The sequence below is a fragment of the Etheostoma spectabile genome, chromosome 11 (genome assembly GCF_008692095.1).
Source record: "Etheostoma spectabile isolate EspeVRDwgs_2016 chromosome 11, UIUC_Espe_1.0, whole genome shotgun sequence".
In the NCBI taxonomy this organism is placed as follows: Eukaryota; Metazoa; Chordata; class Actinopteri; order Perciformes; family Percidae; genus Etheostoma; species Etheostoma spectabile.
This window is the reverse complement of record NC_045743.1, coordinates 6,992,173-7,110,106: the sequence shown is the minus strand read 5'-3', so window position 1 is coordinate 7,110,106 and position 117,934 is coordinate 6,992,173. Positions and strand designations below refer to the sequence as shown.

Below are 117,934 nucleotides of genomic sequence, written 5' to 3'. Positions count from 1 at the left end.
ATCTGAAGATATTTTTCTCAATCCTAAAAGACTTATATCTGGATTAAGAAAATATTCCACTTTAGGCTATTGTAAAGTTTTGTTGTTAAGACAGGCAGAAATGACATATCTCCACATATACAGTAAGAAAAGTATAAACATTTTATTTTGAATGAAGATTTAAAATGGCAAACATCAATCTATACAAGAATAACTGATAATAAGGCTTTTATTTTAGTTTCACATCATACAAATTGAGCACCGACATAAAGCAATAAGTGTTAAATGACCTTCTGGATTTTTTAAGATCAATGGGGATTTTGTGTGTGTGTGTGTGTGTGTGTGTGTGTGTGTGCGTGTGTGTGTGTGTGTGTGTGTGTGTGTGTGTGTGTTGTGTGTGGGGTGGGGCGTGTGCGTGTGTGCCTGCATGCGGCATGCGTGTGTACATTTGTGTGTGTGTGTGTGTTTGTGTGTTTGTGTGTGTGTGTGCGTGTGCGTGTGTGCCTGCATGCGTGCATGCGTGTGTACATTTGTGTGTGTGTGTGTGTGTGTCAAAAAACAGTCAAAAAATGAGAGAAAAAAGTTTGTTGCATAATGCAGTAAAAACAAATGCGGATCACTTCTTCTACCCCATTCCCAAAACATCCCAACTCCCCTTACACTATCACAATTTATATTTAAACATGCATACATACACATATGTGTATATGCATGTGTGCATGTATATTGTCCATGCTTGCATATACATATGCACACAAGCATGCAGAAATCTATAGTAATCTATAGTATAGTAATCCACGTGTGCATGCATCTATATTTATTTTACAGTGTAAGTGGGAAAACAAAACACACGTAACCCTCTATTCATATTCCCTTGCATGTGTATCCATGTAAACCATGTCTGGTTTCAAAGATATATCTCATGTTTGACATAGCATATGTGGACTGGGATTAATTACAGTCTTTCTCAAAGATAAGGCCTTTACTGGTGGCCAAGTGGCAACTCTCACCAGGTTGTTTCATGGCCAAACAGGGCATCTGCCCAACATGGCAAACACAAAAGCCTCTGAACAACAAATATTTAACTGGTCAGCGTTTAAAAGATAATATCACAATTTTTCCTAAACATATTTTTTTATTCTTAATCCACCATTTATTTGCTGTTTTTTGTCTGCTTTCCTTGTCACTTTTGGTTTGTGATATGACATAGGTGTCAGCAGGTTTTTCTATTTTTCTTCTTTTTTTTCATACATTTCAATCTGTAAATCTGCATGTGTGGATCATCATCATCAAATACAGTCAGATCTGGAATTACTGCACATATACTCTCCAAACATATTATGACCTAAATCTGTGAAAGATCAACATTGCAGCTGTGATACAGAGATATATTTAATCACTTATATTACATATATGTATCTGTATTGTTTCAAAACTCTTTTGTCATTTAATGTCGGGACTGCAAGTGTCCAATAGTTTTAAACAAATTTCCTTTTGTGTCATAAACCCCATTCAGTGAGTAGGTCCACCATACAGATTACATTTGGCTGATACATAAGTATGTGGCATGAGCCTGTCATTAGAAATCTGCATCACTACAAACTGTAGGTCTGTGCACATGAGCTGCACGTCAGTGTGTGTGTGTGTGTATGTGTGTGTATGTGTGTGTGTGTGTGTGTGTGTGTGTGTGTGTGTATGTGTGTGTGTGTGTGTGTGTGTGTGTGTGTGTGTGTGTGTGTGTGTGTGTGTGTGTGTGTGTGTGAATAGAGGACTTACATGGGAACATTCCAGCACTATGCTGGCTGTTACAGCAGGCACAGCAGCTGGCAGACAGCAGGCACACAACTGTTATTAGGGTAGACCATGGCAATATAAAAATAAAACACATCGGACAAAGCCTTTTATCTGACATTACACAGTACACATGGCTGTCATGGGGCATGATTTTTTAATTCATTGGGGCATGTTGCATCCTGCAGAAAACATTATGTTAAATTGACGGATGTTAAGCTTTATCCCAGATCGGTGCATCCATTGACCCTGACCAGTACATCAGTAATTGTTACGTGATAATATGTCCATTTAAATTGCATTGTGAAAATACTTTGTGAATATGAATGGGAACTTTTCAGGTCCAGCACTGAAACCCTGGACAAAGCAGTTTGGAGCTGTCAGCATACTGATTGATTGAGTGTTTGTATGGTGCACTCTGAAATATCTCATATGGGCGAAGTATCAGTAACACTGCCCTTCCCACCCCCCTTTAAGTGTTTTTTTTCTTACCAAAGATGCATTTTAAGCAGTCATAGCTGAAGACCGGGCACATCTTGTCACAATTTGGTTTGCTCTCACTCTTGTAATGTTTCTTATTAAAAACAGGCACAGTGAAACAGGGATGGTGGCAGGCAGTGGAGGCAAAATGACGTAATCCTGCAGCATCTAATTGCAAATAAAAAAAAGTTGTTGAAGCGCTTCACCATGCATCAACAGCAACCATAGTGACAAACCACTGAGAAAATGGCAGACGCCGTGAATGGGCTCCTCATGAGAGGTGGTTTAAAGTTTTGTGTGAAGTTTGCATCTCATCAAATGTTACATGACTTAGTAGGACAAATCTGGCCTGCAAAGCACTCCTTAATATGTCACTTTACAACGCAGCATAACAAAACTTTCCGCTTATATTGGTGATGAAATAACAAGAAAGAGTTTCCAAATCATGTTAAGCATTATAAAATATCCTTTTCCAAGAGAGGTATGCAGTCTAGTGTTGAATGTGTGCTAAAGATCATTCAATAGATTGCTTCAGTTTTCCAGATAACTTTCAACAGATGTTAAGAAATGTGTCAGTAAACAATCTAGTTACTGCACACGTTTACTGAAAAGGCTCAATGAGGTTGGTGCAGACAAACTTCTTCCAGCTCAATTGTGGCTGAATCTGTGAGTGCTGATTACATGTGGACACGTTTTACTCTTTTTGCCTGAAATGCCACAACTCTGCAAACACCAAAAACAAATCTCATATATATTGTGCATCTGAACTTTTAGTGTCTTCATTCTTTGTCACAGAGTGATTGTGTCATTGTATTACTTATTGATGAAGACTGGGTGCAACTGATGATGTCAGTGTCTTTTAAAGAATCAATTCAGTATCATGTTTTCACCGCTGACTTTCATGTTTTGAGATAAGTTAAAGGGTTGGTTGCTCTTTGAACTCAGAGAATACCCTAAGACTTAGACTAGCTTTTGGTAATGTGAACATGTGAAGTTTAGAGTGGAACCACTATCTGGTTAAGTATTTAAAAAGAAGTGGAAAATAATGTTTCATTGCCATCTCAGGGAAATCTACAGGTATGTAGGTAATATGTTGTTTACCACTACCCACAAAAAACTATCAAAAGAGTTTAATCAATTCAACTTGCCTACAAAGCTAAATACTGCGTACAAGTTGAAAACGTATGCCACTTAGGGACAAGGTATGTTTGGCTTGAATCTTTTGTCCGAATGCTATTCTACATTGATCCCCAACCTGACTGAGGATTTCTAATTGTGAACTTTCATTGAATCTTAAATCTAATAATTTAAGATCTTCATGGACAACATGGATGTCATGTCTTGGAAGGGTTTTGCACGTCAGTCTCTGCTGGAGGTTCTGCAAACACACATCACCAGAGTCAAAACAGACAGTGGTGAGCTACTCCAGCAGGTCGAGGGGAGTGATGAACTTTGGGTTGCTTAACGTAACCCCGGTTCTTTGATAACAGAGTGAGGTGTTTCACCAACATGTCCCTCCTTGCAGAGACACGGAAAGAAACCTATCTGGAATGATTTGTAAGGAGCCGGTCGACTGTGATTATATGAGGGGGCGTGGCCCCAGCACAGTTCGACCTGTCTGTCACGGACAGACGTGGTGTCATTGGAGCTTCCATAGTTGGTCACGCCGAGGCGATTCCCATAGTGAAACACTGAACGAAGTTAGAAAAAGAACATGTAAGCGGGTCTGAGCTAATTGTAATTTACAGCACCCGAGGCCCCAGGCAGAGCGCAGTCACAAAACAGCCCTATGCACAGCTGGGGGCTGGGCAGGAAGTTACATTCAGGCCAGTTGTCTCCTCAAGTCAATGTGTAAAACCTCACTTTTGTTAATGTTAGATCCCTGTGGATAGACATGCCCAAAGTGGGAAATGAGTGAGAAAACAGAGTCCAGTTGTGGTGTGTAACAGCGTTGCAAATTGTGTTTCATCTGCTTCCCTGGTTTCTGGTGGTGTTAAGAGTGCAAAGAGTTGGGAGTGGCCAGATTTTGGAGGACTCACTCAACAGACAGACTTAACTCTGGGAATGGAAAAAACAACAAGAGTAACTCTGCACACCCTCGTGACTCTGCCTCCAGAGATAATTGGGTCAACTCTCTCCACGGTATACAAGATACATCACAACAAAACCCTCAACTGTGTGTTGAATGTTTAGAAATTGAAACATTTCTGTACATGTAAAACAAGGGGATAACGTAAACATGGACACTGGATCAGAGTTAGTTATTCTTGACTAGATACTCTTTCAAGCAAACAGTGCCCTAATACTGATGTAAAGTATTCCTCCACCACTCCCATCGTTTGCTGGCTGGCAGCAGTACCCATGGGCAGGGACCACATTACAGTGAATTTTTCATTCTAGCAGAGTAAAGTTGTATTGTTGGCTACATTTTAGATTTTATTTTTATAGATGGGGTGTATGGGTACATTTGTGTAGGAAAATAACCCTTAAACTTTATTGTTGCAGTAACAGAACATATGGCAACCATTTAAAAACTAGTCTATACTCTGCTGCCATCTAGTGATTTTTGTGCAGTGGCCTTTAAATACCATGTGGGATTTTATTGAAGAAAAGTTTTAAGAAGGCAACACAAATTTTATTTTTTTTACCTTTTTTGTGTTTTGCTGAACTGGAACTGTGCCTTTTTTTCTAACATGGCATCCCAATAATGGGGTTTCAGGATTAAATCGTTTTTCTTGTAATGTCTTTATTTTTTTAAATAATAGCAATGAATGTGGAGTACACTTTCTACTAAACTTGCATCTTGTATAGAATATTACTAAAATCAAATGTATATTTTAATTTTAGAGAATACACTGAAATGTATCATTGGGATTAATGGTAGCAGTAGTATAAGTATTATATCTGTTTAAATGTGGCCTCGTTGTCAGATTTGATTGTGTGTTTTGTCCAATTTTGTTGTGTTTTGCGTATTAAGGCAATTTTATTATTTGGATAGCATTGTGACATGTGTTATCACTCATTGCCATAGAATTCACATTGTTTCCCTCACAATGCGGTACACCAGAGGAAACCTATTGAACAAGAAGAACGAAGTTTGACTGAAATGTTTTGATGGTGAATGAATCAAAAGCTAATCACTCATCTGTGTTCCACCCAACCCTTCACAGGGCAGTCTTACTCATTAGATGGCTTTGATAGAAGTATAGACTACATGTAACAATAGCACATTGCTGTGATTGTTCTTCCTGTTCCAGATATTGAAAGTAATGTCAAGCCAAAAGGACTCCTGTTATGTTACTTGACAGATTAAGAAAGTAGTGCTCCTGAGTTTACCTGAGGGAAATTATCAACTCATTGGTTGACAGCCGACTTATGTTATTTGAATGATATCACCTCCAAGCAGCTGCTCTCCTGTTGACTCTCCTGAGTCTGAAATGAAAGCATGTGGCTTATGTGTGCTTGTGCGTGCTTCACTCTCTTTCCTTTTTGAACTCTTAAGATTTACATGTCTCTTTTTTTAATATAAATCCACGGCACAAGGAGTCAATTATCCTACTGGATTGTGAAAAGCTTGCTGCATTTAATCATTTGACATGTTTATATTGAACAAGATATATTACATATGATATATATATTTAACAGATATTTTTGCTATGTTTTATTAAAAAATTAGCTATTTTTTGTCAATTATTTTACTGATATTCTTTGGAAATTAGTGATATTTTTGTTATATTTGACACTACTTTCTAGATAGTTAGTTAATTTTTGTCTGACGTTTTGAAAGTCTTTTTTGTAGGATATGTATCACTGACATGATCACTTTGTTACAAAAGACGTTTTAAAATAACTTCATAAAATATACAAAATTAAGTTATTTTAAAAGAACATCACAACAATCCAGTTCATAACCGTAAGCTAAATAAATAATTAAAAGCAGATTCAATTCTATATGACAAATAAGCATCAATTATCACTGAAAATGCAGTGAAGAAAGTCAAATAGTTTTGACAGGATTTAGATAGAGGGTAGGTAGAGGGTTGATTATTGTAGTTGATAGAAGCCCATCTGCTGCTGAACTGAGGTGTAATTACTTTTGCATCTTCTATTATGGATTATTCTCTGTTTTACCTTTGTGATAACTGAAACTGTGACAATTTACCTTCATCATCATTTAAAAGAATGACAAGATGCGCTCTCACTGTATGTACATAAATTCATCAAATGTTGAATAGCTCTGTTGCATAGGGATACTAGTTGTTTTGTAAACATTTGTTATCTTAGCAAATATTTCCATTCCCAAAATGCATTTATGTCAAATTGAATAGCAGCGTCATTCAAGTTTTGGATTGAAGTTATGCATCATAGTGTCCATTTGCACGCTGATTGCTCCTCACCAGCCTTGCACATAATTTCCCTCCTGAGTCTTTCCCCAAACAGAATATCAATACTAACTAGAGATAAAGGCGTCTTCTCATATTTTATTTATTTAGAGGTTTGGTGACCTCCAAGTGGTGATGTTTCAAGGAGGTTTTGTACTTACAAACAGGACATTATTTTCTCAGAGAAGCAATTCACTAGTAGACTGAGCTCCTTGCATTGTTTCGAGTGACTTGTTCGCCAAATGGATTTTACCTACATGCTGTTGTCACAGTTCTTGATCTTCAATTGGAAGGAGCAAATTAAGTGAATGGTGTAGTGGTGACGGAACATTAACTTCAATGTGACATACCTATTACAGTAGAAAGTGCTTATTTTTCTAAATGATCACACTCACTTTATTTGTCAACATGTGCCTTAACGTGATCTTTCTGCAATTTTCTATACTATGCTGTTTGTGTTAATGTTACTGTGACTGTTCCTCCTTTATATCAAGGGAAGTTGGGCTTTTATTTTGTGAACATTATGGTAGCAACACAACTTCAACTTTTTCTGTTTTTTAGAAATGGCAATTCAGGATAGGGAATTTCAAAACAGTAAATTATCTCATTTTGCTTCTCATGCTCCCCATTTTTTTGCAGCATAACATGGCTTTTCAGGTAGCAATGAATGTAGGTTTATTTTCTATTCACACACCCACTGTCAAAGGAAGAGAAACAGGCAGTGCTCTACTCACTGACTGAGTCCAGTTGTCACCATTTTCTCTGGAGTCCCTGTTTCATTAGAAAAAGATGCATTCATCAGGCTGCCAGCAGGGAATGAGTTCATCTCTGAGCCTCACCCACATTGATCCACAGTCAGTGAAGCAACAGAATTGAGAAATGTAAACTTCTGAGGGTTTTTATCAAAGCAGACAAAACAAGTTACGTGTTATCTAAAAATTGGGGTGACAGACATCACCAGTTGGCACGCTATTTCACCATCTAGTTCACCTGTACTCCACCAATCAACTGTTGATAAAGCTGTATGTTCTCTGAGCTTTGTGGGGTCAAGTCTTTTTTATGTCAGCCCTCTCGTACTTTCTGTGCAGCCCTCCTTGGACCATAAAAGCCACAGAGGGGAGATGTGCTGCTTTCAGGCAAAGCATCTCTCCCGACACAGTCGGTAACACTGTGATCAAGTTCTGTCTGTCCTCCCAACGGCTGGAACCCTGGAAAACCTTTTCAGTGTACAACATTAAAGATTCCCCATCCCCAGAAAATAAGAATACTCTACTTGATATAACAATATAACCCAAAAATGTGTTTCTGTAATTAAGTAAGAAATTGATGTAAACCAGTTCTTTTCGCCCTCATTGAAAAATTACCAAACTATGAATTTGTAAGTATTGTTTGCGCATGCAGTATTGTGCACAGCAAATGTCAATAACCCAAGTGAAGTAACAACGGGCACAACACATTTTTGAGTGCTTACATAACAAAATATGATACGCTCTGTTCTGTAGAGTATCTTCAAACAAAGTGAGCAACACATCATTTATGCTAGAATTTGATCTCAATACTTTTCAACTCACTTTCTTGAATTATTATTTAAAAAAACATATCCAACCTTTCTGGGCAACTGTTTCTTGTCTTCTTCTTCTTCTCCTCCTTCTTCTTCACCTATTGACTGATGCTAAATTAAACTGTGCCTGATTGTTTCTCTCGGGCTTGATGAGAACAGCTGCACCAGATCAATATATCCATTTATAAAGTAAAATCTAATTGGGAATTGTTGCCCATTTGCGATCACACTCAGACACACAAGCAGACCGGCAACACCAGATTAGAGTAATGTGTTATCTGCTTCATGACGAGAAATCAAACAGATTCATCTGCTTATGTGGATCCCCACATCCCGAATATATTGGTAGTGTTTAATTGTGTTCGCCCGCTGAAACCCTCTCAGCTTTTGAGGTTTCATTCGTCATCAGAGAAATACAGCTGCTCCAATCCGCTTATCACTGTGTGTCTCGGTGATGTTTCCATGGAAACTGTGTTTACTGCCCCACAGTGTTCTAAAATTGGTTCCAAAGTGATAACGGTGCCTGAAAACAGGGCAAAGATGAGACGGACAATGACAACATTTGACATTGTAACAAGTGAAATTTGAATGTAGACACTTGAGCCATTGCTCTTTATACACTGTTCAATGTCAAAATTCAATGTTTAAAGCTGATAATTTAAAGCTTTGAGGAAAATGATAAATTAAAAATATCTCTCTTTCTCCCTCTTCTCTCCGTACATGGTTCTTATTCTTCCAGCCACTCTTCCTAATTCTTGCTTGCTGCTCTGGAGAGGTGCTGAATATGTTGAGCTGATGAGCACACTTTAGATAGAAGACAAATTAGAAATTGAAGTTGACCTTGTGGCCATCTATGCTCCGTATGAAATCCAAATAGTGGAATTAAAAAGGTTAACTAATGTCAGTATTTCTCTTTCTTTTTCTAATAATAAAGGCTTTTGTTACCCAAACCTGAACACCTTGAGATATTTCCTTTTATGCCACGAGAAGATCTTTTTGTGAGTCTGATTACGTGTCAGTCTTTATAGCTGTGACAGCGCCTTCTTCATTTCAGAGTCCTGAATATTCTCCATCAGTGCTTTCACTTGAAGGTGAAGGATATGATTTAAAATGTCAAGCTACTTTGCTTTTTGAAAAGATGAAAGAGATCGCACATAAACAAATGATGTAGTCATAATCTGTTGTATTGTATTGGATATTGTTACTATACTTTTTGTTTTTTCTTACACTGTGAATGCTGTAAGATGTCTTTTGAAGAAGACAATTATCAGCTGTCTTAGATGTAAGAGACAGTTACCGCACTGTTCCCTCATGCTAGGAGGGAATAACTTTGCATTCATCAAGTTTAAAGCAGGATTTTTCTCCACCCTGGGGAAAAGTTGGGTTTTGGTCAAAGCTTATTAAATATCCCGTTCAATCATCTCAATGTGATCAATGTGAAGAAACCATTTTCCATGTAAATCTGACTGTTTGCCTCTTACACAGTATATGACCTTGATTTCTTTGGTTTTCTTTTGCATGCTATTTGATAAGGACAATAATTAGTATACTCTGTCTTTTACTTTTCTTTTTTCAATGAATGGAGTGAAACACATTTAATTTGTTGCAAAGCAAAACTGCTGGTAAATTAACGAACATTGTGTCTTGTCATTCTGCACTGTGCCTCCAAGTTCATGGGATTGTGAATGAATGAAAGAAATAGCTGTGGTAGTTCTTATGAAATTATTTATAAGTTCAGACCACTTAATGGTCAAAAAGTGAATTCAGTAGACCTTTGACTTAATGAAAGTGGAGCTGTTCCAAAGACATATATAAGACCTGGAAGCTGTCAGGTGTCTTCTCTGGATGATCTGACAGCTCCACACTGTGTCTACCACCCAACTAGAACCAAAGAAATGTAATTCTGAAATGAGTTCTGCACCATTTCACTGTTAAATGTATGACACTCTGGCAAAGTGAGTGCATCAAAATGTGTTCTCTCTTGATAATTCCAAACTTGTAGCTTTTAGTTAAATAGTAGCAACATCCAAAATCACATAATCTGTTGTTGTTCATAATGTTTTTGAGCTTTTTACATGAATCACATTAGTACCACTTTTAAATGAGTCACCCTTTTAAAGTTACTCATATTTTGCAGATGAGTTGTAAACCACTAATAATAAAATGCTTTGATTTGATCAAAATTGTTTTTTGGACTTTAGTTGATTTTCACTAACCAACAATAAAGCTAGTCACCAAAACGTTTAAATGGTGGCATATTACAAAGGAGTAGCAAACCTTTTTTTTTATGGAAATAGGTCAGTTGTTTCATAAAACATGTTTATAGTTTTATAACGCATTATACACTTTAACAGTCTTGGCACTGGTTATATGCTTCATACAGTTACTCACATTTTTTTCATGAAGATGCACAATCACAAAGGAGGAATTAAAGATGTACTGAAGTGTTATGCAGATGAGTGTCTTGTGCACTCTGTAAAATCAGTCAATAGTGGTATATTTGAATATGGTACATAAGTCAGTGTGGCTTTTTTTTTTTCAAAATAAAATAACCTAACCTGCCTTGTCCTATTGAAATTTTGAATATGCAATGGAACGTATCAAGGATTTCATTGTGGTTTTATTACATTTATGAAAGCATTAGAACGCCTATCCCTGTAAATAATCCACACTAGTCATGCCATAAACTAGTCAGATGTGATTAAAATCAATTTCAATTTTTAAATGAAGGTATATACAGTTGTGGCACAGCTGTGAATGTTGTAAACCTTTAATATTTTCTGACAGTTCAAAACAAGACAAGCATGAAGAGTAGGAGAAGACACATGCCAAGTTTCCATTCAAGAAGATCCTGATGCTTGATAATAGAGAACAATGTGTATGTGGACTGCAAGCAAACCTTTGCTTTTTTACTTCAGCAGAACAAACAACAGCTTGGAGTACAAGAATAAAATGTTTGCCTAACATATAGTTGGTATTTCATTTTAATGCAATACTGGGACAGAAAACAACCTAGACAGTGGAGTACAGCATGCCGCTTACCTAGAACTAGATTCATTTTGAGTGTGACAGTCAGTCATCTCTAACGTGTTCTTCCATTTGACAGGCTGCATGCTAATCACTTTTATGAAGCCATGTTTGTGCAAGCATACCATGTCATACATACAACTGTATATCTGCACACACTTCTCTACATGACAACATTTATTACGTTCCCTGTTTCTTCTGACAGACATGGTAAGATGTTGCCACCGGCTACGTTTGACTGTATTTCTTGTCACATGAATTGACATATTAAGGTGGAATTCCAAAACATTAATATTCCACACAAAACTCTGCATATATGAGATTAGTTCCCCCATAAATATCTAAAAAGCCAAGGAACAAGCGCTACCACCCTGCTGGTGTCCCCCATGGGCTATTGCTCCCATAACATACATCTAAGCTCCACTGAAAAGAAGAAATTGATGTAAACCAGTTCAGCAACTGAAAATGCATTTGATCTTCAATCTATTCTTGCGTCACTTTGACAGCTGCACAACTCCAGTGACAACAACGCTCCATGAGACAACCCTGCAAGCTAGAAATAGATAAATTCTGAGCCAGTGTCAACATGGAGCAGAAATTAGCCAGAGAAAAGTGAGTGTCTGTGTGCTGTTTATGGTTTAGGTGACTGCACAGAAACTGGAGTGCAGGAGACATCCTTACATGAAGGTCTGAGAGAAGGAATGATGGATTTCCCCTGCCACTTGAACACTAATTGTTTAACAAACTGAAGGCAGTCTTAAGGGTTCAATATGATCTATACACCCTGTAAAAGCGACATGGCTTTTTACTTCAGCTGTTTGGCTGTGCAGAAGAGTGACTGTCAAGGGTGTGTGGGGTCTAGACTGAGGATCAGCGGGTTTTCCGTGCTCAGTGATGGAGAAAGGCTCTGTGGCTGTCAGGTTGCTCCCACTGATGAAGGGAAGCTGTTATTGACAGTCTAGTCTTATGGAAGACCGGGACTGCTCTCTTCACTTGGCCTGAGTGATAGCATGGCCAAAGGAGAAGCATCTTTACGGGGCATTTAGGTTGGTTCACTCTGTAGAGTAGTTTAAACATTTTGCCATGTGTCTGTGTTGCAGCTAGGACGTGTGTGTAATTTAAACACGATTATCATTCTAATTTGTGCCTCAAAATAGCCTTTATTTTGCTACGACAGAGATTATGACAAGTGTGTTGGTTGTTGTGGCACTAGAGGATTCGCAAATCCTTCCTTCTCTTTAAGAATCCACTCATTAAATCCTTTGCATTCTTCCTTGTTACATTGTCTCATCAAAATAGCTTCCACCACAAGTTACTCCTCTGTATCCCTGCTAGGCCAAGGATCAGCTCCATGAGTTGAATTATAGAGCAAAAAAGTCATTAAGTGGGATAAAGACACAAGAAATCGATGGAGCAATAGATACACTGTAGCTCTCAATTGTCTCCAGTCCAGTGCACATGAGCATCGGGGTGGTGAAGCGTGCTTATTGTTTCCAGGTGGGCTCTCCAGCCAGTCCACAACTCTTCAGTCATTGAGGGGGATCAATGGTAACTACATGGAGCGTCCAGCTGCTTGCTGCTTCAACCTTATATATCTCAAACAAACTATTTTTTGTGTACAAACATAGCTGGAAATATTACAGTTTTGCTAAGCTGATATGTGCATCACTTTGGGCTGTAATATCATAACAGAGAGATTACAAAAGACTTAATTTAAAAGCTTTAAATTATGCTGCAAATCCTTTTGGACAACACAATAAACCATTTGATGTAAAACCCTTAATACCCTGCAGAAAAACAGGCAGTAGCAACCAATCTTCATTGTGTGTGGCCAGGTTTAAAATAGCGTCTTGAGCCTGTCATTTTAATGTATATAAGGAAACTGCTGAATGAAGGAAACAGACAGACAGCTCTAGTCTAAAGAATTGTTCTGTTTTATTCTCTCCCTTCACACACACAGAGATGAGAGGGGCACCGTACATCTCTCTATCCCCTTAATGACACTATTTGACTTGTTCTCCTTTAATTATGTGACCCACGTGGCCCCAGAGTCTTTCCTTATGGAAAGTAATGGCCAACTGAAGCTCTGGTTGGTTGTCATTACACAGTCAAGCCAACTGCAGCTGTCTCAGAGATGGCAAATAAAGGTCTTGAGAAGTAAGAAGAAAGAGAGAATTTTGGCCCTTAACCAGAAATGTATTAATTAAAGCGATGTCACAACATATTTTATTTTATAAATGTTATTTTTTGCTTCGGAACAGGCACAATGACATTTAAGTCAATCAACATTAATGATGTGCTGCTCATCGTGACACTTGCATGAACACTTTTTTGTTTCCTTTTGTTAATACAATGCCAAATTATGGATATGCAATACGTACGTGCCTATTCGTAAATAATTCATGCAAAGCATTCAGTATTTATGGAGTCAAACATGCTGCAGAACAGGCCATGCACAAGACCTCTGATGACACATTGATGTTAAATCCCCAGACCAAAGTAAACCACACATTTACCAACCATGAGATACAATGTGACACTTGTAATTTGGACTTTAGCATGAAAAGGGGAGGAAAACACCATGACTCCCACTCAGGCTGACACAGGCCAAGATGATCTAAAAAACTGGTCAGTAACCAAGTGTCAGACTAAAGTGTATTATGGCCCCAAGCATGTTACGGCATTGATGCATGTGATGTACTGAGAGTCATCTCGCAATACAATGCCTGTGGTTGGCTTGATGTGAATGAAATACCTTTTTTTTTCTCTCACTAAGTTTAGCTGTTTCTTCCACAGCACACGCCTGTGTGTTCATGTGGAATGAGTCATTCATGCCTGTGGTCCATGAAGCCTTACAGCCCACTCACATCTTCACACTGACAGGTTTCCCATGCAGCCACTGTAATAATACCAATAGCTTATATACATATTGAATAATAATTACTACTCTGCGGTGGTGGCCTACTAAACCTCGGTTCTCCACCCTTGGGCTCCAGCCAGCCTATAGTATGTTCCCTGCAACTACGTCTGTGTCTCTGTCTGTCAGTCAGCTCTCTTCCGTCTCGCTCTGGGAGGCCAACCTTTCAGCACTTCCAATGATGTGCCTCGGAAATCTGTTTCCAGGGCAACCGGGGTACAAAATACACCCTCTTGCTTGTGCGTCCTTTGTTTACACTTTTCACATATCTGAGAGGATTGCTCTAACCAGACAAGGATGAGAACAAAAAAGGCACATTGCGTAAAAGAAACCAACCAAGGATGATGTCAGAGACACCCAAACAATCTTAAGTTATACACCCACAGTTATTTTCTCCTGATTTGCGTCCCTGAATGATTATGAGTGTAAGTTACAAGTGTTTCGAGTCCCATTTTTACTAGATGATGTAGATTTAGACTCCCCATATTATCCATGTAATTTCTTGTACTTAATTACCCCACTGTGAAACATGAAACAGTCCTAAAGCCAGTTGATCCTGCTGCGCAGCTGCCTGCGCTCCAGTGAGACAAAAGCTGTAACATTTCAATCAATCAGTCAATTTGTTTTTGTTATTTGAAACTGACACCCGTAAGAGACATGGAATGCCATTTTCACGTGTTTTTGATGATTACCTCCTTCGTTTACTGGATTAAAAAACAACTCACGTCCACCACTTTTAAAGCTTGCGCTTGCGCGTGAGGGAGCCGAGAGCTGTCCAAGTGCTGAAATGAGAAAAGGCGTTCCAAGCCCATTCCTCAACAGAGGACGGTCCTCTACCTGCGAAAGATTTCACTTCACAAGTAACAACACGCGCGAGTGGGGTTGTCTTCACGCCAAATGCATCAGGCCGACGCGTTTTCGGAGTTTCATCCTCTCGGCGTCTGACCACAGGACTGATGTTTCTTTACACCTCCGCTTCGAGAAATCTGGTTTTGGAAGTCAGAGTTTCGTAAAACTAAACTATGATCTGTGGCTGCGTTGAGGAATGTCTTCTGTATTTTTTTGTGACTCAAGAACACGCACACGCCCACGACTTGGTCAGAAGGAAAGCGGTAACCCTATTTGGATTATGTGCTTGACCAATGTTAACATATGGAAGATATAAAAAAAAGTGAGCACATGGGAAAACCACCAGGAATGAATCGCTCCTTTGTCAAGGTTTTGGCAGCTTTATTTACATATTTCACGGAGACGAACAACTTCAGGTAGGCCAATTAATTTACCAAACGTATATGATTTTATAGATTGAAGACAAATTATTTCTTCTTTTTAAAGTTCGGAAAATAAAACCATTCATTAAAGTAATTTTAGGCGTAATTGAAGAAACACTACGCAAGCGACTTTCTGCACAGAAGAAGTGGGTATAATTGCTTGAGTGCTGCTTTGATTAAGATTAAGATTGTATTTTCAACTGTTTTAATTGTTTTTGCGTCCGCCATATGATCCTGAAAATATACGTAAAATACATAATATCCCCATAACATGTTTTGACCTGTATTATAATGACTTGATAGTGAAATGTACGCACTTAACTACATTATTCTTTATTGTCTTGTGTCACCATGACAACATGTCTACAACGTTTAATATGAAATTACAGAACGCAGTGATATCTGTGCAATAATCTAGCATGATTTGACAGAAATATAGCTCTTCCTCGTGAAAAGGAAAAATATCCACGACGTCGAAATCACACAAGATTCGTAAGATATGTGCATGCTCTTAAACGCAATTTCTAGTTTCCCTGTGCTTGCCTATCACTCCAAGGGACCTGCTGGGCGACAGATAAGATATAACTCCTGCTTTTCAGCCACCACTTTAGTCTGATAGTCATTTTTCTCACTGTTTGTCTGTGTGTGTGTGTGTGTGTGTGTGTGTGTGTGTGTGTGTGTGTGTGTGTGTGTGTGTGTGTGTGTGTGTGTGTGTGTGTGTGTGTTCCAGAGTTGTAGATGCCAAGGAGCATGATTCCAGATCATCCTCAAACATGTCTCCATCAGACTTTCTGGACTCACTCATGGGTCGCACGTCTGGGTATGATGCACGAATAAGACCAAATTTTAAAGGTTTGTTTATCAATATAATTGTCTTTTGGAAATTTTCACACACCTTACTTTATACTACCACAAACCACACACACACCACATTTTCTTAATATGTGATGTACATGTACAGTATTTCTGGATGCAGAATACAGTATCCACCCCCCCTAAACACACCGTACTTTGGCATCATAACTTATCTGGAGATCTATTGACTGTTATCTGATGCTAAGCTACTGTGCTGCCAGTCCTTCCATTACAACAATCATTCACTTCACTTTACAGCAACATGCTTGTCCTGGCCTGAATTAAATCATCAACTAACCCTTCATTGTAAAATTGCATGCTTATGTTCATTTGGTAAAAGCATGTCAGATTGAACCATTACTCCAGTAGGTAATAATTTGGAAACAAAATAACAAAGGCTTGGAAATATCACAGTCACAGATGCAGACAGGGATGCCACCATGACAGGACAACTGGTGGCTGGTGCCCCTGTTGAAAGGCTGCAGGCTATTGACTTCCTCTATTGTTGATCCTGTGATAGTGGGGACAGACACAGCATTCGTAACTGGAACGAAGCTGAGTGAGGAGAAGCCGGCTCGCTAGGGCTCAGGCCCACTCCAGGCTGGGTCAGGTGGACTGGGATTTGACAGCAGTGAAGACAGTGTAGCACGGGGGATTGATCAGCAGGATGCAGAAACATGTGGCCCAGATCTTTCCTCTCCATCTGGTAGAAAAGGGAAAATGATGACAGGATTGCTAAAATGGACTTAAGATGGGAGGACAGCCTGGTTAACAACGGCTGGCTTTTTCAGGGGAGGGATGTAGTGAAAGCAGCTGTTCACAGCTAATGAAGAGAGGTTGAGCACACATTGATTAAAAGGCATTAAGCATGATTTTAATGTGGTTATATTTGTATTCTCTTTGTATTTTAGAGCAGAGAAAGCTCCCTGTTGTACACAAACCAGCATCTAGAAAATAAACACTTTAGCATGAACCCACTGCGATGTAACCAGATGATTTTGGTTGCGTACCTGCTAGTCACACTTTGAAGACAGTGTGGAATTTTATTTTTGAAGGCTGACCTAGATTTCTTTGCTGAGTTTGTTGTGAGGAAGTACTGCTTTATTTTTCTGCTTCTGCTGTTATATGTAGCTACCTGGTGACAAACTGAGGCAAATATTAATACCAAATGTCATGCAATATTGATGAGCAAAGCACAGGGGAAGGGCACTACAAAGGGCTTACAACTTCACTTATCCGATGTGGAAAAAAGATTTGCTGTGACTTTAAATGGTATAACCTTCCAAGCCTCGCAAAGAGATTTCAGTTAATGCCACTAACTACTCATTATAGCATGCTGGGTACTTTTTACTCACAGTGTTAGACAGACAATGCTCTGATTTGACACTGGAACTCACACATTTATTTAGTGCTGCAACCACTGAGTATTTTAAACATTAAATAACCTGTATAGAACTCGCTTGATTCAATGTTTATTGTCGTTATTTAGAAATATTCAAATTGGCTGTTATTTTCTGACCAGCAATCTAAAACCCAAATGTGTTTTGTGTTATATAGAACATTGAGAAAACATTCACATTTGAAAAGCTGGTACCGGCGATTGCTTTGGTATTGTTGTCTTCAAAGTTACTTAAAACGATAAATTGACTATCAAAATTATTACAGATTAATTTCCGAGGTGTTGATCGATTTATCAATTAATCAGCTCTAAATGACTGCTTGTGTGTGTGCATGCAGTTGTCTGTGTTTCTTCTCTGCAGACATTACAGGAGACAATAATAAATTGACACTGTGTTAGCCACAAAAGATCACCACACAAGAGATCACTACATAATTATAAAGATTATATGAGCTGACAGTATGATGTTGTGATTGATAATTCTATTCTTTTTAAGTTTAACTGCATTTTAACAACATTCAGTGGAATTAAAAAAATATACATATACATGTATAGGTCTTGTGATCTTTTGCGTCTGGTTTAACAAAGCATGCAACATGTCACCATCCATTCCTGCAGCTCCTATTACATGAAATAAGGAAGAAAAAAAAGTGCTTGTTGGTATTAATGTATGTTGACACACTGTGCACAATGAAAACAGCAGCTTGTGAACCATTAGACCCAAATTTTCTGATTAAACATCTTCACCGCTACAAACTCAGTCATCCCTGATAATATGGTTTAAGGCTTTTTCCTGTCATGTTATTGTCATTCCATTTCACAGGTGCCCCCGTAAACGTTACATGCAATATTTTTATCAACAGTTTCGGCTCTGTCACAGAGACAACTATGGTGAGTTCCTCTGGCTGACTTTTGCACAATGTGTCAATGTGTTATCTATCCCTCAACCTGCAGGTTCACCAGTTAATGTTACCTGCAACATATTTATCAACAGCTTTGGTTCTATAGCAGAAACTACAATGGTGAGTTGAGCGTTGTGCTCAGAAATGTTCTAAAGCCCTGACCCTTGCTCAGGAGTTAAGACTGAATCATCCTGTTGTATTTTTACCTATTTTTTTCTTGAACATTTTTCATTGCTATGTCTACATGTTCACTTTTTGTCATCAAATGTATTGTTCATTCATTGGGGAACATTATGAATGACAAATCTGTTCTGTGGCTACACAAATAGGTGTTGGTTTCTTCTCCCATGTTGTCCCTTATACAGTACACGTGTTAGTCCAGGTTTAATAATTAATACAATAAATCCCAACCAGTAAGGCACTTAAAATGGAGCCAATAAATGTGGGTGGGTTGGTGGGTTTGGGCAGTAGATCAAACAAGCCGATCTACAATATGTAATGTGTGAAGGCATCCAGCTGCCCAAGGGGTAAAAAAAAATATAAAACCTGCACGGCTGCATTGAAACTCATCACGATCAAAGGATTCATAATGAGTGATAATAACTACTTAGATCGTGAATGAAGGATGTTAATTTGTGCAGGAGCTGGGACTCACAAGATTGCCAGGAAATTACACAGATTTAGACACGCAAATATTTGGATCCGGTCCAATATGCTGATGAAACGTCAAACAACATAAGGACCTTTCATCAACCTGACATATCAATTACTTTGAGCAACTGAGCTTTATGACACTCAGTTTCCTTCTAACTACATGGTCAGAGTTTTCCTCATCAGCCACTACATCTACATCTAATACATCTTCTATAATGGCGCTCAAATAAATATGGTTAATAAGAAATGTTGTTATAAGCCCAATGTTTTGCAAGCTGGTCATGTGAACACGTTTATGGAATTTAAGATAAGAACCTAGATGGTAGTGTTGCTGAAAGATATAGATTTTTGCTCAATGTGCATTGGAATTCTTTTTTCGTTCCTCATCCATTTTATTATTTGTCATGTGTTGTTATTAATATTACAGTACTGTTTTTGGAAATGTTGTGTATTATAAGAACTGCTGTGATTGAGCAAATGTGACAAAGTAAAGTAAAAGTAATGAGCACGAAACTATACTTAAAGTTTCAAAAGTTAAAACTCATTACGCAAGGGCCCCTTCCCAAGAATTGTTTTATATTTTATATTGTTGTTTTACTATTTACTATTTTATTCATTAACGTGTAAAAAGCATTTTAATTTATAAGTTTCTCAAAGTCAATATCATTTCACTGCTTCATATGTTGAATGTAAAATCTTAATCTACAAAGTACATTAGTTGTCAAATAAATGTAGGCGAGTAAAAACAACACATGCCTCTAAAATGTTATGAAGTATAAGAATATTAAGTAGCATAAAATAGAAAGAGTAAAAGTAAAAATCTGAATTGTACTTGAGTAATTTGAGTATCTGCTTGCTTGTCATTTAACGAATGAGAATAAGAATAAGAATAATCATGAAGATGATGAAAGTTACCAATCTAGTCTTCCTATTTACCTCATCGAAAGGACGATATATCATTTTAGAAGCAGATATCGATGACTGCTTTCTCACAACCGCAATCACTGGACTACAAAATATGCAAAGCCGCTTGTCCTATCTGCAGGATTACAGAGTGAACATCTTCCTGCGGCAGAAGTGGAATGACCCTCGGCTGGCATATAGTAAATACCCAGATTCCTCCCTCGACCTGGACCCGTCCATGTTGGACTCCATATGGAAGCCTGACCTCTTCTTTGCCAACGAGAAAGGGGCCAACTTCCATGATGTCACCACAGACAACAAGCTGCTGCGAATCTTCAAGGATGGGACAGTCCTGTACAGTATCAGGTGAAATGTTGGACATGTTTTCATAAATAACAACAGAACTTTAAAGGACTCAAGAATTAAAAATTGGGCTATACACTGAACCATTGACTATTGTTGGTTGAGGGACAGGAATATTATAAGCAATTATTTTGATGATTGGTTGAGAAAAAAGAAGTATGCAAAAACAGGAAAAATTGACTGGTTTTAGCTTTTGAAATAAATCCTGGTTTTCTTTGTCTATGATAGGAAAACTGAAATTCTTTGGGCTGTCAGTCATAAAAAAATTAGATTTCACAATGGGAATTTTTCACTGCTGGCAGTCCAACACCATCTAGATTAACTGAGAAAATAATCAGCAGACTGGCCAATTTTGAAAATAATTGTTTGTTGCAGCCCTAGTTTACACCATATCGCAGTGTAGGAATTTGTGCTCAGAGAAAAATGGTACTGCAGAGGACCAAAAGCTCTGATGCATAGATTACCCCCGGATATGTTCACTTATTGCTTTTCTTACATTTCCTATCAAACATCAAAGACTGTCAATCTAAAGCATACAGTTTTAAATGGATTGTATGTCATTATGATCACTCCTTTGAAATGGTACAAATCACTGAAGTACAGTACATCCCCATTTGCGATGTAGATTTTTAACCAAAAAGAACAGTGATTGCAGGATAGCAAGCTAATCTCAGGGGCATTGTTGAGAACTATGAATGGGAATCCTTTGCGTTGGACTCTCTGCATGCAGAATTTTGTACTCTGAAACATGCGGTCAGGATGGATGACACTTTAAAGGTCCTACCAGCCAAAATGTGAGCAAAACTCAGTACAAGATATGAAAATATGTTTCATTTAATTTCAATACAATCTCAATCACATGTAGCATTGAATTTTCTCCGCAATGATGCAATATAAAGCAGATCTATTTTGAGTCTATTTAGAGAGGCTCAGGTGTGGAAACAGAGTGGGTCACCGGGATAGATGAAAGGTGGTTAGCCACTCTCTCCATTCATGACAGAGTGAGCAGGCCACCGACCACAGTGCATCACAGAGACAATAAGTGCAGTAATGAAAGTGTGATAGGAACCTGCTCAAGGGAATACACGATATGTTAGAGGCAATTGGACAGGAGAAAGAGGCACACAATACAGAGTAACCAAAGAAAGGTACCAACTGTAGCAAGCAAATTATTTTCAATTCATGTGCCGACTATACTACAAGATGTATTTCTTTCAAAATCAAATATATTCATTGGTGTATTACATGTACTACATCTGACTGTGTGACTTTGTCTCACATCATAGGTTGACTCTCATTCTATCCTGCCCAATGGATCTGAAAAACTTTCCGATGGATGTCCAAACTTGTACCATGCAATTGGAAAGTTGTAAGCATTAATTTCTCTCGCTTTTATCGTTGCACTTTCTACACTTGCATGTCAATGTTTTGATTCATCCATTCTTTTCTGTCTCTAGTCGGCTACACCATGAATGACTTGATCTTTGAGTGGCTGGAGAACAGTGCAGTGCAGGTGTCAGATGGGCTCACACTGCCTCAATTCATCATGAGAGAAGAGAAGGAGCTGGGCTACTGTACAAAACACTACAACACTGGTCAGAGGACACGAATTATGCTGCTTATATTTTACCAAGCTAACATTTCTTCCAGTCTGGTAGCTGAATTGCGTTTGTGTTTCAGGTAAATTCACCTGTATAGAAGTGAAATTTCATCTGGAGCGACAGATGGGGTACTACCTGATCCAGATGTACATTCCTTCCCTCCTCATTGTCATTCTCTCGTGGGTGTCTTTTTGGATCAATATGGATGCCGCTCCTGCCAGAGTGGCGCTGGGCATCACCACTGTGCTTACCATGACCACCCAAAGCTCCGGTTCCAGAGCTTCTCTTCCAAAGGTGAACCTCATTTAGATTTCTCAGTGACAGAAGTTTTGAATTTTCCAGTATAATATGTTGTGCTAATATTACATCTTTAATGTAAGTTTGCTTTCTCAGATGTTCAGACAATGAATTACACAAGCCATGCTTACTTCATGACTGTGTTGCTGTTGTCACAATCCCAATTCTGAGATTTAAAAAAAAATGTGTTCGGGGTTTTTTTTGCTGAGATAGGCAACAAAAACTTTTAAAAAAATTCATTTGAAAAAAAAACCCCCTTTGGGCATTTTGGGTTTTGAATTTTTTTTTTTTAAATTTACAAATTAAAAGTATTTTTGATCTTGATACAAAAGGGTTTTTGAAAGTAAATTTTGAATATAGCCCCTTTTGGGCATTTTGTTTTTTGATGCCCAGATAAAATAATTTCTTGCAAAAAAAATGTATCTAAAGAAAATTACCCTTTTTGGCTTTTTTAAGATGTGTCATTTGGGACAAAAAAGAAAAAAAAAATCTTTTTTAAATAATCCCCCTAAGCCAATGTAAAACCCGGGGTTTAAATTAAAAAGGGTAATGGAGCTACGGTTTTATGGGACGGGAAAGGGGGACCCAAATGCAGAGACGGGGAGGCTGAGATGGGCTGGTCATAGGGGGTTTTTTTCACAAGAGTTAAACAAAAATCAGAAAAGGGCAAATTTCCAAAAACCATAAACCCCCCAACACAGGGCAAGGAGGGGTCCAAAACCGGGGGGGAAACCCCACGGGGGACTGCGGGGAATTAAAAGGGGCCCCCCGGGAAAAATTCCCAGGGAACGGGCAGGATAAGGCGGCTTCCGGGCCTGACGGGACAAAAAACCCGCCACGGCGGTTTAAAAACAGACGGGGAAAAAAAGGGGTGACACCCAAAATGATACTTAAAAGGGGTAGGGGTAAAGGGGAAAAATTCACGGGGCGCGGCTTTCCCGAGAAGGATCTGCAAAGGACAAAGAAAACACGGGGTTTTAAATAAAAGGGGGTAACGGGTAATTGGGGAACAGGGTTAACCGGTTTAAATTTACTTTAGGGCGGGGTTGGCCCAATCGGGACGGCCAAAGTTGGCCCTAAAAAGAAAAGAAAAAAAGACAGGAACCCTGACTCCCAAAACAGGAAGCAAAACAATACAGGAAAACAAAAGGGAACAGGATCCATAACCCCCAAATGAGGGAGAAAACCGCCCCAAAAAAAACAAGGGGGCCAAAAAGGGGGAAAAAAACCCCCCAACAAAACCCCAAACCACAACAGTAACCCCCCCCCAAAAGCAGTTTCCCAGATGTAAAAAAAATAAATAAAAATAAAAAAAAATCCCCAAAAAGGGACAAAAAAAAAAACCCCCAAAAAAGGGGGGAAACACTGGAAAACGGGGGGCCCAAAGGGGAGGGGGGAAACCAAAGGACAAAAGGGGACACGGGGGCAGGGGGGAAAACCCTTTGACATTTTGGGGGAAAAGGGACCCCCAGGGGACAGGGGACAAAGGAGCCCGAGCAAGGGGGGAAACAAACCGGGGGAGCGAAAAAAGGGCCCAAGGGGAGGAATGGGGAGGGGGGGCCCAAAAGGACAACCAAAAAAAAGGGCCAAATAGGGGGGCAAAGGAATTCAGAAAGGGCTGGGATGGGGGCAGCAAGGGCCCAAAAAAAAAACCCCCAAAAAAGGGACAAAGGGTGGGACAAAAGGAAAGCGAGCGGGGGGCGGAAAGAGAGAAAGGACGAGAGCATGACAGAACGGGGACACGGGAGACCCCCCTAAAAAGAGAAAAACAGGGGAAAAGGGGGGGAGCCAAAAAAACAGAACAAAGCGGGGAGAGCCCCCAAAGGGACAAGACCGGGACAGACAACAAAAAAAAAAGGGGGGAAAACAAAAAAAAGGGGAAAAAGGGGACACCAGGAGGGAGAGAAAACCCAAACAGGGGAAACAGAGAAAAACAATAAACAAAAGAGAGAGAAGATAGGAGAACCGAGCAACAGAGCGAATTTACAGACAGACAACAGCCCACGGGGAAAACCCAACAGGGGCAGAGCCTGGAGCCAGGGGTGGGCCCAAAAAACCCGGCAAAGGGATTGGAGGAAGGGACAGAAAAAATAGACCCAAAAAAAGAACCGGGGTAGGTAGGAGAAAGACCCAGAGAGAGAGGAGAGAGAAAACACAAAAAAAAAACGGGGGAAGAAAAAGGGTTTAGACCAGAGAGCAAACAGACAGACATAGAAAGGGAAGGAGCCCGAAAGACCAAGCCCGGAGCGAACTAGACCGACACAGGGACCAAGGGGCACAGGGAGAGACTGTACAACAGAAAGACAGGTGAGATACATACACAGGCAAGGGGGAAAAAGACAGAGAGCAAGAACAGACAGACACAGTACAGAGGCAAGAAACCCACAGATACAGAAAGCAAGGGGAACAGGGCAATTTAGACAAGTAATCGGGAAAGGGCGAGGATGAAGACAAGAGAGGAATAGAAGGAGAAGAAAAGAGAAAAGGAGGGAGAGCAAGCCGGGGCAGGTACAGCGCAGCCTAGATAGAAAGGCAAAAAAACACTAAACGGGGAGAGGGCACCCACAAACAGGCCGAAAAAGGGACTGAAACCCAGAGAGCAGGACAGACACAAGGAAAGAGAAAAGCGCAAGGGAGATAGGGCAGGTGTGAAAAAACGTAAAGAGACCCCAGGAAGGGAGTGGGCCGAGCACGGGACACACCAGAGAGGCGGAAGAGTAGGGTGGGGAGACAAAAGGGAGAAGACGAGACGCAAAAAGCCAGACAGCAAAAGAGAGCAAGACAGCCAGGCAAAGAGACCGGAAGGGACCGAAAGAAACCGAAGCAGGGAGAGACAAAATAAATTAAACAAAAAAAGAAACAAATAAGTAAAAAAAAAAAAAAAAAAAAACAATGAATTTAGGAAAACCAGAAGGAGGAGGAACGAAAAAGGACCAGCCCAAGGAAGGGCCCAACTAAGGCCCAAAACGGGGGAAAAAAGGGACCCCAAGGAAGGGGAAGAGAACAACATAACAAAAAGAGGGGGGAGAGAATACAGAGAATGTGGGGACCACCAACCAGGGATCGACGGGGGACTAAAGAGAAGAGATTAAGGAGGGGGGAGGGGGCATAAACTCCCAAACAGGGGGGGGCCCCCTAGGAACCCAAGAACGGGTATACTACAAAACCCACAAGGGGGCCCGGGAAACCCCGCGGGGGAAACTCACGGAAAGCCCGCGGGGACCCCAACGGAAAGCCCCGGGGGAGCTCAAGGAAGACCCACGGGAAAAAAGGGACGGCTTTTAGCCCGGGAAGGAGGGGACGGGGACAGCGGTGGGACAAAACCCCGGATGGGTTTGGGGAGGGAAATTTTTTTTGGGCTGAGGGACCCAGGGACAGGGGGAAGACGGGGCTTTGAACAGTGAAGGGACAGAGCCCGGGGACGGGGCATGACGGGAAACCCAGAAAAAAAACCAAAGGGACTGAGACAAGCAGGGGGACAGAGTAGGCAGGGGGGAACAAGCACGGGGAAAACTAAGAACGGGACGAAAGGGGACAGGAAACCAACCCCTTGGGGGGAAAAAAGACAGGACAGGGCCCGACAAAAAGACCAGGGAAACTGGGAATAAGAGAAGCAAAGACACGGGGGGCCGGGGGTTCCTGGGGGCCCGGGGATTGAGGCCACCCCCGGGAGGAACCAGGGGACTGATTCCCAGGGGACCCCCAAACCCGGGACGGGGGAAACCCCGGGGACCATCCCTTTAGAAAGGACAGGGCCCAAACCCCGGGGCCCGGGCGGTGGGGGGGCCCCAAACCCTCCGCCCAAGGGGCCAAAAACCCCGGGGGCCCCGGCGGGCCGGGGGGGGGCCCAAAACCGAGTGCCGCCGGGGGTCAGAAAGGCTGGACCTTGCCCAAGTGGGGAGGTCTGGTACGGGTCGGGGTTCAGGTGAGCTAGGGGCCCGGTCTTTTGGGGGGGGAGCCTTCGGGGGGCCCTTAGCCCTGGGGGGCCTTTCGGCGGGTTTGGAAAAGGGGGGGTTTTGGCGGCGGGTTTGGGGTCGCGGGGGACGGTCTGCCGGGGGGGTTTAACGGGGAACGGGGGGCCGGTTGGGCCCGGGGTTTGGGGTTTTAAACGGGGAACGGTCGGCCCGGTTTGGGTGGGGGGAGGGGGCACGGTCGGTGGGGTCGGGGGCGGGGGGGCCGGTGGGCCGGGGCTGGGTCTTTTTCCCCAGGGAGGAAAAGGTCAGGGGGCCACCCCCGGGACGTTGTTTTGGGGGCCCCGGGCCCTGAGATCCGCCTCACGGCGGGGGACCGGGGGTGGGGGCCCGGGCCTCGGCGGGGGGGCGGCAGCCCTCTGCTGGGGTTTCCCGGGGCCCGGCGGCGGCGGCATTGTTTTGCGGGGGGCCCGGGGCGGCGGGGGCGGGCATTTTTGGGCTGGGGTCCGCGGCGGCGGCGGCGGCAGTCGTCTGCGGGGGCCCTCCGCGGCGGGGGGGAAGGGGCGTCCCTGGGGGGGTTTCCGGGGCGGGGCCATCGTTGCGGGGGCCCCGGGGCCCCGGGGCAGCCCGCTGGGGGCCCGGGGCGGGGGGCAGTCTTGTTGGGGGCTCCGCGCGGCGGCGGCGGCAGTCTTTGCTGGGGCCCCCCGCGGGCGGCGGCGGCAGCCGTCTCCCCTGGGGTTCCCGGGGGCCGGGGGCGGCATTCGTTCGCTGGGCTCCGCGGCGGCGGCGGCGGCGTCTTCTGGGGGCTCCGGGGCCCGGGGGCCGGCAGTGTCTGCTGGGGCCCCGGGGCCCGGCGGCAGCTTCTGCTGGGCGCTCCCTCGGGGAAGGGGGAACGTCTCAAATTTGGGGGGGCCGGGGGGGGGCAGACAGGGGCTGGGAGGTGTTTTTAAAGGCGCCCGGGGGAATGTGGGTGCCCCCCTCGGGGGATCCGGGGGGGGCCCAAACTTTTTGGTCCACCCCTCCCACCGAACATCATCAGACCAGGTCTCTTTTGGAAAACCCATGCCCGGCATGGGCGGAATGGGGGGCCCTAAATTTCCGCCAAGGGCCCAAAAGGGTGGAGGAGTGGCTGGAAACGTACTCCGCGGGGTTCCTTTCTATGGCCCAGACCCTTCTGTTATGGGGACGGGAGGGAGGCCCCAAAATGCAGGGGCGAAGGTTTAAGATAGGTGGGGCTAGAGGGTTTATTCACAAAAAGTTAAACAGAAAAAAGCAAAGGGCAAAGTCCAAAAAAAAAAAATCCCCCCAGCCCGGGGGGAAGCAGGGGCCAAAAAACCGGAGGAAATCACGGGGGACGGGGGGAATTAAGGGGGGGACCCACGGAGAATAGTCAGGGAACAGGCAGGATAAGGCAGGCTTCCAGCGCTGACGGGACGGAAAACCGCCAGCTGGCAGGATAAACAGACAGGGAAAAAAGGGGTGACAGCAAACTGATAACTTACAAGGGTACGGTGAAGAGGACAATCTCACAGGGCGACGGCATGACAGGCAGAAGGATCTGACAAAGGACAAAGAAAACACAGGGGTTAAATACAAGAGGTAACGAGGTAATGGGGAACAGGTGAGACGTCAGGTGAAGCACATTAGGGCGGGGCTGGACAATCAGACAGGCAAACGTGAAGCTAGACAAGACAAGACAAGACAAGACAGGAAGCTGACTACCAAAACAGGAAGCAGAACAGATACAGGGAAACATAAGACAGGATCCATAACACCAAATGAGGGAGAAAACCGAGGCAAAAACACAAGGAAGGCCAAACGGGGAAAATAACCCCCAACAAAACCCCAAACCACAACAACAGGGAACTAAAGAGCCAACTGTAATTTAAAAGTAACTGTAATATTGCAACAATATTTTGCAGTTGTTTCAGACCAAGAACAGATTCATAACCCAGGAAAATAGGAAGACAAGTTGATAACCTACAAAAGAAGTCAATGCAGGAACTAGTGATGACTGAAATAAAAGAAAAGATGATTCACTGCTGACTGTTTGAAGAACTTAGAATGTGAAACAATTGTGTCTCTTTCATGAGTTATGTGAAAGCCACTGTATAACTTTAGTGGACAAGAAACACCTCATTTAAGAGATGATAAAACCATAACTGGGAAGCTCTTTTGACCTGGTTGGTGCAAATCACAGCATCCACATTTTCGTTCCAGCAGTGAAGATGTTTCCACCTAAAGTAAGCATTGCCAACAGCAGTGGTAGCCTCTTTAGCTTTCTTTTCAATCAAGGTAAATTACCATGCACACTTTGTGAAGGACACTACAGGCACTGAGAGTCAGATCTCGATGATCAATCACTCTCCACGCATCAGTCTTCACCTGAGCACCGGCGGCCTCAGCAGAGTCAGGGATTCTCACATAAAAGACGTGCATGCTGATTCATATTTAAAAATAAACTTTTGAAAGCCTTGATTCAAGAAAGCAATAACTTAATATGCCTTAACTGCCCTCAAAAAGCTGAGTTGTTTTCTCCACATGCTAATCAGCTGTCATGGAGTTAGGTGGTCACAGAGATGATCAGTAAAGGCTTTTAACTTCATCCTTTACTTTTTTCAAAAAGAAACAGATCAAAAACTGTGCCAGAAACTAATACTACAGTTCTCTTGCAATCGGTAATGAAGCCTGCAATTATTTCCCACTGTGTATGGCTATGCTATCACTGGCTTTACTGGCAGCTCTGATACACTTGTTAGCAAACATTACCTATAATTATAGTCAATTACAAGTCCCAGTTAAATAGCATAAAAAAGGATAGAAAATGCAACTGCAGGTCACCAGGTATATCCAGAAGATCCATGAAATAAAATAAATGCAGAAAGGTTAAAAGGTGGAGAATCTAACAAAGGATATCTGTTTTCTCTCCCAGGTTTCTTACGTGAAAGCCATTGATATCTGGATGGCTGTGTGTCTGCTCTTTGTATTTGCTGCGTTGCTCGAATATGCTGGGGTTAATTTTGTCTCCAGGCAACAGAAAGAGTTCCTACGCCTGAGGCGAAGACAAAAGAGGACTCACAAGGTAGGCTTTCAAAGTCTATACAAGGTTGCTGTTTGGTTGTCAAACTTTTTAGCCACATGTGGCGATGGCAATGTCCATGTGTTGGCTGCAGAACTTCAGTCCAGACTAAAACATATTGGCAACTATTGAATGGATTACTGTTCAATTTTGTACAGGCATTCATGTACCCCGGGGATGAATCCCAATGATTTTAGTTATACTCAAAATGTTCTACTAGCGCCACCCACAGGTCAAATTTTTCACTGCAGTGACACATCTCAACATCTACCAAGTCCATTAACACAAAATTTTGTGGCAGGCTTGTCTGTGGGATTCATAATAATGCCTTGTTGGGATGTTGAAGTAGTATAAATAGTCAATTATGATTCATTCTAAGTGATTTATCATTAAAGTACATTAGGTTATCTTGTTTTATTATTTAAAAGTGTTATCTCATGATCAGTGTTCATGTAAGTTCACAGTGTTAACAGCAAACACTGAGCTGTGGCAACTGACAAACAAACCTGTAATTTGACCAATTAAGTCAATTCTTTCCACATGTGATTGTTTTTTTTCAGGATGATGATGTGCGTGAAAGCCGCTTTAATTTTTCTGGCTACAATATGAGTCAGTGTCTGCCAACAAAGGATGGCTCAGCTGTTAAGAACGCCGCTGCAGCTCCGAACCCTCAACCATCAGTCCCTAAGGACATAGACACCATGAGGAAGAAGTTTGTGGACAGAGCCAAGCGGATAGACACTATCTCCAGGGCCGCCTTTCCTATGGCGTTCCTTATCTTCAACGTCTTCTACTGGGTCACCTACAAGATCATCAGGTATGAGGACGTCCTCCTAAAGTAAAGAACTTAACCCTTGACAAAAAACACTTATTTTTACATTTCTCAGATTGAGAAATGCCTGCAAAGCACAGTGAGATGATGAGATGGGAAACATTAAGAGGTGCCATGGTGGTGATGAGGATGGTGGTGGTGTTCTATCAGGGATAATGTATAATGTTCATGCACCATATGGTAATGCCCATGTTTTGATAATGTGAGATTTTTTTGTCATTGTACTGCTGCATAATGTTTCCTGACAATTCTGGAAAAATGGTTTACTAACATGCTGGAGAAGATGGACCAAACTGTTTTTGTTAATTAATTCTTCCTTGGCATCTGTGTATAGAACAAAGAAACATTCCATGGATTTGTAACTGTAAGGTAGCTTAGTCAGACCCTCAATGAATTTTTGTGATCGCAAAAAGGGTTTTTCTTAAGGATGTTTAGGAGTGTTTTATATTGTACTATTGTCAAGGCACTTCCTCTCTGTTCATACAAAATAAAGCAGACAGTAATTTCTAAAATATAAAGACAGAAAGCAAATACATCTATCAGAGATTTGGCAGCAGCACACATTTTACGCATGAGCGTGAACAAAGCAGATGGAAATCTGGATCTGGATACTGCATTTTTATGAAATACCTGAGGCCTTAGATAACACCGATTTGAAAAGATATGAAGTGCTGTGCTTCTATTTTTTTTCTCAATCATCTCCTCTTGTTCACTGGTCTATCAGAGCCGAATGCAGCGTTTGATCTTTTCTACATGTGGCCAGACACCCAAAGGTACTTCTTGTTGTTTCCTTTCTCTCTTAGTGTATTATAAATCACACTCATGGCCAACGGACATCTCTTAAAATAAATGTAAGTTTATTCAGATGTTATAAAGATCACAAATGTTCCTTTTCATTCGTAAATAATTTACAAATAAACTGTCATATATTTCACAGGCTAGGGTTATAAAAGTACAATGGCCAAGTGTATAAGTAAGCCTACAAACTGGGAACACACTGCATTACTCAATGTTGTCATATGCCAAAATCCATGAATTCATTTATATTCCAGGTAAATACGCCAGGTATTGTAGGTATGGTTTTAAAGTTTGAGACTGTTTTCTGTAGAGTTAGTCTAATAAAATAGTCATACTGTGGGTAATGCCAACTGTGTGTGTGTGTGTGTGTTGTATATATATATACACACTGTATATATAAAGCTTTCTGTACACTTCTTCAAACTCCGCTGTGGCCTGTTACCCTTCACTTGGTGTGTTTGTTGCTGAATGGTGATGTATGTTTGTAGATGGATTCAACAGTGAAGGACAGAAGGACAGTAACATTCATGGTACAGTGCAGCTAATGGTCCTTGCACTCTTGATATAGTCGTGAAGAACTCCTTTCTTGAATGCTATTCCTGAAAAAAGGGTAATTACTGGCCTGTTTATCAATAAAATTCACTGCCCCTCATTAACTTTATTTCTATTTCTCCTGTCAAATAATAGTCCTGTCAAATCTCCTGTAAAATCATAAAAAGACTTTGATTATTTTTATGCATTTGTTCACACAATTACACTCTACATTGAAATGAATAGATGGAAGCCTTTCCAGGAAAAAATAACTAAATGAGGCACATACACATAAAAAGGCGTTTTACGCCCAGGTTGCAGATCAGATCAAAGAGAACGACAAACACAGTCTCCTCACCGAGCCCATGAGTCAGGGTGATGACACAGGCCATGGATCACTGGGTGGCCTGGGGTGACACAGATATGATCTGACAGTGAGTTTCCATTAATGCATGATAATGGACTTCACACTGTTGTGTTGAGGTTCCCTTTAGTTGGAGCTTATGTACCAGTTGAATGGAAAATACTGAGGTGGCATTTATAGACAAGAGAGGACAATTGTATTAGGTATAACATATGAACTGTATGTATAATAATATATAGTATAAAATGCTTCTTAAACTGTTTCCACCTGTTGTTACCGCACGTGAGCTCAGACAAAAACCATGAATAATTCAAATATATCATTCCCAAAAAGACAGAAGTGGCCACATCAGCTCTTGATATCCTGTGATTTCATAATAATGGCATTCATTATCATGCTGTGGGTAATGCCAGGACCCATCAATTTTATTTTTATTTTGAAGATGAATAATACATGGCCTATAGTATAGATTTATTGAGAAGGCTGCATGAATAACCTACTAATGTAAGGCAAAACACACAGGGATTATAAACTAATCAATATTACTGTTAAAGAGTAGGCATACCATCTATTTCACCGAAGCAGCTTTACATCACCAGCCATTCTTATTGCCGTTGGAATATACAAAGCCCTTATGCAATCAAGTTCAGTATGACGGCTTATAAAAGGAAAATAATTAGCAGTTTAGAATTGTGTTTAAGAGGGGAAACAACTTTCCATCATTAAGGTTTAGGGGGGCTGCTTTATGATGTCTGAGAGAGGCACAAAACAAGGGTTGCCATAGAAACAGCAGAGCGATTGAGAAGGCCAGTGTAAGAGAAAAGCGGGAAATTAATAGAGATGAGAACACTGGAGCATGACTTTTCCAAAAGTGTGTCTCCTATGCCTAAGCATGAACACTAAATTAAACACATTTCCACTATATTAAAGAAAAAATGAAACCAACAGCAAATTCTCCCATTTTATGTTGGGTTTATTCAGGGATTATGCTTCCATGACACTCTTCAAACAACAATACAGGCACTGTGCTGGACTAAAAGTGGTACATGTGGCACTTCAGCAACAGAAATCTTGCTGGTTGGTGTGAGATCATCTGCAGGCTGTTAGTATTGCTCTCTACATACGGCTTTCTTATAGCTCAAGGTAGCCTTGGATATAATCATGGTGAGCCAAGTGCCTCTGGAGACCATTTTAAAATGGAAAAACATTTGGAAAAACACATTTTCATGACAACGGAGCAACTCTATTTGCCATGGAATGTCATAGAATATGATTGAAAGCAAGTAAGTAATCCTTGTGTTAAGAATTTCTTGCCAAATTGAGTTCAACAACCTGCATATTTAAAGATAATATGATATAAATTAGTAGCCTTACATATAACATGATTGATCTTGTGTGTACTAGTATTATGACTAAGGGTTTAATAAAATGTGATGCTATGGGCCTGTTATAAGATATCCCCAATTATATATTTGATGACATGTCCTAAAATAATTAACCTTCTAAACAATTTAAATATGAAACGCATTAAAAGGTTGGGAGCTCAAGTATTTTTTGTTTTGTTTTATCCAGAATGGTAACTCACATTGTGAGCTCTCTGCAAACAGTACACCACGGTACTGTCAGTAAGCTGTTCACCATACATTGTGTTGTAGAGATAATAAAAGTCTCCCACTTTGGTTGGTTGACCCAGAATCCAGGGGACTGACCCTGATCAATAACAGTCAACTAGCAGGCAAACACCAGACCAGTGCCCTTTTATAAGAAAATAAAACATAAAATTGGAACTTCCTGTCACTCTCAAACAAATTAACATGTTTAATACAGTCATATTAGATAAAAACTGAAAGCTTCCCGATGCTGTTAATGTTTGTTTTCATCATTCATATTTGCAAAAAAAGTCCTATATCTACTTATGGCATAAAATGCTGAGTTTCAATCTGCAACTCACTCTTAAAATATGGCAGCATATTTCCTCCAGGGAAAAAAGCCTTAAGCCCTTAAAAAGTTAGAATAGTAACACAAAGATTATGAAATATTTAGTTAAATTGTATTAATATAATATTTAATTGTATTAATTGATTAATTATTGATTGATTAAAAGTCACATTTTTAGGTTGTAAATACAATTTATTAACCTAATAATTTTTTTACTTACCTGAGCATTTGTTTCTATCATGACTAACGCTTTGTCAACTCTTTGTTTCTGGGCGGAAATGGACTGCAAACAGTGACAGTAGATGGTTGGCATCCACAAAGGTGTCAAAAAATGCAGGTATCTGCCAATTTGTCAGCATAAATAAGCTAGAAGGGGTGTAGATTTTGGTTTAATCAAGTCTGCAATGTGTCATAACACAGCAGCAACATAGATTATCTACCACATTTCCATTCCCTATTCAAGTGAGGGGACTGAAAACCATACAGCCTTCTTCCACCACTCAAAGTTAATAGAAGTTAGCAGACAATAATGGGATGACAAACCATATATTTTATTCTGGGTGGCAGTCAGCACTTTAAGGGAACACCATTACAAATGAATTTTCGTTTTCACGTTTCCCTGGCCTTTTACTTGTCTTGTTTACCAGCCGTGTTAACAATTTTTATTCTGTGCTAAAAGTGACAGGGTTGTTTGGGTCACAGCCAAAAAAAGGTTGGGGAGGTGTGCCTGTTGTTTGTATGTGAAGAAGCAAAAACAAAGAGTTGATATGTTTGATCAACTTGCATGGTGGCTAAAGTTGAGTTATCTCAATATAACAGCAAAAACTAAATGAACTGCAAACAGGGGCTTTACTTCCATTCAAACAAGACAAAATATATATATTTTGTACCTGTAACATTTAATTTAACCCACAGTAGCATTACTATAAAAAGTAACACGTTAGAAATCACTCACTTTGAAGTAATTACTGTATGTTTCCGCTAAGTTCAATGGAGTCCTGTGGCAATGAGTCCAGTGGAAGTGGTTGCTTGCAACGAAGAAGACATTAAAAAGGTGTAAAAGAAAGTTCATCTCCCCTCAGACTGAGTACTACACAGAGACGGACAAGCTCAGCTAAACAAAAATGCACATCCTCGTGTTTTCTGCCCCCACTGGGGAAGAAGAAGAAAAAAAGAAGAAAAAAAACCTCACCAGGAATTTTGGCAAACACTATAGTCAAACTGCCACAGACCTCATGTATCCAGATCCTTTTAGCATTTGATGTTTACTTGGGTGAATGGCTTTTTAACTAACAGTGCTGACAGCCTGTGCAGCAGAACAGAAGAAACAGAATTCAAGGACAATTTCTTTTATTTACATCGTTTCACAGGAAAACAACTGAACCATAAGTGGAAAAGTACCACTAAAAGCTTTCAGTCAAACCCATCCACTGAGCAGATGTACAACCCCCTTACTCTAACCATCAGCTGTTGCCTTTATTTATAACACAAACAGTTGCCCACTCCAGGATGAAAGTGGTCTCTCTCCTACTGAATAGCTCACAGCAGCAACAACAGACATTAAAGAGAATTTGTGAATACAGAGGGTGTAGGGACACAAACTAAAAGAAAAACCTGAGCAGAGAGCAGTATAACATCAGTATCAGATTAAGGCTTTGTAAACCAGGAGGTGATCCAGTGGAAATAGGCTGACTCTGCAGCAGACGATACATATTAGTACAACAATACCAGAGAATAACAAAGCAGACACAGTACAGCAGAGACATAACCAAGGCAGCAAAGGGGGCAGCTATCAGTACAGGTAAAATGTAAAGAACATACATGATAAACTGTCTTTGGTCATTACACTTGACACAATACACTACTAAAGAGTTGGCTTCCCCATCGTTAGTACTAACTGCGTGTCCAGACTTTGCAAAGGGACAACCACATCTACAGCCTATTAGCAGAGAAAAGTTCTCTGAGTGTCTAAGAGAGCTGCCAAATCCCCATCGAGCTGGATTTTGGACATGCTTTGGGTTAGCCTACGATACCTTCCTAGATCCAGCAGGGGGCTCAACTTCATCCTACTCCTCACCATGTCCTGCTGAAATGCCTCCCTACACCTCTGGAGCCCCTTCACAGAACCTGGCTCTGGGGTCTCCTCGTGTCCAAGGCTCTTCCTCTTCTCCACCTCTTCTTCTTCTTCTTCTTCTTCTCCACAAAGTAGCGATGACACACACTCTATGAGTGACACCATCTCTTTCTCCAGTGCCAAAGAAAATATTTGAGTTGCATCCTGTCCTTTTGTACCTCTGACAAGCTGGATGGAACAGGACGCAGGGAGGTAAGCCAAGAGAGAGTCCAGAAACTGGAGTGTCTGTAACTGGCTGCAAAGGACCAACAGAGCCATAACATGCACGTCATTATACATGTGTTGTAATCAATTCTTTACATCTTAATATAGTTAATGTCAGCTGCTTCACACTTATCTACCTGTTCAGAGTTTATTTGCAGAATTTGACATTTTTAAGTGCCAGAGAATACTAATCACTTTGAAATCCAGTGGAATATCACAGGGGCATGCTTCCTAGTCAACTTCAAAGACTTGTCAACTAAAAACAAATATAAATTAAGCAGTGCCCACACTACTATCTTCCTTGGTTCTTTAAAATAAAATAGAATAATTCAAGAGAGTCCCTGGCAGTAGTGTCTGAACCAGTACAAAGAGCAGTAACATAGATTACAAATTAAAAGAAAATCTCTCTAATAGACAAAGTATTCAGTTTTTTTCCTGACTTTAAATGACAAATCAAAGAGGCAGCAAATTTTAATTTCAAAATAGGACATGGATTCAGTATATTTGTTAGACCTCAAGGAGACATACAATGTGTTTTGGTACAGGTAAGTAACACTTCATGTAAACAAAAAACTTTGTTTCAAACTCTACAATTCTGAAGCAGTGATACAACCATGTTAATGTTATCTGTAATTAAAAAGTATTTACCTGGAGTGGACAGACAGTTCACCCTGGAAAGGGGTTATCTGATGCCAGTGCAGCAGCATTAGAGCAGATGGTCCTGAACAATTCAACAGCAGATACTGAGGGCTCACTTCTATCTTCTTACAACCCACTCTTTTCTGAATCCAGCTATCTACATCACCTAAGCTGTGCTCAGGAGAGTCTATGTGGAAGACCCAGCAATCCAGCACCGCCATCAGACTCAGCAAGTCCTCTTTAACTTCATCTGTGCATAAGAAGGAGACAATAGTGAACAGCTCTGTGTTAAAATGTAGCTCTTAAGTAGTAGGCATTCATGATTTTACCTTTTTTGAGATCTGGGTTTTTCAACAGTTGGGTTTGGAAATCACTATGGATGTCTAAAGCAAATTGACCACAATGTAGGACAACCGGTGTTAGGTTGCTCACAAGGGCAAAAGCATCTTGTCTCTGGACGTAATGGAGCATGACACGGCACTTGACAAAGCCAGAGTTCAACAGAGGCGTCAGCCTGGTCACAGCAGTCACAGCCAGTCTGCATGTGTTGAGATTATTGGGTCTGCCGGCATTGTGCTGCTTGCTTCTTTTGGCTGCGGGCTCTGAGAACATATATGCAGAGGAGGAGGAGGATGATGAGGAGGAGGGCGCAGGGAGCCAGAACACTTGGCTCTGGGTCTGGATGACTGCAGGCGTTGAGCTCTGACCCGTCTCTGTCAGGATGGATAAGCTCACACTGGCCACTGGTCTGGAGCAAAAATAACACATCACCAACAATCGGATATCACATGGACAGTAGGTAATCACATAAAAAACAAGTGTGGTGTTTTATGTGTGTGTGTGTGTGTGTGTGTGTGTGTGTGTGTGTGTGTGTGTGTGTGTGGTGTGTGTGTGTGTGTGTGTGTGTGTGTGTGTGTGTGTGTGTGTGTGTGTGTGTGAGTGACTGCTTGTAAACTGATTAACAACACCAATATCTCCAGATGGTGAAATCAAAACAGCATATATGGGCTCTTGAGGCAATCATGCCAGAAGTTGTTTTGCTTCACATGTTCTCGAATAAAAAAAAATACAGGAACAGGTGGATTGGGGAATCTTAAATCTTAGTTGTTAAATTCTTGTTCCCGTGGCGAACACCTAGTCATACTGTATCAGCCCTGGTGAAATTCATGTAAAGTTGGGGGCAATCAAAGAAGCGAAACTCAGAGCTATTTGCTCACAGAGATTAAGAGACTAAAATTAATCATGCAAAGAACTGAAGACAAGTAGAAATTGGACATCATAGATGTGATTAACTTGCCACGATTCTTCCACCTCTGACAAATATAATAAGGCAGCAATGATACGGTCTGACAGCTGGACGGTAGTACTTCTAATTTGAAGTGCCATATTACTATTGCCTGTATCTTTACCATACACACATGGATCCGCTCAACCAGATGAGCTCATTATCACCTATGAGACATCAAGTGGATAAGCATTATAACAAGAATCACTATTACGTGTTTAAATAATGTCATGTTCAATGGGCCATATTTACAAAGGCTGATGCCTTGGTCCTTAAAGCTCACACACTCATCACACAGCCAAACACTTACAATCCACTTCAATTAAAAAACAAATCATGTTTACACTGAGCTGTCAGTAGTTAGTATCACTCCCACAACCATTCGCTCCTCAGTGATGCGATGCCACAGCTTGTCAACTTGAGGTTTTGAAGACACTGCTGGCAAGTCTTGTGTCTTGTCATTCAAGGCCTCGTCCTTCGTCTCATCATCACAGTCCCACAGAGCAATAAGGCCTTCCTGGACAGGAAGTGCAAAGACTATAATCAGCAATGACAAGTGTTTAAAAGGAATGACAGCAATAGCAATTTAACAGACATTTCAATTTGCCCACTGGGTACACATGTAGTGGAATAAAAAATAAATACTATTAAAAAAACAACAACAAAATACTGTCAAAATACAGTACACTTATTCCTAGCATTTCCTAGCACACATACACCATTTGTTGTGGGTATTTGTTGAATCAGCAAGGCCACCAGTTAGATGGGTTGGGGCTTCCAAGGTAAGTCTTGTGACAACAGCACAATGAAATTATAGCAACAGCAACAAAAGCATTTACAAATGTGAAAGTACATTAAGCTACAATGTAGAAGACAACAAAACACTTGTGGCATTTGTTTTCATTTCCAGCATTTGCTTCCTTAATGCCGTTGGCCGCGTTAGGAATGCTTACTATGTCAGACTCATGTGAGTTGTCATTTCAACATGACAACTTATCAACATGAGTGACAAGTGTTGAGGCAGAGCCTTACCAACTGAGGGGAAGGAGGGCGGGACTAACAATAGTATTAGTAATATTCCTAACTCCTTTAAGGTAATACGTCACATCTCCTTAAAGTTCCATAAATATTTATACAGTTTCCCATTTTGAAGTTGTGAACAAATTTAAAATGCATTTCAGGGGAAGTGACATTTCATTATTATAGAAATGCTGCTGACAACTACAACAGAATTTTTGTGTTAACCTGTCTCTAGAGGGAATGCAAGATTCCTGGTATAGTATCGCTCTGGTTGTGATCTGGTTGAAAGAGTTGCTGCTGATTTGATTCCCACTACCGCTATTTCCAAGGCCTCTCAAAAATTAGCTAAATACTATAACACAACAGGCAGTGCTTTACAGAAAGTCCTAGTTGTATCGCTCTGTGCATGTACTGTACCTGCTCATGCTGGGTGAGAATTGTTTCCCTTTCTGAGACCACATCGGTAAGTGCTCGAACCGACTGCTGTAGAACTCTGTCCTTCACCCTCACCTCTCTTTGAAGCTCCTGAAGCACGGTCAAGCCACTCTACATAACAAATTGTATTTGATTGAGTGTCTATAGTATAGATTCATCAAACATTAAGTGACTGAAAATGTTTTTTCAATCATTAATTTTGCAGCCTAATAGGGCTATATGGATTAAATTAAATCTTCACAGTATTATTACAAAGTTTTACTGATAACTAGTGTATAAACATCACTATATGGCCCATGTTCAGTATTTAGAACTACTCTACAACAGAATTTGGTTCATTTTTGCTTTTGAAGTATTCATTTATATTTTGTTAGACAATAATACAATGTGATAATATAACTGATTATGCCAATAGTAATTTTTTTGTCCAGCCAACAGATTAGTGCTGCAACTACAGTAATAATTTTTGTAATGCTCACCTGTAGTCTGGACTCTAAAGCTCGAAGAGTGAGGAGATCATTCTCCGGTGAAGGAGGTGGCGTCTTTGGGGCTCCACTGTCCTGACCATGCTGAAATAGGTAGTTTCAATGAGTCATGCTGACCACTTTCAAATGTTCACTTTCTCAAGAAAAATATATGGAATATTGCACATGCGAAGTAAAACGGATTCCTTACAGAATATGAAATACCACAGAGATCAGTGAGGAGAAATGTATCCAAATGCTGTCCTGTTATGCCTTGATCCTTAAAAACCAACAGCATTTGGTCTGTTCCACATCCCAGGAAGTCGTCCACATGGACAGAACTGACACCTGACCAGTGAGAGGCTATCTGGGGAAGAGAGTTTAACAAAGACAGCTTATGAAAACCTGTAAACTCAAAGTTAAAAAATACAGATATTGAAACATTGGCTTACCTGAAATGTCTCCTTCCACATAGCACATACATGGCCCTGGTGAAAAGATATGACAAACAAACAGCCATTTCTACCTGTGTGGACCACCTGAATATTTTCAGGTTTTTCAAACGGGAGCGGACATACGTCTTTCACTGTGCCATTCACAAAATAAACAAGTTGCTGATTTGAAGTTGCTACAATCACGGCAGATTTCAGCACATCATCCACTTTTTCAGCTGATAGCACCAAGATGCACCGTGTGATGCAAATGTAGGGATGAGGCAAAATCATTGTGCAGTCAAACGCCTGTCCACTCTCAACAAAATAGCCCAAGGTTTGGCTTGCGGACTGAGTATTAGAGCACTGGTCTGAAAGGTTGTGCAGCCCAAGGACAAATACGTGTTCTTTGTGGAGGGGAAGTTCTCCAATAACACTGTGGGACACCTGGATGGGTATCTGTCTCACCTCTCCTGCCTCCAGAGATGCATAGAAGACATTACTAGCATGGCTCCACAATACAGTTGGGCCATGTAGGATATACACATTCTCCCTAATTTGATAAGGGAGTTTAAACTCAATGCAGGGCTCCAGGCGGTTCGAGCTGCTCAGTGTGAGAAGACTATACTGGAAGCTTTCCCCTTTCTCACTTTTCTTTGTCACTAAAATACAAGCTGTGGTGGCTCTCTTCTGAACGTGTATGGCACATTTACATTTCACTATATCCAAATGCGCGTATCTTTTCCTGCTGATGATAGCTGCTCCATCAGCTGCCTTCAGGAACGTGTTGTTTTCCCGTTCAAATGCAAGGCTGGAGAATATTAACTCGCTTCTTTCGCAGTCATTTGTGGCGGAAGCTCGCTTACAGTTAAATATGATTATCTTTCCAAGCAGGGAAAGCCGATTACATCTCTCCATTGTGCAAAAGTGAAGATTCGGTTGCATACGCGGTTCGATTCGTCCTTATTAACAGCTTGAGTCAACGTTATTGCTAAATTGGGAGCTGCCACTTTCATGACTAAAGTCTCACCACAATATACATATAGACGACTAATGTTAAAAAAGTAGCAGTTTTTAACCAACTTAGCGACTTAGCTCGAAGCAAGCGGCGCGCCAACTGAAATTGAACGCTTCCTGTCATTCCAAGTGCATTGTGGGTAAGAATTGGTAAACGGTATGGGTTTACGTTAATACGAGGCATACTTAGTAGAAACTCTTTGATATTACCGTTAAGCTAAAGTGTGTAGTTCGCAAGTCATACTGAAAAGAATCAGCTGTATGAATGATTAGATAAACGCTTTTTTTTTTTTTTTGACCTTGTGCAACACTCCCTTTGCTCTTCTAGTTCAAACAACACTGCCGAGTGGAGAGGTGTGGCCACGGCTGAAGCCAAAATGGCGACAACAGGACCTCAGTTTCACTCTTCGCACTGATTCTCTTAGCTAGCTGACTAGCTAGCTCTACAAGAAACTACCGCAAAGACGGGAATCCAACCCGGGCACAGTTAAATATGGCTGAATTTGAGCAGCACGAAGGAGAGCAGGTATCGTTAACTAACGTTAGAACCCATTTTAAACAATTTTACAGATGAATGTGTTGAAACCAAAGACGTGTCTAACATTAACGAACTCTGTTTTAACAGGATATTGAGAAGAAAATTGAGGAAACGAGACAGAGATTCAAGAATGAGTTCCTCCAAGGTAACTAACATTTATTATGACTAAGCTGACATTAACTTGCTCCTTGCCCAGTCACTTTCTTTTGCATTAATTTGGGGTCATTGTCAGCTTCATTAACACAGATATTGTAGGTTAACTGTCCACAAGTTCGCTACTTTAACATGTTGACAACATGACCTAGATGCTCAGAGCCCAGATAAGCTCCAAAGGTAGCTATTTATTGCCACCTGCAGCTGGTTAGTTTTGACTAAGGTACAATTCTATGGCCTTCAGGTAAACTTTATGAGCTTACAGCACGTTGTTGTAATGTGTAGTTTTAATAGTATTTATGTAAGTCAATGTGGTTGAAAGTGAAACCTAGTGCTTGAACTCTTGGTATTTGTCATGTGATTGAGCCTTTGTTTTATGTTTACAGATTCAATAGATAAATATGACTCCAGAGATGTGGAAAGGCTTGAAAAAGATGATGCTCTGGTGGAGAGCTATCTCCAATGGAGAATTTATGTCATAGATGATGCCCTGAAAATGATTGATGAAAGTCTTCAGTGGAGAAAGGAATATGGTCTGAATGGTAAGACATCTTGCTAAATAGTTTGTAATTTGATATGCGCAATTTCACCTAAAAGTAGGGCTGGGTATCCTTTTTGATACCAGTGCTAATCTGATTCCAGAGTTTTAAAATCAATACCAAACTTTTTTTTGTTCTTCCATTTCTTACTTTGACAATATTTTGCATGTTTTTCTAAAATAAATCCTTTTTTCATTTAAAACAAAATCTCAAATGTTAAATGTTGTCTAAAGAGAAGCAGGTATCCATTAACTTTGCCAAAATAAAGTAGGCCAAAGTTGTCAATAATTTGGTTAAAGTTTGGAACTAAATGATCAGATTAAACAAGATTATGGCCAGTCCTTAAATTCCAGTTTACAGTAAATGACAGATCTTGATAGCTGGTGCTACTGGCAAAGTTTAGTCAGTACCAAAAAAAGTTTTACAGTATCCAGTCCTATCTAAAAGTAGAAAAGTTGACATTGGCATATTTAGATGTTAAAGCTTGTGACACAGACCATTGTTTGTCTATGTGCTGCTCTTGGTTGAATCCAGACAGTGTCATTGCGTGTTAAACACCCATATACATAGCCTTACATAGGCCACCCTAGAGGACAATCCCCATTCTTTCTGTTTTCTGAGAAATTTCTCTGTTGTTGTTGTTGTTGTTAGTCTTTAATTCAGAAAATAGAATTTGTCAAGCAGTTGTTTTTAGGAAATTCTATTTATTCAAGTCATTAGTACTCAAGGTCCTCATTGGCCATATCTCCAAGGCCAAATTTTGTTAGTTCTTTTATGTATCTCTTGAAAAGGGTTAATGAGGAGTGTGTTATATTTTTTTGTCAACTCAAGCAGTTTAAGGTTAAGGGAAGCTGGGATGCTTAAGAAGTTCTATGAAACTATTATATAAGGTTTTATAAAACTATTATAAAATGGTAAGGGTGAAACTTCCTCTAGAATGGAAAGTACATCTGTCCACTTCTGGTTCACCTACATGAATGTTTTATACACAGTTGCTGTACATTAATTATATTGTGTGCTTGGGATGGTTTATTTACAGGAATAGAACAAGACGGCTTTAAGTATACCCAGACATGATGGAAATTTATAAAATTATGAAAAAATAAAGTGTCATTAATATATTTTGTGCTGTTTTTAAGTAGTTAAATGAAATATTAAAATAGTGTAAAAACCTAACAAGAAACCATAGCCCTTTGCCTACAATGCCATGTTTTGTATAGCTAAAACTGTATTGATAACAAACACCATTTAACAGTAATGTTTCTTATTTGCGTGTTTCAGATCTCACTGAGAACTCCATTCCCAAATGGATGTTCGAGACTGGTGCTCTCTACCTCCACGGCTATGACAAAGAGGGCAACAAGCTCTGTATGTACTTATACAGACATACCTAATGTAAACTCTGTTATACCTTTACAATTTAGCCTTTCTTTAAATGTCAGACAAAATGTCTGTTCAATTAAACGTGTGTACCATCACTGAAAATCTACACAAATGCAAAACTACTAAAACCTTAATTAATAATTTTGAATATCTGTTTACTATGTTTAGTCTGGTTCAAAGTAAAGCTACACGTCAAGGATACAAAAACAATCATGGACAAGAAGAAGTATGTTGCCTTCTGGCTGGAGCGGTATGCGAAGAAAGAACCTGGGATGCCACTCACTGTTGTGTTTGACATGACGGAGTCTGGCCTCAGTAATATTGTAAGTCCATGATGATGGTGTTTCAAACTAGGTTTTTATAATTTTATCAGTAACTTCTCTTTGATTTCTTTGTACTGCTCTTTAATTTTGCTTCTTTTCTGGAAGAACAGTAATAGCCGATACAAGTTTTGTCTTAGAGACTTCTAAGACAAAACTTGTACCGCTTTTTTTGCTCCGAGTCTACTAAATAAGCTTTACTTTTCTGTGACTGTCATTGAAATGCTGTTCGCATATCCTAATTTTTCTTGCTGTTTGAGCTGTGGTCTTGCAGGGACTGATGCGCTTTAATGGTCTTACACTTCGGAGATTAAAGTAACCTTCAAATCCCGTTGGTCAATTCGAGTGGACTGTCTAATCTGTAGACTTTGTGTCGTAGGCGTTAGTTTGCTGATGGAGCTCTCTGTCAGCGTGTGCATTTCATTGGCTCTGCTCTCTGCTGGAAAAATGGCTCAGTTAAATACAAATAAACCCGCTCTAGCACGGCAAAAAGGATAAATATCTATGCAACCCAAATATGAAATGAGTAGATTAGAAGATCATTTTGGAAAGCATCCTTGTTGAACCACAGTATGAGCTGAAGCAAGGGTAGCCAGTATGATCTCATTAAGGCTCGGGAGTGAGTCTCCTGCATAGCAATGAGGCTTCCAGCCAATTATGTAGCTCAGCCAGGGTATAGGGGCTTTATCTCTTGACATACTGGCTGTTTGTCTGATGATTAACATAAAATAGTAAGATGAACATTCATCATAATCACCCAAAAACTAATTTTAAGTGTAACAGAACATAACACCTGAATATGCGTTTTCTAGAAGACACATTATAGTTTGTATTGAATCTGTAGATTTTTTTAATGCTACCTAAAGCACAGATACATTTCTTTGTTTGAATCAGAAGTGCTTTATTATTTAAGTGGAGAAAATGCATTCAAGTCTCAGCCATTTACTGTGAGCTCTCTCTTTTATACTTGTTTTTAAGAAGATTGTCTCGAAGTGATACAAGTTGTTAGATCTAGGTAATGCAATGCAAATGGTGATGAAACAGCATAACAGCAAGTTAGATAATTATTCTATTTTACGGACAGTTCCTAATGAAGTAATAGTTTTAAAAAAATGTGAACAAACATCCCCAAGTCTTTCTCTGGGAGGAATTGAGCAAGTCATCAGAAGAGCTTGTTATTCATTTTAAATGTTCTGTTAAGTGGATCACTTAGATCTAGAGGCAGTTATGAGTGAACAAACATTCTCCCTATTGAAAATCCATAAAGCCTTTTTTATAGTTAAAGCCCTGTATGTGGTTTCACTTTTGAAATCTGTGTTTTTCCACTCTGTTTCAGGACATGGAGTTTGTGAAGTATGTTATTAATTGCTTCAAAGTATATTATCCAAAGTTTTTATGTAAGTAACAAAAATTGTTATAAAAGCACAACAAATATTTATCCACATTGACTAGATTCTCCCATTGATAGAGATTTACAGCTATTTTCAAGTCAAGCTATTTTCAAGGGAATTTTTAAACATGATTCTAATGGACAAGCCCTTTCCTTTCATATCATTTCAGCCAAAATGATCATTGTGGATATGCCTTGGATCATGAATGGTGAGAATGAACCTGCCTTCTCTTAGCAGTTCCTACAAAGTTTTTACGTCAATCATAATTTATCTAAATAGTTATATGAGGCTGACTTATTGAGCATATTGTCTCTATTTCAGCTGCCTGGAAGATTGTGAGGACGTGGTTGGGTCCCGAGGCAATCAGCAAGCTAAAGTTTGCATCCAAATCTGAAGTGCAGGGATTCATAGACCCTGAGTACCTGCCCCCTCACATGGGCGGAACGGTATGTTATGTCTTTTTGTATGTGGCATATCAAACATTTCCAAAGTAGCCTTACGTGGTGCATTAATTAATGTCCTTCAGACAGTTACAAAAGATGCAGTATTCACTAGAACTGGTCTATACTGTAATGATGGTTTGATGCACAATTATGTTGTGAAAGCTTTAATCATATCAAACAAATTCATTAATATAAACTGTTTTAAGAATTCTTGTCCTTGTTTTGTTTGTGCAACACTGATATCTGTAATATTGTTTGTATAGTATTGATGTACATTTTTATATTGTTGTAGACCTTCTCCATACTCTGAAAGAAATGTTATTAGGTTTGTCAGATTACAACTGTCTAGTTGAAAAAAATAATGAAATCTAACTTCAGTAAATAATAAACATCAGTTTGATTATCAACTGAATTTCCCTTCAATAAGCCATAGTATTATATTCATTCATATGCAAGTCATGGGACTTTTTGTACTTACAAAGACATTCAGTATGACCACATTGACTTCAGTTGACAATGTACACACTTTAAAAACCATGCATGTAGTGATATAACTTGACTACATTCCAGGACCCCTTCAAGTACAGCTACCCACCTCTTCCTGATGACGACTTCCAAACACCCATCTGTGAAAACGGACCAATTGTTAGTGAGGACGAGACGGAGAGCAAAGAGGGTGAAATGGAGAGCAAAGATACCCTCGAGTCCAGCTTCAACTCTGAGGTTGCAGTAAAGCCAAAAAAGGTACATTTTCTGTCAAGTTTATATTTAGTTATTATCGGTCATTTCAAAAATATCTTCACCCTTCTACACCATTTAATTTGGCTACATTATAAGTCAGAACTGCTCCTTGTGTGTTTTGTAAGTCTTCATTTTGGCAGGACACAGAATTTGAACGAGGAAGTGGTTATATTTTTGAATAAAATTGTTACAGTGAATGTGATTTAAATTTAGCTAATGCTGAAACTGATATAGTTACCATGTCTAGTGTTTCTATCATCAGTGAAGCTGCTCTTATGAGTCCTGATAAATGCTGATTCTGGAACTTCATGCAGTGGTGTCCAGTCTCATACAGATTTAACATTTGCAACTAGTCAAATTAGATTCCTCCTGTTTCTTTCAATCATTTTCTATAAATTGAGCCTAAGATTACAGCTTGTAATCAGACTGCTCTGTGGAGACAACTGGGAATTAAGTGGCAAGTAATGCCCTGATTTGGAAGACGTTAAGCTCTTGCTTATTGTTTCCTTGAAGGTGACTCCTAATGTCTCTTGCTGCAATTAAATCCTGCCAACAAAGCCCATGCATCACAGCCAGTGCTTTGCTTTTCTCATCCTCTCTGCCCCTCATATGGTCCACAGAGGTTGTCAAGTCAGCTATTTAAGCTCTTCCCTGCTGTAGCTTGATTCCTGTTCTCACCATAGAGCAGCCTCGCAGTGTAGCACCATCACTGAGACGCCCCACAGGCTTTATCTTGAATATGTCTGCAGCCACTGTCAACCATCCTTATACTATGGTGTCACCAAATGTCACTTACTTGATCGTAGCTTATCTTACATATTCTACTCACTTGATAGTCCAATGCCTTGAAATAAATGGAGGGCATTAAGGTTGTCCTCTCAGGATATGCTTGACATCAGGAAATGTCTTTTTAAGACTTGTAGAAAGTTGGACATTTACATTATATTGTTGGGTGTTATTTTTAACCATGATTATTTATGCTTTATTTAGTGTTGCAGCCGTTATTTACAGATATTTTTTGCTGTCATGGTTGGGGAGAAGCAAATTTGTGGTTAACCGACATATGATGTGAGAATCAGGATATAACTGTGCTGTAATTGATAGCAGCTTACTACCGCATATAGGACACAAACTGTATCTGCTGGAAAGTCGCTGCGTCATCCAAAGCAACTCCCATGAGTCTCCTAAGCCCTAACAAACAAACAGTGCTCCCATTGTTAATGGATACCACATTGGTCATGCACAATAGATTTACAAAGCAGAGATATGCAAATCAGTCAATTGTTGGCCACAACAACAATAATCTACAGGCGTGAGTTTGAAGTTTAATATAAATTACCTTACCCTCGCATGTTTCTGGTGTGGGCAACATTAACATGCCCTGCATAACGCCAGAGAAAAGGAACCTAGCTCCCATGTTAAAGCATTTGTTTTGAGATACTAAAGCCATTGTTTGTATTTTAACAAACACTACAGTCTTCTAAGCTGTCAGACTAGATGTCAAAACCTTTGTCAGCTGCACAGACAGTGAGTATGATATTAAAAGTAGACTAAGTGTTTGAAGATGCCTGACTACGGTCTAAAGGGGTCAATGATAATGATAGTGATGATGATAGTGAGAGAACAATAGTTCAACAGTTTTTCTTTGTATTACAATTAAAATTGATGTAAATAGTTATTCAGGTAACTTCTAATAGTGCCACTGACTGAATGTTACACATTACATGCTAAATATACATAAGGTCACTAGCACACTAACTTCTTTACACGCCCATAGTTCTGTATAAATTATTTTACAGTTTGATGTTTACCAAAAAATAAATTGATTTCATCTAAAACAAACACAAAGAAAGACAAGGTTAAGTGTTTGAAGTGAGAGGAGAACAGTGATAAGAGGTTAATATAAGAGCTTAAGAGAAATTTGTACGGTAATTAGCAGTGTCTATTGTCTTCTAATATTTAAAAAAAAAAAGAGAGAGAAATTTCCAAAGTATTTTTCTAATTTTGTGCTCTTCTGTTTGCTCAGAGTGAAGTAGTTCAATCAGGCATGATGAATTTGACTTTATTTCTGGTGTGCTGCATTATGACTAAACACATAGGGCTGTGGTAACATACCAGCCTGTCAGCTCTCGTACCCATGTGAACGCATTCCGCAATACTGTTTCTTATCCATCTTGTTTAAATAAACAAGAGACTTTCCCTCTCAACTACCACCACCCATCGCAACCTGAATTCTTCTGGATTCCAGGCAGCAGTGCGTTGCTAACTTGGCTTCAGTAAGCTAATTGCCTTTTTCTCTGTTTTGAAACAAGGGCTGGAGGTGGTAAGGCAGTGTAGGATCACACCCACACAAGAAGCCCAGAGTCCTGAAGATTTCTCCCAGCTGGAAAGGCAGGTGCACTCACATGACTGAATTATTGTGAGTGCACCTCCCTCACAGTCTACTGATGTCATCTCAACCCCTGGACATGTTCATCCCTTGACCTGTCCTGGACCTCACATTTAAATTTGATCCCCAAAATTGTAATGCATTGTTTAAAAACCACAACATTTCTGACTTTGTTATGAAGGAAAGTAGGCTAAATGAAGGCTAGCCTACCATTTGCACAAAACCATGTAAATACTCAACCAAGGGAGAGACACATTTCATATTTCACTGTATGATCAGCTTCAAGAAAACGAAAAGCAAAGTCACTACTCTCCATTAACAGTATGACAATATATGTATCTTCTAACCTCAGATTAAAACTACTAATACAATTACTGTTATATAACAGTAGCCCAAGTTAATAACACTCTGTACCAGATCTTAACAAACTTGCCTTTGAAGCAACTTTTAAACAGAAGCCATGTGTGCCTTGTCCTCTTAATATTATCTTTTACCAAGTCTGCGATTCTGGAAAGTGCTAATCATGTAGACAATCATGTTGCATGCCTCAATATGTACTGTATAACCAATAGACACTCCTCATTATGAGCATTTCACTAATCTTTCACTTTAGGATAATGTAAAATCATCAATGATTTATTTTTGTCTTTGCATTTTGTTTCTTACACACAACGTGTAGAAATCATGAAGTTCACTAATTTTACATGTCTTATATTATGGGCCATTTTATCTCTTTGTACGAGATTATGGTATAAGTTTTTTTTTTTTTTATTTAATTTGTTTCTCAGAATTAATTGCCACTTATTTTGTTCTTTTTTTAATCTATAATGTAATGTTGTTTCCATAAGCCTAATAAATATGGTCATAGCTGTGCCAAACACAGATTTTAATTATAACCGTATGACACAGCTTACTATTTCAATGTTTAATTTTTAATTAAAATTGGAGCATGTTTTACTTTTTACTTCTAATTTTATCTAATTATGTAAGGCTTGCTCTTTAAAATGACAAATAAATAGAGACATTTCATCAGCAGCTGATTGTCTCTTGATGTCTTCATTGTGGCAGTTGCATAACAGTCAGCCATTACATTAAGATGACATGTTGTGTTGCTTATCACAGCTAATGACACACTTCCCCTCTGAGTCACAAATGGTCCTGTCACATGCAGAGTCCACTCACCTTTGCCCCTTTCTCCCTGGATGTGCTCACTCTCCCATCTGTTTCCCAGAATATTTGGTTCCCGCAACACTGAAAGCATCCATTTCCCCAACTCACCTACTTTTGTTCATAGCAAACGTTTCACAATTGCTGTCCTGTCAGCGGTTTTATGGTCATATGTTCCCTCTGTGGGTAATTTGTGTCAAGGTTTATGGATGTTTTGCTGAAGAATAACTATGAATGTGCGAGTGATGATATGACATCTGGTCTGATTGAACTATTTTTGTTCAAGGTTCTTTGTTTGTTCAAAAGTCACGAGTTTGTGAGACTACCAGGAACAAGGGTCAAGTGTCATCATGGGGGATTTCTCAGTAAAAGAAAAATCTATTTTAATAATGGTACCCTTCACCATTATTTTGCAAGAACCATTTATTAATCATTACAGATGACTGTCAAGAGCTTCATTAACTGATAGCTTTCTACACATCAAGGGCAGGGGTCAAACATTTCATTTTCAGGAATGAAGCCAGATAAGGGTCACACCATTACATTATCAATGTTCAGAGTCTCTTTTTTTTTTTAAATTAGGTGCTCTTTGTTGTTTCAGGTAAATTTCCTGGAAGACAGTTTGAGGGCAGAGGACTATGAAAAAGGAGACAGCAGGACCAAAGGAGCCAGGAAGCCACTGTCCACCTTCAAAGGCCTTCTGCTAGATGTTAGGTAGGTCATCTTGCATTTGTTATTTTGCACACCACTGACAGCTGTTTGTGGTTGAATTGCAGTTAGAAGGGAAAACGAGGGGTTGTCTACACACCTACATGAGCAAGCTCGCAAACACTATATTGATGCAATAAAGTGAACTGTTGACAATCAGCAGATGGATTTTTGAAAGTGGTTTACTTTTGGAAATCATGCTATAATCTCATATCTACTATCACTTGGGATCTGACCGGGACCCTTCTTTTCAAGCAGTCTCAGTCTGGTTGTTTAGCACCAGAGATGGATTGACAGGTTTCACAGCAGCCTAAACTAACTACACTAACTAGACAGAGAGTTTTTTTTCAAAACCAAAATAAACAGGTTAGGTATCTGGTATCTAGGCATCTGGTCTTGTTCTGGCTGTACCTGTACTCATCTGGGGTTGTATATGCACAGTATCCAGCTTCTCTGCTCTGCAGTTACATCATAATTACAGTTTTCAATTACATTATCATTAGTCCATCACCTGTTACCTACATTTCTGCCTATCTCCACCCCAAAGCTTGTTCAGGTTTTGTAACGTGGCTGACTGCACACTCATTCCCCTCTGAATAAATGTACACTGAACTGAACATTATAGCCTTCATGCAGGTAAGATTATTGCTGTTGTATGATACAGAATTAGTTTTAGCTAGGCGTACCTAAGGATCTGGCAACTGAGCATATGTGAATTGTGCAGCCATACACAAAAAGACCAATATTAATTGCTTTGTTCTTGATAACGTATTGACAACGATGTTCTCTTCATGTATTGGCTCAAAGCCTAAAGTCATTGATGTATTTACCTTTTTATAGCCCAATTGATCTGATCACATGTGTGCAGGAATTAAGTATGCTGCCAATCAATTGTTTAGTGAGAGAACAGGCCATTGATCAATTAACCTTTACAAGAAGAGCACTTATCACTTCTTGCACGTGTTGTCAAACACATCATATTTTCTTGTTTTAACTGAATGTCAAAGAGGTGTATTGCAAAGGAGTACAGCAATCGCACCAAGATGTGGTTGTTTCTTAGGTAAATAAATACTTAGCAGTGCATTCACACACCGTATGATATTACTCCTTATGTAATGAATAGTGTTTGACCGTTGAGTTCTGTTTTTACAGAGTAATTGCTTTGATGTAAGGGGTTTGACGGCTCTGAGCTGTGAATTATAGTGATAAACAGATTTAAATGAGCCTTAAATGCAATTATGTTTCTAAGCTGTGTTAGCCTTAACTTTGATGGGGCTTTGATCTTGTGTTTGCCAAAGGTTTACAGAACCCAAAGACTCCCTCTGAGCGCAAGCAAGCACCAGACTTTTCAGCTTTTTTACTGGGGAAAAGAACACGCAAAGACTTGAAAAGGAAAAATATACCTTTTGTTCTTAGGAGTTTTAGTCCATGAAACATAGCCAAGCTGCATCAATGAGAAGCTTTGTACACATGGTGCAGATATTCTAATCCATTTGCTAATTTCTTCATGACAAAGTTTAAAGTCCTCCGTGCAAAAAGTCTTCACTGAGGCTGAATTCATCAAATCACATACTATTTATAGCCAAGTTAGACTGTTGCAAACTTGCTTAGAGGAAGCATTGAGTGCCAGTCACGAGTGTCAGAGAGCAATGCAGAGTGCCTCATCTTCAGATTTTAGGCCACAGATTTGAACTTGAATAGCCTGTTTCTGCTACCGTATACACATCTTGTCTGTAAAAACTGTTTGACTTTCAGACAAGACAGGATTATGAACAAGGAAAACATGCTCATCACATATGTACTCACATACTTACTATTGTGTGTAAGTTGGTCTGTGCTAAAATGATTAATTGCAAAATATTTATTTGAAATAAGGCCATTAAGGTGTTTTTTTCTATGTTGTCTAGACAGTAGTGAAAAAAAATTACCATATACAGGTGTTTAACAGTGGCCCACAACTCAATGTTGTCCACAGGGAACCCATTGTAGGGGGATTTAGTCTTGGAAGGTATGTTGTTGTTGTTGTTGTTGTTGTTTTTGGGGATTTTTGGCCACATCTAGATTTATGTAAACATGCTTGACAGTCATCCGAGAGGAGCTCGGAGTAGAGCCGCTGCTCCTTCGCGTCGAAAGGAGCCAGTTGAGGTGGTTCGGGCATCTGGTAAGGATGCCTCCTGGGCGCCTCCCTAGGGAGGTGTTCCAGGCACGTCCAGCTGGGAGGAGGCCCCGGGGAAGACCTAGGACTAGGTGGAGAGATTATATCTCCAACCTGGCCTGGGAACGCCTCGGGTCCCCCAGTCGGAGCTGGTTGATGTGGCTCGGGAAAGGGAAGTTTGGGGCCCCCTACTGGAGCTGCTGCCCCCGCGACCCGACACCGGATAAGCGGTCGAAGATGGATGGATGCTTGACAGAAATCATGTATTTGAAAGTATGCTTTAGTTTTTTTAGCTGCAAAAGATTGCTGAAGCAGATAGTTAAGGTGTAAATGTCTGCATGTCCCAGGATAATCAAGACACGTGAATTGTAGCAGTCCAATTTGTATTAATGAGATACCTAATAGAAAAACAACAAAGTGATTTGTGAAGCAAATGGGAACTCCTATATGCGTACTAAAGTGCATAAAGAGACACTTTAGAACGCAAAATGACTGTAGTTAAGGACTTGAGCCTCTGCTTTCCATCCTAATGTAGCTCAGGTCTCATAATGTGTGTTTGTTTTTTTTTCCCTTAAGCCCCGCAGAGGAACTCAGCTTTGGTTCTGGAGAGACAGAGAAAAAGAGCCTCATTATCCTGAACAATGTAACCAAAAATCAAGTAGCCTTTAAGGTGAGTGTGAAGGCACTCACATACATGTGTATGCCTGAACCAGTGTGAGATGACAGAACATGTGATTAGTAGAAAGTTGAAGTCATTTGTTAAGCAAATTTGCCAAACATTAACTGGTTCCAGCTTCTCAAATATAAGGATTTGCTGCCTTTTTATATATAATTGTAATTTTTTTTGAAGATGTCAACATGAGCTGTGGGAAGGTGTCTTTCCCTTGTTTTTGCATTTTATAGAAATATTATTTATGAAAGTTGCCTCTGGTGTCTTCACAGGTACGGACCACAGCACCTGAGAAGTACAGGGTGAAGCCCAGCAACAGCAGCTGTGACCCAGGAGCTTCAGTAGATATAGTGGTGTCTTTACATGGAGGTACTGCACTTCAGCGCTGCACTGTACCCCACTCACAACAGCTGTCGAAATGCTGAACTTCAGAATAATCAAGTGGTCTGGTCTTTTACCTTCCCAAAGTGCCGGAAGCCACTTTTCTTTGCCTGACATACATATTTCAAAACTGATAAAAGAATCATCTCCTCAAGACAAACCATCAGACAACTAGCAGTGCTGTACGAGTTAAGACATTTTATGGCCTTCAAGCTCTGAAATGTCAGCTGTAGGTCATGATGTCAAAAAACTTGCTTGCTTTTCTTCTCTAGCTTTTATGCTGTGGTGTTTTTTTTCCATTACTGTACTGTCCAGCACAGACGTTTTTAACATAGTCCCTTTGTTTCTGTTAGAAAGGTTTGGGGTTTATGGTTTTGTTATGGATTTTAAACAACAATTTCTTTCACATGAAAGAAACCTAACCCTTCCTGTTTCTGTTTTTTTTTCTTCTTCTCCAAATGGTATTGGCTTGCATGCTTTTTTTGGTTAAATGTTGCCGGAATGTTTCTGTGCAGGTTCTCAAGCTTCTCCACAGGACAGATTTTTGGTAATGGCTGCCGAGATGGACAATGCTGTATCACAAGAACTTTCACAGTTCTGGAAAGAAGTACCTAAAACCAAGGTCATGGAACACAGGTATGCATATGTGCTCTTTGTTTAGCCATGTCTAATTATGTGAAAGAATTTGCACACTGGTCTGTTGCTACGGCCTCATTACAGCCGTGACAGTGGACTGGTAGGCTGCATATCACCCCGATGGCCTCCGTTCATTATATTGCTACTTTCCAACAGATTGCGCTGTCATGTTCTGGAGAGCGTCAAACCACAAACACTAACTCCTCTCAGAGACAGCCCTGTGGAGACCGGGACCAACGGACAGCAGGAATTAAACTCTGCGGTAAGTTCTGGTGGAAGAGAAGCCTTGTTACAGTACTCATTATCTTTAAGTCCCAATATATATTCGTTCATTCAGATACTTTTGACCACCATTATAGATTTCTTAGACTGCCATCACTGTTTTAAAACAAATTGTTCATAACGTGTAGGCTGAGTTAGGTTGTGTAATCTGTTGGTGGTCATCACTATAAATGTCTAGTATAACACAAGTTAACTGGTTAACTACTTTCTTAAAGGTTTAGTTCAACATTTAAAAGAGTTAGATGAGAAAACCCACAAATCTGTGGGTTAAATATGGAGCTGGAACAGAGGGGCAGCTAAATTAGCTTAGCATAAAGACTAGAAACGGGGGAACCCTAAGCTTTGCTCAATCAATAACATTAAAAAAAAAAAAAAAAAAAAACTTTTGAAGTCACCTCTAAAGTTCACAAATTAGCACTTTCTATCTTGTTCAATCTGTATGTTCCAGTAACAACGTTTAGCCTCTCTGCTGATTGCCTCACGTACTTCTGTTTATGTATGATTTAAACAAAACAAACGCATACATTTTTGGTGGTGCAAGTTGGCATATTTCTGAAGTTTAGAGAAGGCCAGGCTAGTTGTTTGGCCTCACTTCCAGTCTTTAAGTTAAGATAAACTAAGCCTCTCTGCTCAAGCTCACACAGACATGATAGTGGTATCAACCTTCTCATCTTCTTTAACTCTTGGCAAGCAACCAAATCTGCCTATTTTACACTATTTCTTTAATTTAATGTACTTATCTACCTAATTTGTTTTCATGGCTTTCATTGCAAGGGTATTACATTTATAAACCAGGTCAGTGATCTAGATTTTATCTCACCAGCTCATGCGATTGATGACCTGCAATGCACGAATGGAGCAGAAGCTGAATACATGTCTGTGGGTGCAGAAGGTCATTATTGGCTTGGTGCTGGTCCTTGTGGGGCTGAACCTTATGTGTCTCCACGTGCTGAGTGCTTCCCAGCAGCCATCCTGACCTCCCAGAGCTCCCTCCACCTGCATATGTCGACCACAGACACACAGACGCTTCCAGCAGGGCCACAGTCAGGCTGCTGTCATGGAGGGGAGGAAAACGGACTTTAGGGACATGCGAGTTGATGTGGAGTTAATATATGAAGAGCTTGTACTCGTCTCTTGAGGCTCTTAAGAGTTAATACAACAGAGACACTCAACAATGTGACATCAAATCATTAATGTATTTTTAAAGACCAATCGTGAAAAAATTTGTATTTATTACAAAAGACTAAGTACGTAGGAAGAATTAGTTACTTTTGTGATCAGAATGTACAATTTTTTTTATATATATTATATAAATCTACAGAGTTTAAAATAAACACTTTTTGTCAACTTCACTTTTGTTGAACATGTTTTTCTCCTTGTATAGTCAGGTCAGATCATCTAAGAAGAGCATCTACACACCCGCCTTTATCCAGAGATGTAGATGTTTCGATCACTCAGTAGTCCTATTTGGCATTAGTAGTCACACTCATTAATAAACCCTCATTAGTACAGCAGCGTCTAATTGAAAACATTGCTGTGTATGACCTTACTAAACCTCTCCACACTCAGACCAAGGAGCCACAGGAGATCTCTGTCTCTACTATCTCCTCTATTTGTTTTTAATTACCCCTACACTGCCAAACTAAAAATACCAAAGCAATTAATGGAGTACAAGGACATGGCACAACCCACTTGTAGCTTAGTGGGAAGCACTGATATCTATAACAAGATCCAGCTCTGAGCAATCAGGACGTGCGCCATCGCACTAGGATTGATCACAATTGGGTTATTAGATGTGCTGTCTGGCATCAACATTTGCAGATTGTTTGCAGTAGGTGGTGGCTGCATGCATGCGAGGGATGATTTAGAATGGCTCATGCAGTAATGGGTGAACTAATCCTGCGTAGATTATAAACACTGGGCTGTTTTGGGGAGCTGTAAAATGTTTATTCCCTTAAGATTACATTGCATTCCTTGTTCTGTAACTCATTTATATGTTAGTGACAACCCTTCATATGGTTGTTCTTATAAAACCTCCCCATTAATAGTTGTTTGTTGAAGGAATTGGTTTTAAGTGAGCATGTGCACTGAATGTAAAACTTGCATAAAGTAATTCACTTCATCTCTCAGTAAGAAATGCGTTTTGCACTATTTGGGTAGTAAGTGCCTATGCACTAAAAAAAAGAAACATGGGGGTTAATGGTGTGTTTGCCTCCAGAGAATAAAAGTAAAAGCTTTGGTATCACACATAGGTGGACAGATTTTAAGTGCATCTGAGTGCCAAGCAGTACCTGACTGAACTCGGTCTGAAGTCGATCAGATACACTACGCTGCACTGCACAGAGCCAAACAACACGAACATCAGTGAAGCAACAATGACTGAAGTGGAAAATTATTTGAGCAGTCATGTGATGCAGTTTCCTAGATAGACCTTTCTCACCTGATTGCCTATTTGTCAGTGATTGCTTACAGTGGATTCCATAAGTCTTTTCCAGTAGCTTCAGAAGCTCCCCCACGGTATTGATTTAACATTAAACACCAGTTAAATCAAAACCGCTTCAATGTGCGGCTGGCCCCAGGCACTCATGCAATGTTTGAGGGGGACGGTGATTACGTTCAAGTAGCGAATTGGGACAGGGGGTAGATGGAAAGTCAATGAGTGCTGCATTTAACAAGGAGAGTGTGGGTGTTGAGCATCTGTTGCTTTTAGCACCACGGAGAGGATGTTCAGATGTTCATGTTGCTGAACTACAATGCCCTTTCATCTCTATAAATGACCATACATCAATGCCTATAATACAGTGGTGCTGAGCATTACTCAGCTCTCATAACTATAGTAACACACAAATGGTATGGTCTTTACTCAGTAAGAACATACCATATTAAAAAGGTTTATTCTCCATCTTCACTATTTTCCTTGCCATTTCAATATATCCTAAACAAGTTTTCTGCTCTTCCTCCTTGTGGGGTCTGTCAGCCCCACTGATTGGCTGCATGCACAGACAAACGCACAGGCCAGAGGTCAGATAGCCCAAGGATGGTGACCGCTGACGGGCTGCTAGGTGCTTTTAAACATCACCAATGAAGCCGCTCACTCACACTCAATATTTATGTAAGTTATGGGTACAAAACTGTTGAGAGAATCAAGAAGAACCGATAGATCTGCTTTCCTTTGTGTTACATGCTCCTGCTTCAGGCAGCCAATAGATGATTACCATGAAGAAATCGGACAGCACATCTTAAATACTAGATTTGGTCAATGGAAAGAAGTAGGAGAAGTTGGATAGTATCATCTGAATTAATCAGAATAGTACATTGGATAGATCACGGTTTTATCTTTGTTGCAGTGCCCGCACTCCCATTCAGGTAATAATAATACGTAATATTGCACCACAAGCAAATTAGAAGCTAATAAATGCCTCGCACCAATGCTCATCCCCGTGTTCGTGAGAAATGGAGTTTTGCAAATGTTTATTATGTTTGATGTAGGAATGTGTACCTGTGGATTCACTCAACTTTAAGGAATGTGGTGTAACTGGATCATAACTTATTCATTCATACAATGAATGCTTACTTTTTTACAGTTGTGTTCGAAATAATAGCAGTGCCTCAACAGCAGCAAGAAAATCACTGGTTTTATTAACATTTCAAACTCTATACCCCAGATAAGTTTCTGGGGGGTAAAATAAAGGTATAGAAAACCAACAAACCCAACAGGACAGCCATGCATACTGTGGATTCTGTGAAATTGAATGATTAACTGAAAAGGGTGTGTTCAAAAAAATAGCAGTGGTGAGTTCAATTAGAGAGGGCATCAATTAGGAGGGTATTCTGGGAAAAAAGGGTGTTAACAGGTGATCCGTATTTAAGGATCAAGACAACTGGCATGCTGGCTGTGCATTTCTCCTGAAAAAACAATGAAAATGGGTCGTTCAAGACACTGTTCTGAAGATGAGCGTTTCCTAATAAAAAAATTGATTAAGAAGGGAAAACATACAAAGAGGTGCAGAAAATCATTGGCTGTTCAGCTAAAATGATCTCAAATGCCCTGAAATGGGAGCAAAAAACTGAAAAACGAGGAAGAAAAAGAAAGACAACCCCTCGAATGGACAGAAGAATAGCCAAACTGGCGAAGACTCAGCCAATGATGGGATCCAAGAGGATCAAGCAAGACCTTCAGTTGACAGTGAGTACTGTGACAATCAGAAGACGTCTTATTGAGGTTAACCTTCCAGCAAGAAGCCCCCGCAAAGTCCCACTGCTGAGAAAAAGACATGTGCAGAAGCGTTTACAATTTGCCAAAGAGCACATTGACTGGCCTGAAAAGAAATGGCATAATATCTTGTGGACAGATGAAAGCAAGATTGTTCTTTTGGGTCTAAGGGTCACAGGCAGTATGTCAGACGCCCTGCAAACACAGAATTCAAGCCACAGTACTCACTGAAGACCATTAAGCATGGTGGTGCAAGCATCATGATATGGGGATGTGTTTTCATACTATGGTGTTGGTCCGATTCACCGCATACAAGGGATCATGGATCAGTTCCAGTACATCAGGATCCTGGAAGAGGTCATGCTGCCATATGCTGAGGAGGAAATGCCGTTGAGGTGGACCTTTCAACAGGATAATGACCCCAAACACACCAGCAAGCGAGCAAAAGCATGGTTCCAGATGAACAAGATTCAACTGATGGAGTGGCCAGCACAATCCCCGGACCTTAATCCCATTGAAAACTTGTGGGCTGACATAAAAAGTGCAGTGCATGAGGCAAAACCAAGAAACGCTGAGGAATTGTGGAATACAGTGCAATTATCCTGGGCTGCAATACCTGTGGAACGATGCCAGAAGTTGGTTGACTCCATGCACCACAGATGTGAAGCAGTCATCGGAAACCGTGGTTTTGCGACAAAATATTAGTTTAGGATACTCAGCTAGGTTCACTTATCAAGAATTTCTTTGTTTGTACAGTACATTTTTGAGTTTCCAAGGAAAGATGGCAACACTGCTATTCTTTTGAACATGCCATTTCTTACTTTATTTGAAATATTATTATTATTATTTAAGTTTTGATGACTTTGCGCAATTGTTTTGCTTTGGAATAGAATGTACTGTGTCCCCAATGTATCTGTGTTCATTAAAGTACAATTTCTTTGAAGAATTTTGACATTTACTCATTTTTCTAAAGGCACTGCTATTATTTCGAACACAACTGTATATATGGTGTGTTTTGTCGCTGTATACATTGTGTTCACGTAATGTATAGGTGTTTATTGTTTGCTTGATCTTTGTACTGTCTTCTTTTTCTTTCAAAAATACTCTTTGGAGGGGGGGGGCAGCTTCTAGTATACCCAGTGAGAGTGTTCGCCCCACATTGGCTAAGTCCTGCAGCGGCCTGGTTTTAAGCAGCGGCCCTTTTCTGTGTGTCACCCCCCATCTCTCTCCACCTTTCATGTCTGTCCCCTGTCATTTTAATAAAAGGGAAATGCCCCAAAAAACAATCTTAAAAAAAAAAAAAAAAATACACTTTGTGAAAACAGCTTATATTTCACAGAATCATTTGCATAATATCTTTACACATCCTGTTCACAACCACAAACCTATTACATTCTTTGTTGGGAGTGACAATCCTGTTTTTTGACAGTGCGCATGCTTGTACATTAACTGGTACATTTATATATCTCATATTAAATATCTGTAGGCAAATTATACAGTGCATGCCTTAAATAGCACTGTATGTACAACTGTATAATGATTTTATATTTGTGTTTAACAATCTTTCATTATTGCTTTACAATCAAAAGCAACACATTCAAAGACAACAGAAATTCTTAACCTAAGAAAGAGGGAAATGAAAGAGAGAGGGTTTTTTTACTAACTCAAACCTCTGGTTTGTGAGCACTGGATGCTGACTCAGTAACTAGTTTGCATGACCATGCTTGAAATTATTAGTAAACATAGCAGCCATCCATCCAGAGGGAGGCACCTACGATATGTAATATCTTTGATTTAAAATAATGGACAGATTGTTCTCGTTTTTATTATTTACTGCAGCACAAAACCTATATTTGTGAAATCCAATCTCTCTATTGATGTGTTCGGATTTGTTCTTTTTTTTTCTGTTAAAAAAAATGTTGCTATGTACCCTGCAAGGACTAAAAACACTAAACTATTTCCAGTACGAGGAAATTCAATCTACGTCTAAATGAAAAATCAATACAGCAGCATCAAAAACAGAAATTTTAGTTTCAAATAACATAAAATACAATATTAGCTGAATGTGGAGGCTTGTGTAATCTAAAGAATATTGTTTCAGTTTATTAAACCTTATTTAACAATAGTAATGCAACATTCATTAGACCTTATGAGTCTATAGTCTCATTTTAAATGTGTATTTATTTCATGTTTATGAACACTTGATGATAAAAAAAATCCCAAAAGGAAAAATTCACATAAAAATCCGGATTGAGCTTGAGAATTTGAGTTTGCTTACAAAGGTCTATAACAGAAAGGAGAAATAAAGTTAACTACTACCATGACCATGAGCTATGATGTAATCTTCTGACTGCAAGATTATGCAACTGCACCCCCTACTGACCTAAAAGTTAAGGGCTCAGAATCAAACACTGTTATTTAGTGCATCAGATCTCCCCCTGGGTCTGATTGGTAGAGAAGATAATGTCTCACTTTTGTGGGAAGGTGAAGGTTGGGAATCCCACCCAGTCTCTGCTTGCCCAGAGTTTTCCTGATGTACAGCCGGCACAGCTGCATTAGAGGAGACACTCCTGGGCAGGCGTCAGGGCAGAGCAGCAGGAGCCGTGATAGAGAGATGTTTTGATTATTAGCTACTGCTTTGCTTAGGGCACCAGCCTAATGTAAAGGCCGTCAGAGTACCTGGTTAGTTTAGGATTGAATACCTCCTGCTTGTCTCAACATCCTCTCCACCGGGCTGTTGGAAGGTGCGAGGTCCAGTGGCTGTTTGCCCTCGGAGTTCCTGAGTGAGCGATCGGCCCCGTGTTCAAGCAGGACTGACACCATCTCAGGACTGGACAGACGGGCAGCAATGTGCAGCGGCGAGTCACCAGACACACTACTGTTTACACTGGCACCTGAAGGAGAGCAGAGACCAGTGAGGTATGATGTCATCATAATACTGTACATAACTCTCTGACAGTTCAGTTTAAGCTTTTCTTCTCCTATGGCAGAGCAACCTTTATCTTCTTTAATGCTTACATAAAAAATGTTTGGGCCATTTTCTAGCAAGACTATATGTGTGTGTGTGTGTGTGTGTGTGTGTGTGTGTGTGTGTGTGTGTGTGTGTGTGTGTGTGTGTGTGTTTGTATGTGTGTGTGTGTGTGTGTGTGTGTGTGTGTGTGTGTGGTGTGTACTTTAAGTAAAACATAGCATGCATCTTATACAAGTAGAGTCCTGTGAAATGCTAAGTAAATTTCCACAAGCGCTGTATTCAAGTATAATTATGAGATACCTGTGCTTTACTTTAGTATTTTGATGCCACTCAATAGTCTCTAGTAGCAGTAAATAGAAATACTCAAGTAAAGTACAAATTTGTACTTCAGTAAATGTACTTAGTTACATTCCTGTGCTTTTGTATAAATTAAATCACCCAACAGTTTATAATATAGTATCAACTATTATGAGCTAAATAGCTCAATATTAAACTACTGCTTTCACATCATTGCATTAACAATAAAGAACTAATACTATAACTATATAAAATATAATAATACTATAGATAGAAGAAGGGCCACACTACAATAAAAGGAGCCATTGTGCACAATTAGTACATTACATCTGGTGCTTTAAATTTTGCTGATGATATTGTTTTTATTCTTTTACTTTTACTATACAATTTTGAAAGCAGAACCTTGACTTGTAACAGAGTATTTTCACACCGTGGTATTTTGTTTTTACTTGAGTAAATTATCTGAGTACTTATATGAGATAGATAGTTCTATCACTGGAAACAAGTTGTCGTGGTTTGGGGTAGTAGCAATGTTATTTAGGCCATGTGTTTGTTGTCACTGGCTTTACTTTATGCATACACATTTTTTTTATTTTTTTTGCAGACTTCACTACTGTATATGTGTTAATAATATCTGCAATATTAACCAGTTGTTTTCATTTGAATTTACTTTTCTTCTGACCATGTTAAAACTTGGTAACTCCTCCCTATGACATAAACTGAGCTTTGATGAAGGTTTTACAATACAGAAATTAGGATAAAACATTGTTATTACATCTAATAAGCAAATATGTCATGTGGTATTATGTTATATAGGTATGGGTAAGATGTGTATTCACGTTAGACTTCTTATGAACAAACTGTTATAAAAGTCCAATATTAATACAATTAATAGTCTCCTCGTTAACTTAAACCCATTCAGAGAGGTTTAAAGTTAAAGACATTCTTACCAAGTTGAAGCAGTTTCCACACAGAACTCAGATGCTGATTAGAGCAGGCAACGTGGAGAGGGAAACCTGATTGGTCAATATACTGATCCACATCTGCTCCGTGCTGGACAAGAGGCTCAATGCACTCTGTGTGACCTAGACAGAGTTATCACAATCATCACAATGTAAAGTACTTCAAAGGACGTGCTTTGAAAATCTGCGTGTGCTTGTGCATGGCATCCTGGGGGAAAATGTGCAATCATTTTACTTTGCAGCTTAACACAACACCGTCTTTTGATACATTTCTCACATCTTCTCTGATGTTTTGGCACTCTTAGTGCATTTTGTAGGGATGGACAAAGCGGGTTCAGCCTAGATTGTCTGTGCATATGCAGTGGAATGTGACCTCTAACCTTTGGCTACAGCCCTGTGGATTGGAGAGCTGGTGTGGCTGGTCCCCCGGGGAGTCGCTCCTTGTTGAAGGAGCAGTGACACACAGGTCACATGGCCCCGGGAGCAAGCTTCTGACAGGGGCGTTTGTCCATCCACCGTCGAACTGTTTACCTGACATGGGTAAATATATTTTTGACACAAATCTTTTTTTTTTTTTTTTTTGCAAGTACCTGTAAAGTGATAATAATTTAACAAAACAGAAGCAGTAATGAGTTGAAGCATTAATGTCACAAACAAACCCTCCACTGATTATATTTATACAATATTTACTGTGGATTTGCTATCAGACACGTAGTGCACTGTGGCGGAGTAACAAGTCAGACTTTGTATCTTCAGATTTGTTTTTGTTAATGTGCATGCATGGATGTTTCTGCATGTTCTTTGTCTGTGTGTTGGGTTAATATCTTACTAATATGCACCAAAACAAGTTAAACCCAGCAATAGTTGATTGGTTGCCTCCTAACTAGAGATTTAGGAGTATCTTTGAAAGAAAGACACAAAACATAGTTTTTCTCTAGGATCATCTTGGGTTTAGTTATATATTCCCCCCCCAAAAAAATAAATCCCAACCAGATAATGATGCCTTACTGACATTTGCCCCATTTTCCACCAGAAGCTTGGCGCAAGCCATGTGGCCTTGTAAACATGCTCCATGGAGAGGAGAGACCTGGTTCAGAGTGTTCAGATTTACACATGTACCCTGTGAATGAAGCACAACACACAATAGATTAACTGGAATAGTGTAGATGCACTTTAGGAGTTTTGCTCCAAAATAAACTATTCATAACACAATGACATACGAGTTCAAAGTCTGCTCCTTAAGACATCATCAAGAATCAATATTCTAAATAAAACTTCTCCTAATGGATGCATGTTATGATGAGCTCTTCATGCAGTATACTGTAACCTACTAAATCCCATTACACTTTACCTGATCAATGAGTCTCTGCAGAGCAAGGACATGTCCATTAAAGGCAGCATTGTGAATCGGGGACCAGTCACATTCAAAATCTAGGTGTGCACATTAAAAAGTCAACCACAATTCACCCAGTGTCGTCCTTTCAAATAACACAAATATGCATTAAAATGACATGGTGAAATGGGTTGTGCAAGGCAGTAAATACACCCCAGCTGCAGTGTCAGCATATGCTGCCTGTTGCTACTCACCACTCATCAGAGGGTTGGAGAAAAAAACAGCAGTTCCACTTTGACCTGTGGTGTCTCGCGGAGTCTCTTTGTCTCCAGCAGACATAGTTCACAGCTCTGTTCCAAAAGCTGTTTTATGGCCAGATTGTTTCGCCTCATAGGTTTCTGTAACAGAGACTGTACCGTGTGTTGCTCCAGGTCAAAAAGAGATTTGGTCCCCATCTGTTTTCAGTGTTTTTATGCTATGATGTCATTTCCTCTTTGACAAAGAAGTTGCCTACAGGAAACAGGCTGGTTAAATAAAGCGGTTGGTTCTCAACCAATGAAGGTGCAGAGGGAGTGAGAGTGGGCCCTGTTAGGCAGGTTTATAATTTGAGTGTAATTTGACACTGTACAGCCACACCCATCCTCTCCAGCAGAAGCTGGGCGGTGTGGAGTTGGGTGAGGATGAGTAAAGCTGACGGAAAGGAATAAAACCTGCATGGATAAAGTTCTGCTCCGATCTAAAGTACTATTGGTCATAATGAGTTCCTACATTTATAGATACTGTTATCATTTGTTTATGTTTATATTTCTTTATATATATTTTCCATATATATTATGTATATATATAGAAAATATATATATATATTTTCTTCTTCTGTGTCTGATTTAGGATAACACAGCATCACTTTTTAAACTCCTTTTAGGTGTTTCAACTTTTTGTCCTTGGCTTGACTTTCATTGAAAAATGTTAGCAGTTGCTCTACATTAAATTGTTAGATAAAAGCAGCTTTTAACTTTTTTTTAATGTGTCTCAGCAATGATGTTTCTGCCACTGCACAGATGTCACAGTTTTATTTCCAGACATTTGAAGTCCAAAATGTGTTTTGCACATTGTTACTTTACCTGTTTGACCTTCCCTGTGGATGATGTTTGTGCAGAGCTTGACACCAGACGGCTGTTTTCACATTCATCAGTGTAAAGAGGGAATGTTTCTCTTTGCTCACCTTAAATATCGGAGTTTGATTTTGATGATTTTGTGACTTCAGTGTGATGTGGAAACTTGAAACCTCTTTTCAGACAACGGCATTGTGTCTTGTGTCTAACAGTTCAACTTTTGAAAGACTAAATATGTGTATGTTCATGGTTTCTGGACGTTTCAAAGAAGCAGAACAAATACAGTTATTTAAATAATGTATAAGTATTTTTTTGTGATCAAATTTTAATTTATATAGTAAATACTTTTATATTTTTATTTATTTAGACACTATATGTATAAGTATTTTTAATCTAATATTTATCTAACATAATGAACATATTATATTTCCAAGCAAAGTATTTTGATCTGTCTTAGAACGTGTCTGGAGGGGATCTTTAATTGCTTTTTACAGGTACATGAGATTTCTTACTTAGTTTTATTCATTGTCATTTAATTCTAAATGAACATGGTTTATTTTCATTTTGTGATGGCAATGACATTTTGTTTAGATAACAGTGAAAGAAAATGTCCCAAAAATAAAAGTTGTTTTAGTTCCATGTAGTCAAAAGTGATCTTAAAGAAATGAATAGTATTGCTTGCTTTGAGAAAAAATAAAAAAGTGTAGTAAAACACTGAACCCCTAGCAGCTCTGGTGATAAACTAACCTGACCTATGACTTCCCTTACATTGTAGCACACAACTTCTGTATCTTGATAATGAAAAAGAATAGAATATAAAAAGTGTAATTGTCATTGGACAGCAGCTGTCCATTGAAATAATTCTGCAACTCACCCTCAGTAGTACACAAATAAACTGACAGTACCCATAAAGGCAAAAGACACAGAATAAAAAAAAACAATAAATATAGTAATAACAATAATAAAAATCAGATATTGCACATTTGTATTTGCAGAAAGACTGCTGTTGCACCGTTATTTGTTAGTGTTCATAAGTCTGGATGTGCGGGCCTTCATGGACCTGTATCGCTTCTCAGAGGGCAGCAGGGTGAAAAGGTGATTGGCTGGGTGGGAGAGGTCCTGCGTGATGCTTTTGGCCCGATGCAACTATAGCCCTGTAAATGTCTTCAAGGGTGGGTAGTTGTGTGTTTATGATACCCTGTGCAGTTTTAGTGAAAAAATCCAATTCCGCCAGTTTTGTTATGAAACTTACTCCTGTGCTTACTGATCTGGCCTAGTGGTAGTGCTTTATGTGTTTTATAAATATACAGTACTACAGCAATATGTAATGGTAGTAGCTATGTCTTTCCACACACAGCTATTACCAAATGCAGGGCAACATCATTATATGTTGTGTTTTGGGCACTACAATCACATTGTATGCCGACCAGCAGAGGGCAGCAACAGAGAGCAGACAAGCAGATATTAACTGTATTCCTCAGGGAGTTGATAATCCCTGGCAGCAGGCTACAAATTTGACGTACAATTGACTTTGTGCCTTGTCAGAGAAGGTGCGTATGGATTAGAATGCCATTGTACAAACTCAATGAATGCCCTCTCTGTAGTACTGAATAATGAAAGCCCTTGATGCTTTGTTTCCCAAATAAATCTGCTTCAAATGTCCATCCGTTTTCTCAGATCTCTGTTCAAGCAAGCAGCTCCAACAGCTGCCATGACCTCTCCTGTATCTGGACGGGATGAACGTATGCTGCATACATATTAGAATGGAAATTATATCAAATACAGGCTCTTGATCCTGGTGCAAGTCTCAGCTAACCTTTGTAAGGGCCTTGTCATCAAGAATCTGGTGATGGGACCCATTTATTTGCAAGCTTTTCATTTCTCTTTATTCACAAAGCATTTACTTTTGTTGCACAGGTCTGACATGTCATAACTGTCTAAACAAAGAGAATACAGGACATTGTTTGGATTTTGTGTTCATGTGCAAATCAATCATTTTATAAGACTGATACAACATACTATGCATGCTTTCTGGATTAAAACTTAAGAGTCAGTCTAACAGTCTTATCAAAGCATAACACAGGCTCTTTTATACTGTAATCCATGTGGAAAACTATACAGAAGTCCGTTTCTGTTATCACAAAAAACATGAGCCACAAATAGCACAAGTGGTCGATATAGAGGACAGGCAGGGTTATCAAGCTGGTCTCCCATTGCAGATGTTTCACAGAGTTTGGCCCACATCACCTCCAAAAGGCTCAACATACATTTATGTTATGGTATCCCAGATTGCAACCGCACACAGTGAGGAAAATAGGACGGATGGGTGGCCTTTAGCCAACCACATTTACCCAATCACGATCTAAATTCCAAATTTTAGTGCTTTGTGTTTCTGTTTTCTGATGCACAACCAATCCTAGCAACAAAGTAAGCGTTATTATGTAATGATTGATTGATCGTTTTGCTATGATAAAAAATCCAGATTATATTCTGTATATTAAATATTAAAGTTATTATATAGACCTGTATGTAGCTTAATGATTTTTTCCTCAGGGGTAGAATCAAGTATATGAAATTAAAATGTCCTATTAGAATTTTATTTGAGTGTATTTTTATCAAGGATACTGAAGAGGCCAAGTATCTACTGCAACATACTCTGCTTAAATTAACTAATTAAAATATACAGTAGCTTGCTGAACCACCTCACTTCCGACCTAAATCACACAACAGTCCTTTGTCGGCTTCTTGCATTGTGGCACAGTTAAACTACAACTGCAGGGATTAAATAGAAGCACATGATGATTCAACCCCGTGATTTCTCAGAGTCGGCTCATTTACCCAATCATTTCCTCTCCTTTTTTGTCTTTTTCTTTTTCTCCTTATACCGCAGCCCGCTTCTTTATTTCTCTCTCCAACTCTCTCCCCCAGTGCGTAATGGCTTCCCCCCGGCTGGAGACTTTCTGCTGCCCGAACCGGGACGCAGCGACAGAGTTTGTGGTCACCTTCCAGCCCGTCTTGTTCGGGGCTTTAGGTCTTGGAAGCGCGACTCTGAGTCTCATCTTTGCTGTTTTACAAATTCTGCCAAAACGCAAGGGATACAGAAGACTCGGACAGTACCCGCTGCCAAGGCCCGCGTCCTCCTCACGGATATTGTTCATCATCAGTATATGTGACATACTGGGATGCACAGGTAAAAAAAAACAAAAACTAACTACTGGTGCAGGCCGAATGTTTATCACAGCTGAGAGAAAAGAGAGAAAAGTTTTTTTTTACTACGCGGTGTTGCTTGCTGGATCAAGTTATGCACGCAAATATGTTGTTTTTAACCCTTTAAATGCACCACATTTTGCCCATCTGACCTGCTTATGCAAACGGAAAGAACACAAACAACTTTTTTATAGCTATGAACCATGGTATTAACTTTGAATCTCTCCACATTTGAGCTTTTGCAACACCTTGAGTCATACAACATGTTAATACAAGTCAATAATACAAATGTTGACTCTTTTTTTAGCTGGAAACTTCAAAACTGATCAAATGCAAATCTGAGCTCAAGAGACCTGATTAAGTTTAAAGGGACAGTTCAGCCCCAAATCAAAAAAATACATATTTTGCGTCTTACCTGTAGTGCAATTTAGCAATCTAGACTGCTTTGGTGTGAGTTGCCCAGTTTTGGAGATATCTGCCATAGAGACGGCTGCCTTCTCTCCAGTATAAAGGAACTGGGTGGCACTCACCTTGCGGTGCTCAAAATATCAAAACAAAACATTAAAAAAACTCAACTGCAATGTCTCTTTCCAGAACTTCAATTCAATTAATCAATGTATTTATTTGTCACGTGAAATCATTAATAAAAGATAATCCACAGACCTGATTGTGAGCACTTTCATGTAGGAAGTAGTTTCTTTCTACCAAACCATACCCACCAACCATGTCCCCGTGTAGAAAGAAGCGTACTTATGGACAAGAGGCTGCCTTCCTTGGCTGAGATGTAGCGCTAGCTAGCTCAGGTGAGCTAGCATCATCGGTTAGCTACAGTTACAGCCCAGCTACTGCTTTGAGCACCACAAGCTGAGTGACATTTTGTTTCATTATACTGGAGAGAAGGCATCCCTACGGCCGAGATCTCACACACTGTGCAACTCCAAACACCAAAACCCTTTAGATTAATAAATAGCTTTACATGTAAGGGGAAATATATGTATTTTAGATTTTGGGGTAAACCGTCCCTTTAAAAGTCTGAAGCAGCTCATTGAAACAAAATCATGAATCATGATCCTCACATGTGAGTAATGAATGACTCCTGACCACTGCAAACCTTTTTTTCTGTTGATTTGTATGCAGCATTGTTGTTAAAGCAACCAATTGTTACATATTTAATAACACACAAAAGGCATGGATTATTTTCAGATTGTTGCACTGCATCAGAACCACTGGGAACCTTGAGCTGGTCATTCATCACTTTACCTCTGCTCTTGGTGAAAGAGAAGGCAGATGAAGTCATATATATATAAATAAATATATATATATATATATATATATACATATATATATGTGTGTGTGTACTCAGTGCCCAGCGAGATTCATCCACAACAGCAAACTAACAGCTTGAAGCACACCCCAGACACATTTTAAAAAGAAATACACAACAGGGTGTAGTCTGCATCACATTAAGATTCTGGGAGAGCTCCCGTTGTTCCACTCCACAGTGAAGTCTCATGTAGGAAATGGAAACTCCCTTTTAAAACACACCTGGAGGTGGTTCATATTTCCATGACATAAAGCTGCTATTAAAAGGGCTCCCATGACAGAATCTAATTATTTAGCACAGTTTATAATACAGAATGTAATGATGTTTTTATTGTTAATTAAAACCAGACCAATTCAACATCCCCTGTTCATTTGTTTTGCTCTCTTTGTTTGTTCCACTTTCTTCGTCAAAGCAGGATTTGTCTAATTTGCTTAACAGTGAACAATTAGAGATCACGTGTTGTTTTCTTCCTCCAGGTATCATTGTAAGGTCATCTTTTTGGCTGGGCCTGCCCAACATCATTGACCGCGTCTCAGTGGCCAACAGCACAGAATCCTGGCCAGAGGTCTTCTGTGTTGGCAGTGCAGTACGTACTATGCTCTTTGACAAAACATTACCTTATTACGTTTCATTTTTAATGTAATTAAAGTTATACTTTTTATTGATCCCCGGTGAGGAGATTACAATTTGTGTTCACTCTGTTGTTAGAACACACTACACACAGGTCTGAAATACACACACAGGCTCAAAAATGGACAGATGTCAGAGTGAGGGGGCTGCGACTGCTGGACAGGCCTGAGCAGTGGGGGGGGGGAGCTTGCGCATCTTGGCAGTGCCCGGAGGTAAACTGGCACCTCTCCAGCTACCAGTCCACACACCGTACTTCGGTTCATACGGGGACTTGAACCAGCTACTGCCACCCCCAACCTCAACAATAAGACAGTTTGAACTTAGCCTTTATGCGAGCAAATGCACCATAGATATTGTTTAAGTACAGCTTTATGCTTGGCAGATGACAGGAAGTGGACTATATTGGAAAAACTAATTCTGTTATTATAAATCATGTGTGATCCTGGAAGATTAGGGTTTCACGCATGCTTAAAAAGCATGTGCAAAGCTAACCATAAAACAACGTTACAGATAACAGATTAACCCCAAAAGCGAGGCACAATTACTCACGCTTGTTATTGTCTGAATGATCAGAACTGTGACCTGTATAGTAAGTATTCAATTTATGTGTTACAGATGTGGATCCAGTTGTTTTTCAGCGCTTCTTTTTGGTGGACGTTTTGTTATGCTGTTGACGTCTTCCTGGTGGTTAAAACATCTGCAGGAATCAGGTAGTCATCCATTTAAAATTCATTATCACCTCATCCTCTACTTGTATAGATACATAACAAAGCAGGAAGCTTCGAACTGAGCTGAGAATATGTCATTTACAACAAGCACAACGTGTGAAACATCTTCCTCTTATGTTCACTTTGTACTATAGATGTAATGCTTCTTTTTTGTCTCATGACTCCATTTGCAAACCGTGGTTTGAATTTTGTTAACAGTCAGATTTTTGTTCTTACCACACTCCTTGTGTTTCAATGGGCTAACAGTATCCTCAAGATACAGAGCTGCAGCATGTGTTGTGATCTCAGTCTCATGACTTGTTTCTTTCCACATCAGCACCATTATCCTCTACCACATGATTACGTGGGGCCTGGCTGTGCTGTTGTGTGTTGAAGGAGTGGCCATGCTCTATTACCCCTCCATCTCTGAGTAAGACGCTTTGTTGTTTCTTTCAATGCACTGTCAAGCACCTTCTGTCAGCATTGGTCCCTGTCTTTTTCTCCTGCAAGAGCTTGAGACTATCAGAAAAGACCGTGGATAACTTGTCAATGATGACAGTACCTCTGTTTAGCACTATATAGCTGCGATTCCCAATGCTAATTTCATTATTTTGTTGCAGTTGTGAGCAAGGACTCCAGCATGCCATCCCCCACTATGTCACCACATACGCACCGATGCTGCTCGTCCTCGTAGCCAATCCCGTCTTCTTCAATCGGACCGTATCTGCAGGTCACTTCTTTGCTCTCAAATATCTGTATGTCAAATGCATTCTTCCACATTCACGGGGACTTAAATATCCACCTCTCTCATCCTTCCGATTTAGTGACATCTTTGCTAAAAGGACGACAAGGAATCTACACCGAAAATGAGAGACGGCTGGCCAATGAGATAAAAATACGCTTCTTTAAAATAATGCTGGTGTTCTTTATTTGGTATGTTACCATTCTTTATAAACGGGATAGTTGGATACTACCCTTATTTGCTTTCTTGCCAAGAGTTAGATGAGATTGTAGCTTCATATATTATTATAGACATTTATATATATTATATATACAGATTATCATACAGATTTAAGAGTGGTATCAGTCAGCAGACGGTTAGCTTAGCTTAGCATAAGGCATCTAGCGGTAAGGTTGCAGATTGAAACCAACTGAATACTTCTCCCCTCATCCCTTTCCATGCATGTAGTAGAACCTACGGTGGGCTTCAAGTAACGTAAAAACATGAAAACCCAAACACAACAGTGCGTTAGAATCCTGGCAGTGCAACATGGCGAACTTCAAGGAAAAGAACTCGCTCCATATTTAGATATGAAGGGCTCATTCTAAACTAATGAACACAAATCGAGTCTTAGTTTCAGGTGATTATAAATGAATAAAAACTTTATTATGAATATTATATTCCATTTGTGCCAATAGCTCCCCCAAAATCATATGCACTAATCTTTTAAACCATCATAAGTCATGCATTGGTTAGTGACGGCCAAATGAAGCTTTGTGAACCATTTGTTTTTCTGAGCCCACTAGATGGGGCTCTCTCTTCAACAAAGGGTTGAAAACACAGTGAATGGCCATTCATTTAACCTTTTTCTTTGAACAGAAGGGCCATCTAGTGAGCTCAGAAAATTAAGAAAATGGGTCAAGAAGCTTCATTTGGCCACCACTAACATTGGTTAAGCATTGCTTATGATTTGTATAAGTATTACCAAGATCATTTATAATGGAGCCATCTTGCTGTTGTGTAACTCTCATTAATCGTAGTAATGTGACTCTCACAAGGCCAATCCACTTTATTTATATAGCACAATTTTACGAAACACAAGGTTTCCAAAGTGCTGCACAAAAAAGATAATACATAATAAATAGATAATACAATAAAAGCACAATAAAAAGATGAGGTCCCAAATATAAAGATGAAAGCAATAAAATAAAAATAAAATAAAGTAAATAGAAAAAATAACTATAATGCACTGCCAGCATATGGTAAAAATATGCAAATATACACATAAGATCAACACTCTACCTGGTGTTAAAAGCCAAAGAAAAGAGGCCTGTCTAATGTGCAGAGGCAACCCACTCCAATGTGCTAGACCTCAATCGAGGGGAAACTAATCAACCTGTGTTAGGATATCAGCTGCATATTCATTCAATGAAAATAATGTTGTTGTTTTTTTGTTAAAAATTAGTCAAATTTTAAAGTCTTATTGAGAGGGACTTGTTAAAAACTAATGAGACATATTGGTGTTTTAGCTGGGTTCCCAACATCATCAATGAGAGCCTCCTCTTCTACCTGGAGATGCAGACAGACATCAATGACAACGGTTTCAGGAATATCAGAAATGCTTCCCTCATCACGTGGTTTATCATGGTGGGTTGAAAACATTAAGACAGAACAAAGAACAGTTTTATCAGTGTCCAACACCTTCGATTCTTCTGCATTTCAGGGTATACTGAACCCCATGCAAGCTTTCCTCAACACCCTGGCCTTTCACGGCTGGACCGGGTTCGATGTTGACTTCAGACTGCAGCGGAGCAGAGAGCTGGCCTGGGACTCAGCTTCTACTTCAGTGCCTAACGCAGCAGGCCATACCACAGTGGGTGCGACTCTGCTCTACCAGAGTCATGTCCAGGAAGCCAAGAAGAACATGATGAGCAACGGACAGCACCACTCGGACGCCATCAGCGTCTTATCAGAAGGTAATTGGGCAGTATCAGACAGTAACAACTCACCTGTATATCAGGGCTGGTAAAGCTCTAACGCATCAGCATCCTGTGTGGCGCATGGTGTCTCCTGATTGCTGGATTGCCTCCTCTTAATATGCAATATGTATTTTCTTTGGATGACATCATCATGGCATATCCTCCACTGAGGAATCTGCTCCATGGTAATTAAATTAAATTCAATGCCAAAGCTCTGGAGACATTGACTAGGACACTCGTCTCCTGGGTCACAATTGAAAATGAACACTGTTTTGACCCATTTGTAGTTTGTTTGCTTTTTTTATATATTTTTTCATATTCCTAATGGATGCACTAATGAAGCATGTAGTGTTAGAAACACCCTGCAGAATTGTCTATTTTGATCTTGGGTGTACTGATTATTATGGTAGCATAAAATTACATTTTCTGTTAATAATTAACTGACAAAAACAGGTTATGCTACACTTTTTGCATTGGTTTGTTCCACCGTGGCAGGGCATGCTTTTTTTAATGTGCAACGTATTAAGTGCAAATTCTGACCTTCTCATAGGTGCTGTTATGCCAAGTTATCAAACAGAGCTTCAGGTGTCATTATTGACATGCATAAAATGACATGCAGAGAGCATTGGCAAATCGGTTGAATTTTAAGATGAAGCAGGTAAAATAGACTCAGTTTGCCATGTTTTGGGCATGCCTAGCCAAACCTAATACAGTTAGGAGCCCTGTAATACAACTTCATAAAAGTTATAATCAGTTTGTTGAAGCTGTAAGAAATTAACTTTATAGGATAAAGGCTGAAGTTTGTGCTGTTGAATTGTATTTTATAATACTGAGAGGTGAGTTTACCCTCATTGATATAAATGTGGGGAACAGCCAACACTATGACCTATAAAGGTAGGAGTGTATAAGACTACTTTAGATTTAGCCTGGTGTACCTAATAAACTAGCAACTGAGTGTAGATTGAACACTGATGTGCGTTTACTGGATAAAAATATCAATATTTATACTCTCATTCTAGTAACACTGATTGATGTGAGGCCTTTTTCATGTCACAGGCAGGGAAGACAGCTACGGGTGTAAATTGTTAAATAATGGCTGAATTCCATTTAGCTGCTTCAGTTTCAGGGTCCTGGTATTGTGAATGCTGGCTCACTGCAACACATGAATACAACAGAGACGTATCAGTAACACCCGCACTTTTCCTACTATGACATGTAAAAAATGTCTGCTGTAAAAAAAAGCCTGTAAGATACTATTTAATGTATTTTGGGATGATTTTGTAAAGCATTTTATACCATTTTTTGTGCACATGTACAAAGGCTATTCAATGTTTTCGTGTCACCATTCAGTGTCTCTGAAATGACAAGTCTTCAGAAATAAAGTTAATCTTTTAAAGGATTTATGTTTTTCATTCATTTAAATAGCCAACCCCAATTCTAAGATGCAATACATTAACAATTTCCACATTAAAGACTGCATTTGCAAGATATGCATTAAAATTCCCAAAATACATTTTTAAAATAAATGCTTTGCCATTGGATGGGGGTTATCAAAAAAGATCAAATCTCATGGTGAGCATTTTACAAGCTTTTAAGGGTGCTTTGGTTCCACCCAGAATCTCCCCTTTTTGTCTTGCTAGGTTCGACCTAGTAATTAAACCACATTTCCACGAGCACAAACTAGAGGAATAGACCTGATGGGGAACCTTAGAACTCTGTGAGGCACTAGCTGGGGGTGATCAAGAACCCACCTCCCTCTACTTTTCCTGTGTTATATTGTTCTTTTAGTTAGTTTTTTTTTTTTTTTAGTCTCATTTTAGCCTCTATTATCCCACTGAGATTTCCCCCAGATATTAACTAGTCATGAGTTTCTTTATTGGAAAACAAAAAAAGTCTTTTGATTCAAAGCCTTTTACCTTCTAATTTTAAAATTCTTTGCAGAACGTACATGTAACATTCAAACCCCCCCCAAAAATACGCAGCGAAGAGTTCAACTCTACTTCACTGTCTCTTATAGCCATCAGTCCAAACAAACAACATTTTTTGGGTTAATAATTGTGACCTTTTAAATGCCTTAATGCTTGAGGGAAAAATTCTCTGACTCGCATTAAGTTCCAAATGCACAACAAGTAAAAGCAAATTTGGTTTTTTTTAAATTCTGTTTCTAGGTCCCTTTTATTTTGGGACACACTATTTTTTAACTATATTAAACCAAAAAAATTTTGAAGGTTTGTTGACTTTGGGTTTTTCTACGAGGCACAAATACCCAAACAAGAAAAACAAAATCAAGAGACCAGGCCCATGGTTTCTGATAAAAAATAGATGTTTTTGAGACCTGAAAGACTTTTTAAATTTTTTCTTTGGGAAAAGAGACTGCACCCCGGACCAGGGGGAGAGAGAGAGATTTAGCCCTACAGAATATTTCCCTTACCGGGCTCCTAAGCATGCCAAGAAGGGCCCCCAAACCCCCCAAAACCCCCAAATTCTCGGGTTGACCGACAAAAGCTCTCGCAAAAAAAAAAGTAAGAAAAAAAAATAAACCCACCTACAACCCCAAATTTGGTGACATTAAAAATAAGGAAAAAAAAGGCGGGGCCCCCTTAAATTTTCCCCCGAAAAAATTTTCTTTGCTGTACCCACCTTTAACAAAAAGTGCCTTCATTTTTGCTCCCAAGCAAAAGGTTGACAAAAAAGGGCCCCAGAAAAAAGGGCCCAAATCAAAGTAGTGGCAAGTTAGTTTGAAGATACTGCCCCCCTTTTTCAAGAGTTTCCCCGGAAGCTTTTGGGGGACATCACAGCACACTGAAGAGCTCAGCCCAAAACAGGGGCTTTTGGCCCCGGCGGGACTTAAAAGGGACCCCCATAGCTTTTTTTTTTTTTAAGCAACCCTGGTTTTTTCCCTTGACCTCCACCTTTTGAAACGTTGATCGGGGGAAAGGGGCCAAAGAGAAACCATGCTAAGCAAATAAGCTTTTAATGTTTTTCCCTGCCAGGTCGGGCCTTGAACTTTTAACATTGATTCTGTGATGTCCTGTTCCACATACAATGCAACGTTTTGGCAGAAGCCAGGCAGGAGACTGTGATGACTGTTCTCTCCCATATTGTTGACCAGATAATTCCCGGGGGAACCCGGTAATGGGGGTGTTTCCATTTTTTCCCATGGTTTCCCAGGGATAAATAGGGAAAGAAAATTTTGTTTAACTACTGTGTCAACGCCATTTGGGGTTTCACTGAAAAATAATCAACTCAAGGCATTGGTTTACGATTTGCCCATTAAAAAAGGGCTTTAAAAAGAAGCATTAACACATGCCTTCTTTTAAAAAGGGGGGGTTTGCCCAAGTTTTATCAGAAAAAGTTTGACAGCGCTAGCCATTAATGAGCCCCTACAGGATGGCAATAAAGTGTACTGTATATAAACATATATACACAGTATATAAGTCTGTGTATTAATCTAATTTACATATCTTTACATTCTGAAATTTACATCCAAAAAGGGAAAAGTCTTTGTAAACCACACTTTTCACATCTTGACCATAAAATGACATTATCAAACCTCGAGTGAATTGGGTAGGTCATTTTAGGAGGTTAGGACTGTTCTTGGCAGGCTTTCCTTTTGTTGACCTGATGTTAAACAGGAGTAAAAAACGCCTTGTAGGGCACTTAAATTTTTTTAAATTTTTAAAAAGGGCCATCTGGGGGGGGAAAAAAAAAAGAAGTACTCTTGAAACAAACTATTTCCCTGGGAAGAAAATTTAAACACCCTGCCCAAACAGACAATACCTGTTTCCCGTATTGTTTCTTTTATCAAGGCCCCATTTGGGTTTTTTTGGGCCTAACGAAACCTTTTTCCCCCAGGGGGAATTCAAAAAAAACCCAAAACCCTTTTTTTCATAATGGGGTTGCCTTTCACACCTCTAAAAAAACACTTTCCCCTTTAAAAAATTTCCTCTTTTTTTTCCAACCCTTATAACCCAATAACAGCTGGACCAGTGGCCCGGAGGGTTCCCGGCACTTTCTCATTAGAAATCTTTTACAACATGGATGCACCCAGGGAGTTGGATTCAGTCCATTCTTGGGGATCTCTTAAACAGCTTCCATTATGTTTCCAATAGGCGTTTTATAAAAAACACGTCAAACAGTAAGGTGCACTGAAGTCAGTTGGTGTTGGCTCCTGTGAGGGGTTTTGTTTCGCTCCACCTTACAGCTCTTCTTGAGCAATGAGTGTGTGTTTTGCTGCTGTCAGAAGAAGGCAATTTGCTGCACATTCCAGGATTCATCATCAACGTCTCAAGTCAGCTATTTTCGGAGATCAAGAACACATACCTACAAGGTAAAGAATAAGGTAGCATTACTAATACATTTCAAGCAACATTCAAAGTATTATTCTCAAAGTACTAGTAATGAGTTCTTTCATCCAATGTTATTTGTAGGCACCACACCAAAAAAAGCAAATAAAGAAAAGGAGATGCAAATATTTTAAAATTACTACTACACCATCACAATGGTCTTGGCTTACCGAGCCGTCTGAAGCACTAGCACCAACTTTGTCCCCAGTGCTGTTCCAGCACACCTCGAAAATACCGCCAGTACCCCTGTAGCTGTGCACCAATGCTCCGGTCTTAAACAGAGTTAAAACAAATTAATGATCAACTGCATCGAGATTTAGCAATCATAATGAGTCTTCTCCTCTGCTGTTCAGGACAGTATAAATCAGATGCTTACCATGGTGTTCCAAATGTGGACACACTTATCGAAGGAGCCACTAGCCAGGTGCTTGCCATCGGGGCTGAAGGCCACGCTGTAGACAGGTTCCTGGTGCTTGGTCAGCGTGTGAATACAAACTCCCCGCTCAACATCCCACAGACGTACTGTTGAGTCGAAAGAGGCGCTGTGGGTGTGAAAAAGGCCGACAGATCAGATATAAGCGGAAAAAAATATTTCCATGTCATTAAATTGACCAAAACAGCTTCCACTTGAGTTTCTTTAGTCCCGCAAGATGTCTTTAAATAGCATTCATTACTTCAACGGATTTAAGATGCAGTGAATGCACCCCAAAAGCTCATAAACAGAAACAAAGTCCCTACAACACAATGTTAGAAGCTACAGATTTTCATTGTTTTGTTGAAATCAGAATCTCTTGTCCTAAGCAATTTCACAATGCTAATGTCTAACACACGTCTTGGAAACTTTGAAATCATAAACCACTGAAAAACTACACAAAGAGTCACACTTTGCAATACAAAAAAAAAGTGTGGACTTCTAAAAAAAAGTGAATAACTACAAGCGTCTGTGACTGTCAAACTGAGACATTTAAAAAAAAAAAAAAAAAAAAAAAAAAAAAAAAAAAAAGTATGCTTTCAGTTAACACATCTTCACCAAGGTATAAATAGGCACGGCTAATCTCCTATGGGTGCCCTTGGCAACAAATGAAAGTGAGCTCAGAAGAATATTATGACGGTAGCAAAAATTGAAGTCAATTAAAAATGTATTGCACACATACTGTTGGAAGTTCCTTCCAAGTGGCGATAATATTTCTAATATGAATTACAGGCAGGTGTGCTGGGTTGTCAGTAAGGGCTGTAAATGCCTGTGTTATTTTGGTATTTCAAGTAGAACATTTACACGTGCATGCACATCTGGGTCAGGGTGTAGGGCTTTGGGCCACTAACAATAACTAGCACTGGGATTTTGTCTGGAACATGATTTCTTCTGAATGCCAGGCTATGACAAGTGTCCCCTTCCCCCACACGCATATAAAGCTTTTTCTGAGCACGCAAACTTATATTTTTCTTTTAAATTTGAGCAACATTGGTGGTTGAACTGTATGGTGCTAAACGTGCGAGACTCCACACCTTGCGAGCATGATGTTGGAGTTGGGGTTGCTGGTTCCGGGACCTGTGGGGCTCCATTTGATAGTGTAGATCTCTTTACTATGAGCCTGGAGGTCATGGACACAGGACTCCTGCTTCATACTCCATATCTGGGTGTGAGGGGAAACATCAATAGCAAAATGTGACTGGATACAAATCACCACTTAGGCTTGTTGTCTTAAAGCACTGAAGACTGAGGAGTAGTCTTACCTTTAAGGTCATGTCATCTGAGCAGGAGGCAAGAAGCAAACCTGATGGATCCCACTTAATGGCGTTAACTTCATTCTGCAAAACACAAAACTCGTTAGCAGTACTGTGGAGGGAGTAAGCATGATGAAAGGTCAGATGAGCAACACCGAAAAAGATGTTCACCGTGTGGCCCTGGAAGGTCTTGAGGGGCCGGTCGCTGCCAAGGCGACAAACGTGGATGCACATGTCTGTGCTGCAGGAGGCAAAGGTGGTGTTGTTCTGCCAGTCGACATCCAGTGCTGGGGCTGAGGAATATTTGAATGCACAGGACGGCGTTCATGATGGATTAGGGTATTCATGAGCCCACAATACAACCGCAACTGGGCAGGAAACATGTTGCATCGTCTTTATTATCTACAATGATAAGCTTTTATTTTTCTGGAAACTCGCTTTACCTGAGTGAAAAGGGAACTGCTGCTTGGCTTCTCCTGTGTGTGCGTCCCAAATGATTGTCGTCTAGAAAATAAAATTGAATATTTCATTCCAAAACATGAATGCAACATGTCTGAATTCATAATTTAAAAGAATTTGGCCAATTAAAAGTTTTTTTCTCAAATGTACTCTAAATAAGGACTACTTGGGCTTGAAATAAATCCCACCAAATATTAGGTAGGGTAGGAAAAATAAATCACTGATACAGCTAGTGTCATATTCCTTGTCCTTGGTGTCCTTTCTTTTATCTGCCTGTTCAACGTCTCTGTGCCTGTTGATACAGTTTTATTTTCAAAGACTCATCCACAAACAAAACTTGCAATTATCGTAAATAATAATAATAATAATAATTTCAGCAGATTTTATTTCACTTAAGTTATTTATAAAGTTGTATTTAATTAGACTTGGTTACAAGCTACAATGTGACATAATTACGTGTATTTAATAACATATGTAAGATCAAATAATGTAAGTGTTCTCTCTGTATCTTGTGGTTATACTGTACAGCAGATTTACTAATAACAGTGCAGTCTGCATTGTAGTTTATAAATAGCAGAAAGGTTATATGATACAGATTTACACTCTGGCTGATGATTAAAACAGTTAATATCAAGCCCTAGGACTGGTAAAGAAAAAACACATGAGGATATTATTATTGAAAGACACAAATCATTGCTTGTGGACCATTATGAAATACCTTATCTACACCAGCACTGAGAATAGAGTTCCCCTTCTTGTTCCACTTGAGTGCAAATATGGGCCCTTTGTGCTGTCCCAAGGTGCTTGCCAGGTTTCCTAATGGATAAGAGCCATATCCATTTCTTTTAGAAATGATCCTTCAAAAAATTGTCACAGAGGTTGCATTATTCACAATAACAATGGCATAAACCTAATGACGGAGGAAACAACACCGCGCTGGAATGAAGGATGACATACCATCCTTTGTCCATATCCTGGCAAATCCATCATACGAGCCCGTTGCCAGTAGAGTCCCATCGCTCTGTTGGATAGAAAGATAACAGAACGGTTACTTAACTGTCTTCAGCTGTCTGTTTACCACATGGTAAACGTAAAAGACAAGGATGGATCATCGGGAACCTACATTCCAGTCTAGTGAGGTGACGTCTTTGTTGCTGGGGACATCCTGGCCACCTTCTCGGATACAGTGGCGCAGCACCAGCTGGGTGGAGTTGGAGTTGTTATTCTCGTTCAGGTTCCAGATCCTGGCGGTGGAATCCCCCGAGCTGAACAGAATACCATTGCAGCAGGACGGGGGGGGTCAAAAGCTTGCTAGAATACAAGCTATCAGTGATTTATCTCATGAGGCCATATGTCTTACAAAACAAAAGCTAAAGCGTGCATACAATGTAGTATGACTCATCAGGCACGCATTAAGATTACTTTTAGCACAGGCAGGGACTCACCCTGAGGCCAGCAGATCGCTGACAGGGTTCCAGGCACAGATGAACACTTCAGACTCGTGGCCTCGGAGCACTGTGGCTTTACTGGCTGGTATCGCCACATCTACATCCATCTCCATGGGCTCACTGTGGTTATCTGTGGAGAGTGGGCGCGCACACAGATGGACAGATACATGCACACACATTTATATACGCACCAACACACGCGTGTCAACTTTGCACACTTGTCAGCAAGCTATGAGTACTATAGATAAAACGCTGATAAATGTACAGCTAATGAATGTTTCAGGAGGTAAAAAGGTATACCTTTAAATAACAGGAAGATATAAAAAAAATGATGTGTTTCTGATTTGTAAATGCCAGGGCTATTTTAATTTATCTCAGTCTGAAATACGACCACTTGGAGTGACACAAATATCACGGTAATGAGAACTCATCCATCCACCATCTTCATCCGCTTATCTGGTATCGGGTCGCGGGGGCAGCAGCTCCAGTAGGGGACCCCAAACTCCCTTTCCCGAGCCACATCAACCAGCTCCGCTGGGGGATCCCGAGGCGTTTCCCAGCCAGGTTGGAGATTAATCTCTCCACTAGTCCTGGGTCTTCCCCGAGGCCTCCTCCCAGCTGGACGTGCCGAACACTCCCTAGGGAGGCGCCCAGGAGCATCCTTACCAGATGCCCGAACCACCTCAACTGGCTCCTTTCGACGCGAAGGAGCAGCGGCTCTACTCCGAGCTCCTCTCGGATGACTGAGCTTCTCACCCATCTCTAAGGGAGACGCCAGCCACCCTCCTGAGGAAACCATTTCGGCCGCTTGTACCCTGGATCTCGTTCTTTCGGTCATGACCCAGCCTTCATGACCATAGGTGAGGGTAGGAACGAAAATTGCCCGGTAGATCGAGAGCTTTGCCTTCTGGCTCAGCTCTCTTTTCGTCACAACGGTTGCGATAAATGGAATGTAATACCGCACCGGCTGCTCCGATTCTCCGACCAATCTCACGCTCATAGTCCCCTCACTCGCGAACATGACCCAAGGTACTTAAACTCCTTCACTTGGGGTAGGACTCACTCCCACCCGAAGAAAGCACTCCATCGGTTTCCTGCTGAGAACCATGGCCTCAGATTTAGAGGTGCTGATCCTCATCCCAGCCGCTTCACACTCGGCTGCGAACGATCCAGTGAGTGCTGAAGTCACCGACCGATGATGCCATCAGGACCACATCATCTGCAAAAAGCAGCGATGAGATCCCGAGCCCACCCGAATGCAACCCCTCCCCGCCCCGACTACGCTCGATATCCTGTCCATAAATATTACAAACAGGATTGGTGACAAGCGCAGCCCTGGCGGAGGCCAACCCTCACCTGGAACGAATCCGACTTACTGCCGAGAACCCGGACACAGCTCTCGCTTTGGTCATACAGAGATTGGATGGCCCTAAGAAGGGACCCCCTCACCCCATATTCCCGCAGCACCTCCCACAATTTCTCCCGGGGGACCCGGTCATACGCCTTCTCCAGATCCACAAACACATGTAGACTGGTTGGGCTACTCCCAGGCCCCTCCAAGATCCTTGCGAGAGTAAAGATCTGATCCGTTGGTTCCACGACCAGGACGGAATCCGCATTGTTCCTCTTCAATCCGAGGTTCGACTATCGGCCGAACCCTCCTTCCAGCACCTTGGAGTAGACTTTACCAGGGAGGCTGAGAAGTGTGATACCCCTGTAATTGGCACACACCCTCTGGTCCCCTTTTTGAAGAGGGGAACCACCACCCGTCTGCCACTCCTTAGGCACCTCCCAGACTTCCACGCAATGTTGAAGAGGCGTGTCAACCAAGACAGCCCCTCCACACCCAGAGCTTCAGCATTTCGGACGGATCTCATCAATCCCTGGGGCTTGCCGCTGTGGAGTTGTTGACTACCTCAGCGACTTCCACCAGGGAAATTGACGACAATCCCCATCATCCTCCAGCTCTGCCTCCACCAAAGAGGGCGTGTCAGTCTGGATTAGGAGTTCCTCAAAGTGCTCCTTCCACCGCCCTATACCTCCTCAGTTGAGGTCAACAAGGTCCCACCCTTACTGTATACAGCTTGGATGATTCCTCGCTTCCCCTTCCTGAGGTGGCGAACGGTTTTCCAAACACCTGGTGCCGACCGAAAGTCCTTCTCATATCTCTCCGAACTTCTCCCACACCCGCTGCTTTGCCTCTGTCACAGCAGAGGCTGCAGCCCTTCGGGCCCGTCGGTACCCTGCAACTGCTCCGGAGTCTTCCGAGACAACATATCCCGGAAAGACTCCTTCTTCAGTCGGACGGCTTCCCTGACCACCGGTATCCACCAGGGGTTCGTGGGGTTACCGCCCCTTGAGGCACCTAAAACCCTAAGACCACAGCTCGCCGCCGCAGCTTTAGCAATGGAAGCTTGAACATTGTCCACTCAGGTCAATGCCCCCAACCTCCACAGGGATGCACGAAAAGCTCCGCCGGAGGTGTGAGTTGAAAGTCCGTCGGACAGGGGCCCCTCCAGACGTTCCCAGTTTACCCCGCACTACCGTTTGGGCTTACCAGGTCTGTCCAGAGTCTTCCCCCACCCCTGACCCAACTCACCACCAGATGGTGATCAGTTGACAGCTCTGCCCCTCTCTTCACCCGAGTGTCCAAAACATACGGCCTCAGATCAGATGAAACGATTAAAAATCGATCATTGACCTTTGGCCTAGGGTGCTCTGGTACCAAGTACACTTATGAGCATCCCTATGTTCGAACATGGGTTTGTGATGGACATCCATGACTAGCACAGAAGTCCAACAACAGACAACCACTCTGGTTTAGATCAGGGAGGCCGTTCCTCCCAATCACGCCTCTCCAAGTATCTCCATCATTGCCCACGTGTGCATTGAAGTCCCCCAGCAGAACTATGGAGTCCCTACTGGACCCCATACAGGGACTCATCAAGGTCTCCAAGAAGGCCGAATACTCCGAACTCTTGTTTGGTGCATATGCACAAACAATAGTCAGAGTTTTCCCCCCCATCACCCGCAGGCGTAGGGAGGCGACCCTCTCGTCCACCGGGGTAAACTCCAACGCAGCGGCGCTCAGCCGGGGGCTTGTGAGTATCCCCACACCCGCCCGGCGCCTCACACCATGGGCAACTCCGGAGTAGGACAGAGTCCAACCCCTATCCAGGAGAACGGTTCCAGAACCGAGACTGTGCGTAGAGGTAAGCCCCACCAGATCTAACCGGTAGCGCTCCACCTCCCGCACAAGTTCCGGCTCCTTCCCCCACAGAGAGGTGACATTCCACGTCCCCAGAGCCAGCCATAATGAGAACTCAGTCACAGTAAATGAAGAATACGTGAAAGCTTTCAGATTATTTCTACCCTGTGAAAGACCTTATTCATACCGACTCTTCCTGTTGCCATCCACACCTTTGAATTAAATTCTTAGGGGAAGTCTTAGGAGACACACATTCACTTCCCTTCCCCTCGTCTACAGCTCCACCTGATCATGGCTGATCTTTGGGTCTCCGTGTAAAACTGTGCGGAAAAGTGATTTGTCCAAATGACTGAGTAAGTATATTAAAAAACTGATAATTTTGGTAGGTGTAATAATGAAAATCTCAGAGGCAAAACACAGCGCTGGAACAGCAACTTCTGTCTGCCATGTCTTTGATAATGTTCCACATACAGATTCATATCATGGAGCAGATGTAACAGCCTTTTGAAACATTAATGTAGTCGGTGCATGTTCACTTACTAGAAAAACCAGAGAGAACTTAGAATTGCTAGAATCAATATTCTATTTCTGCAATGTTTGTGTTAAAAGTAAAGAAGAGAAAGAAATTTAGAGAAATATTTGCACTACTAATAAGAATGGTGCAATATAACCACCCATTTATTTTATGACCCATTATCTTAATATTTTAACAGAAAAAAACATGTCTTAGATTCCTAATTAACTAACTTGCAAGTCTAGAAATGTACATTTGGGTTTGTCCCTTTCTTTTAACCCTTCTTGATAATCATTTGATCACATCACTATTTTTTATAAGTTCCTTTATTGGGTTTCTTTGAGATAATTGGGACATGCGTATTTAGAAGATTCAACCTACTCATGTTGTGAGTGCCATTTTCCTCCCCATTGACAGTGGCTTCTCCATTCTTTGGTGCGTTGGACTGGTTTCCAGAGGTTGAAGCTGCCATGGCACCGGCCGCCTGCTGCTGGGCCAACTTGTCGCGAAAGGCCTGCTGCCGCGTCTGCACCACGTCTGGCATCACCGCGTCAATGAGCGACAGCGACTCGATTGGCCGACCATCGAAGACTGTACCATCCTGTCAGGACAACAGCAGTTAATAAGACACCAAGAGGCGACGAGGTGAAGGGGTTTCCTAATTGGTAATCTTCGAAAAACCTTCTTTAGTCTTTGTTAAAGTATAAGGATGACTGAAAATGTTAAAAGCATTTGCAGGTAACCTGGTGTGTTGTCATAGAGATCCAAGTCTGTCTTCATCATTAAGCATTAGAAAACATCTGTGGGAGTAGGTAACAGCAGGTCCCTGCCCTCACCTCATTGATGCTAATTTCTGCCTCCACATACTGAAGCCCTTTCTGCAGGATGGAGATGAGAGCTGCAGGGGGCACTAGTGTTCCATTGATGTTAGACTGGCTGATGTGGCTCTCAATGCCAAAGGTGAATGCTGAATGGGAGAAACCTGAAAACAAAACACCATTCACATTCATTAATGGGAGGCTGCCAAGCACAAGATGTGCACAAACACAACACAAATGTTCAAAGAAAAGTCTTGTCCAATCCAAACAAAGTTTACAGTAAATGAGTACAAAAAAAACAATGGGATAACAAGTATGATGTTTGAGAGTAATGTTGACCTCTCAGGGCTGTTAGTAGTTTTATCTTCCAGGTGGCTTAAGAAGTGGTATCAATACACAGTAGCTAGGACTTCAATCATTGATACAAATTCTATAATAGTGAATAGCATGTTGACATCTAAGGACCAAAGCAATATTCTGTGAAGCCACATGATGTTCATATTACAGGAGCTAAATGTTTCCATCCACTAAAAGCTGGGGGGGGAATATCTCCATGTAAATGACCATGTTTGATCAAATAAGATGTGCGTAGTCAGCACAACCCTGCAATACTGAAGAAAATAAAACCACCAACAATGCATGTATCAAGCCCAAGTCAATCCATTTATGATCAGCACTAAAAACAGTATCACTGTGTTTAGCAGGTATTACTGAGACAAACCTGATTCTTGGAGGTATCTGTAGACCAAGAAGTTCACTTCGTCACTGGTAATACTCATCTTAGCCCAATGAAAAGGAGGAGGTATGTTGGAAGGCTGGGCTCACTCCTGAAAATATAAATCAAAAATGGAATTGGAGATTATTATTTAGGTCTGTGGTCTTGCATACGATACAACGTATTCTTAAGCCATTCTTAAAAAAAAAAAGAATAAAAAAAAAGATTTCTCTATCAAACTTAAAAATAGATCTGAAAACAAATCTGTTCCCAACCTAGTTTAAGGATGCAGACATGGGCCGAAATATTTTAACACACACACACCACACCAACACACCACACACACACACACACACACACACACACACACACACACACACACACACACACACACACACCACACACACACACACACACACACACACACACACACACACACACACACACACACACACACACACACACACCACACACACACACAAAGTGTCGGTCCTCAGACGGAGCGGCAAAAACTAGGGCAGAGGCCTCACGATACGATATCACCACAATACTTATGTAGGTATGTCACAATACAATATTATTGCGATTTTAAACATATTGCTAAATTCTGCGATATTTTGCAATTAAAATTACTTTTTACCAACTTCAAATTGTTCTTTCTTTGTCAACATTGATTTTATCTAAAAAGATTAATTTCTCTGTTCATCTCACTTCAATTTTATGGCTGCAAAATGGGACTGTCAAGCAGATAAACTGACCAACGCATAATACCTGACATCTGTGTATCGATACAGTATTGGCAAGAAAAAAATTGCGATACTATGCGGCATCAATTTTTTCCCACCCCCATCAAAAACGCAGGTCTTCCCATTAATTTTGGATGGGTATAGTGTGTTCTGGCTGCGGCGGTGGGGGCCGCCGATAAAACCTGAACCTAAAAGCCGATTTGCCTGCAGCAAAACGTTGAGACGAGATTCAACTTTTGGAAAAGCGTAAGCCAACATCACGCTGGGGTGGCCAATCATGTAACCGGGGATCAGACTTGGCAGTCTGTTTTGAGGTGTGAGAGTCCCCTACAGTAAACAGGAAACATCACTGCCTCGATCGCTGCCACAAGAACGTTTTACAACACTATGAGAGTAAAAAACAAAACGCAAGCACTTAACTGCCCAGGAGTTTGTATAACAGCTCAATATTTCCTGCACGGTCTCTTTACTTTCTCCATGACATGAAACTGCCTTTACGTGCAGTCAGAAAAGTCAAGATCTATAAAAGATCTGACAGAAACCAATAATTGTGAAATATAAAGTCCACTTGTGCTACATTGGGGGGGTTAAATAACTCAAATAGACGTCACACAAATGGGCCATTTAAGTGACACTCCCACACTCCGAATCTCCAGATCACTTTTTCCTGGTCTGAATGTGCCCTGAGTATGTGTGCACACGTCTCGCTCATTGCATGATTCCTTCCTTTTAAAATGTCAATGCGTGGGTCATTTAAACTGTGAATCCATTTCTATTACTGAATGTATGTATTTCCACTCTCTCTTCTGTGGCCTAATAGGAGTATCTATATCCATTTGCTATCACTGATAACTGAATAGTGCTTCCCATTAGTGACCTGGCCAACCATTTAGATAGAAAGAGCCTTGATAAAGCAGTAAGGATATTAAATGCCTGTCTACTGCCCATCTAGTGAATTACAGAAGAGAGCAAGAGGAGAATTATTCAGAGCAGCCAGCCTGACCTTCACTTCTGAGTTATTTTCAATAGTGGTGTTTAACAGAGCTTATGTTAACATTTCAATTGAGATTGTCTTAAAGGTAAAGGAGCCAAAGAAACAGAGAGATAATTATGTTTCCATTATGTTTTTTTAGTCCTCTGACTAATGAAAACAACAAGAATACTCCAGAGTTCATCATTTCTCTGTGGCATCCACTTTACGTGGGCAGCGTAAATGGAGCTTGAACAAAGATGCACACAATGTAAACAGACACAGATGTACATATGGAAAGAAGGAGAATGCTTTATGAGCAAGTTAAGATTAGGAAATCGTTAACAAACGAAACAAGCAGTAAGCGGAGAATGAGTCGTGACAAGCTATATGACCACTTTTAACTGTGCAACTATTTCCCGTACTCTCACTGGGAAATTAAGGGACAGACATGTTGCTGCGAACAAAAAGAGAAATAAAGAGGGGTGGTGTCAGGTATGAAGACATGGCTGTCCAACTTTCATTCCAAACACTGTCCAGGCCCACTCAAGTTCCCCTTTGGTAGCATAGCAACAAGAGAGATCGAGCAAAATAGACTGGAGAATGGTGTTGTCCCAATTACCAGTGGGCATACAGCCAGAGGGGTTGAACATGTTACTCAACATGAATTATTCACTTTCACCTTGGTATATTCTTTCAGATGGAGTCTGCCTTTATTGTAGCACAGCAGCCATGCTAAGGGCTGGAATTATAACAACCTCTGTAACTGGTACAGCCACAAAACAAAGTGCCTTTTTTTAATACAAAAAGTGCCATTAAAAGGTGACCTGTGGGTTTTTCTTTAGGTAAAACAAATGTGCATTTCCTTCATCATAAAACATTTGCAAAGCTGATTTTACGTTTTTAATCCTGTATTGTTTACATCCATGTGTTTTAGCTAGCAGTCTTCTTCTTCCCTACATTTGTTGGCACACTACATCCACCTGGACGTCAGGGAAATAGTGTGAAACCATGTGGCATGCATGTGCGTTCTTGTGCTGGTGCATAAGACATAACGGGGACCTGGTCATAAATACAGCTCCATATTGCTCTCGAGGTCAAAAACTCCACAGGTGGGCTAACCTTTAAGTTACACTTGGGAGTAAAAAAAAACAAATAAATCCTGGAACAACTTCAGAAAAGCAGAACAGAATCTCACAGAAATGTTACTATGAAAACAAATACTTGTTTCATTTCACTGTTTTACACATTCTCATTAAACAAAGAAAACTAAGTCAAAGGCAAATGCTTGATGCTTTATTCTGCCAGAAAGCACAACAACGCTAAGCTTGTCTATATAAGGCACTGTGCCCCGATTTGACCACTGCCACTGTGTTTATCTTTAGCTTACATATACGACTAGAAGAAGCCACATCAAAGCAAGGCAGCCGCTGCTACCAAGGCCGCCACAGCTACATGCCAAACAACTGGAAACGTAATTAACAAGAAGCCTGGAAGGACTTAGGTCCCATTGGTGCAGGGCAGCAGCAATAATCTCTATATCAGATGGGCCCATGATGCCACCATCCATTACACAACTCCCTGGGCATCCACGCCTCCTTTGACCAAACAACGTGCCTTCTGGGAAACCAGACAAAATGCTAACCTCTGCAACGGCTCTGAGGTTTATCCACTGAAGTGATAAGTGGAGTCAAAGCCTGAAGATATGATCCCTCTGAAAAAAGAAAGTCATCACAAAGGGAAAAAAAAAAAAAAAAAAACTTGCTTTCCTTTTAAGTCTACTACTAGAAAAAAGTTGTTTAACCAGCTCAGATGTATAAAGTAAGGGATAAATACATGCTAACACAATGTTAAAAAGGATATATATTACCACGCATCCTTGCTAATGATTACTGTAATAGTGTCATTACAGCTTTAAAAAATTAAAAAAAATTAGATTTTGAAATATGATGTTTCTCACAGAGGTCCAGATGCCTAGATGGTATGGTGGGCATTTCAGTAGAATGCCACAAAAAACAAAACAAGAAGGCCCTGGAATTAGGGCAGGAGACCTCCAAGCTCCACACAACAATTATTCCACATGGCGGAGTTTTCTATAGCTGTAAAGGTAACTAATATCTGTCACTACCATTAACACCTTCAACCCAACAGAAAAACTCAAACTAAAATGTCTTAATGCTGAATAGGAATCAATAGCCTACATTTGAGGAATGAGCCCAGATTATGTAGCCTGGAAGCCAGCCGAACTTTGCATTGCCAACAACATTTGAGGTCAGGAAGTTCAGTCTGGACTTTGGGGAGCAACTATGCTCGAACCAGAGCTCTTCGGACCAATCAAGTTGTCAGGGCGGGCTTTATACAATGATGGACAGATGATCAACAGTAACATAATCAACCAAGTCACCAAAGAGCACTTGGGTTAAATTAGTTTACAACAAAGACGGCTGCCGAAGGAGAATTGAGATGTGTAGATTCCACCGTCATGTCTGTTATAGGAGATATCGACAGCGCATTCAATTTGAAAGAGGAAGAGAGAACCGCGATTAAGGCCTGGATTCGGCAAAAACTCAACATGCTGTACGTCACATACCCAGTTGCTCTGATTGGTTGTAGGTCTATCCAATTGAGTGCAGAGGTATTTTCTTTCCTGGTTCGGTTGAATCACGCCCCAAAATTACAGCCCAATGGAGCAGTATCAGACTCATATTCTGACTAGAATCTGTGTATGATAACAGGCTACAGATTTTGCATGCACCAAATCAATTCAATCCAATCAACAGCAAAACAAGATGTTATTCTCAGTCTGTGTGTTATCTAAGGCAAAGTGGGATTGCATTTATTTAACATGGCCAGCAAACTGTTTAACGTTACACTTCTGCCCAGTACTGCAGCTGAAACAGTAAAATGTGTGTCAATTCATACTTAATTTAGGGAAAAAATCTTCTTTACCAGAAGTTTACTTTGTTTACTACCCAGTTCTGGTGGAAATTGGCTCAGCATAAATACATCTGTTTTACTCCTTTTCTACTGTTTTACTCCTTTTCTACATTTCTTGCCCTGTTGTAAAATGTCATTCCCTCAACTTGCAGATTTAGACCACGGACTATCACAAACTGACAACACAAGGAAATGAGCAACTGTTCTTGGTTTGACAAAACCGATCCACTGTCTGAAACCAGAAAATAGGATGGCAACATTTAAGTACAGAAATGGGAGCGATTTACAGTTTTTGAAGCATTTCTATTACTATGTCTGTATTTCGCTATACATTCTCAACTTGCATATTCTGTAGCTGTAAAATTTGATAAACTGTTACATTTAAATTTTAATTAAACTAAATTTTTCTACTTACACTTCACTCTGACAATTGCAATTTCAAAGCATATTAATAGGTTTCAAGTCACATTTTCTTTTAATTTCCTAGTGTAACTACATGGATTGTGTATTTGGCTGGACACACTGTCACTTCTAAGTACACAGTGGTTCTGTGGCTGAATGTAGAAATAGTGTAAAAACTGACAGGACTGTAGCTTTTCCAAACGTGCTGCTTTCAATAGACAGCTGACGTAGACTAGATGTACTTTTAACATAGGTTCAAACAATTTTCTAATGATGGAGGTGGGTGGTGGAGCATTATCTTAAAATTAAATGTATTATAATGTTGACATAAAGTAGGGAATCTGAAAATATTAAAGGATCCAATTAAACTGCTCTTCAACCAGTCTGTGGTTTATCACGTGGAGAAACAAATAGGACTTAATAAAGTTAAAAGTTAGTTTTTACTCATACATAGGTTTGACCAATATCTGGCCATATGGTGAAGATCAGAACTTGCTTACAGGCGCTAGTTTGAGGGAAGACATAATGGAGGACAGTTGTTGATTTTTTTATAACTCAAAGTGTAAAGCAAAGGGCCTGAAAAATATGTCAATCCTTTAAATTAGATTACAATAGTATTTGTTAACAATCCAACACAGATTCAATTGATCAAAGCCACTACAGAGTTTTGTTCTGGTGTATCAGTCATCCCAGAAGACATTTAAGAATCCACATTAATTAAAAACGTTCTGTATTAGATAACAACAGAGATGATTATTCATTTGTAAAACATTTTAGTTGAAGCCAAGTAATACATTTTACAGGTATGTGCACAATCAAATGGTGTAATTCCTAGTATCTGGAAGTCTGCTCATGCGATCGTTTTGTATAACGGAGGCGACAACAGTGATCTCAACAACTATCGACCGATGTCTAAACTTCCCTTTCTGGAAAAATCCTGAAATCACTGATGAATGGAAAAATCCTGAAATCACTGATGAATGACCAACTCAGAGTATTTCTGTCAAAATATTAATTAATCTATTAAATATTATTAAGTAATACTGGATTTGGTTCACTTGCGCCAAAGCAGAAAACATTCACTCAAAATCTTTACCAATGTGGCCGTGTTGGCAGCGCAGGCGCACATATTCATAGAGGTTTATGCAGAGGTCCAGGGTTTGAGTCCAACTTATGACAATTTCCAACCTATGTCTTCCCCCTCTCTCTGCCCTTGCTCACCTAGCTATCCTGTCCATTAAAAGGCAGAAATGCCCAAAAATAAATCTTTACCTACAAAAGATGTTTACCAAGGTTCACTTCTAGGCCCTGCCCCATTTATAATTTATATTGTGTCTCATTTAACTGATTGGAAAGTTCACCTTTACTCAGACAATTGTATTTTGTATTGCATTTCTACCTCGCCACAGCTGGCTGCCCTCCAACATGTTTTAATTGATCTTAAACTTGTTTTAAATGCAAACAAAACAAAGTTCCTCCTCTTTTCTAAAGCAAAAGGCATTGCTTTTAGCAGTTTACACCTATCCACTTTAAATGGTGATAACGTGGCAAAATTAACAGTGTACAAAATATCTTGGAATATGGCTTGATGAATGTACACTACCGGTCAAAAGTTTGGGTTCACACACAAATTTTAATTCCTCTCCATTACAGACAGAATAGCAGCTGATCTGAGTGGGTGGCTGATCTTTAATGCAATATCTACATTGCCCATTCTCAGCAACCATTCATCCAATGTTCCAAAGGCCCATTCTGTTCACTAATCTGAAATCATTTAAAATAAACTAACTGAGAAAACATTGGAGAACCCTTTTGCAATTATGTCAGCACATAATGTAATATGAAAACTGCTGACCGGGTTAAAAAAAACAATGCAACTGATCTCAGCTGGTATTCTGTCTACAATGGAGTGCAATGGAAATTTGTGAGTGACCCCAAACTTTTGACCGGTAGTGTACATTCAAACATACAGTAATCAAAAATGAATTACCAAACGGAGACAACAGATCCAGCTTCCCCTTGCACTGTAGGAAACACAGTTAAGGCAGTCTATTTGTCAGTCCTGGATTATGGGGACACAATCTTTAGACATGCCGCTGCTACCACTCACTTTTCCCTCAGATTCATTACAGGAGACCCCTATGACACTAACCACTGTTCTCTGTTTAAAAAGGTTGGTTGGACGGACCTCTCTGGCACAAATCTCTTGGACTGTCACCACCATATAAAGCACCTATGATGAACTGGATCACAGGACCTTTCCAAACTTGCTCTACAAATTGCTATTTTTTCTGTGCACCAAAATGGAACAGCCTTTAATGTTCAGTTAAGCTGAACACTCTTACTACCCCTGGGATTTTAATACGGTTATTTAAAATCATGTTCCTTCTGTGCGCAATTGTTGTCATTGATTGTTATTCATTTGTTTTGTGTATTATGTTGTATGTGTCTTTTATCTTGGCATCATTGAAAATGAGGTGGACCAATGATTTTCGAGATTTAAAATAAAGGTCATAATAAAAAAGGATTACATCAAAGCACTTTGAGGCTATGTGCAAATTCAGCTTTAATTTCATTTTGCAGTGAAGTCTTTAGGGTGAGAACATAAGATGCATTCATATTTTGTCGACAGCAATATCTGAGAATGAATGTGGATTTTCAAAGAGAAGAGACCACAAATGATCATTCACTGTAAACCAGCTTGGAGACCAGCTCAATTCTAAGGCTTTTTCTTCATAGCTAATTTACAATAAAAGAGCTAATTGAAGATTTAACCTGATCTTTCTTAAAATAGACCACAAAAAAGACACTACACTGCTATTCTTTATACAGATTTAAAATAAAAATTAATTTATGGCTGATAGCCAATTTTAACACAACTTGTTAGATTTCAGCTATCCTGGTTAAAACAAACATACCAGTGCAAATAATTCCTTGAACAGCACTCTGAATAGAGCTTATCATGTAAAATCACCCATTTATAGTTGAAACCAAATAAAATTGCTTTCTGAACATAAACATTTGAATTCAAAAACTGGTGCAATAAGAGCTACACAACCAGCTGTCTCCTACACATGAAGGTTTTCGAATAGAATGATGTTGAAAACCAGCATACCGGGGACCCCATTTTCTCCTGAACAGTCACCTCCTGACAGATGTGCAAACAAGATCTGGAAACAGCAGCCATTTTCTCTTGAACTGCTCTGCTGAGTAAAACCCGCCTTTGAAGCTTCTGGTTGGGCTGCAGTCTTGAGGGGGGAGGGGAGTGAGAGCGATACAGTGGGGGAGGGGAATCCGAGAGGGGGGATGGTGGAATGGGAGTTGGGTGATAAATAATGATCCCCACACAGGTAATCACAACAACCATTTGTGCATTATTCTTTGCCTCTCTCAATGAGTCACTTAGCGACAGCTAATGTAGGTCGGCAAACAGTGGGGGATGGGAGCCTTCAGTCTCCAGGGGAAACACTTCTCCCACGCCATGAGACAATCGGCAGGTTTTCATTCAATCCAAAGACTCTGCCCACTGATTAGCACTCCTTTAAGTAAAGGGAAAGAAGTCATTTGTGAAATTACCTGCTGATGTGATCAGTTGGAATGAAAACCTGCAGATTGTTGGCTAAGCGCACAGTTAAACAAATTAACAGTGAAAACACCTTGAATTTCCCTTAATACATTTCCCATTTGATTTTTTTTTTTTATCATTCAGAACCATAGACTATATTAATGGACAGCGCATGTGTGACGTCCCTTACTGGCTTGTGGAGATCTGTTATCCGTTGTCAAGTTTGCCATTACAGGCGCAGCCATCCCGGTTGCAGATGTGACAATTTTAGCAGGAGGGAGGAGTCAGGGAGGAGCTGCTTACGCGTTGCGTTATGCTACATTACGTTACGTTACACACTTTCACTAGCAATCACATCATAGCCACGCCCTAAAACACCCCATGCTTTATCGCCAATTTTAAAATCACCGAGACCAACAACTTAAAACTAGTCATTGAGACCATTAACTCGTTATGAAAATATTTACTGAGTTAATAAATCAAGTGAGAAGTGGGTCAATTTCTCACAGACTTCCACATAAACAGACCTCCTTTTGCAACTGCATGTGTCGCCCCCAGCTGGAATTCAGATAGAACGCAGGTTTAAGGCACTTCCGCATCTGAAGCACTTGCCTTATTACAGCCACTGATACTGCAAACATGCACCAATGCTATGATCCACAGAATTACACACATTTGTTATACACCTTGATAGAGTTGCAGCAATATGCGTGTCAGAGTCCGGTCTAGACCTGCTCTTTATGAAAAGTGCAATGAGATAACTGTTATTGTGATTTAGCGTTATATAAATAAAATTGAATTGAATTAGGTGAGTATTTTTCTCTTTCAGTGAAGAAAATGTATTTTTTCCCCAGGGGGATGAATGGGGGATGGTGACAGAACACCAGGACTGAAAGGATTCATCATGATGGCTTCTATTTGGGAGCGTCGGGACCTAAAATCAACCCTCATGCTGAAGCCATTAGCATCAAATAAAAATGACAACTCCCCCTTGCCTATTGGTATTATTTAGTATTCTCTGTAGAAACAAGGATACCGGCAGTCTAACTGTTCAAAGAAGAGAACTCTAGGGTTGTTGATCCTATTGATGTGGACAATACATTGACAGTATTTCATCCTGTATCTGTAGCAACATCCCATACCAACGCAGATCCCTGCAATTATTTAACTCAGTGTTAGTTTTTGTCTGGACACCAAGTCTTATGCAACAAGTCTTACGTTATTAATATAGTTTACATATACATCATCTCATATCATTAAGTCTTTAATATGTGAGCTTGGTTAAAAAAAAAACTGATTATTGACCAGTCACAAAGACAGATTTTACAGTAACCGTGTTCTTAAAGAGCAAAAAGACACTTTGATTTTGTGGTTTCTCAAAATAACCTGTTTCATATGTGCATGTAAGCACACAAGGATCCAGTCGCTGTAGGCCATGCATTGCATGTGTATATGGCTGTGTGGGGGCGGGTGGCAAATAAATACGTTGTGCGGAAATTGTGGGATGCTGAAAAATCTTTTGATGCACCGTGCAGGACACATACACACATACACACATACTAAAATATTAAATCTTTCCTAATGCTCTTTAGAAGAATATATCAGAAAAACTGGCTAGATAGATATTCTTTGCGTCAATTGTCAATGATAAAAAAAACTTCATTCAACACAATGCTCTTGCATTCAGATAAGAATTTGCACACAATAGTATTTGGCTCAATTTTAACACGTCAAGGACACTGAATGAACAAGTGAACACAATCCCTTTTACATAAATAAAATACATTGTACAATACTGACAAGTTTGTAGAATGAGTTGGCTTCAAATATAGGCCAGTGCATGTTTTGTACTTCTATGTTGCATGAGCCAAAAGTTCCTGTGTATTGCTTGTGGAATCTATAGTAAATGACCTGTATCAAAAACAACAAACTGTAAAACGGAAAGAAGCTTTGGCAGTCTTCTGGCTGTGTTGATATAAATCGTAGATGCAACTGTCTCCACCACTGACAGGAACTGAAACTATTACATCTTTACGGGAACGGACAGTATGTCTTAACAAGCCTTTATGGAAGCCCAGTTTCACTAAGAGAAAAGAAACCTGATGACGGTATTTAGTAGAGTCAATGTAAACTCAATATAAGAAAGGAGTGCCCTTGAGATTGTAATAGTCAACACAGAGGACTCAGCCAGGCAATTCTTTTTTTTTCAGCAAGATGAGGATTGCACAAATGAGCTGTAAACACAGAGACACTACAGTGTGGGCAATACAAGTGTTGCTATGGTGACCAGAAGATCTTGCTTCTCTGTCAACAGCTGCTCATGCCACCCTAAATACCCCCCACTCTCTGAGCTTTCCTTCCATCAGGGTCAAACAAACAAGGCAGACAACTGAAAAACTGATCTTCATTATAAGCTTTCCCTTGACTGTTTCTTTTCCTAGCATTTACACTGTCCGACACGGCACTAACACACAGATTTCCCTTGGTAGTGTGTATGTGTGAGTTTGTGTCTTCTACAAAATGTTTATCCTGCTAAGCAATAGACTGCACATACGGAATAAGTATTTAGAAATGTTTTCAATGTCAGCAATAAAACGCAAAAAAAGATCGGACCGAGTGCTTTTACAGGGGGCTGTTGTTGGTACACGTTTGCAAAATAGCCCGTTTCCACACATCTTTAATATTTATAGCCCATTTTCTCTATGTGCAACAACAACTTTGGTCCGTGTTGCAAATGCAGGTGCAAATGCACCTCCCTGGTTTCCCCACTGTCCGTGTCTTGTGCTCTCATTGGCTGTAGCTTCCCGACAGCTCCAGATATTCAGCCTGCTGTTGACGTGTGGAAAGTCAAGACTAAATTCCTGTAATTGGCACTTGCTATAAGGCTGTTACTTGAGAAACTGAAAAACTAGATACTTATCGGTTAGATCCTGATTCAGTCAGTTTATTTTCTTTAGGTTTGTGTAATTTAAATTATGTTAAAAGGTATCATTTTTATTTACATGTGTATTACAATGAATAGTGTAAATGTAAATTTCTGTATTGTCACTATGTAAACTGTGTGGACTCCAGAGAGAAGAGCTGGTGCGATGCAAAAGCTAAGGAGGATCTTAATAAACCAACAAATGTTTAATCTGTATGGGTATTTTGATCATAAAAACAACAAAAAAGTTATAGACGACAAATAACCATCGCTGATTACATAAATAATTAAGTACATATCTAACATTTCGTAAAGACACTGGGCCAAAAAAAGTTGATTTATTGAGAGGCAATAAATGAATCATTAAACTCTGTAATAAAAACTGAGTGTGACTGACTAAGTAATACTTCACAGGGCCAAGGTTAAAAAGATTACGTAAAAATACAGTTTACTGAAAATTATGAATCAACTAGTCTACTATAAGTGTAGCGCAATAGCCCTGTCTTTATTGTAACTTGATTAGATGCAGGTACACGTTTGCCCAAAGATTAGGCTTTAGGTCTTTTCTTACACAGACTTTTGGTAGTAGGCCAGACTGTGGTATGACGGGGAGTTGCAAACTACAAGGAGTAGGAAATGACAAACAATGCAGCAGAACACATGAACCTTTCACTGATATCCTACTATGAGTACTGCTATATACACACCGATAACTTATGAGTACAGTTAGAACAGAACACATGCATGTGTGGGACTCCCATTTTATGTTGGCGTAGTAACTGCTCATTGGTTTACAAGATGCTCAAAATGGTCTAATTCAAACAAAGATATTTAAAGGTTGGGGGTGTGCTAGAAAAGAACAGGTTCGTACATCCATGTTAAATCCTGTATGGATGTGGTATGATTTCTATCTTTGTTGTTCGGTCTAGCTCAGGTTAAACTCTTTGTGAAACATGAACAAACCCAAACATTGAATGCCACAGAACCTTCTTTTATTATCCAGTTTGACAGTCAGTCATAACGGGGGAAAAGAACATAAACTAGAATGGCAAGCAGTTGTACCGGGGTCCAAGCCTTCCCGCGCCAGTCGGCATCGGCGAACCGGGGAGCTCGCGAAAGCGGAACCCGAAGCGTAACGCGGGGAGGCAAAAGTCAGGAAATATCGAGATGCGTGAGCCCCAAGGTTGGCGGTACATTGCGGTTGCAAACATCCCAGAGCCCCAAAGGATTTTCAACAACCTCTGGTCCGTCTGATCTCATTTTTTATAAAAGCTTGTAAAACATCAACATATTCAATCTATGAACATCATTTCTTTTTTGAAAAAACTGGGCTATTAGAATATTTGTGCAGCACTGAGGTCACTTGAATGTTCAAAAAGGTCGTAGGACCATAAAGACAAATGAATAAATAAAAAATAAAACGGAACATGAATCTCACAGATATATGTTGATCACACACACACACACACACACAGCAATGCCACACGAGCATTTGTGTTGCCAAACACTATTCTATATATTTGGAGTCATCCAGTGCACAAAAACATATTGAACATTATAACTCCTATAAAGGACACATTAGTTGCATTTCTTACATACAGTGTTTCAATCTTGCATGTAGCAGTACAGATTAATTGCACAATGACCTCAAAAACTGTGGTTGGCTGGATACAAAACCTTCTGTAAGGGATAGAAAGACAACAGTGACATCAGCAGAACAGGGCGACTGCTAGTTTTTAGCTCCAAAACACAGTAGGTTTCTACTAGTCATATTATTAAATTACAAAGTTATGAATCAGAAGTGCCATTTGGTGTCATATACGATGCACTTGACCTCAGAAGGGATAAAAGGCCCAAAATGGTCTACGTTGATTATATAATGGCCTATCTTTACCAGATTTGGTACAGAGCCTCCGAGCGGCAAGCCAAACAATCGTCACAGGTTTGGTGTGGATAGCATTTACTGTGGCAGAGACATTGCAATTACTAATGTTCCATTGTAATGCATTGAGTTTTTCAGCAAAACCAACATTTGTTTGATTGTCAAATGTGCATATGTTAAAATAGCAAAATTCTTAAAACAAGTTTTTGTCACGGCCATCTGGAGATGCAAGTTCGAAAAAGTAGGTTTTGTGCTTAGGAAAAAAATGGCCTATATCAGGAGACTCGGCTTAATTCGGTGAACACAGGGCTGTTAAGATTTTTAATGTGGGATGTATATTGTGGGAGTTACAGGCAAAAACACGTTTGACTTCATTGTAGCGTCCCCTAGTGGTCCACATGTGTAATATTTGGTAAGTCAGGTCACCTACCCCTTGAACAGCTACCCTGTTAATTTCAAGTAATTCACATATAACGAAATATTGTACTGAGCAACATTTTACAGTCAGTGCTCTCTAGTGGACTACCAATGTCACAGTTCAGACACATCTCTTTCTCTAGTAAATGTATAACTATTGCATTGTCTCAATATAAATCATACAATAGACAAGAAGTAAATCTGTAATACAGAGGTGCTATGTGGAAAGGTATGTCTCATTTTTTCCATAAACAATGTTAGGTGGCAAACAGCCCGTCGATGGCTTGTAAGGGCATGAAACTCTCCTAATTACTCATCAGTACAAAACGATACAAATTCAAGTTACAGTAATATTTTTCAGATGCGGTCCTGATTTTACAGTACATTACACAATCCTTACATTAACTTCACTGCTACACAATACACAATGTATCCAACAGTATAAGAACATGGCTGAATTAGGAGGCGGTGAAGACCAAACAGCAATGTTCTCTTTAGTAAAGAGAATGTGCATGTGCTTGCACAACTTCCTTAACAGTCATCCGCCAGCAGTAATAGCGCTCCAAACACCTTCCTTCTGAAAAATGACTTTCCTACTTCAGAGGCACACCGGAATGATGGAAACATAGTAACAGACTGACCTTGTTAAAAAAAACAAAACAAAAAAAACATTTGTGACTATTGGATAAGCATTTGTGCTAAAAAGTGAACATGTTCCATTAACAATACATACCAAGTCATTCAAGAAGGAAACTGATTCTGGTTATCAACAGACCAAGCTCAATCTTCTAAGACTGAACATTAGTCTGGGGAATCTGCTCTGTATTTTCTACAGCACAAGATGCATGATCAACGGGCATAGTTCAAATGACTCAGTACGCAACTGGATAGTCCATCCAATCAGACCAACTATCCGGGTGATGTACTTTGAAGAGCTGGTCGGGTTGGTAGTAAGAAAAACACATCCTTTTGGAGGAATTTTTCCAGGGCAAGTTTCTGTTCCGTTTTCAGAGAAAACTTGCCTTTGAAATCTTTTAAAACAGCAGCAACAGCAGCATCAACGGGCTGCTGCGCTTCAGTGGCCGCCATGTTAACATCTTACAATTTTGTTAATGTAAACAAAAAGCGTCTTGCCCCTGTTTCTTTATTGTCATTGTGTCATCACGCTAATAGCGCGCCAGGTGAATAAGCCTGTTTGTGATTGGTCCCCGCATATTTGTAAAGGAAGCAGGACAGAAAAATGCACAGGTTTGCAGCCTGAGCTGCAGGGCGAAATCAAATCGCCGGCGGATAGGGCTGGTTTACCCAGTCAACGAAACTCAATCATTCTTCAGAAAAAATGGAAATATAAACTGATTTGCTACTAGACACAAACAGTTGGACATATAACGCAGCCTTAAAGGCATGTTGCTTCCTCCTACTTATTTTAATTTGAATACACACAAGGACAGAGTCAAGGCACAACAGACATAAGTTTACACAACTATAAAACAGCTGCCCTAGATCCAAAATAAATCCAAATAAATAACTATAGCCTTGAACTAGCCATAACTTGTATGGTCGTTATTTCAGAGTATCCACTAGTCTGCCATTTGGCTGGTAGCCCATGCACACTGTGTAACTCTTTGGAAGAAGAGAATGGCTCACCTCGCCCCATGGCCTATCATAAATAAATACTGCTACAGAACTATTTGGACAGCCTGATAGAGAGCTTTGCAGCACCACAAGGCTGACATGGGCTTTCTCTGGGACTTCCTTTCCCTACTTATGAGCAGGAGATCATTTCCGTTTTGAACAGTTTTACATAATGTACTTTTGATTCATAGTTGTCTCTTCTGGGCCTCAATTTACCAAGTTCATAGAAATTACATTTAAATGACTTATCAAAAATCTGAGGACTGACTACAAGCCATTAGATTAATGAATTTTGATTCTTCACGTATGGTACCCCATCCACTTTTGTCTGACCTCATACAGTACAGGACTGAAACCAAAGACATTAAGTTTCAAGTCAAATCCTGTCACTGAATAAGAGGCAGATAGACAATGAATGTATGCCCTCCAAGGCCCATGTACAAAGGTAACTGTCCATCTTCTAAACACCAAATTAAAAGACAATAAAAGACCCTTAAAACAAAATGTTTACTGGGAATGATTTAAAGTCTATTAAGCTTTGAGAAAAAGTCTTGCTCCTCACTCAATTTAAACCACCTTCCAGAGCTATCAATGAGAGGTAGTAATGACTTTAGGCACTGACAATAACATATTCAGGGATCAATACAAGGAAATATGGTACGTAAAGTGGTCTGAAACATGCAATTAAGACATAATAAAACTCCTTTTGTTCTTTAAATAGCTGGCACTAAATCTGTTTTTGTAACCACTGCAATTAGGGTTTCACTGCAAATCCAGACTCTGGTACAAAAATGTTGTTCCCTCAGATCTAGTTTGCTTAGAACCATGCATTTGTACAGATTTTATAAAATGATAACGTTACATGATAGGATAGTCACTATTTACCGATATATAATCTTGAGTCAAAAGTCCACTTAAAAAATCTTCGAAAGATTTAACCAAAAATATTAATTATACAGTGTGAAAGTACAACAGGACAATCCTTGTACTTCATGGGGTCTCTGATCTATAGCATGCCCTCTGGCCTCAGTAAACTATGCTCTCTCTTTGTTTACGTAAAATGGAGTAAACCCCTGAACTGTGCTGAACGAACAATGACTGCAAACCGTCTGGGAATAAGTGAAAACCTTTTGGATTTCACCAAAAGATGTAAAAATATTGGATAAAAGTAAATCTGTTTGCGAACTGCCTAACGGTTACATCACCAAGAGAACAAATCTGAAGTTATCGGTTAGGTTAGGACGTCAACAACATAACAAAACATCAATTTGACAATGAAAATGCAGATGAGATTATGTGAGATGAGCTCAAATTTATTGGAAAGATTTACGTGTTTTTGCTTAACCTTGATATTTTAAAAAAAGTGACAACCCTATTACATAATCCTATTGTCCTGTACTGTTACAACCCCAGTTCTTTATTAATATATAAATCCAATGAGCACAATATTTGTGGTATCTGAGGTGATGGCATTAGTGAAGATTGGTTGGCTTTTTATAAAAAATAATTAAAAAAATAGATGGCAACCAATATGTCAACCCAAGTCCAGTCAGTGTCTTCTCATCAAAGAGGTTCTCTCCATTGCAACGTTTGTCTGATTTCAGTAGCCAAACAACATTGACGGATATAGTGAAAATACAACAGCCACTAGGTCAAGAAGAAAATGGGGGCATAACTTTGGCAATAATTTGGGCAATTGAAGTAGAATCAGGTTAAGGCCACATTCAAACAACAGTGGGCTTTGGCAGTTATTTGCATCTGAATCCTTCTCATGGCTTGCTTTGATGGAGATAATAAACTCTGTTATGCTCAGAGGATAGATGAGACATCTCAACTGTGTCTGTACATGCTGCATCCCATTATTCCAAGAACTAAAGAACAGCCAGGGCTACCAACAGGAAGATAAGCAGAATGTATAGGTCACTGCACAGTTTTACTGAGTGTTTTGTTAACTTATAAAATTCCCATGTCATCAAGCTTCACAATTAAGCAGGGTCTCTTGATAAATTGGCGCCTCTGTTGTGCTTTAAAAGCAGCTACAGCTGACAGAGTCAGGTAACCGCTCAACATTGTAGTTATACAGTAACACGAACTGTCCTTTGAAAACTGGCAGTGTCTAGTACAGTTAAATGTATTTGCCCCACACATGCGCTTCCAAAGTCTGCATGACAATACAAATATGTATTATTCATATTTGATCTTGAACAAAATGATTCAATCTGCACTGGTGCAACTTAATGTGGTCACTTAGAGGTAGATAGCCTTGTAATTCACCAAAATGGGACAAAAGTCAACCTCAAAAACTTATTCCGCTTTAATGCGAGCGTGGGAAAAAAAAATTGCTTCACAAAAGTAGGCTGTTTGGATAACACAAAGAGAAAAAAAATTAAAAGACACAAGCGAGGATTTCAACACACGTGTAGAGTCAAAGGGTGACTAAGCTATGTGCCGGGCAGGCTCCTAATCAACGCCATAATCACCAATTTCTGAATGGCATTAACGTTTTCGCGTATAACCAAGACACAAATACATAACGTTAATCCGCCCGAATGCACTGCAGCCCAAACCATGCCACTTAAACTCGCATACCTTTTATTGTGAGAGTGAACTCGTGGTGTCCGCCGCCACCTCTTCCTCTTCCACAAGGAGAACCTCCAACTTCAGCAAGCTAGCAACGACTTTCCTCCCATTTTGCTTATCGTCATATTTCAAGTTCCGACCGCTGCCATATGACTCACTGTGGACTGTGGTGTGCTAAAGCAGTAATCGCTTAGACACACTCACAACTGGCGCTTAAGTTGGACTATACCCGAGTTTCTCTGGCCGAGGCTGCAAGCTAGTCACTCTGTGGAGTTTCACCGTTTACTGAGATCAGGAACGTAAAGAGACAGCAGCAGCAGGCGCTGATCGGCAGCGGGAGAGAGACGTAGACAGAGTAGAGAGAGAGAGGGTGGTGAAGGGTAGCTGACCTTAAACCTGAACATTGAAAACACGACCAAACGTATAGGTTAATGAATTTATTTAGTACTAGTTTATATCATGTATATCTCACTCCACATAATAACAGATCAAATGTCAGTTTGTAAACGTGAAAAGGCTAGTTTACATTACTGTATGAGATAAATTGTCGACTCTCAACGGATGTGTGCTATTAAAGTCACATAGCTACTGTATGTTTCCTATAACTTAAATGTGAACCTAAAATGGCGCATTTTTAAACCAAAAATACACATGTGGTTGCCCAACGTATACCGTTTAAATAGCACTCTTGAAAAACCGCGCTAAAGTGTACTATTACTTTGATGTTTTGCTCTAGTATGGGCAGGCAAGGCAATGAGTCCTACAGACTACAGTATAGTATGTTGTTGCCTAGCTGGCCTAGTCTGAGCCACTTACCCATCCCCCACATCCACTATTTTTCGCCTGCCCGGTCACACACAGCGGTTGATTAATTCTCCTTTCGCCTTGCTCAGTCATTCAGATTTGGAAAGTAAATAACAAGTTGACATCATTACAGCTCTACACTGGTGTGACACATTCCTTTGGTTACCGTACATACGACAGTATGTGCGCATTAAATAATATTATATATTTATATATTATAACAATTGCTCCAGCTTTACAGTAATTGCAATGTATTTTACTGTATGCTAAATGTGTTGTTTTAGATTTATTTAAAACTGTTTGTTAAAATGACAGCACGGTAGTAAGTAAATATTGCCATAGTCACCAATTAGGACACTGAGGTCAACTCGGCTGTACTTTTTTCTTTTGTCAATCAAGAAGGGAGTTAATATTTGTCAATGATAAAATAATTAAATGTATATGTGATGTGTATTTTACATGCTGATTCTGATATTTTAGATTTGGGTTGATTTGGGTTGGTTTCAAGCTAGCAAAAACAAAAATCTAGGATACAATATCTTTTTCTGGTAGGTTTGAGAATGCAGCATTTAAACCATGTTAAGAAATAAATGATAGAAATTGTGACTGTTAACCTCCCATTAAAATATGAAAAACTGATTTGAATTGATTACTATTGCAGTTTGTTATAAAATGTTCAATGATGTGTTGTGTCCGTGGGACTTGGACTAATTACTTCATTGTTTCTAAAAGCCCTTACATAAACTTAAGTTTACTATAGGCCTATATCATTCAAGGATAAAGTCACTTTGATTTGTTTTTTACCCCATGAAAAAAAAAAGTATTTGTCTGTCTCTACTTCCTGTCGTTGGCACTCATCCCCAGGCCTTTTCCTTCGTACTGATCATCTAAAACTTCTTTTAAAGGCTAAATATTTTTTTCCTAAAACAGCACAGGAGTTTTAAACACACACATCTCACATAAATGGGGTGCTTCACTAGTATTCACGGCAGCAAGATGACACATGGGGGATTGACTTGAAACAAACTACAGTGCCTATGATCATTATGAACATGTCACCCTGTGCAACCATGTGGCTCACTGATGTATTTCTATCAGCTTTTGGATAACAATGTGGGTATGTGACCCAGAGGATTAAACTACATTAGGATTTAGCTCCACATGTATTATTAGTATAGGACAAAACAATTGTGTTTTTGGGGTTTGTTCCTGGGATTTGATGACAATGAGACAAATATTGAACATCACCATCCATCTTTCCTGCATTTGACATTAAACCTTTTTTATATATATTATTGCATCTCGTGGCTTTTTCCATTGCAGGGCATTGTTTATTTTATTTCCTGATTTTTATTTTGACCATAATCCTCACAGAATGCAGTTCAGGAATGTTCCTATATTGTAGCTATTACATTTGGAAAGAGAGACAATAAAAATAAACACAGTTCACAGAGGACATGCAGATGTCAGTCTCTGATGTGCAGATCTTTAAGGATCACATGTTACAGAGAGAATCCTGTCAGAGCTGTTCTCTAGTGAGAATCCATATTTGATGAGAGCAGATAAATGGATATATGAGCTCAGCCCTCCTCCCTGCCAGAAAACTGTATTTTCTTTACATTAAGTTGCTTCGTAGATTTCAGGAAGTGAGGTATCTCATTTTCAGAAATTTTCAAATTCAAAATTTTCTTCATTCATTCATCCATTATCAAATAAATAAAAAAAATATCAACACATTTTGTGTATTGCAAAATGTAAGTCCCATGCGATGATGTACACTTTTTAAATAGTGCTATTTTTCTATTCTGAAAAGTCCTGCAAAGCATTTTCAAGATTATGTCACAATTTTGCTGTAATTCAGTACAACTTTACCCTGCTCACAAGAGCATAATTTGAATCTGCTCAGCGAGAGACTCTGGCATCGAGTAATGTTGCTCATTAACTATACCCTTGTAGCCGAGCTACACCAATCATATCAGTGTATCAGCGGGCCAGAGGCGAGCTAAACAGATGACGACAGTTTAATCTACCAGTTAGCTCCGCTGGTAGCTAACCGTATGTTGTATTGTTGTTGTGATTAGTCGTAGTGGTATCCAATTGCGTGCAGTGAAATTTTCAAATGCACGCTTAGTGCCGCCCCTCGAGATGTGTAACTTTCATTACTCAATGCCAGATCCTTAATCTTTTGGATTTGCGTCTGGATTTCCAGGTTAGTACAATGTAGGAGTTGCAGTTGAACTGGTTGAACTCCTTCTTATTTATTTTAATTTGTTTAAATAAACAAGTTTTCCTGCTTGAATTTTTTGTTGGCAATCTCCAGCTGTAACCCCTTGGATCTGTCACTACCTCTCCCCACAGTTCTAACGTCATGCTTATATTAACTGTATGCAGAATTGTAAGACAAGGCTAATAAAAAACATGTATTAAAATTTGTTAACTTATTTTTCTTTCTGTATCATCAACCCTGCGCCATTTAAAATCCGCTGGATCTGCATTATTTTGTCAAACACTGAGTGCGCTATGTGAGCCTTGCTTGCTTGATCTCAAATACATATCTCGTATCCAATTCCTTATATTTCTTTATTTCTCGTATTCAATTCCTTATATTTCTTATATTTCCTTATATTTCCTTATATTTCTTTATTTCTTGTATTTCTACACTATTTATAATATTGTGCAACTACAACACAGAGTTTCCCTTCGGGGATCAATAAAGTATTTCTGATTCTGATTCTGATTCTGAAATACATAAATGCTCAAAAATTCAAGTCAGTCGTTTGATCCCCCAACACTGCCCTTTCTGCACTTCTATTACATGCTGTATGGTAGGCGCGCTTCCTGCCATAGAGCTGGGGCTGACCTCCTAACAAAGAACAGGTTCAATCTGCCTCCCCTCCCCCAACCCGGGAAGCTGATGAGGGTCACATGACCTTTCTAGACAGCACTGAGGAGCAATGGTAATATGTACGAGTGGGGGATGGGCGCAGCGAGTCACACGCATGGATGTTGTAAGAAAACGGTCACACGACTTTTGTTGTGTCGTTATTAGGTTGGGGAAGCGCGTCTAAAGCTTAGTTTGCACCAGGGGAATATCCAGTTGGGTATCTATTCGTCATTGTACACTGGTATCCATTGACATATTGGACTTAGTTCCCTAAGCCCTGCTGCTTTATTTACACTGTACACAGAATAGGACTGTCAGAGCCAGTCTGGAGTAAATGGTTTATTTTGTGTGTGTGTGTGTTGTGTGTGTGTGTGTTTTACTCACTGTAACCCCCACCCACCCTCCCACTGTCTTCCTACCCTCCCCCTCTGCCACCATCCACATAGGCCAGAGATACAGGAGGCTTCTGTTATGTCATAGCCTAAAGAAATATTTTCCAGACAAAGCAAAGCAGAATGAAAAATAAGGGTTAGGTTACTATATATTCATGTGCAAATGCTTTGTTTTAATAAGCAAAGCAAAGTAGATGTAGCAGTTGACATAATGGAGCTCCATTGAACCAGATTTTTCACTTTAGGACAACACGCAACACATTCTCACTCCCATCACGTCAAAAGCGATGCTTGGGCAGGTGCCTTTGGCGTTTGTTATTCACGCAAAAAGTATCCTTTGGCGTCACTTTTTGACGCTCTGGGTCGGGACGTACGTTTAATTGACATGCGGCACAAGAACGGGACAGTGAGGTTTAGGAAAAGATCGTGGGTGGGGGTTATGGTTATAGAGGATAATTGATACCTCTCGCTACTGTTGTCACTCTTGATACTACGTCATCTTACAGTGCCGTGGTCGAGCTGCTGTTATGCCTGGTATGCTAAAGGATAATTTTTGCGTCTGTATCCGACGCTGAGTGCCACGGACCAAGGGTCAGTATTTTACGAGTTGGTAGTGGGAAGGGGCTGTTTAGGAAGCTGCATTGCTCCCCCCCTCGTAATCAAATTCCTTCAACAGAACAGGGGGAGGGAGAGAAGGCAGGTTAAAGCAGACAGATGTCATAGATTCAAGGGTTGAGGACAGAGGTCAAGGGTTGGTGACCTGGGCATCCAACACACTCGCCTTCCCCTTCCTCCCCCTCCGGCACAATGGCAGTCATTGACTTTACAATGCTTTTTCCCTACAGTGACATTTAAATCCTTTTATGATACAGTTTTTAAAAATCCTCTCCAATTGCAGGTTGCTCAGAAGCTACATGTTTATCAGTATTTTGTCCTGTTTCATTTTTTGATGACAAAATCCAACCAAAGGCTTGAAATCAATAGGCCATGGACAGTAATTTTCAGACATATTCGCATCAATGTTCAAAGTTCAGATGTTATCCCTGGTTAAATGGTGAATTGTTATTTACAATTTTTGTAAAGATCAAATATACAAGCTATTACATATTTATTATAAGAAGTAAGAAGTGCTGATTGGACAATTTTGTATGTCCTTTACATTATGTAAATTGGACATATCCAGACAGTGTGTTAAAATGCTTAATGCTGGTGTAGAAGATGAATGGTGGTCTACAGCACAACATCACAGATGGGTTTCCATGGAGACCATTGTATGAGTTCAATCTACAATGTATTAATTTAGTGAGTCAACAAGATAGCGCAATGATGGAGAGTTGTGCAACAAATCCTTTATAACCAAATACCCCAACATTTACTTTATTTATTTATTTATTTAATCCCACTGTTGTGCTGATTATAACACCATTCATTTTTGTGATGTTTGTGGTGGAGCCTAATGGACTGTGGAAAAGTCAACTATAATATTTCCATGCCTCAAACAATTTGTATATGTGACATTTGTTTACCTGACATTCTAGCCTAATGTATTCCTTTGATTTATTTTTAAAAGTAAAAATGTAAGTTATGTGTTGAGCTACCTCAAAATAGATTTATAGAAACCAGGCTGTTGAGCTGTGCTGAAGATATAGGGCGGGGTTAGTTTTCAGTTTACAACCCGAGGGTGTTATAAAACATTCCTGCTGTATGATTTCTACCCAGGAGCTGTGATGTCCCAGCAACACTATGTTGTTAGCTTAGAGGCTGGGAGATGGGCATGTCCGCTGTGCAGTGTGATCACTGATTATAGCCTCCTGCTTTGTCATAGCAACATAATGCTGTGTAATGGGCCTCCGCTCAGCTAGACACCCACTGCTGCATTGTGACATGTCGCTCTACATAAGCAGTCTCCTGACCTCCAGGTTCAGGGGATGACATTTGAACAAGGCTGTCATGGTTCTCGTTTTTCCCTCTGGAAATAAGTAATGATGACAACAAGAAACACAGTGATTTACACGTGGCTGAGAATGACGGGGTGGTTGTATAACAGACAGGAAAGAACAAACTGTGTTATCACACATCCTGATAAAAGTCATTCATATGGATATGTCAAGCACCTTGTGGTCGGATATGTAAAATGATTCAGAGAGCATTACCACCTGTTAATATTTCCTTTCCAAATTAGGTTATACCCTAAAACATGAAAAAAATCCCACTTTACTATGTAAGAGTTGTGTGCATGTGTGTGTATGCAAATTCATTTAACTGTATTAGTGTATTTGAACGCATGTGTGTGTGTGTGTGTGTGTGTGTGTGTGTGTGTGTGTGTGTGTGTGTGTGTGGTGTGTGTGTTTGTGTGTGTGACAGACAAAGAAAAAGAGATTTCATTGGGTTTCAAAATGTGTTCTATTTTCCATCATCTCTTATAATTGTTTGTCTCAGACAAGAGCACAAAATCCTCCTGATAAATTCCCCATTGTTGGGTATTAATGCTGGATCATCTCTTGGAAAATATTGTGAGAAAAGAGGAAGTGAAAGAGAGGGAGGGAGGGAGAGGTGTCAAAGCACTTGTCTGGACCTTAAAATTAGTCTGTGGACACATTGCCATCTAGTGGTGCAAAATGGTACACTACCTATTAAAAGTCTGAGATTATCCTCATTTGGGTAACATAGTGTTTGTCTTTATACGGTACACAGAGTTGAAATCACTGCTGTTTCATAACTCCCTCATCCTCGTCTCCTCTGTGTATTCATTATGTTTAATCTGAAAATAAACACATCACAAAAAAGGGGCAGTTATGATCCTCGGGCCTGCTAACAACCACCAAGGGATGCTCAGCTGTCAGTCAACCATCACTGTCTAAACTGAAGCCAATATGTAACTTCAGCTCTGAGTGGGTGGTTTCTATGTGAATAACAGCTTGTACTGGACTATCATTCTCCATCATTTGCACAACGCTGCATTGTTTTGCGTTGGGGTGAAAGAAGGAACATATTTCATGCCGGCATCTATTTAGAAGTCCTCCGAGCCAAGTAGGTTTTTCCAACCCCATATACAGGATAAATATTTTCACAAGGAATGTTAGAAATTCTTGTGAACACACCAGGAGTGAATAGACTTGAAATTATGAATAGACAAAAGAGTGACTGTAAAGCAGACTGTTTTTATTTTTTTTATTTTTTTTATCTATCAGTGAGACTGCCTATTTAGAGATATTTTCCGCATATTATATTTTATTAGTTTCAAGACATAACCACCCACTCATGGTTCACCTAAAAGGATAGCAGTGTACAGTATCACAGGAATAGAGGCATAACTCAAGATATAAAAGAGCAACGTCAAGTCATTGACCAAATCAGACACAATGTATAGAAAGCACATCCAAATTATGAAGCATACAGTAAATCAATAATCACCTGCAAGAGATCCTGCAACACACAGCATTTTTTTTAAAAGGATCTCTGTGGCTTACATATCAATACTGAAAGAAAATAATCTGCTGATGGAATGGAATAATTAACATGCTTGCATTGAAAATCAAGAGATGCTGACTAATCTTTTTAATAGTCTGCTAGTCTTGCCATAACATGTTACTTGACTTGGTAAAAGGAACAAAATAAGATTTCTAAACAAAATACCTTTTTAAAATTGATTTGTGTGTCTGTGTGTGTGTGTGTGTCTCCCACTTCAAGAACAGAGATTTCAAGAGGGAGGGGGGGAGGGAGATGGACGAGTAAGTTAGATGGATGGAAGATACACGTTTGGTATCCGGTTTAAGGAGAAGATTAAGAGGGAGGGGGAGGGGCGGAATGGGTGGGAATTTATGTGCACTGTTTAAAAACAAAAAACAATGTCAAACCTGCTACCTTTGGAAATTCCCGATACAGCTTGTAATATTTTTTGAGGTTTGAGCAATAAACACATTTGGAAAAAAAATATTTCATAACTTGGCCTGTGCTAATTTCTGTGTTTTCCTGCCTCTAACTTGGTGGATGAAACTGTTGTTGCCACAATGTCAATTTTGAAGCTCTTAAAGATAAACCTCATGTTTTATTTAGCACTGGCTGCTAATTAACTTGAAGCCATTTTCCTAGTAGTACTATCACTTTGGAAATTAAATCATAGTATGTGCAGATTAAGCAATGATAATATCATGTGTGGTGGAATTATGGACACAGCTTTGGCTGTGATCGAATGGTAGATCTTTGAACTTCCTGCTCTGACGGGTTGACGGGTGTCAACCTGTTCTGAAGCAGGTGAAACATGAAAATACATTACAAGTGCAAACTATTAGAAAGATCTATGTGCCTGTTTATTGTTTGCGCCCTTTCTTAACATACTGATTGTGTCCGATTAAAACAAAGGAACAATATCTCTAGATGTTTATATTCAAAAATACACTAAATATAAAAACAACCACATTTTAACTGCACTTCCAGTGCATAACACTTCAGTTATCCATGTTGAAATACTTCCTCCATCCAAGCTAATCTCCTACTCTTTTGTTTGCTAGTGTTCACAACAAAACGTGGTTGTCTCCTGTGATCCGGGTGGCCTCTCATCAAAGGTGTGAACTATGAGTCCACCTGCACCTCAAAGGATCAAAGATCCTCAAGTGTTTGATCACCGTACACCTTCTTTCTCAGGAGCATGCAGGCTGAAAACCGATACTAGTGCGTTATCTTTTGAGATGCCTTTTGTCAGATCTTGAGATAGAAACACACATTTCTGCAGCTCTAGGATTCTAGAGTCTCTCGCCACGCCAGCATATCCAGGCATCTTTCAGAATACAAACTAAAGAGGGAGTGAAGAGTCTGCAGTGTAACCAATGGTGCTGTTGAACAAAACAATAAGGAATATATATATATATATATATATATATATATATATATATTATCAGTTCCTGTTTAGCACTGAACCGGGGGATATTGATTGGCTAGTCTATATCCACGACGTTCTACTTCCGGGATTGCACCGTTGCCCCCAGAAATTTTGCCTGATTTCACTCATTTAGGCCGGATATCTGTTGCCTTGGGCTTCTTTTTGTTGGCATTTTAAACTCCGGTTGAATTATGAGGACCATGGTTAACCTTTTCTCCGATCTCTGCAGGGTAAATTGAGACAGCTACCTAGACTATCTGTCCAATCTGAGTTTTCTGTCACACGACTAAAACAACCTTTGAACGTACACGTTCCACAAAAACAAGTTCCTTCCCGAGGCTATTTTGCACGGGCACCGTTGCTCCGTACAGCGCTTAGCGCCGCCCAGAACGATTGTGATTGGTTTAAAGATGTGCCAATGAGCCAGAGCATGTTTTTCTCCCATCCCGAAATTGCTGTGTGGACTTGCCAGACCTTCCTTTGCAGCGCTGTTGAGGAAGGTCTGGCTATGCGAGACTTTTGATTGGCTGATGTTGTGTTTGGGAAAAGGGGCAAATTGAGCCTGAAAATTGGGGTTTGAAGATAAGAGAAAGGTTATAACAGAGGCAGTGTTGAGTATTTGACTGGAAATTAGAGTTTAAAAAGCAGCGTTGAGCCACTTGTTTGTTTTCAAAGATTTGTTTAATTTTAAGCAATATCTTCTAACCCACATCCCATGAAGTTATAAAGAACTGTACACTTTGTTGTGTACATGTTTTATTAGATCATGAGCACGTTTCTGTATATCCAGGTCTATTTACATAGGTAAACACATGCCGTCAACGGTGACTAATTGAAAAATATAGGTGAAATTGAATGCAGTGATGTGATTTACAGATGAAATCCTGTCAGACAAACATTCCCTCACTAGATAGCTTTAGATCTGAATTCACAACTGGCAGAGGCCTTTCCCAGTCAATGAAAGCATGGCGTCGGAAGGGTACGTGTCCCACAGACTGCAGGAGACATCAGGACCGCACACAGACAGTGTGTTTCCTCCAATGCACACAATAAAAAACCCACCACACATGGCTATAATAAGCCAACAAATTAAGCCATTACACTGTTTTTAAGGTACACAGACATCCGCGTTTAAATATTTTAAGAGTGGCAAGGGATCTCTCTCACCCCAAGTTACATTGTGTGTCTGAGACCACCAGGGAAATGATCACACATCCATCTTAGAATTAGTGAGCTGTGAGATGATTTGTATGATAAATAGCCATACTTTTGCAAAACTATGACAGGCCAGTGCTCTCGTTACAACCGTCCACTTACTCTCATCAAGCCAGATATTGAGTATTCATGAATGACATGAGAATTTGTGTCTGATGGGAATTTTTTGTTTTGATTTCATAATCCCCATCATAGAGGTGGCATCTGCTGTTCAGAATGTGCTAATATGGGAACATTGCAGTTATGGTTGAGGCATGGGTCGAACTATTTTGGCACAATGCGTAACTGGCCCCCGGCAAGATGGCGACTTAAGCCAAATGTAATGATGGTGTGCAAATGTGTGTTCACTTCCACTCTGCACACAGTTTAAGAGCAACATCTATAAAACTTCATTATGCTGCTGCTGTAATGGGGTTGAGGGAAGTACTCCATGAGCTGACAAAAGCAGGAGTGTCTTGTAAACCCTCGAGGGAACTTTCTAATTAAATACTCACTCTTTAACTCCAATAAATAGTGAGGATTTCAAGCTTTTCCTACATGTCATATTTTCTCCGTACCTCAGGCCAGAAGTTGAGAGTCCAACTTGAGGAATTTAGTCAGGATGGTTTTAATAGTTCTCCGAGTAGATTTGTTTTTCCAAGCTACTGTTAAACTGGGAGGTGAGAGGTAAAAGGAAAGGGCTTCCCTGGGATGTTGGCAAGCTTCACGATGGCCATATGGTGAGGGTTTGATACAGAAAATCTGGCTCCTCCACATTTCTGACGAGTTGTGTCATGAGTAGATGGCGGTAGAGCTAACCTTTCTGCTTAGTAGACAGGTGTGTACCTGGCTTTCCATTCTTATGAAGTCATGAGCTGGTACTCTGCCAAAAAACTAAAGCTAAATGAAAGGAGGGACAGGAGCAAATAAATAAATAAATAAATAAATAAGCATTATATTTTTATTACACATATTATTTTTCCATTTTCCTCAGCCCAAAAGTATATTCATAGTAATCGTGTGTTATTCACCTTTAACCAAGATCTCTGAAAGCAACGTTTGTATTAAAGGACACCACCAAGTAAGCAAAATTAAAGTTCTGTTTTGTTCTGGAACTTTTTAAAAACGTAAGCCTGATGATGTAATCAGGGTTATCACTAATTGGACATGCCACTTGAATTGATTATCAGAAAGTCTGCATTACAAACGTGACATGTGGAGTGGGCATTAAGTAGGCAGGGGGCCAGCAAATTTAGGATGTTATGAAGGTGCATTATGAGAAGTGTAAGAGTTCCATGCAAGGGAACTAATGGTCAGAATGCCTTGGCCTCTGCCGCTTCGATGTTTACCATGCATACTTTAATTTGTCTCTTGTGAGTCCCCCAACTTTATGGATGTGAAACACTAAGTTGCTGTAATACCTCTTTAATTGGAGTTAGACCTTCAACTCATTAGGTATATGTAAGGAAGATAGATAGATAGATAGATAGATAGATAGATAGATAGATAGATAGATAGATAGATAGATAGATAGATAGATAGATAGATATAAATTAAAGGCTAAAAAAACAAATACAAAAAAACTAACTAACTAATAAACTACAGTATAATAAATCAGAGTAACTGGACACTGGACAATATGCCTGGACATTAGTACTGCATGTAGTAATCACAT

General features: G+C 40.1%; 6 protein-coding genes across 13 annotated transcripts; 3 read left to right on the top strand and 3 right to left on the bottom strand.

Annotated features, from left to right (window-relative positions):
• The first annotated feature begins 14,780 nt into the window (after positions 1-14,780).
• Positions 14,781-31,663, top strand: glra2 (glycine receptor, alpha 2). 4 transcript variants are annotated; one of them, XM_032529583.1, is made up of 10 exons: positions 14,781-15,402; positions 16,139-16,260; positions 18,526-18,553; positions 18,657-18,684; positions 20,264-20,487; positions 21,771-21,853; positions 21,942-22,079; positions 22,165-22,379; positions 29,226-29,375; positions 29,933-30,214. In XM_032529583.1, exons 1-10 carry the CDS (start codon positions 15,290-15,292, stop codon positions 30,212-30,214), a joined length of 1,383 nt encoding a protein of 460 aa, XP_032385474.1. In that variant the 5' UTR covers positions 14,781-15,289. The 4 variants fall into 4 exon arrangements, with proteins under 4 accessions (XP_032385474.1, XP_032385473.1, XP_032385475.1 ...); XM_032529582.1 differs by lacking the exon at positions 18,657-18,684 and having other exon boundaries at positions 18,486-18,553; XM_032529584.1 differs by lacking the exon at positions 18,657-18,684 and having other exon boundaries at positions 14,784-15,402.
• Positions 31,664-35,170: 3,507 nt separating this feature from the next.
• Positions 35,171-41,639, bottom strand: fancb (FA complementation group B). 2 transcript variants are annotated; one of them, XM_032529566.1, is made up of 8 exons: positions 40,469-41,639; positions 40,228-40,383; positions 40,032-40,121; positions 39,535-39,663; positions 38,442-38,614; positions 37,142-37,560; positions 36,822-37,062; positions 35,171-36,204 (listed from the first exon to the last, which is right to left on the bottom strand). In XM_032529566.1, the coding sequence occupies exons 1-8, from the start codon at positions 41,390-41,392 to the stop codon at positions 35,778-35,780; spliced, it is 2,559 nt and encodes an 852-aa protein (XP_032385457.1). In that variant the 5' UTR covers positions 41,393-41,639; the 3' UTR covers positions 35,171-35,777. The 2 variants fall into 2 exon arrangements, with proteins under 2 accessions (XP_032385457.1, XP_032385458.1); XM_032529567.1 differs by having other exon boundaries at positions 40,228-40,379; positions 40,469-40,737.
• A 92-nt stretch (positions 41,640-41,731) lies between these two features.
• Positions 41,732-56,712, top strand: mospd2 (motile sperm domain containing 2). Its single transcript, XM_032529576.1, has 15 exons — positions 41,732-41,990; positions 42,090-42,147; positions 42,542-42,697; positions 43,976-44,062; positions 44,246-44,400; positions 45,734-45,794; positions 45,958-45,996; positions 46,110-46,234; positions 46,802-46,975; positions 51,130-51,242; positions 53,968-54,061; positions 54,334-54,430; positions 54,958-55,078; positions 55,235-55,340; positions 56,184-56,712. The coding sequence occupies exons 1-15, from the start codon at positions 41,958-41,960 to the stop codon at positions 56,334-56,336; spliced, it is 1,572 nt and encodes a 523-aa protein (XP_032385467.1). The 5' UTR covers positions 41,732-41,957; the 3' UTR covers positions 56,337-56,712.
• Positions 56,713-61,392: 4,680 nt separating this feature from the next.
• On the bottom strand, positions 61,393-65,843 carry LOC116697945 (ankyrin repeat and SOCS box protein 9). Its single transcript, XM_032529592.1, has 7 exons — positions 65,391-65,843; positions 65,155-65,234; positions 64,816-64,923; positions 64,184-64,334; positions 63,792-63,926; positions 62,276-62,467; positions 61,393-62,143 (listed from the first exon to the last, which is right to left on the bottom strand). Exons 1-7 carry the CDS (start codon positions 65,473-65,475, stop codon positions 61,992-61,994), a joined length of 903 nt encoding a protein of 300 aa, XP_032385483.1. The 5' UTR covers positions 65,476-65,843; the 3' UTR covers positions 61,393-61,991.
• Positions 65,844-68,993: 3,150 nt separating this feature from the next.
• Positions 68,994-76,215, top strand: gpr143 (G protein-coupled receptor 143). Its single transcript, XM_032529590.1, has 8 exons — positions 68,994-69,438; positions 71,256-71,365; positions 72,025-72,119; positions 72,454-72,546; positions 72,737-72,846; positions 72,941-73,049; positions 74,367-74,484; positions 74,561-76,215. The coding sequence occupies exons 1-8, from the start codon at positions 69,183-69,185 to the stop codon at positions 74,864-74,866; spliced, it is 1,197 nt and encodes a 398-aa protein (XP_032385481.1). The 5' UTR covers positions 68,994-69,182; the 3' UTR covers positions 74,867-76,215.
• A 1,635-nt stretch (positions 76,216-77,850) lies between these two features.
• tbl1x (transducin beta like 1 X-linked) lies at positions 77,851-106,942 on the bottom strand. Of its 4 annotated transcripts, none has more exons than XM_032529580.1 (15): positions 106,923-106,942; positions 88,056-88,161; positions 87,353-87,498; positions 86,898-87,117; positions 82,792-82,924; positions 82,470-82,611; positions 82,304-82,367; positions 82,065-82,162; positions 81,331-81,391; positions 81,059-81,180; positions 80,897-80,971; positions 80,669-80,796; positions 79,539-79,704; positions 79,333-79,434; positions 77,851-79,139 (listed from the first exon to the last, which is right to left on the bottom strand). In XM_032529580.1, exons 2-15 carry the CDS (start codon positions 88,111-88,113, stop codon positions 79,113-79,115), a joined length of 1,542 nt encoding a protein of 513 aa, XP_032385471.1. In that variant the 5' UTR covers positions 88,114-88,161; positions 106,923-106,942; the 3' UTR covers positions 77,851-79,112. The 4 variants fall into 4 exon arrangements, with proteins under 4 accessions (XP_032385471.1, XP_032385468.1, XP_032385469.1 ...); XM_032529577.1 differs by lacking the exon at positions 106,923-106,942 and adding an exon at positions 106,116-106,464; XM_032529578.1 differs by lacking the exon at positions 106,923-106,942 and adding an exon at positions 96,681-96,734.
• Positions 106,943-117,934: the final 10,992 nt, after the last annotated feature.

What these genes read in the sequence shown, in the direction of transcription:
- glra2 (XM_032529581.1), top strand. Translation starts at nt 15,290, where the DNA reads ATGGAAGATATAAAAAAAAGTGAGCACATGGGAAAACCACCAGGAATG. An exon ending in TACAAAACACTACAACACTG is followed by an intron (nt 22,080 to 22,164) that starts GTCAGAGGACAC and finishes TTTGTGTTTCAG; the next exon opens with GTAAATTCACCTGTATAGAA. An exon ending in GACAAAAGAGGACTCACAAG is followed by an intron (nt 29,376 to 29,932) that starts GTAGGCTTTCAA and finishes GTTTTTTTTCAG; the next exon opens with GATGATGATGTGCGTGAAAG.
- fancb (XM_032529566.1), bottom strand. Translation starts at nt 41,392, where the DNA reads ATGCAACCGAATCTTCACTTTTGCACAATGGAGAGATGTAATCGGCTT. An exon ending in TCTGTGGTATTTCATATTCT is followed by an intron (nt 40,122 to 40,227) that starts GTAAGGAATCCG and finishes TACCTATTTCAG; the next exon opens with CATGGTCAGGACAGTGGAGC. An exon ending in AAACCCAGATCTCAAAAAAG is followed by an intron (nt 37,063 to 37,141) that starts GTAAAATCATGA and finishes TCTTATGCACAG; the next exon opens with ATGAAGTTAAAGAGGACTTG.
- mospd2 (XM_032529576.1), top strand. Translation starts at nt 41,958, where the DNA reads ATGGCTGAATTTGAGCAGCACGAAGGAGAGCAG. An exon ending in AAAATCAAGTAGCCTTTAAG is followed by an intron (nt 54,062 to 54,333) that starts GTGAGTGTGAAG and finishes GTGTCTTCACAG; the next exon opens with GTACGGACCACAGCACCTGA. An exon ending in AGTGGTGTCTTTACATGGAG is followed by an intron (nt 54,431 to 54,957) that starts GTACTGCACTTC and finishes GTTTCTGTGCAG; the next exon opens with GTTCTCAAGCTTCTCCACAG.
- LOC116697945 (XM_032529592.1), bottom strand. Translation starts at nt 65,475, where the DNA reads ATGTCTGCTGGAGACAAAGAGACTCCGCGAGACACCACAGGTCAAAGT. An exon ending in CTCCAACCCTCTGATGAGTG is followed by an intron (nt 65,235 to 65,390) that starts GTGAGTAGCAAC and finishes GTGCACACCTAG; the next exon opens with ATTTTGAATGTGACTGGTCC. An exon ending in CCACAGGGCTGTAGCCAAAG is followed by an intron (nt 63,927 to 64,183) that starts GTTAGAGGTCAC and finishes AACTCTGTCTAG; the next exon opens with GTCACACAGAGTGCATTGAG.
- gpr143 (XM_032529590.1), top strand. Translation starts at nt 69,183, where the DNA reads ATGGCTTCCCCCCGGCTGGAGACTTTCTGCTGCCCGAACCGGGACGCA. An exon ending in TATTACCCCTCCATCTCTGA is followed by an intron (nt 72,547 to 72,736) that starts GTAAGACGCTTT and finishes ATTTTGTTGCAG; the next exon opens with TTGTGAGCAAGGACTCCAGC. An exon ending in TCATCACGTGGTTTATCATG is followed by an intron (nt 74,485 to 74,560) that starts GTGGGTTGAAAA and finishes TCTGCATTTCAG; the next exon opens with GGTATACTGAACCCCATGCA.
- tbl1x (XM_032529580.1), bottom strand. Translation starts at nt 88,113, where the DNA reads ATGAGTATTACCAGTGACGAAGTGAACTTCTTGGTCTACAGATACCTC. An exon ending in AAATGGCACTCACAACATGA is followed by an intron (nt 82,925 to 86,897) that starts GTAGGTTGAATC and finishes CACTCTCCACAG; the next exon opens with ATAACCACAGTGAGCCCATG. An exon ending in TCCACATTTGGAACACCATG is followed by an intron (nt 79,435 to 79,538) that starts GTAAGCATCTGA and finishes ACTCTGTTTAAG; the next exon opens with ACCGGAGCATTGGTGCACAG.